Raw genomic sequence first — 108,145 nt, forward strand, 5'->3', positions numbered from 1 at the left:
CTATCGGACCATAGTCTTGAGCGAACCGAAATGCCCAAACACAAAATTTCTAACCGAAACAAATAATGAAATATACAGGGTGACCTTCACTATCATGACAAGAAATTTCGAATTTTTTAATGAAATTTGGCGCGAAATAAAACCACTCGTTACAGTATGGAGTCACAGTAGGTACTTAAGTAAAACTCCATACTTACCTCTATGCTTGTCTTTACCAGAAGAATGTTTGGTTAAAATTTAAAACAAGTAAATTCTATCATTTCTAACATCTTTACCCTATAAACGGGTATGTTGGACTACCTACCCGAACGCTGTCTTTACAAGTTCCAAGAATATCCACTCCCTAAAAACCATCAAAGGTAATCGGACATGCTTGCTAGAAACATAAAATTCTTTGACCTTTATTATTTTTGTCGCATAACCACCGACTTCTGAGTATTTAGTCACGGCCTACAATTATTCTTAGGAATTGCGCTAAACAAACATCGTCCGTTCAAACGTTCCCTGTTTTCATTAACATCATTACATTACCATGAAACGGGGACGCGTTTTACTCATATTGGGAATTTAAAATCAGAATGAACGCTAGTTGCAGTAGGCGGATTTAGATTGAGATAGATGTACCTAGTAGATGCGAATGATTCAAGGAAGATTTTATTGATCAGTACTATCATAGAATTCTATGGAAAAGTATGATTCCATCAATTGCCATTTGCCAACCCCGAGACTTTACCTTCCTAAAGCAGAAAGCTTTATCATGATTTAAACTTAATACTATAAAACTGCGCGTGCTTTGAATGTGTAAAATGATTTTACAATTGACTCAAAATTACGCGTTTTGAACTTCTTAACTGCTGCGCGTGACATCCTCTTCGCATGGATGGTACGGGAATTGTGGTAACCACCTGTTATTTTGTGGGCATTAGCTATTTGTAATATTTGTAAATTCGAATCCCAAGTTAACTTCAGTGCAATTTGTACGTCCACGTAGCTTAATGATCTGATTAGTAAGCACAATCAAGATCACTGTAATCAAAAGGGAATAATGAGAGAATGAATGTCTAAACCATACCTATATCATGATCATCGAATATGTATGTTAGATGAGTAATTTGGAACCTTGACCTCGCAGACGCAATAATAACTAACTTTCAGAAGGTTATTAAGAAGACCGTGGGACTGTCACACGAACACAAATGGTTTTCGCAGAACTATCTTGGCCTCAAACTGATTTCATAATGAATGTAGTGTATGCTTACTTATTAGTTGAACGTTTGCATTCGCTTTACATAGCGCGATCCTGACGTTATGCATACATACTGTGTATAAAGTGTGTAATCTTGAACCTGCCATACTGTATTTTTTAGCGCATTTTTGCAAAAATTTTTTTTTGTAAAAAGTAGCTTTTAATCTCACTTTGGCTGGCTGGCTGGCTGCTGGCTGGCTGGCTGGCTGGCTGGCTGGCTGGCAGCAAATGTGGGCGCGTAGAAGAACTCTTGTAGAAAGGCAACGGGTGTACGTGTATCTACAGGGCCGTGAAATTTGTCAACCTTAGGGACATGGCTACATGATGTGGGGTTGGCGACATCTGGGCGTCATCCTCGAGCGTAGTATACTAACGTGAAGGTTTTTCAGTTTTTTCCTATCTTCTACTACAGTTTTGGTCCGATTCTTTTGAAATTGGTGTCGTCGGAAAGATGTTGTAAACGCGCACAACTCCTGCGTGGCCGAATTTTGTTTTTTGTCATAGGGGCGAAATTAACGACCTTTTGCGAGGCGGCGCGCGCGTCTTCGAGAAGTAGTCAGGCGCCTTTTACCTTCCGTTGCGAACTCACGCGGTTTAACGTTTCGTGAATCTCGAATCGCTGTCTCTCTTTCTCGTGTCGCCAATAGAAGTGAATTGCGAGTGAACGGGACGTCGGAAGTGGGTACCGTAAAAGAGAATGTGGTAGCCCGCGACACGATCTCAGTGATGGTGGAGTCAAATCTTCAAACGCGAATTGCGGGTGAACGGGACGTCGGAAGGGGGTACCGTCAACGGGAATGTGGTAGCCCCCGACACGATCTTCCTGATGGTGGAGTCAAATCTTCAAACGCGAATTGCGGGTGAACGGGACGTCGGAAGTGGGTACCGTAAAAGGGAATGTGGTAGCCCGCGACACGATCTCACTGATGGTGAAGTCAAATCTTCAAACGCGAATTGCGGGTGAACGGGACGTCGGAAGGGGGTACCGTCAAAGGAAATGTGGTAGCCCCCGACACGATTTTCCTGATTGTGGAGTCAAATCTTCAAACGCGAATTGCTGGTGAACGGGACGTCGGAAGGAGGTACCGTCAAAGGGAATGTGGTAGCCCCCGACACGATCTTCCTGATGGTGGAGTCAAATCTTCAAACGCGAATTGCGGGGGAACGGGACGTCGGAAGGGGGTACCGTCAAAGGAAATGTGGTAGCCCCCGACACGATCTTCCTGATGGTGGAGTCAAATCTTCAAACGCGAATTGCTGGGGAACGGGACGTCGGAAGGAGGTACCGTCAAAGGGAATGTGGTAGCCCCCGACACGATCTTCCTGATGGTGGAGTCAAATCTTCAAACGCGAATTGCGGGTGAACCGAACGTCGGAAGTGGGTACCGTCAAAGGGAATGTGGTAGCCCCCGACACGATCTTCTTGATGGTGGAGTCAAATCTTTAAAAGCGAATTGCGGGTGCACGAGGAAAGTGGGAAGCGGTTAGTGAATGTAGTAGCCTTCGACAAGATCTGTTATTGATGGTTGAATCGAAAGTGGCTAATAGAATACTGATCTGCCACACAAAAATGCGCTGAAGTCCCTTCGATCTCAAACGAGGACTTTGATAATTTTTTTCGATTATTCCAGTTAAAGTATTGAAAGGAAATGGTAATTTAAGTAGACAAAATCTAGATACACATCGCCCTTAAAATAATTAGCAGCAAATCATCTGGTGGAGTGTCAGAATAAACTGGTACTCTTGTTCTTGTTCTTGTGAAGTGGAACAAAAGTGATGTTTACCTAACGCGGTCACTAATGTTCATAATACACCTACTCTTTGAGTCAAAACAAGGTCTTATAAGAATGCCGTCTTATTTGTCTCTTATAGTGGAAGTTATAGAGCATTTCATCAATATTTGGTGGCAGATTTGCAACAACAATTAAATCTCTGACCATGCGTCGTGCCCTTTCAGTAATTCGCAGCCTTATCTCGAAAATCGTTACATGAGCACAGTCAGAAACGATATAGCGGCAATTTGGATGAGTTTACCTCATGGTAATTATCTCATAATGTTTCCTGTATGCGAGGTGAAATTTGCATATTTCTTATTAGTTACATGCGTTCCACGCGATTGTTCCCAAACTTTAATAAGCTTTGTTCGCTAGCGGTTTATAAAGAAGGGCTACCAATAATTTTCTTATAGCTTCATTTAGTCGACCCGGGAAGTTTGCGCGATATTAAAGAAAATTGGGGTGACACGTCGACAGGAATCTCGCACAGAGATCACATTCCCTGTGTAATATAGGTGTTTTAATACGAAAAGGAGCTTCCCGGGTGGCAAACTGTCAACACCCCCACGGTGAAATTTGATAAAGTTGTTATTATCTGCACATATTGTACTTCTCCCACTCCGTAATATCTTAATAAATGGTAAGTTATGGCTTGTCGAATATCATAGACACAATGGACGTATAAAAGGACGCCTATAAAAATTTATTACACTAATAAGTTTTATACAATTGCATTGTGATGTTGGCGTCTATTCTTCTGCGTTTTATTGTCGTCCCCATTCTTTATTTCTCCTACACAACACGTCTAGATGGTAATTATACATTTCATAAGTTGAGTACTCTTAACACTTCATACTAATTTTAGAAAGTTTTAGCAAATTTATTTTATTCTTTACTCAATCAAGAAAGAAAGAAATGGGGTTGATATCTTAAGAAGTGATATTGTTGGATGCCCAGAAAATGATACAGAAAAGTAGGAGGGGTCGACGTGCGATAATAATTAAATTTAAAAAATGCAGTTCGCAGAGTATGACCGAATAGTAGCGGCGTTGCTGAGAAAAAATTAGCGAAGAAAAGAATGCACTTTTGGGGGCGATCAATCTTGAGCCTTATCTGCAAGAAAAGGCTTTGGTTAACAAAATCATCAAAAACCAAATTAGTTAGTGTTACGCAGAACTTTAGGGTTAATGGTTCAAAAGGTCACTATCTAAACGTTTCCTCAAACCCGCCACGTAAACGGTCAACTAGCTCAGGGTTAAACAAGAAAATACAAGCTTGAAATCTGTCACAGCGGTAGTTTCCTCAGGGCATTTGATCTTCGTCATATGTGGCAGTTACCAATGGTTGAGCACTGCTCAATTTTTAACTTAACTCTCCCCGTACGAAATTGAGAAGATACGAGGGTAGTAAAACAGTACAAATTCATTTAGGTACCAAAAGAAATACTGGTTTATTCAAATAAATGCCAAAAATTTCACAATTATTGGATATCGTACCGCACAAAATACAAAAGACTCCCCCAAATTACGAATTACGTTACTTTCAAACTCTGATTAGATTTTCCAATTGAAATTTCCTAATTTAACAAACCCCCAATCAAGAATGATCTATTAAATTGATTAGTGATTCTTAAAACAAGTTTCCACAAATAAATTGATATTCCCGACAACAATTCGCACATATAGGGCCAATTACAAGTAAAATATATATAAGGCAACAAGTGAGTTCAATTTACGCATCCAAGCCGCAGGGCTCGGTATATGATTAATTGAATAAATGGCTGAAGGGCCACGCTCTACACGTAATCTGCTTCTATAACAGGTACGGTATTTAATTGTGTTAAATTCGATCATAACTTAACCGAATTCGCAATGGTAATAAATAGGTAGGCACTGAATGTCACAATTTAATTGAGTGTGATAGCATACAACCCTGAGGGGCAAAAATATGAATACGCCGAAAGTTACGGAAATTTTCTGTTTGTTGAGGATCGAATCCCGATGTCAAATCTCGTTCCTGACCCGTTGACGCATTTCACAGCAAATGGTCACTCGTTATCAGCAGGTGTAAGATATGTCAAAGATGTTGGCACTCGCAGGTAATGGTGAATTTAACCCAAGGTTACATGCTCGTACGTTGCCAGAATTGTAGGTAAAGCGTCTCCAAACCTTAACCTGATCCTTACAGTTGAATTTGAACTAACGTTGAAACTAAAACTTATACTGGTCTTTAACCTGGTGCCATAAATTAAAACCCTAAAAGAAATCAAAGTTAACCCTCTCTGTTGATGTTATATGGTCTTAAATAAATGAAATGCAAATTGCAATACTTACGATAAGCCAGCAAAAACGCATTTATATCCTCCTACCGAGTTAAAGGCGAATCCTAATTATTGCATAATCCAAAATTTAATTAATCCATTTGCCAGAGATTCATAAAATATGGATGATGGCAATTAAAATTCCAAGCGTTCTCACTTCAGCTGTTTAATCAAAATGAAGTGCATTTTGTCACGGCTCATAAAAGAAAGAGGAAAATGAATGTGGACCATAAATCACGGCGCCGCAAAATGCGCGATAAAATGGCGTGGGTAAAATTCCAACAGTAGATAGAGCTATTTATTCAAAAGTTGCGAGGATCTTTCAACAAGTAAATATACCGTGAACACTAATAATGCTTGTAATGAAGAAAATGAACCGTTACGCCCAGATTTACACGCATTGATGCATTTATTTTCACAAAGAATTTTTATACTCGCCTTGTCCGAATTGCACAAGACTTTAAATTTATTGGGTTTGCAAACACACGTTACAAAATTTAAAAACGGTTAGAAGCACCTTAAATTTAAAATGAAACTCTATCCTTCCCCATTACTATCTACATCTAACTCTCTTTGTTGAATTCATACTTTATCTTCTAACGAGCGTATTAGGTTTGAAGGTGTAAAAAATGTCAAGGTTCTGAAGTGTCTTCCCGAATGAATTTTCGTCATGATGATGTAAAAGAATTTTATCTGGATAATTGAAGGCAACAAAATATGTGTCATTTCTAACTAGTCATTTTCAATGAGCTGTTTTTCTTTAAGTACTTGAGACGTCTACATAGCGGTGATAGGGTGCAAATTCAATATTTTTTAATGGAGATATAGTATTACATTTCTCATCATGCGATCTTTAACAACCGTTTGGTATTGGAAATAAAAAGAAGTCATAACTTTACAAAGTAACTAAGGGGGATCAAACCAATTTGAGAAAGGAAGCTACCAGAAGGAAGCTGTATTTTTGGGGATAGTATTTTTGCGGTCGGGGTCATTGATAACTGAGTTGGTTAGACGCAATTCTTTTAGAAGATTTTTTTGGACTTTTTAACCATAAAAGTGGCGCACGATTCTTTAAACCAAACGTTTCATACTTTCGGTAATTGCGGAAAAATTTATTAGAAGTTCAACAAAGTAAAACACAAACAAGGTTTATTGCATCGCTTTAAAAATCCCAAAGAGAATTATGCGGGCGCGATTTGTCCTTAGACCGAATTATCCTGGGAACGAGTTGTCCTTTGGCATCAAATATGAAAGCTTATTTCAATCTTGTTAATTGCTGGGTCTGATGATGAGCTCCATATTGCACTTAATTAAAAAAAGGAACGATGTAGGACCACCTTCAATTTTATAAATTTGACTGACGCAAGAATGCCGTCTTTTTTAACAATGCACATTTTTGTCGTACTTTAATAAACACCTGTCTTATCACGTAAACAAAATCTAAACCTAAACCCGCATTTACTTTAAACACAGCTGTCCATTTTACATGAAAATAAAACCTATACCATAATTTCTAAAGATAAGGAAATTCTAAACGGTGTCTTTTAGAGCTCAAAAAGTGGTAATGAGAAAGTGTCTTTTATTTTGTTGTAAGTGTTCAAATAACATCAGAAGAAAATAGAAACAAAATCGGCAAATTTAGCTTTTTCTGGCATATCTTGGGAAGTAATCGGAATTTTCTGGTTCTCTTTACAACATGATAATTACTCTTTCATTGCACAACTTTTCCCTAATGTGACCATGACCATCTTCGTATATCTTCTGTGCTTTCCGTTCATTGTGGATATATTTACAGCAGTTAGACGATTAAAAAGAAGTGTGTCAATCAAAACTGTGCACCTCTCTTGTGTATACGGGGTGTTATTAGATCTACAGCTACCGGTGTAAAGCTTATAGAGACAATTAATTCGCGCTTTTGATGGCTGTCAAAGCCTTAAGTTATAAGGATAATTTTAAACATTCCCATACTGGGAAACATTGATAATTATTCCAGTAAATAAACAAAATTTCAACTAATCAATTGCAAGAAACGTGAAGCACTGTTTGTTGCGAATTCAAATTCGTTAACAATCTTTCAAGGTTTACTTTACCTGGTGATACAAAAGGTCCGATTGTATTGTACAAGGCGTGCCACCATCTAATTTTCAAAATTGCTGCTACCTTTCCAAAGGCGAAAATCAACTGTTAACTCGAGAAAATTTTGACGATCGATAAATGTAGGTTATTTTAGATTTTTTGAATTGTGTAACCATGATAGGAGTCGATTTTTTGGGGGTTTTGTATAAAAGAGTTATGTTTAAAGTCATTCGCCGAATATAGAAAAAAATCTAGGTAATTAATTGGGTTGGAATTTTGGGAAAGTGATCACAATAAACAGTACACATTCAAGGCTCTATCCTATCAGGACTAAACAAAATGACGAGTTTGCACGATCAAGAGTTACTAAACTGTTGTGTTGGAATATAAGACAAGACGAAATGTGTTCACTAGGTCAATTCTTCTTGTATCAATTAAACTTACCAAACAATTAATTTCGATGGAAACTGAGATAAGGAAGACTGCCCTTTACTAAGATACTGTGCTGCATTCGTTTTCCCTGAACATTGAATGGAATGAATGGAAATGAGTTAGGTATATCTTCCTTGATCCATAAAGCCTATTTCAATTCATGGTAAGGTAGAGTAGGAGAGTAGGTGTACAATTTATCAATTTTTCCGCTCATCAATCATCTGTATGTCAATACGACGTACAGTAAAGACCTATAACAAGTTAAAAAGTAATCGTAAACGATTTACATAAAGCGCATTTCCACTTGCATTCATTTCCCATTTGTAAGATGCAACGTCTGTTAAAATCGTAAAAATCCGGCCACAAATATGAAAGATAGCGTTGCACATGGGCAATCCATTGTTGACGTGCTACTTCAATTTCAGTTTATGAGAAGAATTTCATTTCAATGCTTTTCTAAATAAGAAAGTTGGAACTGCGCATGCGCAAACCAAATTTTGAAATTGGCGTTTGATTTTCCTTTATCCCAAGTGCCTATGTATCAAATTTCGTTTAAATTCTTCCATAAATCAAAAAGTTGGCACTGCGCATGCGCAAAACCAAATTTTGAAATTGGCGTTTGATTTTCCTTTATTCCAAGTGCCTATGTANCACTGCGCATGCGCAAAACCAAATTTTGACACTTGCGTTTGATTTTCCTTTATCCCAAGTGCCTATGTATCAAATTTCATTTAAATTCTTCCATAAATAAAATAGTGGGCACTGCGCATGCGCCAAACCAAATTTTGAAATTGGCGTTTGATTTTCCTTTATCCCAAGTGCCTATGTATCAAATTTCGTTTAAATTCTTCCATAAATAAAAAAGGTGGCACTGCGCATGCGCAAAACCAAATTTTGAAATTGGCGTTTGATTTTCCTTTATCCCAAGTGCCTATGTATCAAATTTCGTTTAAATTCTTCCATAAATAAAAAAGTTGGTACTGCGCATGCGCAAAACTAAATTTTGAAATTGGCGTTTGATTTTCCTTTATTCGAAGTGCTTATGTATCAAATTTCGTTTAAATTCTTCCATAAATAAAAAAGTTGGCACTGCGCATGCGCAAAACCAAATTTTCAACTTGGCGTTTGATTTTCCTTTATTCGAAGTGCATATGTATCAAATTTCGTTTAAATTCTTCCATAAATAAAAAAGTTGCCACTGCGCATGCGCAAAACCAAATTTTGAAATTGGCGTTTGATTTTCCTTTATTCCAAGTGCCTATGTATCAAATTTCATTCAAATACTTTTATAAGTAAAAAAGTTTGCAATTCGGTTTATAAATGGTCGAGATGCGAAAAGGGCACTGTGAATTTTGAATCGATTCGATCAACTTTTGGCATTGCGTATTATATGGTTAAAGCTATGCCCATATTGAATTTCATGCAATTCAGTTCATAACTAACGGAGATGTAAAAGCGATCGAACATTTCTAAACAAAGTTATCGTTCACACGGACAGATAGATGGACAGACAGACAAAGGAACAGACGGAGAGACCAACCGGCAGGCGACAGATAGCAATGCAAAATTATAAACGATCTCTAGGATCGTTAATAAACGGCAAAAGTGTAAAATTATGGAACATGTAAAAAACGGTTTTTTTGTTTTTTTTACAATAACTTTTTTTGTAAGCGGTACAGAAAAAATTCCTTCCTTGGTACAAGACTCGACACCATAACGAACCAAATAGCGAAAAAAGTAGAACAATAGCTCTTAAGATAAAAAACTAGTAGCGTCGCAAAGTTAGCGGACGGACGGACGGACAAAGTGGCCACAATAGCGCATTTTTTTTTATTTTTGTGGAAATGCGCTAAAAAGAATTGCATGCAATGTTTTCATTGCCCCAATGCCTGAAAGAAAACTCTTAAGCCCTTTAAACCGAAGTACTTTGTTTATCTACTACTACATCCTAATGTTATGTTTTAAAAGGATTTTAAAAGCTACCCGATTTTTATATCAGCAAGCTTTATTTAATTTGCATACTCGTAAATTTACACTTTGTCGTACTCATTAGCAACATTCCGAACTGTGTGAACTAATAACCTTACCTTTCTATTGTTTTTCTTTCAATTAGGCGTGTTAACAATGGGCTCGTAAAGGTCATCTCCGCATCCTACGCAATTTTTTCCATAAATTTGATCGTAGGAAGGTAAAATGAATTTCAGATTCAAACAAATATTATCCACGCCACTTTTTAATAGGTATACGTATCAAAATAATAACCATCCCTCGCTGAGGAAACGTATAAATTTCATTGCATGCGAAAATAAAATAAATTCCTTTCCCCCTACGCATCGTAGACTATTACTTTGGGAATAAAAAATCGTTTCGCTTCGGTACATCAATCTTCATGAGGCGTTTAAAAAATACCTATCTAACGTCTGTTTAATTTCAAAAAATAAAACTTCCGCGTAGTTACACAAATGAAATACGTGCAGACACGAATTAGATTTTGGAGCGTCTTCCTGGCGTAATTCGATTAATGGGTGCGTCGTGTGATGATATGCATGCACGTAATTCGAACTCGTTTTAATTATGCTCCGTGTTTCTGTTGAAAGAGAATATCTGCATGAGCATTGGCGAGGGTTGTTTGCTCTAATTTACATGTTACTAAAGTTGTGCCTTTTGCGCTTCAGTATCAACACGAAATCTGGTAAATAAATAAAAAGGTTAATCAAGGTATCGTCGATAGTTCTAACTGTCGACTTAACATTTCCAAAACTCGAGTATTCCATAATTCTGTAGTAGGTATACGTATAGTATAGTCAATAATGCTTCATGCAATTAAATATCTACAAAGTTATAGTATCGTTTCGAATAATTTCAGATCATTGGGAGGTCAAACGTTCTGCTGTAACTGAGCTGTAGTAGCTCGTTATGAACAATTGAGTTAGTTATTGACTGACATACGAAATGTAATTATTGGTGCTATAGTTTTCTTCTCAATATATAATATGTTCTTTAGTTAGTAGAAAACTCCTTAAAGTTCATTGTCCAGTTTATGATTGATCAACCCAGTCAGAGCAGAGGAGAAATGTATTCTCCACTCATTCCTTCTTCGTAGCGTGTTTGGCGAGATTTCCTATGCTAATATTGACGAGAAGATTTGCGTATTAAGTACACTATTTAAAATTTTAATCAGCCTCTTTCTTTTCATATCCGCGTATTCTCCCTCCTTTTTCAGATTGTCTACCATCTTCATTCGTCTTTTTCTTCTGTCCCTTATACCCTCCACGGCTTCTTCGAAGCTATTCCCTCTTACCATATGTGAAAGCCACACTCTTATCTTTCTCAAAATTGTGATATTCGAAAATCTTCCTTTTCGTATTCTTTCTAGTACCTGTTCGTTCCCAATCCTGTCAGACCACTTTATTCCAACCATTCTTCCTCACAAGCTTGCTAAGGGCACAGAACAGGAGAGGGACAATAAATACATACATCATCTTTCCAACACTTTGAAACCATATGCTCATAGCGTAAATATTAAATAATGTCGGTAATATAGGACACTCCTACCTCACACCCTTACAAGTTCAAACTAATCAGTTCTGTTTGCTGGTAAGCATTCTTCAAATCTAGACCTTTTTTTTTAATGTCCATCAAGTTTTCTCACAGAACACAATCAAATGCCTCTTTAATTCTGTTGTAAATAATAACGTGCCTTCGTATCTTATCAAACTTTTCTATTTCATTGCATTGGTTTTCCCACCACTTTTTCCCAGATTCATGAGTTTCTTTTCTCAACTCCGTATTTAGTCTCCAATATTGTCTTCTTCGTCCTTCGGTATTGATGTTTTTGTAATTTGTTCTCATTTTCATCTCTGCTATCATTTCCTGATTTATCCAAGGCTTCTTTGATCTTATTCCTTTCTTATATCCAAGTTTCTTATTCCCCCCTTGATTCTGTTTCACTTACACACTACATCTCCCTCGACTTGTGGGGATTCATTATGTCTTCATCCATCAATTTCCCCACTTCATCCTTGTCATGTGGCCATAAATTTTAATTTGTCTAAGTTCCCTTTTCTTCCTTTCCGTGGTCTCTTCATGATTTTAAATCTAATTTTGATGTTTGCCATAAGTAGAATATAGTCACTATAAATATCGGCGCCTGGTAACCCGCATGGCCGCTTTACTCCATTTTTGTATCTTTCCTCTGCAAGGATGACATCCATTTTTGCTTTCGATAATGATCCCCAGGAGATTTCCAAGTGTAAAGTCTTCTCTTATGGTTACTAAACCATGTGTTGGTAACTATCACACCTGGAAAGTTCCCTGCTGACTCCTACTCCGTTTTCCCTCCTTCTACCACCACTGTTTTGCATCATTAAAATTTTCCTGCCCCCTCCCCCCCTCTTGTTTCACTTACTCAGTCTGTCTTTAATCATTTTCTCGCGGTAAATTTTCAAACTTTTCGTCCTTTAGTGGACGTTCCAAGTTCTCATCCCCAATTTGCCTTTTTTCTTCTTGTTTTTCTAGAATGTACTCTTCGTATACTGTCCACCCGTAGATCCGAGTTGGGAACTATTTTAACTCCGGAAAATTTAATATTCAGTGGATCCATATTTCTTTTCATTTTTTTCTGGCACTTCTCATCAAGGGATACCGTGAGCTCTTTACTGGAGTAGTTAGCCCTGGCCCCCTCCATCGTGTCAGCGTTGATCCCGAAGAATTCTTCCACCTTTGGAGTGATTTCTCCCTGGACAATAAGGGCTCCGAACCTGTACCCGTTGATTCGCCCTCCTAGATGCCGCTCGCACTGCTTACAGGGTTGGCTTCTTATTCACGTTAGAAACAACTACTTTCGTCTCTAAAAAGGGTGAAGAAATAGTTATTTTTCTCTCTAGTGAGGAAAGTAAAAAAAACTCATGTGCAGTACTTGGTGTCAAACCTAACAATATACGGCACAATTTTTTATACACAAATTACGCTATCATAATGCACCCATGAGCTTTTCATGCTTGAATATTGAACAAAGAAATTGATTTTCTCTTTAAATACAATTTTAACGGGTTCATAAATGTTAATAAAACATGCAATATAAACGGCTTCAAATTTGCTCCCTTTTTTTTGGTTTAACTAGCAGTGTAGTCACCATGCACCAATGCTTTTTTATGGCAAAAAAATATACTGGCGCGCTTAATTGGTTTGCCCTTTGTTGAAATACGGTCGTTTAAATTATGTTACTTGGACATGCGTATCACGAGAGTTTTTATGTCGTCTGATTACACAATAATCAATTACAATTAATTCGCCTCTGTGTATTAATTTACTCAACTGGTAAAAATCCAGAGCTCGAATCTCTGGACGGTTAACAAGCCCCTTATCCAAAGTCAAATGCTTTTTTAACTTTTTCTTTGTAACTGAAAAATTGATGCTCCGTCGATCACAGGACCGGATAATTACTGATTAGTTCACACGTTTTCCAAGATTACTTCTAGTAATTAACTAAAGCATTTTGTTACGTTTGCTTTACGCAAATGTAAGAAAATTACCTTGAGATAAGCACACGGTAAGCTCAGGCAAAGCAGAGGTGGGTCGGAGAGAATATCAGGGTACTGGTACACACAAAAACGAAGCAAAAGGGAAATATAGTAATAGGAAACCGGATAGGCGCCACTTAATCTATAGTAAATTTCAAAAGAGGAAAGAGAATACTTACCTAAAGGGGCAACAAGGCAAACTAAGAGATCTTTCTGGTCTTGATAAGCTAAATAAGTAAAATAACTGGCAGGGGTAGAACATAAACAATAATTGATATCACAATCGAGGGTAATTTAATAATTAATCTCAACACATTACAAATATGTTACAGTTATTAACATCAAAACAGGCTTCCGTACAAAACAACGTAGCTGTAATTGTTATCGAAAACCAGTATGCAATCGACGAAAATTAAAAAAATTACCTTCGAACTCTGGTATAGCGACTTTTTGAGCTTAGAATCTGTAACAGAGAACAACCAAACAAACAAATAAGAGGGATAGTGAACAGCGCGGCAGAAAATATTGCGATATTGCCATTTTTAATATCTGACACTAGGTAAATCGGATACTAAAACAGTAATTAATACTCAATAAAAATTAATAATTGAGTTTACGTTAACTATCCAAAAGCAAAATTTTTACTCCGCCACGGATCATCCGTACAATTCTGTGATATATATAAAAACATAAACGTGACGTTAACTTATTAACGATGCAAAAATAACTAAATTTCTATACAACAGCAATGTAATCTAATTAATTTAAAATGTAAAGTATTATTTACAACACATAAGATAGTATAAGGAAATTCTTCGGAGACAAAAGTAACGTAACTAAAAATCGTAGAGACGTAGATATTGTTTCGGACTAAGCGTCGGTAACTTCAAAAACTAATTTACGAAACAACGGTAATGTGTAGGATACAGTATAATCAAACTAACAGAAATGAATCTTAGGAGTAAGAAAAGTAATCGTAAGTAATGTAGATCACATCGGGTCTCGATATCGGTAAGTTGTATTCTTTGGTAACGACAGAAAGTGATGTACGTAAAATCAGATATATCATTCGGAAATGGTACAAGTGAAACTGTTTCCGAGATATCGTCGATCTTGGAACTGTCGTTCTTGTAAATTCACCTTTCCGCAAACTAGTACAATAACGGGAGGTCCAGAACTGACGTTTCCAGGAAAAAATTCCCGTAGTTTTTTTCTCAACGATTTTATATGTATTTTGAACCGCTGAATCCGAATTTTCACTTTGCTAACACGCCAGAGGTGAGCTAACGGCGGCAGCCGCAAATAACCGCAAATCATTTACCGCATTTTTACATTTTCGCCTATAACTCAAAAACGGTACGTTTTAAAAGAAAAACTATTCTATACAAAATTGTAGTCCACAAAATTTTATACATTTAAAATGTAACAACCAAATCTGTAGGACCAACCAAACCACCGCCAGCGGCCGCGCCAAAACGACTACTTTTCGTGCAACTTTTAGAAAATGCAAAAATAGTGCTCCGACATATCTATTTAATATAATTTATTTTCAATCGGATATTCTGATTGTACGTTGAATTTTAGTGAAATTCAACTACTCACTTGTTTGTTGTTTTTTTTCACTTTGATGATTTTGCCTCATTTGCGGCTTTTGCGGTTAGCACATGTGACTTTTCAAAGTCAAAAAGTCCATGTAAATGAAAAACCAATACCACCACTTGATAAGAAATGAAAAATTATATTAAATAGATATGTCGGAGCACTATTTTTGCATTTTCCAAAAGTTGCACGAAAAGTAGCCATTTTGGCGCGGCCGCTGGCGGCGGTCTGGTTAGTCCTAGATTTGGTTGTTACATGTTAAATATATAAAATTTTGTGGACTACAATTTTGTATAGAATAGGTTTTCTTCTAAAACGTACCGTTTTTTAGTTATAGGCGAAAATGTCAAAATGCCGCAAATAATTTGCGGTTATTTGCGGCTGCCGCAGTTAGCTCACCTCTGGCGTGTTAGCAAAGTGAAAATTCGGATTCAGCGGTTCAAAATACATATAAAACCGTTGAGAAAAAAACTTCGGAAATTTTTTCTTGAGAAAATCCTCATATGACTGAGCTAAACCTGTTTCATTCCTTACTCACGTAGGTAGGTACTCGTTTTCACACACACAGTTACCCTAGCTACAGATTGCTAAAGGTTTATTTGAAAGTAACGACTAGGAGAGCTCATGCGAGAGTAATACACGTGTGAGATATTGCACGAATTTTAGTGCATGTCAGAAGATACTGCAGGAAACAGTCTATCAAAGCTCCACCCCCAATGCCATCATCTCAAGAGACAAAGTTTAATTAAAAATTACGAGGTAAAGTCAATTGCCAACGTGAACGCTGGCAAACAACAAAAACTGACTTGACTAATTAATTACAGCCATGAATATTCCTCTCGTGAAATGTTACAAACTACATATTACATAAATCGTATGTAAAAGTCGACTAGATTATTTTCTCGACTCGAGTGTTGTATAATTACTCGTACGTACCTATTCACGGCTTTATGCAATTAAAAACGCGCACAACACCCCTTTCAGTATTTATTATTTTCTAAATATATTCGTACTTCAAAACTCGCGTAAAAGCTCTGCATGTAGCATGTACTTACCTATACAGGTACATTTTTCATCCGTAAAAAGTTTCGCAAGTACTTCATGTCTGAAACCTTGAATTTTACAGCTTTATACTTTGTGCTCTTTTCGCCCAAATAATTCAATTCAGATTTTGCTTCTGATGGTTCCAATTTATTTATTTATAAATAGTGCTGCGAATTAGTAAAGAGCCCTCAATCATTTCACGTTATTTGCTGTACAGGTAGCACAAACAATAGAAGAAATTGGTGTGCAAGGAATAAAAGACAGGAATATAACGAAAACGTACGTGGGGAGGGGGTTGACGGTTAAAATTTTGGGGTAGTGAGACTTCCGTGGTACACTCATTTGCTGTTTTTGTTGCGTTTTTAGAGTGAACCAAAATGTACTCTTGATGCAGAAGAAGGTTGAGAAGTAAAATAATTAATCCACAATGCTACAAGCCCATTATTAATAAAAAATACACATGGGACGTTTATATAAATATCAAAAATCTAAACTAAATAAACAAAGAGAAACAAGTTAATATATAATTGTTTATTTTACACTTTCAACTGAATTAAGGGTTCCATTTCTTCTATCTCTCTACGAGTTCTTTTTCGCGAATTATGCCTAACCCGCACATTCTACGCTCTGAAGCCGACACCCCCTATGACGCGAATTTTTTCTGCTAAGGCTGCTGCTACAGTTGACTGCGATCAACAAGCGTGTGCATTATTATGGTCGGTGTTTCTTGTGAGAACTCAGGTATAGCCTGGTTAACTAATCGCACGGATTAAAATCAAGTAACGATTAGTGTCTGTGTCTGGTGAAGTTATGTAGGGTCCTAAAAAAAATAAAAGAAATAAATAAATAAAATAAAAATTCACACCCTCACACTGGAAATCTAGAGATAGTATGTATTTCATACTTACCAACATAGCTATTGATGAGCACAATAGCCAACGCTATCAGGAAAGAGGAAAACAAAACAAACAAAAAAAATCATTATAATAATTCCTGTAATTTTATTAAATGGAGTTTATTGTGTAAGTGTTTCTTTGGCTTTGCGTTTGGGTTGAATACGAGGGGGTTGTGATAACGTGGTGTGTTTCTGTGAAGAAGGAGTTTTGTGTTTTTTAATTGTATTTATGGTGTTTCTTTGTTCCTGAGGTCGTATTTGTGAGGTTGCTTGGGTTTTTGGTGGAGATATTGCAGTATTTTGTGAGCCTGTGGTTATTATTATTATTATTATTTGGACAGCTTCGGCGTCTACCATTAAAACTTTAGGTTTGTGTCTTTTCCAATCAAGTTTTATTATACGCACGTTATAAGTTTTAGATTATTTCCGGAACATATTTGTCATAATTTTGTTGAAAACTAAAATAAACTGGGTGAAAGACACGCAAACTAAAATTTAACTTTACGAACAAGCGGTTAAACCTACGTTGCAATTATCGCTGTAATTGGTTATCTAATGTCTACAATTTTCTCTGTTTTTGTTTAATCTACAAAATTGTGTAATAACACTTCCTATATGAGGGAGGTAATCACTTTTTAGGACCTCCTGAAGCTAAAACAACCCCCTACAAGTCTGTACACGTTTATGTATGATAAACGTTGTTTTGAGATACATGCAGTCTCAGTAAAATAAATTCATCAAAATGTGTGTGCTATTTTACACTCTCCCTTAGACATCAAGGTCCCTTGCAAAAAGATGGAAGTATCGATTTTGTAATCCATTATTCATTTATTTACCTTACTTACTATATAGCGGTTTTCTCAAAGTTTCAAACTTATATTAACGTCCAAGGAAAGTGAAAATGTATTCTTTTCACTGAATGCTGACTGTAATTCATTTTTGTCAACAGGTAAACGAATGTGATGAGGCTTAATATGACAGAAACGCTCATAAGCGCGGAAAATGTTTCACCGGTCACTTTAAGTGGAGATTGGTCGAGAGTTGCTCGTTTACTTACCCTGGCATCTTTATCAGCTGTCGGCAGTATTGGAAACGTATTCATGATAAGTGCCGTTATGATTGATGATTACCTTAGAAAACGAGGTGAGTGCCTATTGATTTATTAGTTTGATATTCTAGACATTTCGGCACAAGGGAAGTATCTCCCTTTTCGTGCATAAACTTGCGCTTGTATTCTGAGAACAAATAATGTCGGAAGAGTAACTGTAATGTGAACCATCAAACTTGTCCAAATGCGAATTGACATTTTTGCTTTTAGCCCTTTATTTATTCACGCTAAACGTAAACTAAATTTACGCCTTCTAGACCAAACAGTTGAAAATGTTCGCAAACGTAGCTCCCACAGGATTAAGGGAAGAATCTATAAGAGAACAGAGAACACGATAGCTTGTAAAAAACAATTTTAAATATTTAAAACATCATCATCCCGTCGTTGACCTCGGGAAAATTTCCCCCCGTTAACCCAATTAATTTCTTCTCTCGTCTTAATGTAAGTTTATCAGGCAAGACCGTCATCAAATTGGTATTTAGTGAAAATGCGGAAACCAAAATTAGCTTCTTGCGTCAATATTTATTAATTCGTTTCGCGAGGGGATGTTTTAATTAAACGGTTAATAATAACACAGGTTGATATCAAACTTAAATTAGAGCGAAATTGGCGCCTTTTCCGCTTCGTTTCATAACTGCGTTTTCGGATATAGGCCCGTTTATTAAATTTCATTCGTTGATTGGTGGTATAAATTCCCATTTACCGGCTTTATTATCTTGGATAGAAACTGATGTAGGTACAACATTTATTTTGACTTTTGTCGCCCACTTTGAGATGGTTAGTGGTCAGTCATGAAATTTGGATTTTGATAAAGAAACATATCTATCTAAGTATAGCGTCATATTTTGAACCCTGAGATCTATATGCTAATGTAACATAAGAACGCCGTGGTGTGGGGTGGAACCGGAAGCGAATGTTCGAGAGATGATGCGTGACTGTTCGAAAAATAAAATAACCAGCCCTTAATTATTTCGAATCTTAAAGGGTGATAGTAAATGCATAACAGATATTGAAAACTGTCATGTTAAATTACATTTTTTTTATCATTAATTATTACAACTGTATACCATTCAATTCTTGCAAGACTTGTTTATTTATTTAACCACAGATCTCATCAAATTGAGAGCCCAGTACTGCGCGAATTAATTTTTGTTGGAATTCGTTGTGAACGATCGTAACGGAAGTGTGTCGTGTGCTTAGTTTTAGTAGGAGAACGTAGTTATTATCGTCTGGGTTATTTCCTTCCCAACCCCTTCAGGTTCCCCTTGCCATTATCGTAGGCTTTCTCCACGTACATGCTTACATCGCGTTTTTTTCACACGTTCTGCAGGCTTCTTTCGCATCTCATTAATTATTTGTTCGCTTCCCTTCAAGTTTTTCTCGCGCCACCTTTGTATCTCCTTCTTAACGCTTTTCTTTCTGATTTTTTATACCACTTTTATACCTCTTTAGCAACCACCCTCTTGCTTTTGGACGCAACGCCTTAGAATTGCGGCGAATTTCCGAACAAGGTCTTAACTAGAGGTTAAATAAACTAGGACTAAGTGGGCATCCATGTCTTAGTCCTTTACCTGCCCATAACACTTCAGTCTCCTTCCCTATTCTTAACCTCCTTCTCGGCTCTCCGTATAGTTCCTTGTTTCTGTCTTTCTTGTCAATTTTCCCATTTTCCATCTTCTTCCATACTTTTCCCACTTCCACTCAAACGGTGCCTTTGAGTCCATGAAAAACGCGAACAACTTTCCGCCTTTTTTTGCAATTCATTTTCCACCAATTTGTGTAATTGTCGATCGTCCCCCCCCCCCTCCTTTCCTCCAAAGTGCTCTTCTCTTCCATTTCTCTTTCTACTTTCGTTCAGTATTAGTGCATAGATTCTATACGCCGTAGTCATTATAGTAATTCCCCTATAATTTCCCACACAATCATCCTCCTCTTTTTCCTGCTTTTCTTGTAAATAGTAACTTGACAAAATGTTGTTTCCATTCCTCTAAAGTCTGTCTAAAATTGACGCGAAGTAATAAATTATAAGTTGGTGAAATAGAAATAGTATTTTTGTATGGAAGTGCTTCTCTATCTCTGTCTAACAAGTAGATTTATTACTTTGCGTCAATTTTAGACAGACTATAATTGTATTCCCCACCCACTTGTTCTATTTTTCTTTTTCCCTTTGTTTATCGCCTTCTAAATTTTCTTTCCTGTTTTTATTTCCATGATTTCCTCTTCGTCTTTTTTCTGTTTCTCTATACTTTTTTCTTTACATTTTTTTGGTCCTTTTTTCTGTTATCCCACCTCTTTTTCCTCTATTGCCTTCTTCTGTCTTACTCCAACATTTCTCTATATCTATTTCTCTCTTCTGTACCCTTTTTGTTCCACCACTCTCCTCTTTTTTCTATCCCCTATCTTTCAGTTATTGCTTTTTTAATACTCTGCTTTATATTATTCCACTCCTCTGTATTTTTTCCTATTTTTTCTCTTTGTTCCTCTAGTCTCTCTCTGTACAGCTCCACTATGCCTCTTGTGATGTCCATAATTCGAGCTCCCTTCGTATTTGCGTCTTTTCATTTCTTGATCGTCTTATCTTCCCTTTTAGACTTAATTCTACCGGTTGGTGATCCGATTCTAGCCTTGTTTCTACCTTAACTTCATTTCTTTTCTGATAATCCCAGTAACACTTCTCCCTTTTTGTTGCACTCTTTATCTCTTGATTTTCTATCTTCCCGTCTACCATATTTTATATTTTATTTTTTAAATCGTTTCTTTTTCTCTGTTGTATATTGTTATCAGTTAACACTCTTATTTACTTCCTCTTCACTTCTACTTATCTGATTTGTATTCCTTCATTATCCTTGTTTCTACCCCTGATAATATCCTCCTTTTGCTCTTTCTTTTAAATTATCCGTCTTCGTATACTGGTTCTTCCATACGTATTCATTTGGAATCCCATTTTTTTTTCTCCCAATTCTATTCTCCTATCCATGATTCTACCATCCCCACGACTTCACATCCTCTTACAACGCCCTAGAAGTGAGCGTCTTTGCCAGCGACCCCCGCTACATTCCAGAATATCATCCCTTGTCCATTTTAATTCGTTTTTCTCTTTTTTTGTCGTTCCTTCCTCTATAGTTTATCTTCTCTTTTGCTGTTAGTTTCTCCCTTCGAAATATATATCTAATTGTCTTTTTTTTATGGGCGAGGTTAATATGTTTCTTAAAATGCGACAGAAGCAAATGCCAAACCGTACTACAAACATAATTCCCTACCTTCCAGATAGTCGTAAAGAAGTTTCTTATATACAAGGTGACTGCTTCATTTTTGCTTTAATTTTCAAATTAATAATGGCGGATTTCTAAGAAAACACAAAAATTAGAATATCTCAACAACTTTTCACAATCGTAAAGGCATGTTTGGCTAAAGCAAGTCTAAATGACCTCTATTAACATGTCTTCCAATATACAGTGTGTTCATTTGAAAACTTCCCACCACGTATTTATTGAAAACCACTGATTAAATGAAAAACCACCGAGACACCTCAAAATATTTGTCAAGGGGGACAATTTTTTAACCAAAAACTACTTAACCTCCTTTCACCCTCTGCCCCCCCCCCAGGGTCGTTCCCATAAAAGTCCTAAAGTTAAAAAGTGGTATCGAGTAATAGCTTGTTTGAAAGGTCTTTTGAAGTCCTTTATTTTGACGTTTGATTTTTGAAAATCGGTAGATTCCTTTTCGAGAAAATTAGAAAAATCTTAATTTATTTAATCTGCCTATCTTAATTTGTTTGAGATATAAAACAAAAACAAACGAAAATATCACTTGTTCGTTGCTATGGGAAAGAAAGAATTGCTGTCAGTTCCTTTTGGGACAATCTTGGGATAGTGAACATTAATTTATTGATTCAGATTTTTCTTCCAAAATGTTTCTAATTTTCTCGAAAACGAATCGACCGATTTTAAAAAATCAAACGTCAAAATAAAGGACTTCTAAAGACCTTTCAAACAAGCTATTACTCGATACCACTTGTCATTTAAAATTTTTATGATTATGGGAATGACCCTGGGGTGAAAGGGAGTGAAGTCGTTTTTAGTTAAAAAGTGGTCCCCCTTGACAAATCTTTTGACATGTCTCGGGCGTTTTGTTCTTTAATCAGTAGTTTTCGATAAATCCGTGGTGGGAAGTTTTCAAATGAACACCCTGTATATTGGAAGACATGTTAATAGAGGTATCATTTACAGTTGGTTTAGCCAAACATGCCTTTACGATCGTGAAGAGTTGTTGAGATATTCTGATTTTTGTGTTTTGTTAGAAATCCGCCATTATTAATTTAAAAATTAAAGCAAAAATACAACCTTTTTCTGCAATACTTCAGTTTCCCTCATTATTAGATTACACATTGGCAGACATTCTCTATCAAAAATTATGTTAAATACCCCGATCTAATAAAAATACAAAACCTAAAATTTACACTTGTAAAGGAAACTTAGAACAACCTGTACATTCACACGTAGTTAATGACGTGATATCCTGTATATCAGAACAATTTCGTTGTACCTCCATGTCTTTAGATTATATCTTTTGTGTAAATTATTTATTTAGATTTGTTGTATTTAATTGTGAAACGTGAAATTGCGTGTTAAAATGTAAGGACATCTGGCTGTTTGTGATAAGACGTTTTGTTATCGGACCTACATTAACTAACGCTAGTGTTCTGCTGCTGACAACAAGGGATGCAGGTGGTCAACGGTGTCAAATTGACACGCGTTACCATTGACACTGTCAATGGGAACGCGTCCCTTCGCAGATGTCGTTATCTAATCTAATTGTAATTAGCGCATTGTTTGTAAATACCGGAGGAAGGGGATTATTCTATGATGGAAGTGGTGTTCCTTTAAATACGCGAGACAATGTAAAAAGCGAGCTTCCGTTGTTAGTTCGCGACGGTGAAAAAAGCGTGTAAATTGTAAAGTGTATATAAGAAGTTAAGCAGTTGGGGCTATTGCAATCATGGACAATTTGTAATTGATAAACTGGTCAGTTATAACCACTAAGGTTTAACCGAAAATCGATCTCATTTAATCAGTCACTTATTAACTTTAGTTTCGCATTCGGCAACATTTCTAATTGCTCATCTTTCAGGTAACGCATTCCTGGTGAACGTCGCACTCGCCGATCTTCTAGTATCCGGTTTGGTCGTACCAGCCTCGGCCATAGTCATACTCGCCGGTCTCCAGGACAATCTGGTCGTCTGTCGCTTCCAGTGGTTCTTGGCGGCCCTATGCTTTCTAGTCACCGTTTTATCTTTGGCGGCAACCTCAGCGGAAAACCAGGCTCGATTGTGCAGTTCGACGGCATTCTACGACGCGCTTACACCAGGTAGAATTACCACCGTACTTCTGCTATTCTGGGCGTTATGCTCCATTATTTCCGGATTACAATTTGCGAAGGATCTATCGTTTGATTACTGCACACGAAAGTATCCAGGCTTAATTCCATATCAGATCACGATAGCTGTAGTTTTTGTTTTCGTTCCATTGACTTTGTCGTTTGTTTGTTATATAAGGACGCACTACAACGTACGTATCGCCAAAGCTCGGCCAAACTTTAAGCCCCCCGTTCAGTTCAGCTGGGATTACGGGTTAATGCAGGCGAATATGTACAGTTTGTTACTTTTCATTGTATTTTGGCTTCCTTTTGGTGTCGTATTAGCGGTCGGTACCGTACGCACAATTCCCGATAGCATTTTTTACAATTTCGCGTGGCTGGCCATAAGCAAATCGTGCGTTAACAGCATGCTGTACTGTGTTGCGAACCGCCATTTTCGTAGCGCTTACATTAACCTGTTCCATTATTGCTGTTGCAAAACGACCGTCTCGTTCTCGCGCAGGCAACGTCCCGAAGGGGTGAGACCATCGGGCGATGTTCGCGTGCACATCATTCCCGGCTATAATATGTACTGTAGTCCCCAACGGTGCCGTGAGGGCCAGTCGAAACGATCCTCGACGCGCCCAAACGGAAGGGACATATATGAATTATGATGAGACGATTCCTGCTCGGAGGGATGCAGCCGTGGCGTTTGGATTTAGCCAGAGAACCTTTATTTTACTCACGCAGTGATGAGATTTTTTAAATGCCCGACCTCTAACATTCCTAACGTGCTTTCGTTCGTACAAAACTAGGAAACGATCAGTATTTCCATTTTAGATTATTAGTTTAAGCGCTTAAGAAATTATTTATAAACATATAATAGTTATCATCGGGTGAGCCATTTGCGTTTAATTTCCAATTTTATGTTAAGTTAGACTTCATAGCGCTCTTTTTGGAACAAAGGATCATACATAATGAAAATCGTGCTGATGATGTATTCAGTTTGATGCGCAAGGGATAGTGCTTCAATGAGAGTAAGCTTATTTTTTCAATGGTCACAGCCACATTAAAAATAAAGGCAAACAAAAAATGCTTTAGACCAATGTCGCTCTTTTAAAATAAAACCAATAAGAAATTCAAACTTGGAATCGCGGATGTCGTTGTCGATTGCCGATGTCTCTTTACTTTAGAGAAATGATACCTCCACGTCGAAAAATAAGCGTAAAAGGAAAGATAGTGTAAATTTCAAACGATGTGGTATTGCATTGTGATCGAACATTACTTGGTAATAATACACACTGCTTTCCAAGCTCAATCCATTGTATAAACGCTTCGTCTTTTGGCGATTTATCTCATGTTTACCTACTGTGAATGATATTTGTGTTTAATCGGAAGAATAATGAAAATTTGTCTTTATGTCACGTTAACGGAAGTAGAATAATAAAGTATCACTGCTCATTTTAAATTAAAACGATTGTAGAAATCATTTAAAATACAATAAATCAGGAAATGTGTGTGCTTTAACTATGTATGTGGGAAGAAGGAATAATTCTGGTATTTTGGATTATCATTTTTATCCACTTCCCGGTATACATATGTATAGAACATGTAAATACAATAATACATTTCGTAGACCAATTCTATAACTGCAATCGTGTCATTGCTTCGGTTGTGTACTGCCTTTGGCTAATAAATTTTATGATTTGAGTTTCCGTAGGATTGTGCTTTAGTTGAAGACAGTCCTGCACATGTATATGTCAATTGACTTACTCAAGTCGCAGGGGTTTGTAGTTATGGTTGAATTATCTGCAAATTTCCCTGTATATTAACCGCATTTGGTAGGCCATTAACGTAGGTATACCTACCCAGAACAAAAGTGAACCAATGACTGATCCTTGAGGTACGCCAAACATGATTGGTTCTATGTTCGTCATTTTGGCAAGTGATTACTGAGGTAACAACTAAAAAGTTTTAAAGGCGTTTCTCGGATATTCTAATATCCTAGTTTGACTTCAAGTGTTGTTCAATGACATTTGTTTTGTGTATATCTAAGTACTTCCGGTTAAAGGTACTTTGGCAAGGACCTACAAACTGTATTATTACCTAATAAATGACGTCAGACGACAGCTCTTTTTAGAAACTCTTCCTGAATTGAATTACACCATAATTCGTAATGGTCGTCACTTGGAAGATCGAACAAGATCTTCAAGATTCCACAAGTTTGGATGATTTCTATCAATCCCCTAAAGGATATGGCAAATCAATTATGACTATTCTTTTCAAACCCATTTCCTGCTTCCTTTGTGAAGATCGTGATCGTGGTATCTTACAAAGGGTTGAAGATTCTCTCAGGTTCGTGGTGTAAATTCTTCTTCAAATTTCATCATGTTGTTATATTGAAGTACTTTTGGAACTTACCTTTTTGTACTTTTACTTCCAGCCAGCTCAAGTAAAAATAGTTTGAGCATAGGAACGATTTAGTTCGTTTCTATTTCATTAATATTTCATTAATTGTTCATAATTTGTAACAAAAACTGGGAAAAATACTAATTTAAAATGTATACTCTAAACGTTTTAGAGAGTTTATGTAATTTCATGCCTCTCTTTGACACAAAAACTCTTTTTACTTTCCCTTTCGTAAAATAGCAATAATTCCAAAAAAGTAAAGACATATTAACACAGTCCGGTAAAAAAACGCAAGCTGGTTAATAATCCAGCGCTGGAGTGAGAAAACAAAGCGCTGGATTATTAAAATGTCCATTTACCAATGGAAAATTTTATAATTTCGACATAAGCCTTTCTATTTTAGCACTAAACTTCTTCTCTTTCACTCACTTTTATAATTCATTTAACCCGCTTTCAAAATGACCAATTTATGGCGCTAATTGTTGGATACAAATCGTAATATTTTCAAGCTTTTGCTTTAGAGTTTACGTGAAAGCTGTCAGAGCGAATTCCTTTCTTTACCGCAATTCATTTGCTTATCATGCTAATTTTACGTACGTTAATAGATGCATTGTTAACTAAATGTACCATTTAAGTTAGGTACATCGTAAAATCCAAATTTTCATCTACTGTAAAAAGAAATTGATTGTTGAGTACGAATATGGGTCGCGTCAAATCCGAAAATCACGTCGAGTTTAGGACCACTGCCTAAACTTTTATTTTCTTTCCTGTGTGATTCTGAACATATTCTTTAAATTCCTTATAAAATTCCTACTGCTGGTCCTTGGATTTCAAAAAATCTCAGTCTGATGTAGTCATTCTTGAAAAGTAACAAGTCTGTAGAACCATCATAGTCCATAGGACCACAGATATCGACATAAATGAGTCCAGTACATGATTCTGGTCTATTATTACCCTTCTTAAAGGCTTAATGCGCCTGTTTTTCTTTGGAACACACTTTGAAATAGCTCAGATTTCGCAATTTTAAACCCGAAACCGCACCTTCATGCATGATTTTAAGATCTCTATAATTAATGTGTCCGAATCACCTATGCAAAATGTCACCATTAGCTACCGAGCTGTCTACAAAGATGGTCCGTGGACTTTTCTTACTTGTAAGTATAAGTCTACAGGGTGTATCTTTTCGAGCGTGATTCCGCATTATTTTCTGAGTAAAAAAGTCTAATAAAAATTTTCCTCTAGATTTCACTTTACTTGCTAAATTTCGAAGCATTATCGTGTTTATTAGGGCACTTGTTCTTGTAACGCCCATGTTAAGCGCATCGGAAACACTTTACATTTGTAAATTTGCCTTTAAGGGTCAGCTATCTCACATTTAGAACCGGTGCTGCCATTCCGGTTGTGGGCCCTCAATTTGAATTTAGTCGTCTTTTCCTCTTTTTCCGCGACTGCTGCCTTCATCTTGTATATCTAGCAACTTTGTCTTTATCGAATCTGTAGTTATATCCATTCCGCTATGCTCTATCTCAATGATTGTAGCGAATCACTCAGACGATCCCGCTAGTAATAACGAGCCTACCCAATTATCCTCCATTTTGAAGCCGGTGTTCTTCAATTCTGTAGCCATAGGAAGATAAGGGTTCTTAACAAGTTTTCTAGTAAAACCAGTACCTACCAATACATACTTTTTAAGTGTGTCTCCTGTGCAATTTTGGCGTCTTTTATGTATACGTAAAACGAAGCATCCAAAGTGAGCATCAATTTTGCTTTGGCACGAATGCCCCCGTTTCAATATCCGATAAAAACCTAAAAGAATGAAAGTTCAAGGGGAATTATAAAGAAGCAAAAGTAATTAATTGCAAAAGGTGTATTAGCCGAAATCGGACAGTGTCCGAAATTTATACCCACAACGCGTTGTGAGCACCACAGTTTACCCAGAATGCAATAAGAGTAAACGTTTCCGATTAACGGTTAAAAAAAAGTTGTGGGTATTTTTCTTCACCTTGATCTTGTTTTGCGTTGTAGGGGTATCTCGCTTTTCTCACTTCGCATTGCTTGTAATACAAGAAGTACAGGGAAATGTTCAAAAAAGTGCAAAAATTTTGCGCTTTTTTGGCTCTCAAATCTGACGCACAACCTAGAAACCGTCACAAACTCATATACCCGTTATTCAGGGCCCCTTAAAGGGGTTAAAACGATTTCCAGCTCTCGAGCAATTTTTAGGGGCTAGACCCTTTTTTAGCACTTATATGCCTGGGTCATAACGCTTTTAAATGAAATCAGTAAACGGAAAATCCAACTTTGTTCACGAAACAACATTCCGCTATTATATAAATAAAAATTTACTCTGAATAACATTTATTACGCAACGAGACATGGGCCAAACGAAAATATCCACAACCACGAAACAGGAGCACTTGGGATTGGGCTTCGGATTGTGGGTCAATAAATATGCCCAGAACGCGTTTTGGTTAATTTCTTTTAACTATTCGTCGGAAAATTAAACTCTTATCGCATTCTGAGTAAACCACAGGCGCAGTGTCCACAAGGCACTATGGTTATACATTTCGGCTATTGAGAATAACATATACATCTGATTGACTTCAAACAAGACAATTTAAACCATGGCCTAAATTAGGCCATGATTTAAACAATGTTTTAAATATCCTTTTAAATGTGTTCCTTTTCAAATTGTAACATTAGCTCATTAAGTATTATTTTTGAAGAAAATGTAGGGGCTGTTTCCGTATCTTTTTAAGTTTAAATATAAGGAACGATATTTTCTGGTGAAATTTGATGGAAGTCGAAGCCCTTTCGCAAATTTTAGGATGAGAATGATACTTGATTCAATCAAGCCGTGAAATGAAGAAAATTCATGGAGTTTCTTCTGTAGATTGTTAACAAGAGAGTGTAAGATGCTTGAAACCAGAAACTTGGATTATTAACAGCTTAGCTATAAATTCAGAACTACTTATGTGACGCGAAATTATTAAATATTCCTTACAACGAAAGTGCAATTTAACATATGGTATACAAATTAAAAATTAACATAAATACGACCTGCAACAATAACAGGGAGGATACAACGCCGTACGCAAGATAGCCTATTATTTCTTCTCAATCCAAAAAATCTCTTTTGTACTAGTTGTTGATTTTTAAATTTTAGCAGCCATTAGTGGCCAAAGACTCCAGTGCTTTTTAGTATTTACTGGCAGACCTAAATCGACTAAAATTCGATACAAAAGGAAGTGTACAAAGGTTTCTTACCGATATCCTATAAATTGGAGACTTATTTTTTGTTACTATAGTTTAAGGTTGTAGGTATATAGCGGGGTATTACAGCTACTTCTTTGAAAGCGAGGAGCTTATAAGAATGTGCACGCGAATTACATTAAAAGGTCACTAACTCAGAGGGGTTGGGAGTATTTTTGGAGAGTTGAGATTCGCGCATATTTGTCAAGCGTGCTGCAGACCTTCAATAACGTCATCTTCGGTGCCAAATTTGAATTTTGTTCCTCTGAAATATTAACTTGTAAAAGAGCGATAATACAATGAAATTAGTCTCTTTTTGGAGCGAAATCACTTGCAATAAGCTGCACGTTCCACAATTAGGCGTATTTGCCCAAAACATTATAATGGATCAATAAAACCTGTCCTGGCTTTACTCGAAGTTTTCCCATTTTGTCAACGTATTTAAATAAATCCATATCCATTAACCGGTCTAGCTCTAGCTACACTTAAGGGGAGACTTTCCCATAATTAGCTTAAATTGTATGTGCTGCCCAACTTATTAATTTTGGTGATGGAGTTATTTATAGTGGTTACCCCCTTTGTTAATTTGCAGTCGGCTGTCTTGTGTTTGAAGGAGCTTGAAAGTGAAATCCCTATCCTTTGCACTCGTTCTGAGTTGATCTCATTTGTTGGTTCGATAAAAAACCATTTGGTGCATTTCTATAAAGGCTCACCCGGTGTAATAAATAATGCATCCTGGATCCTCTTTATTAATGTAAGGCATATTTCTCGCACGCCTTTCCCAAGCTTTAATATTAATGTGAATATTATTATAAAAAGAAAAAGAAAAATTTCTGTAAAAGACTGATATGCGTGTATTGAATAGGTGTACCTTACCTAAAGCTGCGTCCACAAATTGATTGAATTTTTTTATAATAAATATAAAGAGGTCATATCAAAGCAAAACAAAAGCACAAATTAACGTAAATTTTTAATTTGCTCCGTCCACCTAGTTACATTACTTACTGTCCCTTTTCACACATTATACGAGTTTAGGATTAATTTACGCAATGATGAAAACGTGGGATCCAGGTAGCTGAGGCAAAACTTGAATGGAAAAATGTGTCAGTACCATAGAGACATTTCGGCTTTTCACACAGTATTCCGAAATCCGTACAGGAATGCGAAAGTGTGTGGACCTAAAAACCCGAGTGCCTATTGAATGCTTTATTATTTTTAAATGTAGACAATACTGGTAATCTATCAAAGAAAGATATGTATTTTGTGACTAAATTCCACTTTAAATCGACACGAAATTTACGACACAGTTCCATGATGCGAAAGTGTTTACTTATAGTTAGAAAAATGTAACAAAATTTTTGAAAACAACATTTTTTAAAATGTTGCCTTCTTCCCAACTGTGATCTCTCTAACGAAGCTAGAACATAATGTTATTATTATAATAAATAATGTGATAGGGGACCACTGATGTGTGAAATGGCTTGTCGGTGAAATGTGATTGCTTCTGCATTTTACTGTATTTCGATTGTTGTTTGTTGCGACTTTTGATGAGAGATAAAAACACATACAATTTCAATCGAAAAAGTTCGATTGGGCAAACAATGTTATACGTAGCGTACAGTAAATAACCTAATTTTCCAAAGTACAAAGTTATGGCTTCGTCGCATTAACGGAATCAAAATTCGGTTGCCACTTTACGCTTTATGCATAATTAATAGTGGGTAACTAGGCGAAGACGTAAAAGGGCCGTAAATGATGCAATCGGAAGCGTCAAACTTATAAAATCGATAAAGTCGGAATATCGTACGTTTATTAGGAATGTGAGAAGTATCCAATCATCTACTATAAAATTTGAATATTCAATTGTATACTTCTACATATATTCTAGAATGTAAAGATGACACGTTTAAAAACTACTGTGTTACATGATTCATATGCAGTTTGGAAAGTATATCCATTTCCGAGACGAGAGCTAGGATACACAACACATTCATGTAGACGCACCTTAAAAGCTCTAGCCCAGCTTTCTTCAAATTGACACATAATTCAATGACAATGTGAGATTACAAAAATTTATTCTTTTACAAGTACAAAATCCTGTAATAAAAATTCTAAGGTGACATAAATCCTTTTTGTACACTACCCGTCCACAGAACAGACATAACAACGAAAAAAAAAAGAATTCAAGAGATCTCAAGAAATAAAAAATGAGTCCAAACAATATCCAAATTAAGTTGATCTACCAAAGGAGACGCAATTACTGATAATACCTTTTCACAAAAACTGAAAGCTTTTACAAATTCACATTTTTTTGACCCATTACATCTTAAAAAAAATTGCATTAAATTTGGCTGACCGGGTAATTACAAAAATTTAAAACAACTTTCATAAACTAGGCAACGACATTATTTCGTTTCTTAAAAATCCTTCCAACGGCATACTTAACTTAACCCTCCCAACTAACTACGTTTTTCTAATCGACTTGAAACAAGGGTACAAAATTTCACGTAAAAATGACTTACGAACGCGTTTAATATAACCCTACTTATGTTACTACACTTATTCAAGCATTCACAACCTCCACTCTTTTAATCCGCATCGTCGAAACCCGAAAAGCCAACCCTGTCAACCCTCACATGCGTACGCGTATCGTGCAGGTTTATTTGATCACGCCCGGTCATTTAGTTTGCCCGATAACGGCTTTACACGCACATTTATCCAGATAGAACTACTTTCTTACGTCGATTTCAAAATTCAAATTAAATGTTTCCTTATTTTTGCGTTCCCTGAATTTCTGACACTCATCAAATACAATTACAACCCTTAGATGATTTACACAAATCCTAAATGTACAATACAAAGAACTAACATTACAATGACCATTAAATAGAAGCCTCAAATTCCGTATCCACTTGACAGAGTTTCCCTCAGGTCCTAAACAAATAAATTTCAACATTGTACAGAACGTCTTGCCTGGAACTTCTAATGCTAAACCTAAAGTACGTTTACACCACGTAAATTTTCAACTGTGGGGTGGCTCGCTCTCAAGGTCTGCAGTTTTGCAACCTATAGAAACGAGACCCTTCTGCAGTTTACACAATACTTTCCACCTTCCCTACAAATTGTTTTGTTTATAACTATTTCCAAATTTGATTATTTATCTTGGGTTTCATTTTTCATCAGGATTACTTTCGGAATGAAAGTATACTTACTTGGTTTTGACATCTTAATATATTGTAAATTTGTGACTCAAATTACACGCTAATTCTTTAAAATTCCGTAGGATATTTGATTCGTGTGAAATAATTACGCTAATGAAGTCTTCTATTATACGCACTTTGAGCTGTTTACAATAATTTTTTCCAGCAGCGCGAAAACGCCCCATTTATTCCTTATCATTGGGAGGCGAAGAAAAACGAGAACGTTTTTCCATATATTTCATTCATTTATCGCGTATTTTAAAAGTTAATCGATTGCAGTACTATCCATCACTTGATGAGTTGCAACCGCAGCACAATTCCATAAATTTAATGAGTCTGAGACGGTCCTGAATATGGCAGCATTTTTGCCATGTTTTCTCTCGTGTAGCAACTTACCCAATCTTTGGACGGGATATGTCTAGCCCCTTCAAGCCAAAACATGTGCGCCAACTTCCAACTAAATTTGTGCACTGAAAATGTTATGCCCGCTTTTTACTTTAATGATCTCCCTTGAACGACTCTATCTATTCATTTTTCCTCCGAATGATCTTCACTTCTGGCCGAGGTGTTTTTTACGCACACAAATGAGCTTTAAATTAAATATGGCGATACCCAATTTTTATTGGTCAATGACTTTTCTTCAACCAATCCCGAACTAGTATTAGTGCTGACCCAAGGTTTGCACAATGCACAGTCTGATTTTTCGTTATGCTGATCTCATTTATCTAGGTTAAACCCTCATTAAAACGGCTGTGATATAATCCCTAAGCCTGTCTGGAAGGCACCAAAGGTAATTAAAAGAACAGAAACCCATTGATAATGAACGTATCGAAATTATACGCATTGCACATGTCACATTGTCTCCAATGAATGACACGTGCAATATTTGTCTGAGGGGCTGTTCTAGAACCTTGACATTTTTATACAGATAACCACTTTTATTTCCACGTATTTATGCGGGAAAAAATTGAATCACATAATCTAAATCCAAATCGTTTGAAATTTAAAAATAATATATTTGAAGAAAGTTAATAAACAATTTTCTTTTTGCAAAAAAAGATTTTGTGTTAAAGTAGAAGAGCTCTTATCAAAAAACAAATAATCAATCCTAATATGGTTTATGCCGACGTCGCGACGTCGTGTTCAAAGCTCAAATCAATTGTGAGAAAACGGAGTGATAGAGAATAGTCTTTTAATAGGGGTACAAAGTGATAATGTAGAATAAACAACAAAAATAGATATGAACAACGAGACATTAAAAGGAAAACAGAATTGAAATGAATAAACCAATACACAAAGTTTCAATATTTTTGAGTTGTCATGCACACGGACCTACAAGACGGAAATTCGAATTTTCTCGTAGATACTGCATGCGAACCTTTCCTTCTTTGGGCTGGAACCAGCTCGCTCATTTGCATGTTACAAGACTTTCTCGATATAAGTTCCTGATACGCACTCGCATTTAACGAAATTCGAAGAGACATACTTTGGCAAATTAGCGAATCTCTCGTACCCCAGTTTACAAATCTCCGTTGCAAAACGTCACAACAAACAACCCCCGAAATACAGTGCATATATCTTATGATGTTTTTTTATAAATGTACTCGTATTAACTGTCCAAGTTCACCAGAAATATACATGTAAATATAAAAATATATACATGCTGTTCTACATTTATGTATAACTATATGAAGACAGTACTATAGCTGTTTATGTGTTCATTGTGCAAGTCTTATTTTCTTATTGTGATTTAAGGTAAAGGTGTATATAATAATTAAGTGTGTAAATATACTATACTACTGTACCAATCATAAAGCAGATCTTAAAAGAGTCATTCCTAAGTTTATTTCGTTACCTTTCCTATAATCGCACATCATCTGCTTTATGAATAGTTTTACGTTTGTTTATTTTTTCCTCCCAATCGAGAGGATATAAGCGGTATTCTAAATGGAAATATGTATTATTCTTGTACTATATAATATAAATGTTGTAATAAAAAATTGAGAAAGAAAAAAAACGGAAAAAAGATGAATTTTAAACGAACCTGTTGTACACTTTTGAATAATATACTCTTTCAGTTACCGAGATGCGTGAGCTTACTGTCGCAATAACTTTATGTGCAATGTCATTGTGGATGTACATTTTGTAATAAATTTTATAAGTTATCGCGGTTGTTTGCTTTCATTTTGACATTTCCGTTATCGATTCTAAGTGGAAATGGCGGTAAGTTTAGTTTCTAGATTGGCAATGATGCTAATGCATTGGTTTTCTAGGAGAAATATCCCACATCTGTATTTTGTATTATTGCTACGGAGTTCTGTGAGAGATTTTCCTTCTGTGGATTGCGCAGTAAGTAGTAAAGGTCATAAATCGCATACACTGTATCTTACTTCCTTTATTACCTACCTCACGCAATAACCGACTGCCATTTTATGTAACAATACACTTTCGAAACTAGTAACACCACCCTTAGATATAAAAAGGGCGTAAATGTAATCAGTTTTTATTGATACTAAACTTTGTTTTCCAGCAATTTTATCCCTTTATCTCCGGAACCAGCTTTTATTATCGGAGAATACGGCGACGATCATTTATCATGTATTTATCATGATTTGCTACGTGGTGCCCATAGCCGGAGCCGTTTGCGCCGATAGCTTTCTTGGACGTTACAGGTGAGTTAAAGCTTTCCACTTCACATCAAAACGATAATAATCGCCTCGTGTTTAACGTTGCAGTTTCATGATCTCATAAAAATGTATATCGTGATGTAAATTTCCTTCGATAAAAGATTACATCACGTTTCCAATTAGATTTTTAACGATTTTGGGAGGATCTTGTACCTTTTGTCTCTTTTTCAGGACTATTCTGTACTTTTCCTTGATCTATCTTGCTGGAAATGTTCTGATGTGTCTAGCGTCGGTGCCTTCTTCGAATACATCTCGTATGTAAGTAAAACTTTAATTAACCACAATACTTTTTGGGACGAATTTGACAGACCACGGTTTCCTACTTTCAATACATAGCACGACAGTAGAGTGCTATACTGTACCATAGAGTTTCCAAAGCAGAGGATTTAGGTACACAATTTTTCCTACCCAAAACAAAATTTGTTTTTTTGCTTGCCGATAAGTGGTATCTTAATTCTACTCATAAATAGGACTTTAGTTCCCAGTCTTTTGCTGGGGTGTATAGTCGATATCCAAAAGTGTAAGGACGAAGCTTAAATCGGTCGATCAGTACCGCGAACATTCTACATGACAAAATCAAATTTGTAATAACATAAAACACTAGGTAATAGTTATCGGAAAAGAAAAGTTATTTATTTTCCGATGCTGTGGTAGATTTTCCAAATTTGGTGTCTATCATATAAAATTCTAGCATCCAAACGCAGTGTTACTGTACCTCCGAACGGGAAAATAATTTTTAATCATGTTAATTTCCGTCATGCGTTCAATCTCTCAATCTACATTAAATCTATGAAAATAGAATGGGAATTCCGCACGACAAAGGCTATAACATGGGTATTTTTAATTCACACGCAAATTCTTGGACAAGTCTCGCTTTCGTTGAAAAAACTTTTCAATCCGGGTACCTGCATGTAATGTACTTATTTTACCTGTTTGTTCCAGTGTAGGCTGACTAAAAATGTTTAGTGATTAATACCTCTTTTGGTCGGTTAGATTGCAGCTGGCTTTCCTGTATATAAGGGGGTTGAACCTCTCTTCTTGAAATATAATTGTGATTTTCTTTCGAAAATGTTTTAGCAAAATAATTAACTGACCAACGCCAACGGCTAGCTCATAACACAAATTTTACTATGATTGGATTTACGGAAGATTTCTACTTTCCTGAAAATTGACTTTAAACTTTGACTTTCTTACTCGCTTGCTCGCAAAATCAAACATAAGATTACCCCTAAGTTTTATATTTATTGATGAAAAAATGAAATAGTGGAAGAATTCCAAGTTACATTTCCCTTCACAGATTTTACTATTTATGAAATAGAAATGAATTACGGTTCGTCTCGACCCAGTTATAGTCCAGGATAAATAGCTCTAAAAGAATTTATTTTAAACAAAAATTAGTTACCGGGCGAAACCTGGTTTTTCAGGCTGGTGAAATGATTAGAAATTGGGAAAAAGTAATTAAAACAGCTGAATTTTTCCGTGGGTGAAATCCCGAGGGTTGAAAGAGGTGGAAAGTGGTGTTTTGCAAATTGTAGGTAGCAAAACTATTAATTTTAGACGAACATGTTCAATGTAAAAGTTACAGAGATTAAAAAAATGAGCAACTTTTGGATCTACACCATTTTCACATAGGCCTACAATTTTCCTAGAAAATCCGGAAAAACTGTTTTTTTCGTTTTTTATTCTTATTTTTGCGAAAAAAAGTCCTAGGGGTTTGAAATTTGGTGGTGGTGGTGGTGTTTTATGATAAAAAAGGAGATAATTTTTTGGGCCGGTAAAGTTAAACCGTGTCCAAGATCTCACGATTTCTGAAAAAACCACTTCTTTTTCAAGGGGATGAAAAATCTATTTCTTTTCATCGTACAGAGGTGTGCGGGGTAGCAAAATTTTCGTAAGGACTTACATTTTAATAATGAAAAATAAAAAATATGTTTCCAATAGAAAAATTTTAAGAAAAGCGGCCAAAACTGGGGAACAGTTTTCAGATATACACTGTTTTTGACATAGTAGGTAAATAGTTTTTTTTGCAACTAAATTAACATATTGGATCCGCGTTAATAAAAAGTTTTTGAAATTGAAATTAAAACATCTTTATTACACAGCTGCAGATAGGTTACGCGTATACCACTCAAATTTTGTATCAGTACTTAAATATGGTATAATCATTTGGGGAGGCTCCGCGCAAATGCAACGACTATTTAAGATACACAAAAGACGACCATTAGAGTAACCTTTGACTTAACGATATACGGATTATACATAATATGAATGTATAAGCTTTTTATTTAAAAATTCGCCATACTTTAGGACTAATTCTCTCAACCATCATTACCTATCACGAGAAATAAAATAAATTATAGAATACCTGAATAGCACTTGTCATTTTTTAAGAGGAGCACCTACTACAATTCAGTAAAATTCTATAACCATCTTCCAGAAAGTATTAAACTGATTAGGGATATTCACGAATTTAAAAGAAGGTTAAAACAATTTTTAATAAACATGGAACCCTATTCCATATTTTCTCGAATTTTTGCTATAGGAATAATATTTTTTTATTTTTGTTTATTAAAATATAAGTCTTCCCGAAAATTTTGCTACCCCTCGCACCTCTGTACGATGAATGAAAATAGATTTTTCATCCCCTTGAAAAAGAGGTGTTTTTTTCAGAAATCGTGAGATCTCGGAAACGGTTCAACTTTACGGGCCCAAAAAAATTGTCTTCTTTTTTATCTTAAAACAAGCCATGTTTACCCAAAATCGTCCTGAAACCTTTATTTTCATGCCTACTTTCTGTCAGGAAATTTTAGTTTCTATGACAGAGGCAGAGCAGACGACATTTCCTGTCACTTGTCACTTTACTGGCCGCATCTGTCACTCTACCGGCCGCACCGTCACTTTACCGGCCGCATCTGTGACATTGCTAAATGTCTATAATAACTCCTGTCATTACTGACAGATTGAGATGAATCAAAAGTTCTATATAAAAATTGAAATTTTATAAAACCTCTCGCCAGGAAAGATTGCCGGTCACAGAAAACCTGATCCCGGTTTACAATCTATGTTTTTCTAAAGTTGTGAGCGACTTCCGGGATAGGATCGTGCCAATGTTGAACGAAAAGTCTTTTCGTTCAACATTGGCACGATCCTATTCCGGAAGTCGCTTGCATCTTTAACAAAACATAGATTGTAAATTGACACAAGGTGTGCTGTGACATTACCACCTAAATAACAAGGCCTCAGTGCTCTGACGTCAATAGCTTCTGACGTCAGCTAAAGAAGGCTATGCTATTGCGCAGCCACTTGGCGCAATTCAGTCTTGCCTGCGGCGGTTGTCTGTGTAGTAACGGTACAGCATGTAGGTACATTCATTTACCCCTAATATTGACGTAGATCTAGAAACGATAGAAAAAGAAAGATAATTACAGTTTCATACAAAATTTAAGCCGTGGACACTTGTTGTATCCACTTGATTCGGTAGTCAATTTGGTTTTCTATAATTATTTTATTTTCATTAAATTGCTACAAGATTTTGAAGAACAGTTTTTAAATGTGTATGACAAACGGAACTTCGTGACACAGTTAGTTTTAAAATATCTTACAGAAGAGGGTTATCTGCTTTATTTTTGTGGATGTCAGGATCAAAGTGAGGAAAGAATAGCGAATATTATAATTAACTCAACAACGAATACCTTGCTTAAAAATTATTGTGGTAAACGAAATAATCGATTAAAGAAAGGTAATAAAAGCAGAAAATTAAGCACGTTAGCAAATAAATAATATTAAAATTTATTATTGTGTTAAATATGTACATTAAAAACAGTTTTATAGTCATCAGTAAGATTATTAAGATTAATTTTTTATATTCCACATTATGGTTTTTGCTTTGAAATTTCGGTTTCCATTATAAAAAGTCGAATGGGGTGCGACAAAGGGCTCAGTTCATGACTGGCAAACCCGTTTTTACAGGAAGCCCATTTTTTTTAATTATATAAGTACATAAATGAATGCAATTCAACGTCAATGCACTACTACGGCTGGCCTGCTTATGGTGACGTCACGTCGGAGCGCGGAGGCCTTGTTATTTAGGTGGTAATGGCTGTGACCGGCAGTCTTTTCTGGCGGGAGTTATAATAAAATACGATTTCGGGTAAAATTTAATACAAAACTTGTCGGTAAAATGACATTACTTGACTGGGAAGGCCCGAAGGGGCCTTGCACTTCAATATTTTCTCGCCACAGTTATATTGAACATTTTCGCCTAAAATTAATATTTTCAAAATACCAGTTTCCACCCCTTTCAACCCCCGTGATTTCACCCTCGTAAAAATTCAGTTGTTTTAATTATTTTTCCCAAATTTCTAAATATTTGAATCGGTGATATCCATGGTGTGGTCGGCTCGTGTCGTACCTTATTTTTAACAAGTGTTAGGGAAATCGAAACGTTTTTATATATTAACCCAGACACTATGTAACAATTTTACTTGTTTTAAGACTACGAAGATAGAGTTTCATAACCTTTCACGGGCAGCAAACACTGTATTCTTCCACATTGCTATGTATGCTAACGAGCATATCTTGGTGCGCTTAATTAGTTCGTCCTTGATCACGTCTACGGATCTGGATCTCCTATATGCGATGGAAAGGAGCTGTTCAAGACAGAATAAATACGAAAAATCTCCCTGTAAGGATGCCTTCTATTCTTCTTCATTAACCATCACCCACAAAATGGCTTCTTATCCATGAAACATGAAACACGGCTATCTTTACTTGCTGATTCGTTTTCTTAACTTTCCACTTGCACTTAAATAAAAGTTAAGGTACTACAACAATTCCCACGTACTTCTCAAATACGGTGATTCCGCATTTCTCACACTCTCGAATGACCTCACGCTTATGCAGTGATTTGTAGTAGATAAAGCCAACACTTTAGCTCTAGTTACTGCGACATTTCGTCTCCAGACATCCGTAACCTACTATGCTAAAAATGCTCCACAGAATTTTGAGTCGAGTAGGAAAATCTTTAATTCCACCTACAGATCTATACTTACAGTTTCACCAGTTAAATAATTTATTGAAAATTCTGCCTTCTACATTTCGACAACCTGTAATTTTTGTATGACATGTGATGCCTAAACTTGCATGCCTTTGAATCTTCAAAAAATCCAAATTTAGAGCCACCGTTACAAGATTTAATAACCAATTGGACAATGAACCAATAGAAATTTCGACAATTCAAACAAATATTTTTCACAACCAAAAAAGCCACGATTAACGTCCGGTTCGCTTATTTAAAAGCTTCTGTTTTCGAGTAAATTAAACACCTGTGTTTTCTTATCTTGGAACTAATTACGCAGCCCTAACAAATTTTTTATCGCAACAACCGAACTACTTTCGCAAATACTACACAAATATTTCTAGATGATTAAACATAATTTTTTAAACGGGTAATATAAATGTACATATACAAAATAAACAAAACAATTATTTAAATAAAATTAACAAAACAATTATTTAAATAAAATTAAACATCAAATACCTCTGAAACAAAATCACATAGATATCTATAAATTATATGATTAACATTGTGTTTAACCTCAATGTCAATTTATTATTGAAATTCGACACATTTCGGGATTTTCTATATATACACATGTACAGTAACCGAAATAATAAATTTATTCCATTTGACTTTTCCACGCTGTATGTATCTCAACTATAATTTAAATTCCGCAGAAAATTTTTCATTGAAAACTGCACTAAATTCACCCACCCTTGAAAAATTCGCGCCCAGAAGTACACCAACGATGAACAAACTTTAACTACGAGTACATTACACTTATCTCAGTAGGTGAGTGTTCTTAGGTTCAAGCTCGAGCTTTTCTAAGTTTATATTATCGCTCGGAGCAAGTTTATAGCGCGTGGGTATCTAAATGGGGGCGAATTCTCCTTGATCGCTAATTCTTTCGGAGTGCATATTCGGGGCGAATGTTCCGGGGTTGAGTATTGTAGGAGAGAACTCGCCTCGAGGTGAGTTTTCTTAGGGGGAAATTTTTGTAGCCGAATTTACTGCGGTCAATATTGTCACAAGAATAGAACCATTCCGTTGAGGCAATAAACAACGATTTCAAAGAGAGACCCGTCAAGAAATGCAAGACAATTTAGGTTTTTCTGATTCCCTCTGTGAATGCATATTACTGGCCGCTCTGTAATTACCGATTTAATATAATATTCGAAGAAATATTCGTAATTCGTGTTTGTCCTGTTAATTTATTTCGGAATAGGCACATAATATTAATTCATTTGCTTACGCGCATTCACTAGCTTTAATTGATGGCGTGTACTTGATCCTTGCTGAAGTGTCTTGCTTTAATTACGTCGTGTATGACTATAATTAATACTAATGAGATCATGATCCTTCCTTACATTAATCCGCCCTTAAGTCGAAAGTTCGTGACTTTCTGCTGTCCTTTATTCTTATATAGCTCCGGATATTTTTCTGCACGCTCTCAATTTTCCTGTCTCTATTTTTGCTATAAGTTGAGCCGTTAAAATTGTGTATTTAGTACATCGTGGTGTTTCGTTAGTAACTGCCTTAATTGTAAAAAATTATCAAACCAACCAAAATTTCTTATTTATGAAAAGCATGAAATTTACATTCAGGAATAACCTTCCCTGTGACAATTTTTTGTGGTGGAATTTTCGGTCAAATTTGCATTGAAATTGCAAAAAAAACGACTTGACCTTAAAATAGTTAGCCAAGTCTCTGCGTCTGATGGAGTTCAAACAGAAAAACTTCTTCATACCTTAATTAAGGTAGTTCGCAATGTTGCTTATTACCCCAAAGTTCCCTCATTATTAGTACCTACTTGGATAATTGTTAGTTGCACAATGTGTTTTTCAATCGTTAGCCATTTTTGAACATCCGGCTCGAAGGGCCATGTTTAATCTCGGTATAATATCGAGAAGATTTGGGGTCGAATGTAAGGCGGCAAACCGTGACTTGTACCAAATTGAAGACTGAAAATCTGACACTCCAAATGAGTAAAATACTTCACTAAATATAATCACTCTTTGGTTTGGAATTAGAATTACTTTTTTTTTTGGGGTAGTGTGGCACTTTTTTTTTAAAACTCTTCATGCTTAATCCGCGTTTGAAAACATTTGATTCATTTAATCACAAGTGGGTGCCAATTGTATTTTGATTTGTTGATGCATCGTTTCGGGCGGTGGGTATTTTTGACCTCCCCATCTAACATTCAATTTTAGTGCCTAGGGTTACACGATATTTGTTATTTTAATTGTCCCTTGTAGTATACCTATTATATTATAGATATTTCGACAACACAACAAATCAAATTAAATGTACAAAATGTAAAAAAGTTGAGTAGTAATTTGTTTTTGGGGTATACATACACACGCATTTACTGCAAAAGCACATTAAAAAATTACAATCAAGCGGTTGAAGCGTTTTTTATAACACATCTCCAATTAATTATTATTGAATGTATACATTGTTTTTTGGGACGCAGTGTATGGTTGTGTAAACTACGTTATGAGTACTTTTTCTTTGGCACTAGCACCTTTAATAACGATGGGTCACCCTGTACTATGTGAATTTCAATTTTTTCTCTAGTTTAAGATGGTCTTAGTACATGACTGTAATTGAGATAGCTGGGTAGGTGGATGGTTTGGTGACCGTTTGTCATTGCGCACAGGAGTACGTATACAGAGTGGCCCAACGAGAAGTATACAGAGGGTTTTTAGGGTATTAAATTTAGAAATTTCGAAAAATCCTCAAACACGTCAATTTTGTATTCTTTTGGAATACAAATCACGAACCCAAGTCTTCACCCCTCTACGTAGGGAGCTTAACCCCTAAAATTTTAAATGGATTCCTATGGCAAATGGCACATTATTTGAAAGCCAATTTAATCGTGATTACTAATCTGCTTTGCGTTTTAAATTCTATTGATTCGTTTCGGAGATATTCGCATTTGAAATGGTTTTTTCTAAAAAAAACCCAAAACAAATGCGATCTAAGTCACCATGTATTAAAAAAGGTTTAAATTGTGCAAAAAATAACAAATAACTTTAAACAGACAACATTTATTTCAATAAATGCTCGAATTGCCTTCCGCCTGCTTCCATGCAAAATAAAGATTTGCTTCAAAACGCTGCCGTAGATGTTGCAAGATTTCAGTGGTAATCGCTCGATATTGTTGATTTATACCATAATGTATTCTATTCTTACATTAGGGTTATACGTGCTCGCAACCCTTGTAATGTTCCGGGCGGAGTAGCATCAACTTTATTCTTTAAATATCCCCACAAGAAGTAATCTAAAGGACTTAAATCAGGGGAAAAAAACCATTTCAAATGCGAATATCTCCGAAACGAATCAATAGAATTTAAAACGCAAAGCATATTAGTAATCACGATTAAATTGGCTTACAAATAATGTGCCATTTGCCATAGGATTCCATTTAAAATTTTAGGGGTTAAGCTCCCTACGTAGGGGTAGGGGTGAAGACTTGGGTTCGTGATTTGTATTCCAAAAGTTATCCCCCTCGAATACAAAATTTACGTGTTCGAGGATTTTTCGAAATTTATAAATTTAATACCCTAAAAGCCCTCTGTATACTTCTCGTTGGGCCACTCTGTATATGCTTTATAGGGGCCGAGCGCACAAATTAGAATTACTTGTAAGTGACTCGTAAATCGCTCGTATTTCATGCTTAAAAATTAATTTAAGGTAAGTAGAGGAAAAGCTACTTTGAAATTGCAAACTTTTATATCTATATTTGCCCCTTTGAGGGTGGAGTTAATTAGAATTACTTATAATAATGAAAACTTTTCAATAGCTCGTAATTCGTGCATAAAAGTTAATTTGAAATAAGTAAAGGAAAACATAGACGGGACTAGGTCCCAATATAAACCTGGGTTCCTCCGATTACTTCTATTTGACCTTTTACAAGTGAAGCTCAAACATTAAAAATGATTGTAAGTGAAACCTCTAGGATAGTTCGTAATTCATGGATAAAAATTTCTTTGAAATAAGTACAGGAAAAGAGAGGAGCGACTATGTCCAAAGGATTATATTTATTTGCTCCTGAAGACCTTTCATTTACAAGTAATTGCAATTTTTGAGCGCCAGATGTAATACTCGTAGTAAGGCGGCCAAGTCCACTTGAACGTAGTCCCTGCTCTGTTTTCCTTTACTTATATCAAATTAATTTTTATACATGAGTTACGAGCAATTTAAGAGCTTTAATTTGCAAGCAATTTCAGTACAAAATTTAATTTGAAAAAGTAATTCCAATCAGTGGGGGGGGGGGGGACTGAATCCAAGTAGATTCGGTCACCCCATAATAAATTTTAGATTCCTGGTGATTTAAACGAGCGTCGAGCGCTATACTGTTTGCTCCTAAATAACTCATAAATTAGATACAATTCCTAAATTAATTCATAATAGTGAGGAGGGAGGGCTAGATCCAGCGGGGTAATGCCCGGAATTTGTAACACACTGTATATCCAAATCAAAATTGGTTTTCCGCTCCCGTTTTCAAGTGGATGTTTCGCCTCCTAGGGTTACCGTAGGAAATTAAACCAATTCCGGACATTTTCCCTTGACCTTAAATACTTCAATTTTTCTTTTCTATGCCCATCGTAGTACAAAGCAAGAAATTGGGGAAGACACCTCCCTCCCCAAGGATTCTATTTCATTTTTTGCACATTTACGCGAAGGTATCACAAGAACAAATTGGGGAAACAAGGAAAAATTTTAGGAGAACCGCCTTAGTCGAAAGATTGTTAATAGGTACATTTGGTAAATCAGGTGGCTTTAGCAAGCACACCGCCCTAAACTGCTTTTAATATTTCCTTTTGTACTGTCGGCTTTTGCGTACTTATCAATTTAAACTAGACAATTCTCTTATACAGTGTTATTCATTTAGAAGTACACATTGAGATTTCTTATGTCTACTTGTAAATGACAAAAATCCTTCTGAAAGACGCATAATTTTATGCAACCGAAATAACGCCCACACATTTTCAATTTTTATTCTAGATTTTAATAAAAACGACAGTATGCTTTTAGGTTATGATGAAGGGATATTAAAATCGGCCGCTATTTCCCTTACGTTTCTTATTGGCTTCGCTTCTGCAAAAATTAAAACATTCAGTTTCATATCTTCCGTTCAAATTGAGGGTTGTTTACGGTATCTTATGTGGATTGCATTCAAATAACCGCTAATTTTAAAGTGATCAACACAGAAAATGTCTTTTACGCTCCTTAAACTATTACCGGCACTATACCAATTGACAATTCTAATTAATTAATATGACAGCAAAATCTTTGTTTTAAAAAGTTATTTTGGTTGTATAAAATTAGGCGTCCTTCAGAAGGTTTTTGTCATTTAGAACTAGGCATAGGAAATCCCTATGTCTACTTCTAAATGAATATCACTGTGTATCAAAGTTTTGTCTCTTCGATCGCTTATACAGTAGACATGATCGAAACGACACCTTTGAACTTGACCTGTCCAAAAATAACTTTCAGATAGGTACATTATGAAACGAGAACTTATTGCATTTTTAGGTCAAAATTTGCATCGTCAATTCTTTCCTTGATGAAATACGTTTTCCTGTCGATTCGAATTACTGCTTAGCACGTCATCATGATGACATTATAGCATTTCAGTTTCAAATCAGTAACTAAATCAATGAAAGTTAAAAAAATACGTTTCAGGCTACTAACATCGTTTGGATTGGGACTAATTGCGATAGGAACCGGGGGAATTAAACCGTGTGTCGCCGCATTTGGGGGTGACCAGTTTCACTTACCCCAGCAACAAGAGTTATTACAGCACTTTTTCTCGATATTTTACTTCAGCATAAATCTGGGAGGGTTCGTCGGAATGATTCTGACGCCTATATTGAGAAAGAGCGTGACTTGCTTCGGCGAAGACACTTGCTACCCCCTTGGCTTCGGATTTCCCGCCCTTTTAATGTTACTGGCGTTACGTAAGTTTATCGTCGTGTTAATCCGGCGTGTGATTATTCAGTTTTAGTCATGTTCATGCTGGGAAAGCCGTTTTATCGATTGAAAACGCCCAAAGAAAACGTGATGCTAAAGTTCATTCAGTGCACTTTGGTAAGTTATCGAACAGTGCACAACGGACGATTAATCAAAGCTTCCCTTAGTACGCCGTGAGTCAGAAGGTTAAGAATAAAACTGTGAAATACGAGCACTGGTTGGACTATGCCAAAGATAAATTTCCGGATAATAAGTTAATATCGGATATGAAGACTGTATTTGCGGTTCTCCTTTTGTTCGCCCCTCTACCAATCTTTTGGTCTCTCTTCGATCAGCAGGGTTCCAGATGGACATTTCAAGTATGAATATTACGCTCGAGATACACGATAAAGTATTTTCGCAGGCGTCGAGAATGGACGGATCAGCCTTGGGCTCGCAAATACTACCCGATCAAATGCAAGTCATAAACCCGGCCATTGTACTCGTTCTCATCCCCATATTCGACCGCTTACTTTACCCTTTATTAAACAGAATTCACGTACTCGAATGTCCTTTGCATCGCATGGCTGTCGGTGGAATTATTGCCGGAGCTGCCTTTTTATCGGCGGGAATTCTCGAACTTGTATTGGAAACAACTTATCCAGACATTCCCGCTAAAAATAGGGCGTCTTTTAACTTTATAAATACTCTCCCCTGCGATATATTGATAAACAGCCCTGTTAATGGGATGCAGGCCCTTTGTGCTTCCATGCTATATCATCTCAAAAACCTACCCGCTCGTAATAACACCACGTACAATATAATGGTTGAGGCTCCTACGAGCTGCGGAAATTTAGAGCTGGAGAATGAGAAATTTAATTTTGAACTTGTCGCTGCCGCTTTACAGGTATTTTTCATTAAAAACCGAACTTTATTATTAACTTTCTTGAAACTTTTTAGATTGACACAATTCTTGTTACCGTTAATAGTCACAACGAGGTCGTAGCTTATGTAACGGAACCGATTGATTTCAAAAGGTCTTTGAACGGAAAACCGAAAATCAGGTAGGTGAGCGTAATTTCCATTTCGATAAATATGTGCCTGGTTGACGTTGAATGCAACAATTGCGATTTTCCCAACCGGTTTTCCATAACTTACTCTGTGCTGACTACTAATTCGGTTATATTGAAAAGTTTGGTCCGCATTTTAAAATTTCATTTTCATCTTCTGCCTTTATGTCGGTAAAAATTTAGTTTGTAACTTTATTGGAGCTGTTTGAGAATTGGTATTTTCCAATTTTTTTATAGAAGGGGTTCGTTAGCTACAAGAATTATCGATTCGAATAGCTATTTTCATGGACATGGAAACTATTTTTCTTTTATCATAGTCCATGACTACTTAAGATTAATTATAAAATTTATCATATACATATTGTTGCAAGTGTATAGCTAGTTTTACTATATATTGTTTTAACTCATACAAAAAAAACTGTATGTAACGGCAACCATCTCATATGCATGCTTTTGTAATACGGGAGTAGTTGAATTAACATCTCCGCTTTGTATTAATAAGTAACTTAGATTATTGCAACTAATATACTCACCGAGATACACACCCTGCCAAAAATCGACGGCACCAAAATTTCTCGGGAAAACACTTTTTCTTATTAATTTTGGTGCGTAGAATCCAAACCAATTCGTACTTTTTCGATCAGACTTCTCAATCAAAAGTTATAGACTAGAAACCAATTTCGAAAGAAAATTCAAAGGGCTGCAACTTTTGAACTAGTAGCCCAATCTTAGAACTGTTTGAAATTATGGATTCTACAGGCCACATTCTATAAGAAAAATTTTTTTCCGGGTCGATCTGAGACAATTTTTTTTTTCGGGGCTCAAAGTAAGGCAGTGTATAACCTTCCTTTTTTACCAAAAATCGACTGCACCAAAATTTCTCGGGAAAACACTTTTTCTTATTAATTTTGGTGCGTAGATTCCAAAACAATTCGTACTTTTTCGATCAGACTTCTCAATCAAAAGTTATAGACTAGAAACCAATTTCGAAAGAAAATTCAAAGGGCTGTAACTTTTTAACTAGTAGCCCAATCTTGGAACTGTTTGAAATTATGGATTCTACAGGCCACATTCTATAAGAAAATCTTTTTTCCCGGTCGATCTGAGACAATTTTTTTTTCGAGGCTCAAAAGAAGGCAGTGTATAACCTTCCTTTTTTTACCAAAAATCGACTGCACCAAAATTTCTCGGGAAAACACTTTTTCTTATTAATTTTGGTGCGTAGAATCCAAAACAACTCGTACTTTTTCGATCAGACTTCTCAATCAAAGGTTATAGACTAGAAACCAATTTCGAAAAAAAATTCAAAGGGCTGTAACTTTTGAACTAGTAGCCCCATCTTGGAACTGTTTGAAATTATGGATTCTACAGGCCACATTCTATAAGAACATTGTTTTTCCGGATCGATCAGAGACAATTTCTTTTTCGGGGCTCAAAAAAAGGCAGTGTATAACCTTCTTTTTTTACCAAAAATCGACTGCATCAAAATTTCTCGGGAAAACACTTTTTCTTATTAATTTTGGTGCGTAGAATCCAAAACAATTCGTACTTTTTCGACCAGACTTCTCAATCAAAAGTTATAGACTAGAAACCAATTTCGAAAGAAAATTCAAAGGGCTGTAACTTTTGAATTAGTAGCCCAATCTTGGAACTGTTTGAAATTATGGATTCTACAGGCCACATTCTATAAGAAAATTTTTTTTCCGGGTCGATCTGAGACAATTTTTTTCCGGGCTCAAAAAAAGGCAGTGTAAAACCTTCCTTTTTTAAGAAAAATCAGGATACACACATATTGGTTTCGAATATATAAAATTATAAGTTCAAAAACCATGATATATTTGCAACAATAAGGTATAATAATCAATATAATACAGTTTTATTGTACTTATACTGCCATATTGTATTGGCCCAACCCTCAAAATCTATGGAACATCACTCATGATTATAAGTGGTATAGAATTCATCTATAAACTTCACCAAAATTGCGAGCCACATACACATACGCACTGAACTGACTGTCGACTGAACAAAAACCGCATACAATATACAATACAGAGCTTTTAATAATTTAATGCAACCTTTGCAACGGTTGTTCTCAAAATAAGCTTATGCTTATATTGCAGATTCAGCATCATTACAATTACATCATATGTTATAAATTATTATATGGGTTGTTAAACTAACAATCTTTCAACGGCAAGGTTTTCATTTAAGAATGCGTTATATACTAAACTGTATTATACCTACACAAATAATAAACCCATTTCGTTAATAAACTATATTTTAATGTTTATTATCTATTTGCTCTTGGATATATTTAAATATCTAAGATCATATTTAATACAATATCATTATTATAGTGAGAATAATTTTGATTAGACATATCAAAGATCATACTACACTAGATAGCCAGCGTATATGCAAGAGTTGTTTCGCGTTTAAATAGTTCCATAAAAATATTTATAGGGGGCTTTCAATTCAAAGTTAAGAACGTAACTGATTCATCGGAAGCCGTCTTCGTACGAGTTCGAATCATATATAAATACAAAGTGATTATTGTCTAAACACGAGACACATAAACATGACCTACTGAACACTCCTCACTATCATTGGGATAAAATTACATTTGTAAGTGGGCGTCATTCAAGACGAGGTAGATTCTATTACAGACAGGACGTTACAATGAAAGAAATAATTTGAAAGTTGTACACAATATTCCCTTTGCTTTTTTTAACCAGCGCTAACCAATACATTTTCCAGATTTTCGGATTAAATTAATAATTGCAAAACCGTCTTTTTTCTTAGCATAATTTCTGAAAACTTTTAGTTTCACGTATCTACGATACTTTAGCAAATCTTCAAATATAATATGCACCTACTTATCCAGGCATATTTACATTGTAACCACACATTTAATTTAGATTTGTTGTAATTAAGCATTTTATGATTGGGATAAACGAGATATCCCGCTTAGCCTCCTACATAATAAAATTGTGTCCAGCTAAAGTCGGAACTAGAAGCGTCCAAAGATCATGTATAATGATCTTTGAAGCGTCTGTGGTTAAAATTTCAAAGAAATATCTCCATAAATATGAAAGTTGGCATTGCGCAGTCTACGCAAAATATGGAAAATACGAAACTGATCGAAATGGGCAAATATAGACCATAACGGCTATCAATTAGCGAAAACCCGAAGTCTCTAGGTGGCCCAGGGGCCGAGATCTCGATGGAACGGATGGACGGACGGACGGACAGACGGAAACACGAGCACATAAGCTTTACCTCAACTTCGTTGTGTTACCATAAAAAATTTAATTTAAAACAAGATGTGAATATTCGGAATTTTAATTTACAGTAAGGTAACCAGATAAAAACATCTATAACACCCACACAAGGTTGCGTTTAGGAATGACACCGATATCCCATACAATAGCCCTTTATTCTAAAAATAACTGTGCTTTGCCATTTCGCGCGTCTTCTTACCCCGCCAGGTAGTTTGTACTATTCTCATAAAAACATAGCCGCTGGAGGACGCAGTCGACGTATTTGGCGGGACGAATTATGAGAGTCTAAAATTTATACAGCGCTGTCTATCTAATTCATATTGTACAGCGTGTGTCAAGGTTTGTTTGATTTAATAATAGCTTCTCGTACTGATTACAATATAATTTTTACTATATGATTTTAACATTCCATTTTTCTCCGTGTACCTACATAACAACATAACTGGGTATAAGGTCTTCTGGAATGCGAGCATAAGGATTGCATTTACTTTTGAAGCGAGTGGTTTAATTTTACCACTTAAAGTAAACTAAAGCATATTTTACCCCAAACGGTAGGGTATTATAACAAAACAAACCCCTGTGGAGATTAGGTACTAATAATTGACTGATGTTCAGCTTCAAGTTGCAAATAATATGTATTATTCAATTATACTTGAATCACTGCGTCATTGATTGGTGAATCAACGTCAGACATACGCAGACACGCTAAAACACTGTAACATCTATCAAGTGTGCGAAATCAATCAAAAACTTATCTAAAATTGATTCACAAATCAATGACGCGCGGCACTCAGCATGTGAAACTGTATTTACCTCTACAGGTTCGTTGTAGATGAGACTTGATGGAGCACGAGGTGTGGCCAGATATCATTTAATTCAATACTAAAATATTGCATTTCAATTAACATTCGGATAAAAAGAAATTAGAAAAATCTGACACAGAAAAATAAAACTCTTCCTGGATCTCGAACTGGGATTCAAATTGATGCATAATTGATTAGAATTTATTCTAAGACACATTATGATAAAAACCAATACAAAAAACTGTAGGAAAAAGTTAAGACTAACAACGCCTTTTTGAAAACATACACCCCGTTTGCAAAACGGTCAAATTGGAAAAAATAGTTAGGTACACTCAGTTCAGTTAATTAATATCCAAATAATCTGGTCAGGAGATCTGACAGCTTTTATTTAAACGTTGGTACTGGATTGATAAGGTTAACTAATTATTTTTTTTCACTACTAGCGTCTGATGACATGAATATTAACCTTTTATCCACTTGTAAAGTAGGCTTTCTCGGCATTTGTTCAAAGTGGTTAATAATGTAGACATTATTAACTAGTAGTCAATAATGAGAACTGTCACGCTGTCACTTTTAGAAAACAACCCGAAATTTCGCTCAATAAACGTTTGGACAAGTTCTCTAAAATGAATAATTGCCACCATCCGCCATTTCCAGAGAAATTACATACCTAAAATTATCACATTTTGAAAAAAATCGAACGAAATTACTCTTTGAAAATATCTCAATGACAGAACAAAATACGGGCTGTTTGACTTGTACTTCCACGCACTTGATTAACATGTTAAATTAATAAACAAAAAATTCTGTCCAACCGTTCACTTTCATATCAATATAATATGTTAATTTAGAGGACTTCAAGTGCTAGTAGTGAAAAAAATAGTATATAGACCACGGTAGAGAAGTCTATTATTGCCTTCGCACCTTACACCCCTCGGCGCAAGCGTCTCGGGATGTAATCTTTGTGCTCAGGCAATAATACTGGACTTCTCTACCTTGGTATATAATGTACTATTAATCTCTGATCGGATGATAAAATTTTATTACACGACACCTTGATAAACTTGACAAAAACTTCTACTTCTCAACTTCCTGCATTTCTAAGGACATTAATTAACGAACATTGTATAAAAGTCGTTTTGGTGATGTCTTGCCATACACTGTGCTTTAAAATTTCAATTTTTTTCCTACGGAGACGTTTCAATTGGGGAAGTATATTTCACAATTGGGTTCTTTTGAAAAAAAAGTTAAAATGACTTCGCATGGAATGATTATATCCAAGCGATATGGGATCACCAACAATTTTTATACATTTAAGTCCGTTCATCTTTATCCAAGTGACATAAATGAATATTATTTTTCAGAATTGTCTACATTGGAAACGCAGAAGTGTTTCATAACATAACCATTTCACTTGCAAACGCCGAGGGTCTAAACGACGTGTACTTTGTGGACTACAAACCTCAAAAACACATGGCGGTATCCGCCTACCTGGAGTTACCACCGGGGGAGTGGTAACAAGACGGTATTTTTTGAGTAAGGAAAATAACTTTCCGTTTTCAGATATACGTACTTGGTGAAATGTCGGGAAAACGAAAATCTATACGGCAACGTAACCAGACTAGAGCTGGGCGGCATTTACACACTGGTCATAAGGCAGCACCTGGATAAAATCGACGTAATTAATTTGACCATAACGTAAAAAAATTAATTAACAAACTCTTATAGTTTGCAAAGGTATACACGATGTCCCCGCCAAACAGCATACCCATGACGTGGTTGATACCCCAATACTTTCTTATATCCATCGCAGAAATTATGTTTGGCATAGCCGGATTGGAATTCTCGTTTACTCAAGTATGAAGTCTGATGCAACATATAATTTCATTGCAAGAAAATTACTTCACTTACAGGCACCCAAGTGTTTAAAAACAGTTACGATTGCCGGTTGGTACCTTTCAGTAGCCGTCGGTAACTTTTTTGTCATCGTAATTACACAGGCGAACTTCTTTCGGAGTCAGGTAAGAGACTTAATGAGGGGGTAAAGAGTAATTTCAGAGAAATTAACGCAGGCGTACGAATTTTTTCTGTTTGCGATATTAATCGTCGTCGATATGATTGTATTTACGGAAATGGCAGTTACGTACAAAATTACAGTCCCCGAGCCGGACAGTTCGGAATTTATACTATTGAACGAAGAAGCGATTCCGCTTTTGGAGCCGGCAAGCATGTTAGCTAATACCTGCTCTCTTTATTCCTAATTGGTTGTTAATAAATGTTGTTAAAGAAGGGTAGTTGCATTTTACGCTTACGGAAATATTGCGCAATTATAGATAGGCTTTCCTTTTTTGTTTGACAATTAATGTCTAAATTTCATTATTCTTTCCTTATTACAATTTCACCGTATCCTGTTAGCTTGTAAAAGTTAGTGGCGTAGCTAGGGTTCTCTGGGCCCAGTGCGGATCCAAATTTCTGGGCCCCCAAAGAAATACGAAATATGTGTGATAACCTAATGGGAAACATTTAAACAAAAATAAGCTATATTTGGTTTAGGAAATTTATTTACAGCGTTTTGTGTAAAAAAAATACATTTTTCTACAACTGTCAAAAAAACCTGTCATTTTCTGACGGATTTCGAAACGCGAAGTACTAGATTTTTAATCGGTTAATTAATAAGTACCTAAGGTTGCTCTTGACAACGTGCGCGAAATCGTCAACAGTGAAAAAAAGTATTTCGCGCACGGGACAAAGTTGAACATAAACAGCAATTTAATTAACAATCGGTTCAGTTGTAGAAAAAATATTGTATATAACGCTAGCGCGAAGTTATTTCGCGCATTTGACTGATATTTTAACTCGGCTTCGCCTCGTCAAAATACCTTCAGTCTCAATGCGCGAAATTGAACTTCGCGCTCTTGTTATATAAATAACTATTAAGTTCTATAAACTTATTTTACGTGCTTTCGTATTAGCAAAATCAGCAATAACAGAATTGAAATCAATCGAATCAGTAACTTCACGCTCAATAGATAAAATTGCAAGGTTTGACAATCTCAAGTTGCTGGCGGGCGTCCGTAACCGAACTCCAAAAACGAGTCACAACGAAGCGTGCGTAATATTATAGTTTTGTCGTCGAGTCACATTGCACTCAGTGCAGCGGTTTTGTCAACTGCATAAAAGTAATGAATAGCATAGAACATAACAGAATGAATTACGAAGGCCGGCTTGTTTTAGCTCATTTTTGATTAGCTTAAAAATGGTCAGAACTTACAAATTTACTTACCTTTATTTTATTCGTATTGTAACGTGATTTACAAATTCGGGTTCGATTTATATCAATATTTATTAAACAAAACTAAAACACTATAAAAACTGTACAATTTATATCCACTATTTATATTACACACTTCGCAATTTATATCAGATTTTCGCGCTCAATGTTTCGTCCGTACTCGATCTCGTTCGGTAGTAAAACTGACTGCGATGTTCGGTCCGCAACCATTTATACACGCAAGCAATGTAAGTCGACAACACTCGCGTCATTACCAGATAAGTCTCGAATATTCCTATACAAATCCCGCTATCGCGCGCGTAGAAAATTCGAGAGCGCCAAAGGCGACGTCACGTCTGGAGCGTTTCCGTTACAGTATTTCTGCAAACTATCGATCAACCACAGATTTTCAAAAATGTTGCATAATTTTTGTTACCCCGGCCGCGCGGTTACACGGATGAATTATAGGGCCCCTTCATTTCAGGGGCCCGGTGCGGACCGCACCTACCGCACCCCCCTAGCTACGCCACTGGTAAAAGTACTGGTGAATTGAGTATATAACCATTGAATTTATAAATTCAATTGTATACGTGTCTCCAAATACCTCTGGAGGTTTGTTATTTTAAATTATAGAATAGTTCAGGGAAAAGTTGGTAAGTATAAGCAAAGAAGTTACTCTTTGGTATAAGTATATTTTTCCTTTTAAACGTGCCTCGCTATAGCTGTTAATCATCCAAGATCTCTTTGTGTGTATATCTGTCATTAACTGAAATTGAGATTCCTATCCCTGTAATACCTGTAAGTAATAAAATTATAGGATCTTTCCACCATAATGTAGTGGTATTTAATTGTTGTGGATAACAACCTCTAGATACTGTCTGTATGTTGGTGGGATTATTTTAGTAGTATATTTATAACTAAACTTGTGGATTTCTAAAACCCGGCTTGCAGTTTTCCATTCATTGCTGGTTCTACCACGATAGCACGATAGTTGAGACTGTCAACAAAGTTATGAAGCTAAAATATAGGTTTATTTTTTTGCTTTCTTTGTTTTAAAGTTTGGGCACATTAATTTTAAACTTAGTCAAGTAAAAACTCATAATGGAATCAGACGTTACCTTCAACATAATAGATTAGTGGCATTTATTAAATCAACTTCAGGTAATTGCCTTTCAACGTTGAGTGAAGAAACTTATTATTCAATGCTTTCAGTTTTTTTAGATTAAAATATAGGATCATTAGATACCCATTTACATAAATTGGAAGCTGCAGATTTTCAAATTATTGGACATTTGTGATTTTTATACTGGAATTTTTTACGCTTCCCATACGTATCACAACAATCGTAATAAATACCACCTCAGACCCGCTATGAGCTTTAGTAAACTTTGAAGGTGGCCAACGGGGAGAAGTTCACTGACGTAGCTAACTTACCTGCAAATATATGGCTTAAGGTGCTCCAAGTATATTCCAAACCCCTGAAAACTTAACGAGAAAGCTCAAAACTTCAAAAATAGTACCTTCAAATGCATGCGCGTCATCTACGAAAGCCCTACTGACGGAAACATAGCCAAGTAAAGAAAGAAAAAGTGATCCTAAACGACTTAAGCTTTAATCAGCATTAAATCCAGGCCGACTGGGGACGAATGCTATAAAGCTAGGTTGTTACCATCCAAAACACCTGTGGAACTGTATCCCTGCGACCTTTCCGTTCCAAAAATCATTAAAAATCTGATAACAAAAATGCCCCAATCAAAAATTTATCAAAAAATCTTCTCGAACTTTGTTCTAGTGGGAGTTTTGACTGATAATGCTAGTTCCCATAGTGCGAACTAAACTCGTTGCAAACCCAAAACATGTCGCCACAGAACAATCACCGAATTATATCTCAACAACTTTCGGTGAAGTACCTGATCCATGTGCGATGCCTATAAAATGTGCAAAGGTTCTTAAATTCCCTGTACTTATTCTATCAATAGAAGATATTTATCCTCAGTGCGAAAGGTTAAGAAGATAAGGTGATAATTCATCATGCAGATAAGATTTTTAGCACATTTAACATATTTAAAGGCCATCTTCGAAAATTAACTATGAAAGTGAAATCAGTAATCATATTGAATACACTATTAAAAGTAGATCGTATCATACCACCGAGAACAATAAACAAACAAAATACTGCTCATCATCATTGTTTTATTTGGAAGGTGACAGTTCTGTAAATACAATTTAAATTAAATTCTTAAACCTTTCATTTATGTCGAAATTTTCTTTTCTACAAAATGAATTTCAAGATATGTTCGATAGGTTAGATCTGCAAACACGACATAATTTACGCTGGTTTCAACACGACGGTGCTCCGCCGCACAACCAAATGCAAGAGCACCTAAACCAACGATTTCCAAATTCTTCTATTAGGAGCGCGCTGGTCCCTCGGTTACGAAGATCGCCAGATCTGTAAATTTTAGATTTTTTAGCGTAAGGTAACGCTTCTGTTCTCGATTTTCAGTCGTATGTCTGTCCGTTCGTCTGTTCCATCGAGATCTCGGGCCCTGGGCCGCCTAGAAACTTTGGGTTTTCGCTAATTGATAGCCCGTTACTCATCACTTACAGTTGTACTACGCGACAACACCCACGAGTAGGTTTTGAAACATTTTTTTTCTTTTCGGTGTTCTAAAGGACTTAATTTATCAGCAAGCATATGCAACCAAAGGAGAACTATATGATGCTGTGGTAAATGCCTTCCACAATTTAGATGGTAAAATCGGAGAGCTACCAATTCTATCGCGAAAAGATGCCACTTGTGTGTAAATAATGTTGGTGAACATTTTGAACATTTGCCGAGAGGTAGGTAATTACTTCAGAGTAGAAATTTAAATGTACTAATTCGTAATTTTTTGTCGTTGTTGTTCTATACGTGGCTCTAAAGTTTTAAGTGAAACTAACGGCCAGTATTATAAAGCATAGTTAACTATGTTGTCAGGCTAACAATGTTGATAACTGATAAGGCATGTGATTGGATGTTTTTTCAAAAAATGATGTTATTCTTTGAAAAAAAAACATCCCATTACATCCCTTAACAATATTGTTAGCCTGACAACATAGTTAACTATGCTTTATAATACCGGCCGCAAGGACATTAAAATTAGGACAAGATATGTTTTTACTACTCTCAATACAAACAGTTCTACTTATATCATGTTTATTTGTAGAAGCACAGATCTACACATACAACAGATTGCTAACCTTATGCATTTTATGGGAAACACATTTAGGTATACTTAAAAGCGCCCTCTATTGAGCAGCAGATAATGCACACTTAGTGAAGTGACAGACGAAAATCGTAAAACGTCAAGTAGCGGAAAAACCGTTTTTAGTTTGAAGACATTATTTTTGCATAATCGCTCGATGGGGCGGAAGATAGATTTGGATAGCACCTGACCATTAAGTCGCACGCATATGCCATTATTACACATATCGGCGGTGTGGTTCTCTTGGATCAATGAGAATGAGTAGATAAGGTGATTGCATGCAAGCAAAAATGTTACTACATGTACTTACCTACCTCAAAGATTAATTACAGTAGCTAAGTAAGACACAAAAATCGGCAATATAGTAGATACTTCATAGGAAACTTGAAAACGAAAGGCTCGCAAGCAACAAATTAACTAGTCCGAAACAAATCCCAAAATAAATTCACTGTTAACGGAGGAATTACTACTGATTACAAATAGAAAATGTCTTCAAACTATAAACGGTTTTCCGCTACTTGACGTTTGGCGTTTTCCGTCTGTCACTTCACTAAGCGTGCATTATCTGCTGCTCAATAGAGGGCGCTTCTAAGTATACCTAAATGTGTTTCCCATAAAATGCATAAGGTTAGCAATCTGTTGTATGTGTAGATCTGTGGTAGAAGTAAGTACCACGAACCTTATATCACTGTAAACAGAAAAACTTTTTAAAAATGTCAAAGCCAACTATGGTTGATACTAAAAAAAATGTAACTTTGCGTTCTAACTCGAAAATTATAAAAGAGCAATGGAAATTAATAAATGTACCTTATTAATCGGAAAAATTTTTGTTCTTTGCATATTTCTGTATTTCTTATAATAACGATTCTACAACATTTAAAACCAAAATCACTAAATCTATTTTTCGCACATATCTAGTAAACTGTGAATTAAAAAAAAAAACAAAAGCATATCTTGAATAAGACAACAACTCTTTCCTCATTTAACCGAATATCTTTTGGTTTCCGAGATCCCAAGGCTTAAAATGAAAACAAAACTCACCCTGTATATCAAAAACAGCTTTGATTATATAGTCTATATTCAAAGAAAAACAGGATTGATCCGAAAAACAGGATTGATCCGAAAAACAGTTCCCTGGGGAATTCTCATTTTAACATGTACCTTATCACTATAATAACCAGGCTAATAATAACCATGTTAAGTATATAATATAATAACCAAGTTATGGGACAGAGTTATCAATGCATAAATTGCATCGTTACTGTGTACTTTTGTTCTGCTGCTGAAACCAAATTGAAATGCAAATTTAAGTGGAGCTTAGCTTAAGCGTAGCTTAAAATTCATGGCAACGATTATTGAGACAATGATTGCCATGGATTTTAAGGCTTAAATTTATCGGTGCAAACGGCCATGTGTTTTTAGTATATGCCAAATGCAAATACATACCTACCAGTCTTAGTACCTATCACGAATGTAATGTAAGTCACATAATCAACGTAATTACAATAGGGTACTTAATTTTAATCAATTTCTGAAAGAAGTAAAAAATTGATTCTATTCAACAATAAATCAAGTGCCCATGACCACTTTTTTGCACATATTTTTCTAATGTTCATGACTGGCTATTTATTTAAGTGTTTTATTAAATTATGAATTTTACTTTTTAATTAACTAATTTGATAGCAATATGAAAATATGCCAGGTAATAAGAGTCCTTGAACCTTATCTCCGTAAAATCGTTAATGAAGTACCAACCACCGCCTTAAAAACTGGATTTAATGAGAACGTCAAGTTTCAATGACGATGCGAGAAAACAATAATGATAAATATTGAAACTTGGTCGCATGACATACGAGTACAAATTTAAAATTCTGTACTGTATACCACTCGTGTGCCACTGTGAATTTTTCAAAACGTGTCTTGCTTTGAATGCAATACATTATCAAAACTTTCTACTTCATTATCAAATTTTCAAGATTTGTTGGTGATAGTTTCGGATCAGGTTTTCCTGAAAACCTCAGTGTTGCTGACTTACTTTAAGCCTGCTCTGGATATTCTTCTCATAATTCATTATAATTATGTTTTATGGCCATGTGCAATCACTCAGTCAACCGACATTTTTGAGATCCGTTATATCCCCCTACTTACAGTTGAAGGTACGTTTAAATGAATAGAAATACGAACCTGCAGAAAAGAAAAATCTTATCTGCATCTGCTAGTGAATTATCACCTTATCTACCCTTACGGTTAAACCACTTAACCTTTTGCACCGAGGAAGGCACTTAAATACTTTCTATTGACAGAATAAGTAACTACAGGGCGTTATGGCATCGGAATGCAAGAACCTTTGAACGTTTGATAGGCATCGCGCATGGAGGTACTTCCCTGAAAGGTTTTCAATTGCTGAAATCCAATCCTTGGTAGTTTTCCGTCACTCGAAATGTCAACAGGCATAATCAGTTTTTGCCGATTTAGCGTGGTCATTGTTTAAACTTTATCTCGCAATGTCATCTGGGTGTTGATGTCGTTATCTCATCCTCCTTATGAGAGTTTTGTTCGTTAAGGTCACATATACCCACCTGATTCAGTCGTTGGGAGTTTGCTCCATAAACAATTAACCAAAACATCTGCATGCCGAGCTCAAAGTAGTAGATAGGTTATGTGGAGCCATATTCTGGGATTGCAACGAAACTTTAGTTCGCATTATGGGAACTAGCATAAATATCGGTCAAAACTCCCACTAGAACAAAGTTCGAGAAGATTGTTTGATTGGGGCCCATTTTTGTTATCAAATTTTTGGAACGGAAAGGTCGCTGTTGTGTCCTGCAAATACGGTAGTTCCAGGCATACCTACAGTGATGATAACCTTGATTTATAGCATTTCGTCTCGTTTAACCAAGGGTATTGATCCAAATGATCGACAAATGGATACTAAAATAATAGGATATCAATACAAAAGAATAGGCATTCCACTGATTACACATATTTGTAATTGAATATAAATGGCAGAATTATTAATATACCAATTAATTTCCCTAAGGTTGTCATCATTATCTTTAGGATTTGAAACCGTTACCCATTAATCAGTCGCTATTAACTTTAATGAACGTTTCGTTAGTAGGTAGTTACTTCGAGTATTTATTAAAAGTTTGTACCATTGTTTGATGGTGTCGTCCTTGTGACCCAAATATCTCGAAATTAATGTTGTATAATATTGCCATAATTAAGATTGTACTTGAAATTAAGTCATAGGTAGGCATTCTGCAGAAGGGTTCATTGATGCCACCTTCCCTCTTCAAATTTTATTAAGGTCTGAGGTGTTCACTACGAGGGTTGCTGTACTTATGAAAAGTGCAAGATCCTTTCAGATACCGTATAAAAACATTTTTACTTGTTTAAATTATACTTTTATTTTATAGCAGATGTTAAAAGTTGACATTTTAATAAGTTTGAATAAGTGCTTCTTTAAGAGTTAGGGTAGATCAAGTGTACACTTTAACGACCAGGGTAGATAAAGTGAAACAGATCATGGTGCATTCCAATGACATCTGTAATTTATCTTAAAACTGGGACGTGGAGCACGAAATTAAATGAAGTTCCGAACAGAGACCCCATGTACTTGAGTTTTATAGCTTAGTGAACTATGAGAGTTGTCCAGAAAGTAACACACGTTTTGAAATAAAGAATTTTAAACTTGTAAAGAAAATCTATTATTTGGGGGCTACACTCTTGGGCTATTTATCAACACAAGCGCCATTCAAATTGAGGCACTTATCGTAGCGTGGCACAAGTGTTTTGATTCCAACATTTATAAATCCGCCGCCTTTTGATGTTGATTGTGTCATTTTTTGACATATTATGTTTAATGAGTTTGTCTAGATAAGCCTTGGTGCACAAGAAATCTCCCATAAATTATTAGGAAAACCGTGCAGAATCGCCGTAAAGTAAATAAATAAGAATATGGTGTGCCTTTTTGCTAATATAATCGCTGAGACAGTACCTACCTACAACAAATGGCAAACTTTCTGCTCTGGGAATTTTTAGTAGATAAGCTGCCTAATCGGCTCTAAACCCACCCCTGAAGTAAAAAAAACTCGTGCGTGCAACTGAAAAATTGCACCTTTTTACTATGTCACTAAAACGTCCACTTATAGACTTGCTACTAACCGCGGCAAGGACTGTATTTGAATTTACGCGATTAAACAAACGTGAGAGATTTTTGCAATCCACCTTGTTTCACGAGAACTTTTTTTTCGTATTGGTAATAAAGTGCTGTGCTTATCCACACAATCTCGTCGTGTTATCACCAGACAGTAAATCGATCATTAAACTAATCATGCTTCTCATACACATTTTTGAAAGTTAATACGTAGAAAGTGATTACCAACATGATAACAAAAAGCGTAGGCACTATCTGGAAAAGTGCCTCAATTCGGTGGCACTCGAAAAGTTAATTAACTTCCATAGGTGTATGTGTATATGAAAAATATTTGCATATTCGTAGTTACAAATATCGGTGAACTTTGATAAATATATACTATTACGCAGTAGGTACCTCGAGTGTTTTCCAGTTTTCAGGGTTTTTTTGATTTTGAAAGTTGTGTTATTGGCCACGTTTTTTGTAGTGATTGAAGAAAGTCGCTAATGATATTCATCAACTGACAATTAAATGTTTTCAATTAACACAAAAAGGCTAAAATTTAGATTCGTGCGTATATAATTGCACTCAAAATTAATGGGTGCTAAATATTGAAATATCCTATCCAAACAGTAGGACAAATCTTATCTATTTTTATGATTAATCACATCTCTTTATCTCTCCATAACCTTATTGTCAAAGATTGTATATCTCTATATGTAATATCTACTCTCAACGTTTACCTCGTTCATTGATGTTTTAGATTTAGTAAAGTGCACACGTTTATGAGACAATTTAATTGAATTATGGCCCCAGACACCACAAATCAAGACCCTAGGCATCGAAAGGACGGTGAGTAAACTTTTCTTTAACCAACATTTGTTATCAATTGTGCAATTACGGTTCCTGAGAGGAAACGCTTACGCAACATAGGTAATTATATTGATTCGATTCGATAATTGACAATGTTATTTAATATCAACCCACTTGTAGCGGTCGTACACAACAAATGCCAGGCATTCGGAAAAACAGGATTTGGTCGAAAGAGACAATACGAGTTGACTCTAGCCATGGTACAAATTGTACCATGACTCTATCAAAAAAAATTTTTTTTAGTTTTCCTTTTATAAATCGCTTATTGCATTGCATTTAATGATATGGTGACTTATTTAAAGACGTGAGAGAAAATAAGAATAGACCAACTTAATTAAAAAAACACAATTGTCTGACATTATCTAATCGCTCCGATTATACGATAAATGTTACAAGTACTGGGTCTACCTTTATTTGTGGTTTACAAAATCCTTCTTTTAATCGATTAATCTCGACAAAGGCGATAGCGCAAATCACATCGACAAGATCTTTCCTGGTGAAATGTACGGTTCCACATCTGAGATTATGTAAGTGGTTTGGCGAGGGTCAAAATCACTGCGGCTAAAAATTTTATGGACGACTAGTGAATTTCAAATAGCGATCAGATATGTCTATTTTCGTTTTTTTTGGGAGGTATATATGATTAATTGCTCAAATTCAACTCTTAAAACGATAGTGAAGTGAGTATCATGCAACACTTTTCAATGGGTGATGGTAGCAGACGTTATATACTTTAAAACGCAAAATCGTAATGAAATTTAGAATCTGAAGTGTTGAATCTTGGTATAAATTTAAAGACTTATTGTAAATTACATGAGAAAGATTAATTCAGAATGAAAAGTTAAAATCTCATTTAGAGCTGTCATATTCTTAATCAATTCTTGAAACTTCAAAACAAGAGGGGATTTTTAGGTGGCAATTTTAGATCCTTTACACATATTCCACACTGCCAAATAATGTTTATGTTACATCTCAAAAATGAAACTATGAATTTTGGTGCAGCCGATTTTTGGCAAAAAAGGAAGGTAATAAACCTTCCTTTTTTGCCAAAAATCGACTGCACCAAAATTTCTCGGGAAAACACTTTTTCTTATTAATTCTGGTGCGTAGAATCCAAAACAATTCGTACTTTTTCGATCAGACTTCTCAATCAAAAGTTATAGACTAGAAACCAATTTCGAAGAAAAATTCAAAGGGCTGTAACTTTTGAACTAGTAGCCCAATCTTGGAACTGTTTTAAAAATTAACTTACAACAAAATAAAACTAAAATCTTTTCTTCTTTTATAATATCTTTTTGTACTTCTTCCAGTTCCTCCATTTCGTACATTGAGCACCCCTCTCACCATTGCTTCGAACACGTACATTCTTGAACCCTCTCTCTCCAATTTCACGCACCTGTCTCGTCGCACCTACCCCCTTTTTTCTTAATTCGAATATCGAATATCGATTCCCCTCTTCCGTACACTTCTATAATGTTTTCTGCCCTCCCATTCAATTATTTGTTTCCAATTTATTACTTTTTTAATACTCTCCGCCCTTCTGCATTCCCTCCCATTTCTTCTCCTTCTTCCTCTAGTCTCTTTCTAGCGATACAGGTCTTCCGCGTCTCTTGACCATAACTGTCTTTCCGTCTTTTTACTTTTTGATGTTCTTATCTTTCCTTTTAGACTTAATTCCATCGAATGGTGATCCTTGTTCCTACCTTAGATTAATCTATTTCTTCCAGTATTTTTTTCATTTACCATTGTGTAATCAATTACCGATCTCCCTCTCCCTCCCATGTATGTGAATTGCCCGTCCGTATTTCACTCCATATTTCCGTTTAAAATTCTCCAACTTCCAACAGGAACAGTATCAACCCAAAATTTCATTTTATTAAATCAGATCAAATTTAATTGCATATTATTATAAACAGAATGCCATTATTGCCATTTATTTAAATTACTAATTACTTATATATTGCAGTTGTCTTGTTAAACAGAAAACTTCAAGTCTAAGGATCGTGCTCTATGTGTACTTCGTCCTTGCTCGTATTTATTATCTTAACTACATGGTCAATACGATAATAGGTAAATAGGATTGGCATCAACACTCTTTATTGCTTTAATCTATCCTGTTACTTTCTAATCCCTTGATTCGAAACGCACGTTTTCTGGTTGGTCTTCTAAATATATTTTCCACCTTGCCATGACCATACCGCCTTCTGTAATTCATTGACCCTTTTGGTTATTAAAGGTGTTTGATTTCTCAGTACCTCTGTTTTCAATTCTATATTATCTAATAGGTACAATGTAATATAGTCACTGTACATTTCTGCTTCTTTTTTGACTCACTCTTTTTTGTGTGTTCTTTCTATAGGCGTACAATCTTAGAAGTGCTATGTACTTCTATTAGTCACTTGGGCTACCACAATTTAAAGCGAAAATAAAAGTTTCCTTGTGTTCGACATTGCAAAAAAGTTGACCGCTTTTCTCCTTAGATAGGCGAAAAATACCTTATCTTATTTACATCGGGATTATACGTTAACGTAATATTTGACTGATATCACCGTAGTAAGTTATAATTGCTCTCGGCAGTGTGATGGCACGTTTCAGTAGAAGAATTCACCAAAATGAGGCGTATGTCAGACACTCCCGGTGAGTAAACACAATAATATCTTCTAAAATGTATGAAAAATTGGTTAGCAGCAATGGACCAAAATTACCATTGTTGTTTTGTTAATTAAACTGCGTGAAACTATGCGTTCGGATGCAATTATTTGTAATTGGAAATGGAATTAAGTTATTAGTTACGCAAGTTGCGAGTAAATTTTATTAATTTAGCTGAAAGTATTAATTAGTTCCTCCTCCTGAAGTGTTCCTAAGAAAGTTACACTGGTTTTAGGTGGGTTTTAAATTGGTTACTAGTTACGGCTGACAGTAAGGTCAGTTGGTGCTTTAAATGTTGCTGCTTTAAATGTTGCTGCTGTCAGAAGTGGATCTAATTCTGTGAGTGGGGCCAATAGAGCCTCCAGTTGGCCTCTGTAAACCATTGTCCATGTCAATCCCTAATACCAGTCCGCGTTCTCATAGTTAATAGGTCCTGAGTGCTGTCATTTATGCGTTCGATCATTATACCGAAATAAAAAGAGACCCAGTCGATGAAAAGTATGTGAGCATGTGCTCTCCTCCCGGCTCCACAGTGTCGGGAAACATAACATGGCATACAAACCAAAATGGCACACAAATCGCAAGCCAAAAAGTTAAACTGAATTTCAAAACTATCAAGTATAGCCTAGGATGTAGCAGATACTTAGCAGATGAATAAATGGCGGAAGTAGTCACCTACTCTCGCTTTCCATGGAAAATTCGCGATTCCAATGAACCAAACATCAAGTTCCATGTTGTCTTTGTCCATTTCAACAATCCACGTTTACTGGAAATTAATGCACATGTCCCAACGACACAAAGGAAACTAATTTTGCAAACAATAGCTTCATAAGTACCTAATTGATTTACCTGCAAACAATTCGAGAATGGAATTTTTGTTAAACTAAATTACTGCAATACAGGAAAAACCAAAGAGTGGACGTAATTTGGTTTTATCTAGAACTAAAATGAAACGTAATTATTTAACGACTAACAACGTATAATTTGATAGCTTCTATCTTTCCAATTTCACAACGTCGCTCAAAAAATCACCTACTTAACCCGTTAAAAGTGCGCATTTTATAAACGCTAAACGTCTCCAATTTTGCAAACTGGATCATGGCCGTAGAAATAATAAACATGTTGCCAATAACATTCCAGAACAATAACCCCTAAGAAGTACCACGTAAAATTTCTCCAACTAACCATTTACTGCTACATAGTTCAGGTGGATTAAATTTTAGGCTGGCCCTCCGCTAATTATGTCAAGTGTAAATCAATGCATATTGAATAGCCTTGGCTGATCATCTGCATATTAATATTATTAATGTGCGTCATACGATCAAAGTTTGGCAAAAATGCAGATCGGTTCGCAAACAATCTAATTGTCCTACTTTTCGAGAGAAAAAAAGGAAATGCCAACTTGTTTATTGAATCGAACGATGTAATAAAACGGGTAATTTATGTTTGTCTCTTAAATACCACAATTTGCAATTTACTTTTCATTCCGATTTCTTTCAAATTCAATGTTGCCATACCGTCTATGTAAAGTGGAGCAAGTGCACCATTAGAGCCTACGATTATCAAAATTTAGACCGCGCGGGATTATTGCCTCAAAAAAATGTAATTATAACCCTATTTGGTAACGAGCACATTTGTAATTAAAAGCATATAATTAAAAATCAGACTTATTTTTATCGTTTTTTTTCTAGACGGCGACAGCAGCTCGGAATCAAGCTTTTCATCAAACCATTCCGTAACACCACTGAAGGTACGTACCAAAATACTAAGTATTATTATTTATGATACAGTATCTCCTCCTAATTAAGATGATTTATTATGTATTTGTTTATAAATATTTCATTGACATTGACATCAATGGTTCGAGCGCATAAGGTCCACCCACGCGATTACATAATATGAGAAACCTTGTCTTTCTCGTTTCAGGTGCACCATGGCAAGTGTGAACGGGTAATTACGTCAATCACGTGATAACAGGTGGTTATGCACTAGCACTTAAACAAAATTTAAATTTTAAATCTCGTACTTTTTATTATCCAATTCTGAACTTATGCCTTTTGTCGAAAATCTTAGGAGAGTTCAAATAATACCCTTAATCTCATCATAAGTTTTTCGCATATTCTTCGCATTGATATGGAGATGCGAGCTTGATTATTTTCCAGTACAAACGCACTCAATTCACCCACTTCGGTCACAGTATACATAACAGATAAAATTTTTGGGTTTTTTGATTTAATTTTTTGAATTTATGATTATATTATCTTGATAATGAGGTCACCATAAAGTATTTTCTGAATTTGTGATTTTAAAGAAAACCTGAAGTAGAACCCGTGTGAACCACCTGGGGCCTACAACACAAACTATACAATTGTAACAAGTCTACAAGTTACAAGTAATCTGCCTGTAACTATAGCTACAAGTCCTAATAAATTCAGTATATGCAAATGAGTTGTGTTATGAAAAAGCTACAAGTGTAAAATATATTCTAATAATTGTAGGACTTGTACGGCTTGTGTTATAGGCCCCTGGTCGCCCAGTATGACCCACACAAAGATACAAAATACTGAAGTAAATCCACTATTCGTCATTGAGAATTAATTCAAAAGATCTGGTTTTACAAACCAAATTGAATTGCATTTATTTTCACAAACAGTTTTTAAATCGCACACTCGGCTTGTCCAAATTAAGAGACTTTAAACCTAGCTTTAAACTTACTGGGTTCGTGAACACTCATGATAAAAACAAAATGTAAAAGCAATTAGTAACACCCTCATCTAAAATCTTGTTCCAATACAATAATATAATGTACCTACAAAAAAGGGTACTTTTGCAACAGAGTCCCATTACATTAGGGCATTAAATTCTTCATTAAATGAGACCAAACGCAGATTTTTATACCATCTATTCCCATACTAGTGCTAATGGAAGCTGAACAAATTATACATATCTGTGAAAAACTAGCTTTTTCCCCCGGATCTTTGTACGCGCATAAACATTACCCTCTGTTCTAATTCAGTTTTTCCTCGTTCCTGAGTGCTTTCGAGTATCTAAATCTATCTTCCGCAGACTGCAAAACGCAAAATCACGTTTTTTCCCGTTCCCGTAGGAATTTCAAGAAATCCTTTCTTAGCGCTCCGCTATAATCCCCAAAGAACTTAAGGCTAAATTCCAGTTTTCTCTTTCGGAAGATTTTTATAGAATTTTATATTAAACATTGTTTATTTATTTGTCGATTTTCAATTTAACTTTTGATTTTTGGCGCTCTACAAGATCCAAGTGCGTAACAAATAATTATTAATTGTTGTGAAACCTTCATTTTCTGTCGGGAAATTTTAGTTTCTATGACAGAGACAAAGCAGACTGCGTTTCCTGCTGCTTGTCACTTTACTGGTCGCATCTGTCACTTTACCAGCCGCACCGTCACTTTATACCGGTCGCACCTATGACGTTGCTGATGTCTATAATGACTCCTGTCATCAGTGACAGATTGACATTAATCAAAAGTTCTATATCAAAATTGAAATTTTATATTAAAATACGATGTCGGATAAAATTTAATACAAAACTCGTCAGTAAAATGACATTACTTGACTCGGGAAATTATTCCTCACCAATAATGTGTCATTTTCCTGATCCTAAATCACTATTATCCGAAATCGTATTTTAATCTAAAATTTCATACAGAACTTTTGATTAATGTCAATTTGTCAGAAATGGCAGGAGTCAATATAGACATTTATCAATGTGACACACGTGCGGCCGGAAACGTGGCAGGTATGGCCGGTAAAGTGACAGTTGCGGCCGGTAAAATGACAGGCGGCAGTAAAAGTTGTCTGGTCAGCCTCTGTCATGGTATCTAAAATTTCCTGGCATAAAGTAGGCATGAATATAAAGTTTCATGACGATTTTGGGTAAAATTTAATACAAAACTCGCCAGTAATTTTGACTTGCGACACCGCGAAATTGTAGAATTTAATTTAATTTTTGAAATAAACGGATTATACCTTGAAATTTAATAATAGTTATATATAATCGTATAAAAAGACGACTAGTTTCGACGTTTCAGTAATCTTCAGGTGAAAAACTAACAAAAAAATATACATTATAATTTATAAACAATGTGTACTAAGGTCTAAGGACCATACTTACTAAAAAGATCGGTTGGTTAAAAATATACAATAAATAACACGTTGGTGCGAGATAAAAAGCGGTTAAATAAAGTGTGGCCAATTTTCACAATCTGTGTAAATTTATAAGGTATTTTATAAGGTATATTCCGAGGTATATTCCGTTTAAGTGAACGTTTGTAGGGTGAGTAGGCTCAAAAGTCAGAATTTATTTATATTAGATACCTAGGAAATGGCGCTACTTACACATAATCTTTAGGTAGATGTACATTATTTTTTATAGTACATAAGGTCAATTGAGATCTAACACGTTTTTGGAGTGCTGAATCTGAATACTTAAATGGCATTTAGGAATTTGCAAAAATTTTGTTTTTTTTATTCATGTGGTCCCGAAACTATGAACTTTTAGGAAATGGACTCTATATTCCAAATAAAACCCATGCCAGGTTCTAGAAGTTTGCTCCTACTAACGGTTCAACTTAGTTTATTTTGCGCCTCTCAGTAACAAAAGACCACTTTTTATACCCCAACGGTCTATAATTAGATTATTAATTCGGTAATTAATTCTATTCTACTAGTTTTTCATTAGCGTCGAGACTTGTTCATCTGGAAAAAACAACTTAATTGTAATCAGATCTTGTGAGGATTACGAAATACATTGCAAGATTAGAATATTGTTGAATGTTGAATTCCTTCAGCATCCCAACTCCAACTCCTTTTCTTCCATTCTCATCCTTACATTTCCGTTATCTGGGTAAAGAGGTCCTGGAAAATCTATAGCGGCCAGCCTGCAATAGTCCTTGACTATTGTGGAAATACGTTTTAATTTTTAATATTGATATATTGAACTTTTAAGGGTTATTCGCCACGGGCCACTCATTTACTGGCGTTTCCGTAGGATGCCCTTCAAAACTAAGCGTGATTTGCTAAGCTAAATTAACCGTATAGGTATTAAAAGTTAAAGTATCTGACATCGATTGCAAAATTCTTTCATAAGATTTATATCTTCTTTTAAACTTTGACGAGTGTGAAGATTTACAATCGTCAATATCAATATATTTGGTACAACTTTACCTTTCAAAAAACAAGGGTTTGTGTAGCTTTCGATTTGTAGATAATTTAAAAATTAATTGCATTGCATAACAGACAATTTAAGAGAAAAAGTTTCCAGTAAAAGTCGCATATTTGTTTTCAGATTAAACCAATTCCATTTGGCTTGTTGACATTAATGCTTCTTTTCACAGTCAATTTAATTGCTTAAAGAGATAATTTGCCATTTCCGCATTGGATTGCGTAAGTTTTGGGGGAAAGTCGATAATCAAATTGATCCGGATGAAATCGAAGGGGTTTACCAGGCGTGGCTCAAATAAACAAATTCTTCCAGTACTCCAGTACTTTACCGTGAATCAACAAAGGGGTCAAGTGTGATGGACTGACAATAGGTGTCACACAATGGCAATGATAAAAGGTCGAGTAGCTAATTTAGTATTCACTTTACGAACGCATAATAACGTAAGTGTACGTTTGTAATCACGCAAGGTCGAAATGTATGCACCAAGTTCATTCCATTTTCAAAAAATCAACAAACTTATATAGCTTATTTGTTTATAATGGAATAGTTATATTTAGATCTTTAATGAGATGAGCATATGCTATCGATATCGATTATACTCATTATTTTTCCACAACATTAATCTGTATAGTTTGCTTTGTTTCTTTCCATTACTGGCTTCGTAGAGAAAAATGCCCCTAGTGCCTATGATCTAATCACCAAAGAAATTGATGCCCAAAAATATCTTCCAGTTGAAATGTGGGTGTTGTCATTCATTTTGTGAGATGTACCACCTTTGGTGATAACCCTTTAACAACATTGGAACTTGGAGCGTACGTTTCAGTTCATTGTGATTTATAAATAAATAATTGCAAATCACCATCAGAGTTCACAAAATCTATAAATATCTTAAAGATTATTACGCCAGTAAAATAATACGAACAATCCCTCAGTTATTTTCTGTTGAAACCGAATGGTGCCAAATTTCAACCCTACATTTCCTTGGGTTTTTGTACTATAATATTGGTAATTTGAGCTACGTAGCACGGAATTGTCATTTCAATTTCGACCCAGGTTGCTAAATTTAACATGTTGTAAGGCCGAGTGTAAACTTCAAATATAAGCAACTTTTGTAACATCGATAACCAGTACATAAATTTATGCAACGTGAATAACACGTGTTAGTAAAGTTTAAATTAGCATACGATTAAATAGATCTTATTTTAGAAATAATTGGACGAGTAATTTCTTAACATTTTCCACTCCTCGTATAAATACATTATAATAAACAAATGGTGGCGCTGGAAATTGTTGTTATCATCAAGTTCCAATTTCATAGCGTGCTTTACTAGAATCGCTACAATTTACACGATTCTTCCTTATATCGTGCTCTATATTCAACGTTCCTTAAATCCAGCTGACACAAACAGCAAATGTTGTTTTAAAGTGACTATAAGAGTACCTGCTCTCATTTTCTTTGGTTTTCCGACTGCAGTAGCAAATTTTCATGTTTTCCTATACAAAAGCGCGGAAAAAAAAATTATAAATCATGTTTTGATCACAATTTGAACGTACAGAAAATGCCTACAAATTGCATCAAGCGAATTATGTATCTATCCAATTTTTGGGGAGAAAGTTATACAAATTCCCCCTAATCGAGCCAGAGGAGTGCACTGTATCTACAGCGTTCTGAAAAGCTTTCAACGAGATTCACTCCATCTCTCTGTTTACAGCCCCTACGTTGGAATTTTGGAATTAAAACAGAATTATAATTTTTAAATGCAACTGCTCGCCGATCGGACTAGTCCCACACGAACCCTGGTCCCAAAGAACGCGATATTTTTATTTTCTATCAAACAGTTTACAGATGTAATCATTTTTTGCGGGTAATATCGATTTTCTTGATAATATCGCCAAACCAGAAGCTAGCGAATCCGTGAAGGTACCAATAATAGAGAAATCGCTAATACCACTGTGTCCAAGATAAGGATCACTATCATGGGAAATGGAAAATTTGTGGGATAGGTATTCTCGCACGATTAGGGCATTGTGCGCGGGTGTACCATCCTGTTGAAACCGACAGTTCCCAATTTTTGTTTTTTTTAATGAGCCGTAGGTATATCGTTATAAAAAATGGTACTCAATACAACGTGTATTTTTTACGGGCCATATAAGAAAATAAAGTTGATAATGATTTCTTCGAAACGGAACGGAAAATCTCTCAAAAAGTGGCAATGAGAAAGTGTTTTTTTAATTTCTTGTATCTGTTTAAATAACATCAGAAAAAATAAAAACGAAATTTCGGTTCTTTTGGCATCTCTTTCTGGTTTTCTTTAAAGCATGATAATGACTCTTTAATTGCACATGTTTTCTCTAATTTGACCACCGTCCTGTCTTTTATTGTTTCGGAGATCTTTATGACAGACATCCTTATTTTAGACACAGTGTATACAATACATTTTTACTTATGGGCTATTAGTTTAGGGCTAGTGGCAACGCAAACAGAAAATTTTGGGATTAATTCAAATGAATCCACATTTCTATTATTTCTTCTGCAAAATGCTTTCTTATATTTAAAGAATTGGAAATTTTAACTCTTTATATCCGTTTATGCACTTTCCGTGGAAATAAATCCCCACAAAATAATTTATATTTCCTTAGACTACATAAACAATTCCGACCAACATCAATTAAGAAAAACAGCTTACAGTGATTATTTGGATACAACGTAGTAAATAAAAATTAAATTATTTTACAGAAAACAATGCCATAAGTCAATTTTGCAATTGCTTTAGCAATACCCGATGTCCTTCAGGCTTCACTTATGTAATATTGTGTAATTGATTGCATCTGGTAAGGTAATTGGCACGAATCTATCACAATATGCCATAAAAATTAGTTAGTAATTAAACCACAGATTTGAATTTGTGAGGAGAGAGGTGGTCGCAATAAAACTTGTTTCAAGTATAACTGTTAAAATAGGAAAAAATTTCCGCAATCGTAGTAATAATAAAGGTCCCCAAGAAAAAACACCATCTTCCATGCAAATGGTTAAATTTAATGAAATTAAATTTCAGTCTAACGAGCGAACTTATAATAAATGACAGTACTAGAAATCTTTTTCTCATAATTTTGTACTCGCTCATTTTGTACTGATTTGGACCACCAGCACCAAATTTGGTTCCATTACTGTTCAGCCATTAGAAGCAGGCTCCAATTAAACCCACAACCCTATTACACATAGAGGTTCATTTTGTGCCATAATTCTGTACCTACTCATTTATTAAAAATGTGTACCCTTATAAGCAAAGTTTGTCCCTTTAGCATGGCTCTTTATACAATCAAAAATTTGTGGCGGTCGAGTCGCTTTTAGAAGTTTAAGTCAAGTACCATTTCCCATGCAAACAAAAATCACAAAGGTTACTCTGATTTTTGATCGCATAGTAGGTACTTTGCTCTCGCTCTTGATATCTATTTTCCGTTCGGTGCGTATCTTGAGGAAACTCTTATTCTTCACTATAATCTCTTCGATATTGTAAATGTAATCTAATAAGAAATGAATGTTCAATCTTCCTCCACGGGTTCATCTTCGCTTGAACCATACTTTTGTGTTTTAGAGTAGGTAGTTTATGGTGTCTCACAATGCAAAAACAAATGATTTCCCTGGTACCTATATAGCGTTATATACGAACCCTGAACTACGATCATGTAATAGTTATTTATATAAAAGTTAGGGAAATGACACAGTGCTTAAATTTCCCAGTCAACTAGTGTCATTTTACTGACGAGTTTTGTATTAAATTTTATCCATAATCGTCTTGAAACCTTTATTTTCATTCCTACTTTCTGTCAGGAAATTTTAGTTTCCATGACAGAGGCAGAGCAGACTACGTTTCCTGCCGCATGCCACTTTACTGGCCGCACCTGTCACTTTACCGGTCGCACCTGTGACATTGCTGATGTCTATAATGACTCCTGTCATCATTGACACCTGACAGATTGACATTAATCAAAAGTTCTATATAAAAATTGAAATTTTATATTAGAATACGATTTCGGGTAAAATGTAATACAAAACAGGTCAGTAAAATGACATTACCTGACTCGGGAAATTATTCCTCGCCAATAATGTGTCATTTTCCTGATTTTTATGTGCCTAAATCGCTATTATCCGAAATCGTATTTTAATCTAAAATTTCGTACAGAACTTTTGATTAATGTCAATTTGTCAGAAATGGCAGGAGTCATTATAGACATTTATCAATCTGACACACGTGCGGCCGGAAAAGTGGCAGGTGTGGCCGTTAAAGTGACAGTTGCGGCCGGTAAAATGACAGGCGGCAGTAAAAGTAGTCTGGTCAGCCTCTGTCATGGTAACTAAAATTTCCTGGCGTAAAGTAGGCATGAAAATAAAGTTTCATGACGATTTTGGGTAAAATTTAATATAAAACTCGCCAGTAATTTTGACTTGCGACACCGTGAAATTGTAGAATTTAATTTAATTTTTGAAATAAACGGATTATACCTTGAAATTTAATAATAGTTATATATAATCGTATAAAAAGACGACTAGTTTCGACGTTTCAGTCATCTTCAGGGGAAAAACTAACAAAAAAATATAAATTATAAACAATGTGTACTAAGGTCTAAGGACTACTTACTAAAAGGATCGGTTGGTTAAAAATATACAATAAATAACATGTTGGTACGAGATAAAAAGCGGTTAAATAAAGTCTAGCCAATTTTCTCAATCTGTGTAAATGTATAGGGTATATTCTGAGGTATATTCCGTTTAAGTGAAGGTTTGTAGGGTGAGTAGGCTCAAAAGTCATACTTCGTAAACAAACCTTTTAATCTATATTCCGTTTATTTCAATAATTTGGACGGATTTTGATGAAATTTTTTTATGTGTCTTTGTGTATCCCCGGATGGGTTAGATTCACAATTGAACCCGCTCGGATTATAACATTTTCTAAAAAATTCTTTTTTCGTTGATGTCGCACTATGCTATTTTGTGTAATTACCGATCGATGTTTAGATTAGGCGCGGGGGAAAATCTAGTATAAAATATAAACATAATTTTGTATCACTTTAATTATATGTATTATTGGAACGCAATCCTTTGAAGATAAGTATTAGTTTTTTTTAATTTGAGAGGATGAACACAAAAGCGAAATAGATCTACTTCGAGCTCTTAGAGAACATTTGATTCAGTTGAAATTCTTGCTTTTAAATTTGTGCCCAAAATTGGCTCTAGGTACTTAATGAAGATGCGGATATTATATGGAAATACAGTTAAGTAATTTTAGATGTTGTGTTCCAAGAAGAACCGTTTTATGGCTTTTCCGAGTTAGTTTAGTGTTCGTTTTCGACTTACGAAACTGAAAGAGTGTATTTTTTGCACTTTGTGCTACTTGTATAATCTGGCTATACCGATTACCTACTTGGGTTTTTCGCGTTGGCGGTGAAAAACCGACGCGATAGTACCTCGATTAAAAAAATACTGATATAACAAGAATTAAAAAAATAACCACTATCAATTTTGGTTTAGTTCCAGTTCAGCGTTTATTTTTCAATTTTCCGTTATAAATCATTACAGGGTGAAAAGATGTCGTGGGTGTCCAGGTGTAGGTACTTTAAGCGTGTTAAAGTCAATGGTACTAGCAATGTTTTTGTTCTACACCAAACAAGGAAATATAATAAAATATGTATATGATATACACTGCTTTCTAACTGTGGTAATAAGCCAAAGGGCGTGTGGAACCCCTTCAAAACAATTTTAACCAAAATAAACTTTTTGGATTCCTATGAACGTTGGAAATTTGGAATGTAGGTATGCGCACGTTAGAATCTTTTAAAAATGCAGTAAACAACTTGAAAATGCGCATTCTTTGACGGAGTCGTTTCTAATTAACATTTCGATGCAGTTTATTTAACAATAATTATCATACACTGGTTCCTCGAGAGTATAAAACCGAAGAATGTCAATAGTCGATCGACCCAAAGATGGAAACTCCAGCAAAAAGCGTCTGGTGTACACCGAAATATGCACAGCAGTAGCAACTTAAAAACAATGTTTCATCATTCACCTGTCACGATACCCGATCAAAAACTGATCTGTCCCACTGAAACGTTTTAGAAAGCGTAAGATACGTAGAGCTCACAATGGAATTGTATATAGTCGACTTCAGTAACGTTATCGCCTTACTGTTGTTAACGTACTCGGTCCAGAAATTATAACTTTAAGCGCGAGAATTATTTAAACATTTTTTTAACTTTTTTACGACTATGTGTACTTAATGCAAGTTAATATAATGAACCAAATCGTGTTGTGATATTAGCTTTATTTAATTTAATTTGTGTATTTTTTACGGATTTCAACCCCCCAGGACAAACATGAAGCTGCCCTTGCCAAAGATGCAGGTAATTAGTTTAGTAGTAGCTTCAAGGATAGATCATTTGCATTTGTTAAAAATATCTCTACTTTATATTATACAATATTTATTAATTCATGTTGATGACCTCCAATTCTAAACAACTTTGACATACTAAATCACTTTCACATTTTAAATTTATAAATATTTTTATTCGATGCATTTCCTTTATCTAACTTATTTTTCAATACCAGAATTTTTTTTGCATTTTAATTCGTTTAATTCGGAAAGTGCCCCCCTTCGGTGGATTCCCTTTAATTGCGTTTCATTAGAAGAAATCGCGACGATAAAAAACTCGAAAGTGGCAACACCTGGAAGATTATAGTTTATCAATTATTTCAAGATTGCACTTTTTCCAAGGGCGTTTTTGAGTGATAAAGGTAACGGCGTAGATTGCCCTTATCGTGGTATCAAGGTTTGCGCCTGCAAACTCTGAAACTTTTGTTGAAACGTTAATTTTGCGCTAAAAAATTATCACGTCCAGTTAAAACCGGACGAGCCACAAGTTTTTATTGCTTTACAATTTGGAGTTTCCGGTCCCAACGCGCAAAAAGAGGAATGCGAGATACGGGACTTTGGCGCGTGTTTTTTGGATTAACTATCGTTCAATGTATATGGTATTCTGCTCCTATTAAACAAACAATAGATTTGAGAACAATGCTGTGTGAAAACTGTTCGTGCACTAGTGACAAGGTCTCTCGACCTTTGCAGAACGAATCAAATTAGATGCCCTTATGTAACTTCTGGATGATGCGTTTGGCCCCAGTGCGTTTTAGGTGCTTGAGTAGTTAGACTGATGAATCTCAAGTTCATGAACCATTGTATTATTGTATATTCTTCGTTATCGGCTGATACTGGAGGCGCCAATCGAGTACGATAATTAGCATACACAATTTAATGCAATGGGTTGTAAAGATCTCTATTTCAAGATTAATAACGATCGTTGACGTTAAAGAGTGATCGTTCATTACAGAATGTCACCTCCACTGCATAGGAATTCTGTGGTGAAAAGACCTTAATAACTCAAAAAACTAATTTGCATAAATTTATCTTGCGAACAATTCAAGTTTGTCATTGCAAGAATTTATTGTAGGCGAAAAAATCCGTCCTCCTTTATTCACTTGCCAATTTTAACATCAATCTTTTTTTTTCAGAAACTGCCATACCCAAAGTCGGTATTCTTCATTGTCAGCAATGAGTTCTGCGAGCGTTTCAGTTTTTACGGGATGCGGAGTAAGTGTCCTAGTTCCTTCTAATTCAAAATAAATCTAATTTGCCTCTCATTCCAGCTATTCTCAGTCTGTATCTCGTCGACATCTTGTTATATTCGGAAAGTGACGCGACCGTCATCTTTCACGTTTTTACGATGATGGTCTACTTCTTCCCAGTGTTTGGAGCGATCATATCTGACAGTTGGCTGGGAAAGTTTAGGACTATTTTGTATGTGTCGTGCATTTACGCGTTGGGTAACATCGTGCTGGCGTTAGCCGCAACGCCTCCGCTTAATTTCCCCATGCGACCGATATCGCTGGTCGGATTGCTTCTGATAGCTATAGGGACTGGTGGAATCAAGCCGTGTGTATCCGCTTTTGGTGGCGATCAATTCACGTTACCGCAACAAGCAGCACAGCTGGCCACGTTCTTCTCACTCTTCTACTTCTCGATCAACGCGGGGAGTCTGCTATCAACGTTCATTACGCCAATTCTTCGCGAGGATGTCAAGTGCTTTGGAAAGGATAGCTGTTATTCGCTTGCGTTTGGAATTCCCGGAGTACTGATGGTGATCTCCATAAGTAAGTTGATTAAAACCATAAAATTGTGTTTGCTTACGTTTTAATTGCAGTTATTTTCGGAGTCGGTAGGCCCCTGTACAAAGTTAAAAAACCAGAAGGGAACATGATGGTTCAAGTCAGCAAATGCATTGGGGTACGTTGATAGTTGTGAACTGAAGCCTAACTAAAAATGTGACTTTCAGAATGCAATCAGCACAAAACTGAAAACGAAGGGTGTGAGCAAAGCCAGCTGGCTGGACTACGCCGAGGAAGCTTATGGGTCGAAATTAGTAACAGACGTAAAACGTTTAATGAAAGTACTGGTTTTATTTATACCTCTTCCTGTCTTTTGGGCGTTATTTGATCAGCAAGGATCAGGTTGGACCTTCATGGCTCGTCGTATGAACGGTGACATAGCCGGATTCACAATTCTCCCTGACCAAATGCAAGTCATTAACCCTCTACTCATCCTAGCCTTCATTCCTCTGTTCCAATACGTTATCTATCCCATCTTAAACAAATGCAAGATATTGACAACCCCCTTACAACGTCTTGTCGCCGGGGGCTGCTTGGCGGGTATCTCCTTCATAATTTCCGCCGTCATCTGTCTGTTCCTCGAAAGTACCTTCCCCATACTCCCGCACGCTACAAACGGGCAACTACGCATTTACAACGCTCTTCCTTGTGATATTACAATCGCGGCCAAAGAACTTGCAGAAGGCAACATCGTCATCCCCCCTGGAAATAACTACACCAACATCGATATCGAAGTCCTCCAAAGGCGTACGTTTGCCTACACCGCGTCCGGCTGTGGCAGCACAGAGGGGAAGTTCATCGTAACCGAAAAGCGATCAACGGCTTACCTATTCAACCAAACCGAACACCCCGCTTACGAACTGGAAGACAACGTAGACAAAAACAAAAATGGCAACCCCAAACTTCGTCTCCTCCTAGGCGCACCGAATCCCGTGGAAATAAAAATCGTAAACTCCGACGGAGTTGAGCAAATGCGCATCGATTCCTCCAACTCGAGCATGTTCGGCTTGCGACCGGACAACTACACATTTAAATTTGGGGACAAATACACGTATACCGCTGATCTCAAACTGGGCGGCGTTTACGCCATGGTTGGCCACCAAAGTGATAATGAATTTGTAAGTGTCCATCAGACTATGACCAGTTGTAACGAAAGTTTTGCAGAAAATATCACTGCACACCGTGACGTCGCCAAATTCGCTCAGCATTTTCCTACTCCTGCCACAGTACATTGTAATGACAATGGGCGAAATCATGTTTTCAATCACAGGTCTTGAATTTGCCTACTCACAGTCACCTACCAGTATGAAATCAGTGTTGCAAGCCTGCTGGCTGTTGACCACCGCTTTTGGTAATCTCATCGTCGTCATCATCGAGTCCGCGGAACCCTTCCACGATCAAGTAAGTTTGCAGTTGACCCGGATGTTATATAACAATCTCCACTTTTTAGTCTAAGACCTTCTTTTTATACGCCGGTCTCATGTTCGCCGACATGATCGTCTTTTCGTTAATGGCAATGAGATATGAGTACGTGAAGAAGGAAGACGTCGACGATACGCAATCGGCTAACGACAACAATAATGGAAGGAGAGATTCAGAAAAATTGAAGGGTATTAGCAATGTTGCTTTCACAACAACAGACGAAAAAGGACTGAATACGTAGAGAGATCGATTTGGCATGCAGTATTAGCGCAGCTCCGTTGTACATAATTGTATAATGTGTAAATAATTATCCGGTATTATTACGATTATTATATTAATATTAATAAATAGAAAATAAATTATTTCCACTGAGTGAACACGCAGTTTCTTCATGAGCAGTAAAACTCCCATTTACGTTTTATGTATAGTACATCCCAGATCCAATTGTATGAAAATTCTGAAAACAATTTTTACTCTTTCATCAGCAACTCCTAATCTTCTTCTGTATAAAAATCTCGTGTGGCGGTTGGTGGTCGCACTCCTCCGAAACGGCTCGACCGGTTTTTATGAATTTTTTTTTGCAAGTATATTTGGCGAGTATGAGAATCACAGGCGTATGAGTGTAAAGCAGGTATGATACCTCTAGGTGATTATATAGCTCGCCGGCGTATTTTTACTCTGTATCTAAAGGTATTTTTATCTAAGCTTGTTTATATTTTTGTTGCTGCATCCTCGTATAACTACTTCTTGAAGTTAGTAGCCTTAAACCGCCCATTCTTTGGCAATATAGTACCTACTTGTCTATTACTCCCATTTTCACAGCAAAGTGTGTACAATAAAATAACTAGGGAAGTCATCATACAAATTTGAAAATTTGGATAGAAATAATTGGTATAGGATCCAATTTGCCAAAGTATCACTTATATATGTCAGCTAAGGATGACGGAAATCAAAATTGAACCCCTAAATATGCAGGACAGCTTTGAAAGACATGAATGTGAAAATTATCAAAGTCCTCGTGTGAGATTGAAGGGACTTCAGCCTACTTTTGTGTGATGAAACCGTCCACAAAATAGTACTCAATTTTTGGGGCACCTCTCATAGCTCGAGCTTCTATTACCGACACGAGAAAGAAAAACCGCTCATAAGAAACATTTGGAAGATCACCGTTGTCCTTACGGGACACTGGATGGTCACCTGCATAACATTGGGTTCGCGGAGGAGTCAACGAGCAGGTTCTGTGGCGAGGCAGATGAAACTACCGAGCATGTGGTCTGTCACTGTGACGCTTTGATCAGGGACAGATATCAACTCCTTGGAGACAGATACCTGGAACCGAGGAGGGCCATGCAACTTAGGCTAAACAGGGTCCTATCCTTCATTGAGAGGAACGGGCTCTGAACTCAGTTGCGAAGAAAGGGGGTAGGCACAATGGGCCTCTGGTGTGCCTAAGTGCTGCCCGGTTGGGCTCCCCTGCGAATAGAATAGAATAGAACATTTGGGCGCCCCGACGCGCGCGTCTTGCAAAAGGCGGTTAATTCCGGTTCTAGGGAAAAAACAAAATTCCGTCACACAAGAGTTGTGCGCGTTTACAAGATCTTTTCGACGACACCAATTTGAAAACAATGGGACCAAAACTATAGAAAAATATTTGAAAAAACTGAAAAATAACCACGTTGGTATAATACCCTCGGAGACAGCGCGTCATATGTAGCCCGCCCTTAAACGTTGTTAATTACACGGCCCCGGTAGGTAAATGTACACTCCTCGTCTTTCTTCTACGGGCCCCCATTTGCTGACGGTCAGCCAGCCAGTCGGCTAGTGTGAGCAAAAGTGTGCAAAAATGCCCTAAAAACTATGATCAGTGAGTCATTATTTGACGATAGTATTAAATAATAGGAAAATATTATTATGTTGACATTTTTGGTCTGCTTACCCGTGTAGGGGCGGGAAAGAATACCCCTACCGCAGATAGCACTGCGTGTCGTAAGAGGCGACTAAACAACTACAGGTCAGTAAGGTATAGAATGCGATTGGTTAAGGAAGAGAGATTTTGAGAGCTTTAAGAAGATTAAAGAGTCTTTAAGACAACTTAGGAGCTTTGACTGAATAGGTTTTAAAAGTCTTTGATAGTCGTCAATAATAATAATAATAATATGTAATAATAGTGTATATTGTCCGACAGCATAACACCATTTACAGATCAAATAGATTACAAAATAACGAAAATAGATTACTTAATAATGAAATATGAAATTTAAAAAAAATTATGGAATATTATATGGCCTTAAATGATTATATTTGAGTATGAATAGCGTCTAAGATTTCGGAAATGATGGAGTTAAAGAGATCACAACTATTAGATATTTTGTTGAAGTTGCTACACATAACATTCACTGGTAATTTTAAGATAAGATTTGTTTGAACTCTTTTGCATTGTTGTCTGGAAGATTGCCTCGGTACTAATGGCTGTTTGCACCGACAAATTTAAGCGGGGCTCCATGACAACCATTGTCTCAATAATCGTTGCGATGGATTTTAAGCTACACTTAAGTTAAGCTCCGCTTAAATTTGTCGGTGCAAACGGGCATAAAAGAAATTAAATCGGGGCAGTCCACTTTTCCTACGAATAACATCTAAAAACACCACTGCCGCCTGATTGCGACGGCTCTCAAGAGAAGTGCTCCCAAATCTTTGCAACAAAGCTGGATAGTCGCATCTCCTTAGTGGGTACTCACCATCGGATCTGGAAGGACAGATATTTTAAAAACTTCTTTTGTACTCTTTCAATAATGGAAATGTAATAGAAGTATATAGGGCTCCATACCAAGGAAGTGTATTCTAGTCTTCTAAAATATCCATCGGCGTAATTTTCTTCTCAAAATGGGGTGGGATGAATTAAGTTGACACGAAACCTTCCCCAAGAAACTTTATTTATTAGTAGGAGAGCTGGCAGACATTTTTGGGTAAGTATTTGAGGCACGCTGAAAACTTGTCCACCACTTCTCCGCAATTATACCCATCAAACACAGAAATGCAGACCTGGCTGAGGAGAAGCGGGGCTAAGACCTTGCCAGGCCAGGTCTGCATTTCTGTGTTTGGGGATTTATTGGAGAAGTGTTGGACAAGTTTTCAGCGTGCCTCAAATACCTACCCAAAAATGTCTCCCAGCTCTCGGACTATTATTACGACTAGTTACATCTGTAATCAGTTCTGTAGATTGCGTTGGGAAAAAGCAACATGATATTTTCAGTATCTGTTATTTATTAACTATTACTCTCATAACAACACATAACATTCGAAATCATTAAGGGCTGGTTATTTGACTTTTCCATCCACAAATTCCTTACTGCAGCTTTTATATGTTCCATCCATTAAAATTCTGGCATTTGATAATGCCTCTTTACCTGTGGCCTTTAGCATCATCGGTGAAAATAAAGGTTAATGCATCTCCCATTTGCAATATGTCTTCGGGAAACTGAACATTAGTCATAAGGACAAATAACATCATTAATATTGTTGATATTTTTCTTAGGCGCAAGTGTGCCGAAAATCTCGGTAGTCGCAAGTTGGCCAACACGGTAATTTATTGTAGCGATTATTCTAGAAAGCCCGATAGACATCGAGGGGCCAAAAAGGATTATTCATCGGTGATAAGAAACGAAAGCGGATGTACCGCAGTCTTTCCGGAAAATAAGACGTGTTTGTTCGAGAACATTCTAGAATACTCGGGAGCGTTCGTACGAGAAAGAGGGGCGTTTGTTATATAAACAAATCGTATTGTGTTTCAGTCAGTACTATAACATCGTTGCGAAGTGTTGTAAATAAGTAAATCAGGTAATTAAATTTATGTTACATGATTTTCTTTTTAAATAGAAGACATTAGAATAATCAGAACGTGGCGAAATTTTAGTATTCTTATGTATTTCTACGTGAGAACCTCGCTACAATTTCACAGAGATCTTCCTGTAAATCTTGCAAATATCCTATACTCACTGAAACATTCTTCGAGCCTTAGATATACAAATCTTTTAGAATTTTTTTAATAATATTTTTAGAAACTTCTATAGGAATATTCCCGAGAAAGAATGTATATCGCTATACAATATAAGTAATATTTTTCTATTCAGGTCATACCATTGATATTGTTTTAGGAAAAGTCATTTTACGGTATCATTCATCCATCATATATAAAATAACCCACAAAGCGCTTGCTTATCATTTATTTATGCTGTTTTATACCTCAAAAGATGCTCTACAATATTGCTAATATGCAAAATTTTGATTTAATTTGCTATTAAATACTTAATTGTACTTATACGGTTATTCATTACCGATTTTCAGTTCCATAACCGTGTACTACCATTTACTGAACATTTTTTTAATTAATTGATTTGACCTAGCTTTTTGCTCGTAAATGTCGGATTTATTAAACATATATTGCTACGATACAAAATTACGGAAAGTGTTCAAAGGTTACCGCAACATTTGGGGCTACAGATTAGACGTGAGCTCATTTTGTTTCATATCATGTGGTCTACATATTGCCAGGTCTTTTGTGACCACCCTGTACATTTAGAAGTAGCGCCATCTATGTATAATAAGTGGGTATTTTCAATATGAGAGTACGTGTTACTCCTATAGATGGCTCTACTTAACGCTAATTCGATCGTCATTAATTTTATGTTCCACATATGACGTTTGTTATTGTTACATTTACTCTGCTACAATAGTGTTTAGCGGAATTCTATCTGATAAATTCCAGTGCAAACCTCAATTATGTATTAACGATTAATTGTAATTGATTTGAGCATGCGAATATGCCCAAATAATAATCTTAAAAACGAGTTTTTCTAACTACGCAATTATAGGTAAGTCACATTGCGCATGTGCGTAGTATCATCTGTATTGTGTTTTGGGTGCGTTGTTATTGTTTATTATTGTTTTTATTTTACGCCAGTGAACGTGCGAAATTGAAAAATAAACGTTCCGTAACGCAAAGGCGAATAGAGCAATTCATCGGAATGGGGTGCGTTAAGAAAGACCTGGAGATTATATACAATCTCCAGTGGAAGAATAATCCAGGTCATGTTAATGACAAAGCAAACATTGTGGCGATGTGCGACATTCCCGCGACGACCTTAAATTGGGAAACTTTCAAATCTTACTTGGTAATTCTGTTGATTTTGTCAGTTGCCATTGTAATTCGTTTTTTGCAGTTGAAGAACTCGGGAGCGGGCGGTGACGACGTTAAAGTATCCTATGTCAGCATTGACGATAAGGAATTTCCAATCGAATCCCAATTGGATTTCCAAATCGCGCTATACTCGTTCCGCGAGCGAGCTCGCCAAGGGGGTATCATAACCTTAAAACTTGATTGTGTTTCCCACCCTCCACAAAATGGAGCTAAACGGTTGCGTCGGAACGAAAACAAAACAGTATTGATGCCCGATTTTAACGTCAGCGTTGAGAGTGAGCCACCTGAATGGTTCAAAAAGTATATGAAGGAGGTAATGAACTGTTTATTTAAGAACAACATATCAAAAACATCCCTTTCTGCTTTTTACTAGGATTTTTTTAAATTTTAAGTTGCAATAAATCTGAAAACAATTTCGGTTGGGACATCGAGCATTGTACCATATGACCTATTTTGGTTGAGGCTGCAGTATATCTCAGCTGTTTTTCAAGATAGAGACTTGCGGGTTTCACGACCCTATGCCACTTGTTTGTGAAACTTAATGCCACAAACAAAATCCAATCTAGCTACGTTTGTGTTTGAGGTACAGGGTGCAAACGAAAAGTTTGACTCTTTGGGATGTTATCATATCTTACTACCCATGTAAGATAGAAAACAGGTAAAAACTAACTGTTTAAGACATTTTTACATACAATCCCGTGGCGTAGTAAAAAAAATGTTGATCATTTTTCTGAGATTTGACCATAAGTTGGTATTTTTTAAATGCAACACTTTTTATATCTTAACGTGAATTGTTTGCATTCTTTTTTCTGATTACATTGGTTATCACAACCTATATTTTTTTAAATTTTACTCATGGACCAAATATAAAAACCCTTTTTTTTACGGTTTTTAAATAGTATGCCATGGATTTTCAAGGATGTTTTGTTTTGTTTATTTCATCCATGGTAACTAAAGCAGCTGATGTCATTTTATAAACATTCTTGACAATCTGTTCAAAAATTTCAAAAGTATTATGTAATATGTAATTAGGTACTTATACAAAAAATATGTGTTGTGAAATTGTGATAGGTACATAAATTTAATCAGGGAAAAGAATGAAAAACATGCCTAAATTTGAAATCGCAAAGTGGCACGTGACAGGGCCCCCTTATGTTTGTGGTAAACAACACTATGGCCTGAAGTACAGTAGGGAAGGAACGTATATTATGAAGATTGTGAAAGCCCGGAAATTTAGTTGTTGTGCGTTAATGTAAGCAAAGCTAAAAGGTGTCGTATTCTCATAAAAGCAACTATGATAAAAAGAGCACGACTGAGAAAAACCTTGACATTTGATTGAATGCGACGAACTTTGGGGCTCGCGCACAATCAGTGAGCTTTAGAAAATTAAAGAACATTAACGGAAGAATAATTTAATTGAAATAAATATAAATAAATAAACAAGTGGAAGTAATACAACTCGATAACGGTAGTCGACGGCAGGAACGGACGGACTCGGGCGCCATCAAGCGAAAATCACACGCTTGGTCGAGGTCAGCGGTAACAATGACCTGGGGGTTGGTCTCGGTAGCCTCTGGTGTAAAGTCAACCGGTGAAACGGTAGCTCCAGGGTTCAGTAGGTACCAGCAGATGACGGCGGTCACTTCAACAAAATTTTTAATTCATTACTCGGGCTGCAGTTATCGGACCCTTTTTGATAACGTTCATTTCAACTTATTAAAACGTCAGTCATTAACAATGCTTACCCAATTAAGCGCATTCAAGCTTCAATGATAGATGATAGACTTTTAACCAAAAAAAAAATAGTACACAATTACGAACAATTCTAAATGGAAAAACAAATACTGAAATACAAATTCAAATGACATGAAATGTTTATTTGTAAATAATCCCCCAGATTTACACTTAATAAAATGAAATATTCTTACATACAGGGTGTCCCGTCGCATATTCGTAAATAGAAGACGCGTTATTCCTTCGCAGCATTTTGCCTTTTCAAAAAGATTTGAGAAGACAATCTTACACCTGCAAATAACCTAATGTCCAACTCTGGACCACTGGGATAGGCATTTTTGTGAAAAAAAATAAAAATGGAGAAGTGTCTATTTTCGCATGCATGCGGACGCGTCGGCCGCTTACAAATTAAGTTTTAAAAATGAGGTGTTGTGCCTCATTTCTTGAACCTTGATAACTTCCAAAGCTTTACAAAAATTCATCTAGAACTGTGCAAATAGAACTATTAAGAAATCTCAATAATTTTTCAAAAATAGTGTGCTAATTTGACAAATGTAATTTTCATTACAGTAAAGGACAATGTTTGACACTGGTTTCTAATACTAAGAAATACTATATTATTCTGTAATTCTGGAATGTTAAAACAATGCCAAATAATTCTAAGTGATTCCAAATGAGTTGCACGTGTATTCCCATGGGTAGATTCCTCTTTCTTTGAAAAAGTTGTTAGTATTGAAGATCTTGGCATATAATCTATTTCCTTAAGATTTCAATCATCTGGTCCAGATATACAGGTTTCTAAAAGGATTTCAGCATCAGCTTCTGTATTACATAGCAAGGAGAGAGCTTTTATGTCTGTAAGTCAACATTTTGAAACTAAGGGTTACCAAATTAATATAAGAACTTCTAGCAAATAGAAGTTCATTTTCATTAGTGTCCTTTACATTTCCCTGTGTCTTCATGTTTAGTGATTTCAAGTCGGAAGTATTTTTTCAGTGTCACAATTGTTGCAAATTGAGTTACATGTTGGACAGATGCTTTAATGAATGGTGCTCATTTAAAAAATATCAATACTTAGCTTTGTTTACTGTTTCATTGTGTGAAAAATTGAGTAGTGTGTTTAATGGTTAAAACATTTAGGGGTGGTTTTTTTTCTCTAATTAAAACTTATCTGGTAGATAACATCCTAATGTTGACGTTGAGGATGTTCCCTGAACAGAGACACTGATTCTGGAGACGTTAACAGTTTAACTGTTCTACACTGCCCTAATAATAATAATTTTATTCTCTAGTTAACTCAACATGTACGATTGTCAATGGTTGACTTTGATTTTCAGTTCAAAAAGGAAATTATGGATGAAGTCACAGAGTCGGTCGTGAACGCAGTTTCGGCCCTCAAACTAAACAGTTGCACCACTCGGAAGGCTAAGTTCGAGTCGTCCCGACGTGCACGTCGCAATTCGTTCTGTGACATGAACGAGTAAGTCTTGATTTAACTCTCATTTCGATGACCTGTGGAGGTTATTGTAGCAAGGAGTTGGTCAGATCCATAAAGTTGGAGAAGAAAATCGACTCCAAATTGGACAAGTTGGAGCAGAAAACTATGAAAATAAAGGAAAAGAAAATGGCCCTGCTGCAGAACTGCAATCAGGTCGCGTGGCAAGTGGTGCCTAGTTTTGCGGATCCTGACGATATCGATCGGCTTGTTAACGTCACGATCGTTGGAAAACACGAAATTTCGGTGCAGCACATGTGGGGCGGCGAGGTGTACCAGCAGGAGTGGGAGATCATTAATAGCGGCGAAGTGGAGTGGGACTCAGATGTAATTGCGAATGGTTGATTGATTGTAATTACTGTTACGTTTTTTTTTAGACCGAGTTGCGCTATGCTTGGGGTTCTGAGCAGTTAAAGCCTGTTGCTAAGATTGTTCCATGTCCAAAACTCAAACCACAGGAAAAGGGAACGATTTCTGTATATTTGGAGATGCCGAGTGAGTATGAGTAGTGGTATGTTGGTGCACTAACATTGTGTCGTCTAACCCTATTGAACGTAGTGGTGTTATTAGCTTCATGTGAGGGGTCAACCACTAGTAAATTATGGATAGGTATGTATTGAAAAGAATTGGTTGATCCCCACAATATAATGTGCAATGGCATATAGTAGGGGGTAGTAAAAAAATGGTAGTTTCTTCATTACTTTTGAATCTTGAAATGATTGAACATGCACACGAATTTCTCGGATAGCGTTTTTTATAAAGTGGCTACTCGCATTACTTGTGCTACTTAATAAAGGTTTTACACAATGGTATCTCATATATTTTGTTTATGCAAATTAATTGATCGTAATAAACTTTTTTAGCGCATTTTTGGGAAAAAAATACGCTATTATATCGTTATGGCTGTCTGGCTGGATCTCAGGAATTACAATAGCTAGAGACTTCAGATTTTCACTAAAAGCTTTCCAAAAATGCGCTTTCATCATGCATATGCTGATTTACAACTTGTTTAAACTTGTATAGAAATGACTCCCTTTATATTTTTTCCATTGGTGTAAGCCAATTTGCCTTTCATATTGACACAGTTGGCGTCCTGAATAACATAACCGAAAGTTTTATGGCTGGGGTCGAGATAGAACGTTCTTAAAGTTCCTTGTATTATGTGGTGTGAAAGCAATAAGAAAATTGAAATTCAGGTAGGTATTTCTCACATTCAGATTTAGTCAAACCACAGCAAACTAGCAGAACTGATGACATATAAACCAACTCCTCGGTCTCATAATAAGCATCATTCTATATTGGGGTGATTTTCTTCTCTATCACATGAAGTGGATCCAGACTACTACCTACAGATAATCTAGCAGTTCACAAAGAAGCAATAATCTTGATCCAAAACTGCATTCATTATTAGATGATAGTAGGTGGCGCTGTTTTTGAAGATAAGCAGCACACGCAGGAAAAATGTAAAACGCACCAAATTTGATTGATGAGGGTGAAAAATATATGAAAAAAAGACACTTTCATTCGACATTGTGTTGTACGAGAAATTTTGTTGCATAGTCATCCTTAATAATCTATAATTGAATATCAATGGGTGTGTTCACCAGACGAAGCGCTTCATGAGCGCTACCTAAAGGCGGGAATACTCTAGCAAGGTTTTTCGCGCGAGTTGCTTTTTGATAGCGCTGTCGAGTTGTACATACTAAAAAGTCACTAGATATAGAAAGTACCGCAATCATCCGCCATTTTTGGACAAATTTGCTGCCAATTTAAAAAAATTGACAAATAAAATCTGAATAGCTGTCATTTTTTATAACCTAACTTCATAGTACTGTCACAGCCGTCTATAATTACAAGCCATGCTGAAAAGTTTGGCAACGTGGTTCGAAAGTCAATTGGTGGGCCGATTCAAGTTTTAATGACGTCTTGTTTCTCTTGAAAAATGGTATTTTTCCTCTCTCCTGTGTTTCGCCTTGGTGGTTTTAATACAGAAGAAAGATATTTAGGCAGCTTACAATTGTACATATATTTTATTTATTTACAAAAATGGATAATAACATTTTTATTTGACTTTCAAATTTGGAATGCTGTAAATTGGTAACTGCATTATAATGTGTTTTCCATCGAGATCTTCGAAATTGGTAAACTTCTGTCGAAAGTGGTTGAGGTGAAGCACACGCTTGAGCTCTTAATTTCGGCAAAAGGACAGTAAATCGCTCTGCAACAGCGATGGTTTATCAACGACCAGGTGTGATTCGGAACGGCACACTTTAAGCCAGTTGCTACTCCAGTGGATCTAGGTACGAAGCTTTTAAAGAGGGGAGCACCGTAGACTTCAAATTTCCATACCGTGAACTCCTGGGCATAAGTCGGAAGGTTCCTTCAGAAAATCGACTTGACATGTCCCTGCTAGAATACATGAAATACAAACTAATTGTGTTTTTTCACGATAAACACTTACCGTACTTACGTATCACGTAGTGTGCAGGTCATATTTAAGCTTGTACAGGTAGTTTGAACAAATACAAGTGCTTGTAAAGGATCCAGTAACGAGTAGTCTGCTTTAGAGGTTATGACAACAAATCGATATATTTCGTTTAGCAACTTACCTGAATAATAATTTCTGTTCATTCCATACGGAGTAACACAAATTGTCCAAACAGGTGCAACAATCCCTAACATTAAAGTTACTAGAATCTGGTAACTTCCGCCATTTTTGGGCAAAAATCGTGCGTTCTCCCTCTAACACACCAGCCCAATGGATTGCGGTACTTTCTATATTTAGTGACTTTAGTACATACCACCGCAAGTCGATGCAGGTGGTATTTACACCTCAACAGTGTTATCAGAAAGCAACTCGCGCGAGAAATCTTCCTAAAGCATTCCCGCCTTTAGGTAGAGCTTATGAAGCGCTTCGTCTGGTGAACGCACCCATTGACATTCGCGATTTACTGTCACTCAAAAATTAATGGTATTGTTCATAGAAAGTCATAGGCATAGTAAAAATCGTGAAAAAAGTAACACTTTTCCAAGGGTGCTATATAATATAGGATTGCACGATCACAGAATATTTGTAGTGACGTCACCTACGGACCCAGACCTCAACGCATGCGCTGATTAGCGTTCCGTCGATTTGTGAACCAATTTAAATTGCATTTCAAATTATGTTAATTCTAATACGTCAAATAAATGGATGAAGATAGGTAGGTAGGTATTTAAATTAGAAACACTTCTACAAGTTTACAAATTCTCCTTCGGTTTTTCACTTATTCAAAATTCAATACTCCTTTAACTCTTCCAGACTCAACAAACGAACCGGCAAACCTTGGGCTCTAACGCTTTATCCGACGAAACAAAATTTTCTAAATGACAAAATAGCGGTTCAGCCTCGAGACTGACAAAAAGCGTTTTTTTTCTTGGCGTCACTGGTATTTAAACATGAGTCCCTTTTACTCTTTGAAAAATTAACAGAGTCAATAAGGACTGCATAACAACGATAATAGCGAATAAATGACCCTTAGCAGCAACTTTATTTTTTTATAGCACATAAAAAAGTACACACTGTATATTTATTAAGAAGAATTTTTTATTACGAATTCAACGATATACGGCACACAAAAAACAAAAGTTGGAAACTGTTGGATTCAACAAAATGGTGTACTCGCGTGGGGGATTGCTTTAATATTGTTACTGGCCAGGAACTTTTATCAATTTGTGGAACTTTTTAACTAGCGCAAAATTTATTGAATATTGTCTAATGGTGGGTTTACAAAATTAAAGAAATTATACCTAATACGCGCAGTGTAATTAATAGAAAATGATAAACTCTGATAAGAACTGATAAAACGTTCAAAAAAGTAGTATCCAGCACTTCAAACAGAAATAAACCAATCGATTTCACGGTTTGATGTTTGACATTGACAGCTAATGACAGTTCAGCAATCAACATTTTAGTTGGCCAAGTTGCTAAAATTCGTCCCTCGTTTTTGTTCAGCGGCGTAATACTGACTCCTGTTTTAACGAATCACAGTGAAGGTCAAAGCTTCCCTACGCTTTCTATCGTTGCCTTGTTAAAATGAATATTGTTTAATTTTCTCAAAAATACATCAATCTATTAGAATATCTTGAGAAAATGACCGCAATAGAGATTGTATAGCAATAAATGATGCTAATGTCTTGGACTCTGAGAAGAAACTGGCAAGTGAAGCATGTTGGCTTAGTTGTCTCCTTGTTGATGAACCGGTCGATGGGAATAGAAGCTTATAGGCTACAGCAACTTCCATATGACGACAGATTTCCTATCTTAATTTATATGGTTAGATCCTTGTCTCTTTAAATTTGTATTGCAACACACTGTTCAGAATTTGCTTTTTTTTTCTTTTAAGTTTTTTTTTGTATTTTATTATATTCGTTATGACTGGCTGGCTGGCTATCTGGCTGACATCTCACCAATTACAATTGCTATAGAGTAAATTTTTAATAAAAACTCTGCTGTAGTGTTTAGTGTAGATGCATAGTCTATTTGGAGTTAGGGTACACATTAGATCGATAATTTAAGAAAAAAATTTCAATAAGGGGAAGTAAACAAATACTGTGGCAAGAAAATTTACTGTCACGGGAAAACTTGCTTTTAGACCGGGCGCTAGATAGACTTGAGTGTGCAAAATATGAGGACCGCATTCTGTAAATAGTTTTGAACTCTGAAAAGCTTGCAGAATATAATTCTGGATAGTGCCAGCAGCTTTGTTGGTCCAATTATTTTTTATACCCCACCTCTTTAGATATCAAGTAAATAGACTGAACAAATTATGCTTTGGAACTATTTTAATAATAATAATAATAATATTTTTATTCCATGGACCGTGGTAGGTATAGGACATAATGACAATCTCCAATTGCTTCTAATGTTTAAAGATCATAGTTAGTCAATTGTTACAACAATATAAAATAATTGAAATAAAAACAAGAACTGTTGACAAAAAAAATTATTTAATACGAAAAAGCAAATGTTAACATAAGTTATCAAAAAAGTAAAAGAGCTTTCTGTACAAAATTCAACGATGCAGCTTGTAAACTATTTCGAACCCAATCTGCTACTGTTGAATCACAGAGTGTAATGATGGCAAAATACGACAAATGTTTTCGCCAAGGGATTGAGCAGCCAAATGACATCCTGAAATGTATTTCCTCTTATATTAGTCAAAATCATTCAAACCATACACCTAAACAACCTATAACTCTCGCCAGGAAAGATTGCCGGTCACAGCACACCTTGTGTCAATTTACAATCTATGCTTTTTTTAAGATGCGAGCGACTTTCGGAATAGAATCGTGGCAATATTGAACGAAAAGACTTTGCGTTCAACATTGGCACGATCCTATCCCGGAAGTCGGTCACATCTTTAGAAAAACACAGCTTGTAGACCGGGATCAGGTCTTCTGTGACCGGCAATCTTTCCTGGCGAGAGGTTTAGACGAGCTAGCTTCTTCCAGAAATAGATTCCTAGGATGAAACCATCTGTATCGGGCTAAGGGTTATGATGTGAGCAGATTGGGTTTTTACTGCGTGAAATATGTTATAAAATAATAAAACATCCCTGAATTGGCTTCTAAATGGTTCGAATTTATGTCAGGTACTTCAAATTATGAAGAGCCTTGAAACATTTCGTTGGATCATCAAATCCTCCACAGATATATAGATCGCGATCTTCTTGTACTTGTGTATATCTAAGTACAGAGCATTCGAACGAGCTGTATCTAATTTATTTTCAGGGTTTGAAAAGAAATTATTACAATTTTTGGCATTTTTGTGCGATCATTTGAAATTACAAAATGTTTAATCTTTTGATCTTTACTACGTAAAGTTGACCCTAAAGTTTTTATCGAAATATCATCAATTCGTCTTATTATATTTAGCTGCAAGAAAAGGTTACAGATTTTTTTTAAGAATGCCTCAGAAAATCGCCAAAGGTGTTGAACTTTTTTTAATTGAATTCAATGAACAAGTGCCATTCCATTAACAATATTAATTTTTGTAGTATTCAAATTTAAAATGCCCTCATGTTCTCTGTCGCGTGTTTGTGGTTATTTTCAATTTCGAGAGTGAGTTCCCGTTTTGAAAATTTCTTGAAACATCCTTCTGCGTCCAAATTTTATATTTTAAAGTTATATTATCATATTTGTTGGTGCTATATATTCGTCTTCCTTCTAATTACTTGTGAGTGTGTTATGTTTATATATTATTTTTATTGACGTGTAAATAACTGTTATTGCAATTTCTTTTGAAAATATATGATGTGCTTGATATGATATCTAACCAGGACAATGTCGACCTTCTTTTCACATTTTCTCATATCGATAAATTTGCATTTTTTAGAAGATTATTGATTTTTCTCGTGTACCTATTTAATTTATGAATTCTTTATTCATAATTTCTGTTTTAATTCATTTGCCAACCTTTAATTATGGTTAATCATTAAAAAAAAAACAATAATTGTCACAAAATTATCATCAGGATAGAAATATAACGTGCACTCAGGCAACTTACTGTCGGCGCAAGAGGAGGAGGTATAACACAAAATTGGACCAAGAGGTGTTCCGGCAACATCCGAATTATTAATCTACAAGCTTTTCTAAACTGGGATCAATTGGCAGAATGCGGTCCTCGGTTTTTGCACACTTAAATCCATCTAGCGCCTGCACTATTTGCTAATAAAATACTGATCTGTAATACCTATCAAAAATGTGCTTTAATCATTCACATTTCTGATTTACTTTTGGTTTTATAGAAGCATAGTTTTTAACCTACTCGCCTAAGATGTAACCCTTCCCTTCTCTTTACTCACCCTTCGCCCATCTACATGTTATTCAGGACACCTACCTCCTCATTCTGTCAAAATTGTCACCATACATCCTTCATTTGTTTCCTGAACACTTAATTGCTGCATCATATTGTTAGTAATAGATAATAATACAGATTTAATGTATATTGTTTTAATCCTTTACAGAGAAGCCTGGACAGTATGAATGCTATTGGTACTTCCATCACGAGGGTCGTCGTTTAGGTCGTTGGGTCGGTTGTCATTTTACAGTTGACCAAACACCAATGAATGTACTCACTGAACCGAAAGAGTCAACAAGTTTAGACGATTATTTATTGCCCATGAAGTTTTATCCGGCAGCATCTTTGCCCAACGGAAAAATTGATAATGATATTCTGCTAAATGTACACGAGAATGTAGAGAATTTGAAAACGGAAAGTCAGGGCGACAGTCTTGTAGGATGCCCGTCAGAAACCCAAAATCAAGGCGATAGTCTTATTGGTTGCCCATCTGAGACTCAAAGCATTATTTCTATTGCGGGGAGTACTTCTTCGGTAAATTCTGCCCCGAGCGACGAATTTGTTGTTGTTCGCTTCCCAGAAGCTGAGGCCATTGAAGATATGAACTCTCAAAATCTCTGCATAGCTCTTAGTGACATTAAAGTGGAAAAAATCGTAGACGCAGAGAATGTGACCGTAAAAACCGAGGATGATAATAATAATAACAGCATGGAGGGTACTACAGATTTAAATGAACACAAATCCAAGTACGCGTACATCCATTATAATGGACAAAAGATTCCTGTACCAAAATCTTTATTACGTACCGATTACTTAGAAAATGCTGAGGACGCCCCAGAACCGACGACAAATGGCATACCAATACCTCCACCATTATTAAGTGACGATGCTGCTTCTCACGACAACCCAATTCCACCAGTGTTTGCACAGTCCTTTCTACCAAACTGTACATCAACAACAGATAACGCCACATTCTGCTCTACGATGACAAACTCGATTTCTGAGGCCATGTCGCAGTCGGCTCTCGAAAACAAGTCGCGCCTGTTTGTGTTTCCCCTAAACAGGCCTGGCTTCGAAGTCGTCTACCCCCCCACTCACCCGCATTCCCTGCCGGAAAGCGTAAATTTGCAACGCAATGAGAGCTACACAAGCAATCAGGTCCCATTTTCGCCCAATCAAAGTTTCTATCTACCGGATAATGTTGTCGTGTCCCCATGCATTGGGAGCCATGTATCCCAATGCTCCCCACACAGCTACTCCCAGCCGGCCTTCTTTTTGACTCACCCCACTCCCGATTTCAACCACTCCAAATGCGGCGGCCAGTACTGCCAACAGTATGCAAACACTCCCAAGTCGGATAGTGGCGAAGCCCATCGCCAGTACCGAACCGAGTCCCCTCATTGTAACGTTGCGTCAGCTCCTCCCCCACCTGAGCCTAACGGTCTTCACATGCTGCCCGACACCTTAGTCTCTGGCGCCGTTAACGTCGCATCGTCCGCAATAAACACTGCCCGATCCGTTTTAAATATGTTCACGAGACCGGAACAGGTACGCCGCCAGCTACCATTTAAAAAAGCAGTAATAAGATTTCATTTTGCAGGGAAAATGGCTGAACGGCCATTGGATTGGAACCGATTCAAACTCTCCTCGTGAAAAAGCACTGAGGACTTTGTACGATATGGGTTTCTGGGATCGTGACTTGAACGCCACCTTATTGGCGCGTTATAATGACGATATTCCGCGTGTTATTTCTGAACTCTTACAATAATCGTTTAGAAACAAAAAAATGATTTAAGTCTGTTGGTATATTTTGACAATAGAACTATTACTTTGTTAAAGGTTATATATTTACTTTTACTATAATGCACTTACGTCGCAGTGTATGAAGCATTTCAATCTTAAGTAAAGTGACATTAGAAATTGCTTTAGTGCAGAAATAATGCTTAATGCACTTGCGTTCCACTGTCTTATTAACATCTGTTTAGTATCGTAATCTTGTGCGTGTGTGAGATATATATATGGGCTTGTGATAATGATAATTAATTATAATCCTTTCTTTGTATGGGTCTTACTTTATGTGATGTATTTCTAGTTTGCTGTAGTACGTAATGGAGTTAAAAGTTTATAGAGTAACAATTGTTTTTTTTAATATGTGCGTAGCTATTTCTGTGGGGATTTAATTGTCTTAATGTCAGATGCCTTGTGGAAGTTTTAACTAAACAAAAGGACAAGTATCAATCCAAATTTTGTGTAACAATTATCTTTTTACTTCATGGAGACTTACCATGTAGTGACAAATTGAAGGAGAGTTTTCCATCTGTGTTGATAGGGTAAGAAGAAAAGGTGGCACAAAACTTACCTTCATTTGTAATCATTAAACATAATTCTGTTATTAAAATTATGATCTTTAAATGAGGAATTTACTAACCAGGTTTCACCATACCAAGAAGTGCAGTTAGGACTGAGGAGCTACGTTCACGTGTGTTGGCATGTAATACCTTAACTGTTCATGGTGCATCCCAAATTCATCAATAGTATCTCAATATTTGAGACGGATCCATTCTTGCCCTTGGAATTCATAGGTAAGGTCTAACGTGTCAACAAACGCTAAACTAACTTATTTAAGTACTTAGTGATTGTTGTGTGAATTTGTGCAATATAGTGTCCCCTACGCACATGCGCGATTTCTCCTTCAGTAAACTATACAGTGAATGTCTTATTTCAACAACGCTACATACCTTCGTAATTAGCCACATTCTAGCACTACTGCACAAGGTTGCATTGCCATACAGCAGAAAGACTGGGGTCTACAAATTTTCCAAAACAAATCAATTTTTCATTGCCCCTTTTTTGGTGGTGGGGACCCTTTATGAATCTATTATAGATCACTTTTCTACCAGTATTGTGTGTAGCCTGTTGATTTTGATGTTGTGTTCTATTCAAAATTTGTAAGGCACATCCTGAATATTTTGTTATACAAATTGAGTTGATCCATTTTTAATAGGAAATTGGTCATCTTGATATACAAGGTTTGATCAATGCAAAAGGTGAATTTTTATTTTTCTTAAAAAATATTTATTTCATCATGAATATCTATTTCGTCCCCTACAAAGTAATCCACCTCTGATAATATACACTTGTGGAAGCGCTTTTTCCAATCCTCGAAGCACTTGTGATACGCAATTTTCAGTATGGCGTTTAGCTACTCCAGCGATGCGGTCTTTCGTCAATCGTGACAAAACGACATCCTCTCATCGGTCTCTTTAGTTTTGGAAACAGGAAAAAATCGCAGTGGGCCAAATCTGATGAATGCGGCGGCGGCTAAGGCATGGTTATGGATACTGTGTTGTTTTTGACAAAAAACCAGGAATAAGCAATGAAACGTGTGATGGGATCCGGACGTATTGACTCACTGAAACGGCGCATAACTTCAAGGTGATATTCCTTATTGACCATACGGCAAGAACTCTATGCAACAGACCATCGTAATTGAAGAAAACAGTGAGTAAAACCTTCACATATTTCACTGAACTTGAGCTGCTATTTTGGGTCTTGGCTCAACTCGCGTCTTTCTTTGGGATGACAGATTTCCGGTTTCGATGTCATATCCATACACCCATGTTTCTTCACCAGTTATGACTCATTGATATATTGACGTCATTCATCAGCTCCTGAGGGATATTTATGCGACGTTGTTTTTGCTCAAAATTTAACAATTTCTGAACAATCTTCGCTACCACACCGTTGCATACCCAAAACATTCGTAAATATTTCCTGTGGCTAGCACAGATACCACTTGCACTCTCATTTCCGGCTAAACAGCTGAACCGTTTGGAGCCAAATTTGGTACACATATTCTTAGATGTAAAAGGGCAGAATCGCTAACCACAGCAAATTTTTTAATACACATTCTTTGATCCTTTTAAACTCAAAAAAAAACAGATGTTAGACACAGAAATCATAAATCGAATATGTACGTAATCCGAGAAAATTCAAAATTCACTTTTTCCATTGATCAAACCCCGTATGTATAACAAATCCAGATTCGTAACTAGGGTATGGCACGTGCTATGGGCGCCAATCAAGGAGGGCGCGAAAAAGGCGCTTTTATAGATACACATATATATTAAAAGACATTGAGAGTGGGACATTATTATTTATGAGTAACACTTTTGTTAAATAAAAAAAAAAGTTGCGACCCCCTGTCGATGGACGGTCGGAGAGGGGCGCAAGATAGGCGTTTGCCATAGGCGCCATTTACCCACGATACGCCCCTGACAAAATCCAAACTGATTTCATCTTGTCACATGCAAATTCCGAGTTCTTTGGATCTTTTGTTCACTACCTACGTTTGATGTTTTGTTTCTAATTGTTTTAAAAATTTTGTTATTCACTTTTTCCTTCTCGAAGCTGTGTTACCTATTTCCAAAGTATTTAAAAAAATGCAAAAGGCTAAACCTATTGACAGGAAATATGCACCTTTGGGTCTTGATCCTTTCCATGAAATGCACCTTCACAAATTATTAATTTTTTAAGTTCTTTGGGGTTATTTGTGGCCTAGACAGGGCCATTGAGAGGAATTCGCATTTTACTGTCAATATCTTTCTTGAAATGTGGAACCAAATTCCATAATGGTATAAGTATATGCCAAATCCAATTTTTTCGTTTTCACGCCTAAAAAGCTGTGAAAGAGGCGTCTAAAAGACCTTCAGGGGAAGTTTTGAGAATGTTTTTAAAAACCCCTTCAAAGCTTTATAGCTAGAGTTTTTTTTATATACTTTCCTTTGCATTGAAGTGGGTCTAGAGGGCGCTGGAAGGGGCCTAGACAATTTTAGGATGGTGAAAGGCTGCCGAGAAAATGTCATTCATGCGTAGAAAAGTTTGATTTTGACATTAACTAACACAAATTCAAAATTAATTGTTTTAATAAGTGTATGCACTTGTGATAAGCGAACAGTTTTGAAAATATAGGGATTTAAAGACGAATGTTGTAAACTGAGTCATATGCAAATGCAAAAATTTTAGGTCATTGCTATAGCCTAGCTAATGTATAACTTATTGATAATCTGCCATTGAAGGATTATTAAGTAGTAGTAACTCAGTAGTTTAAATAAAATAATTAAAAATGCCAAATTTAACATAAAATATATTAAAATATCAATATATACAATATGAAGTGTACTATTCACTTAAATTTGGAGGAAACGATTTAACAATTGAGCGATAGAATAAATTTATGCTGCAGAAGGCAGCACAATGACTAAAATGAGAATTATTTGAACTATTTGTTGTCTGTAGTATAACATTAGTTAATGTAATTAATTTTAATCTGCTTTCTTCATTTTGGATACTTCTTTGGCCGGTTTATAGTAATAGGCAGCTATCATTATCGAACTGCTTAAGGAAACATTAACAATAAAGTTCAACAACAGTGTAACATCCGCCGAATCCACAAATATTGTAAAAACTCGAGCTAAAACATTATAATATATAAAGACATATGACAAAAGGTGGTTGCACATACTTAAGTTGGTAAATGCCGAAATAAACCACGTAAGAACACTGATGCACTCTGAATTTTTCGACTTTAATATTGTCAACAATTGAACAACTTTTGAGGAAGCTCCGACCGGAGTGCAGAATGGCTGAAATTGAGAGATGGTTACTCTCTTACCGTACTCGTACAAATACCTACCACTAAAAATGTGAGTAATTCCCTAGGGATAATTCCGGATAAAAACCCAAACAAGGCTGAGAAATACAGGCCTGCCCCGAATACACTTGCCAACCCCAATTGTTTGTTGTAGTATAAGACGCATAAAATTAAAATCAGCTCCTGAACTAAAATTATGGGGTATTCTAAGTATGTTAGTATGGCGTAGCCGTTCCGGTAGTTGTAAGACATCATAATCGTATAACTGAAATGTGAACATCGACTATTTAAAAAAAATAGGCATTAGTTTACCTACCTAGAGAGCTCCATAAGAAGTCCAACAGTGTTCATTCCGGTGGCATTTTTCACTTTTAATATATTGATTATCTGCGGTATTTTCAAAACGAAACATAGGGAGATCGTGATAATACTTAAAAAATCGGAGAAGAGCTGTACATAACTAAATTCCTCCTTTAAAATCATGTTAAAAGCTAAACCTGTTGATTGACATTATAATCATCTGGAAAACATTCCAAGTTTATCCCAGATAGGTATTTATTTGGCTGGCTCTAGTGGTTTGGCCTTGAATCATAACCTCTTAATTATCTGCGCCAATAATTTCGTTTGGCGCTTCTTTTGATGTTTAAATATAGGGTGTCCATCAATTAGGATGGTACTCTGAGGCACTTTATGCTTTCGACGGAGTTATTACGTGATGTAATAACAAGATATACAATTTCACTAAAAATTATGCAATTTGGGAGAATGGTGGGTTTATACAATCATTATCAGTTCACTATCATTAGAACATTAAGAAATAGCCAATAGAAACCAGTTTTATTACGCGTCGCTAATAACGAAACCGGACCTTTATTTCTATTGGCTATTTTTTAATGTTCTAATGATAGTGAACTATGATTATGAGTGTATAAACCCACCATTTTAATTACTTTTTTAAAATGTAATTGAAAGTCTCTTTAAACGCTAAATTTTTTGCCAAGGACAATTATCGAGGCTCCTAATGCCGTAACGAGCTTTTTCTACGCTCAGTGGAGCAGAACAATCTTGAGCCCCATAGTTTTCCAAAGTGACATTTGGGGCATATGCTTGATCTGTAAACGTGGCACATTATGTAGGTATAGGTACTTACCTACCTTACTTTCGGATGGTTTAAATAGGATACATGAGACATACGTACAATTCCTTTTAAATGTGCCACATCAAACTATTAGATCAGACAATATAATATGCAAAATACAGCTTAAACAGCACCTATTAACAAATTTAGAATTTGATCTTTATTTCTAAACTAAACATGAGGGCAAATTTAAATAAAAGGACCGAACGTGTTTAATTAAAAACCAGCAAATTTACACTCAAAAATTGATTTTCCACATACAGGGTGACCCATGTATTGTTATAGGTACGGGTACCGACTACAGAGCCCGAACAAAACGCCTGCATGACGTTGTTTACACAGCAATACCACTTACTATCATTTTTGGGTGCATAGTGGAAACAAAGATCAACTTGTTAATATTGCATTACTCATCACGTTCCTATGGCATTCATTTTAAAATTGGAACATTCTCTAAAAGTCTAAAACAAATGGATCTTGGCCTAATAGACCTAAACCGGGCGCAAGTGTGCTTTATAGCTTCCAATAATTGAAAAGACTAAAATTTTAGGTACCTAGACTTCATTTGGAATCATTTTTTAGAACTAACATCCTTGACGATTTCATTCCTTTCTTTGTTTAATTCTTCGATCTCTCCAATAAAGTACCTTTACTGTCTGCTTCTGTAACATTCCCTCCCACCTGTAAAACCCAGTCACCTTCTTTATCTTCTACTTACATATTATGTCTTAAAATTTTGTTATCTTCATTGGGTAGATTAAGGTCATGAATCGTCGGATTCTGTGGATCACGATTCTTCGCGTTCTTCCCGTCGTTTCCTTTAGTGAAAGCAACTCCCCATTTATTTGTGGATTTCAATCTATCGGCACTCGCTTTCTCCGACTTTTCTTCTAAAAGTAATACCTGGCTCGTAGTCAGTAGGAGGCCAGGTGGGGCTCAGACCCACCTATGGTCTTATCCCCTATGGAAATTAGTAAATTGTTCTAATTGTTTCTTTACAAAATATGAAATATAAGCCTATAGCCAACTCGACATTTACACATTACAATAGGTAAACAATATCAAAGGGAAACAAGAATATTTGAAGTACCTAGGTACTACAAACATTGCTGCTCTCACATGGATTATGTTACCTACACATAGATGAGTTTTCTAAGAAAAATTATAATTTTTGAAGCGAGTACAGGACATACATTTATGCGCACTTAAAGGGTGGTTTGTGGACTTTGGTAAACAAAGTCAAACATAAGCAAACAAAGGTATTGGATGTAGTACCTACGATCTACTCCAAACATTGTAACACTCACGGTAACTACAATTGTAGGAAATAAAATAGGAACTTTGGGTTCGTGGTTCTATTGGTGAAATTCTTCGTGTTGTGTTGTAGTACGTTTGGGGACCTACCTTGTTGTGTCTACTTTTACTTGTTAGCTAGCTCAATTAAAAATGGGTCATAAATAGGACATTCATATGATTCATGATTAGAAATTATTTGTAACCAAAATTTAGAAAAAAAAACTAACTCAAAATTTTATAGGTACTCCAATGTGTTTTGGAAAGTTTGTGCAACTTCCACACAACAGCGACGTTAATTTAAAAAAGTTTGTGGTGGAACATATATGGTAGCTGCCACACATTACACCACAATATTATCAGTAGAATCAATAGAGCAGGATGTCAGCAAAATCAATACACCGATTTCAGCTACCATATGTTCCACCACAAGCTTATTAAAACGGAATTACATTAATTACGATTAAACAGTGAGATAAAAGAACAAATCCTTACAATCTCTCCAAAAAGAACAACAAAAACTACTTTTAACTGAGAATATTAAATATTGCTACGAATCATTCACGTAGTAGCAAAGCTGGGTAGTGCTTTGAAAAAAAGTGCTTGCTAAAGGACTAGAATTACTTTTAGTGCTTAGAGCTCTGTGCTTCAATTACTTTTCTAATTCAGGAAAAAGTGCTTCAATTACCTTTAAAAAGTGCTTGGAGCTTCAAGCCCTATTGAACTGCTTGAAGCACTTTCATACAACTTCTAAAGAGCTTCAAGCACTCATCTAGCCTTCCTTTTTTACCAAAAATCGACTACACCAAAATTTCTCGGGAAAACACTTTTTCTTATTAATTTGGGTGCGTAGAATCCAAATCAATTCGTACTTTTTCGATCAGACTTCTCAATCAAAAGTTATAGACTAGAAACCAATTTCGAAAAAAAATTCAAAGGGCTGTAACTTTTGAACTAGTAGCCCAATCTTGGAACTGTTTGAAATTATGGATTCTACAGGCCACATTCTATAAGAAAATTTTTTTTCCGGGTCGATCTGAGACAATTTTTTTCTCGGGCCTCAAAAAAAGGCAGTGTATAACCTTCCTTTTTTACCAAAAATCGACTGCACCAAAATTTCTCGGGAAAACACTTTTTCTTATTAATTTTGGTGCGTAGAATCCAAAACAATTCGTACTTTTTCGATCAGACTTCTCAATCAAAAGTTATAGACTAGAAACCAATTTCGAAAGAAAATTCAAAGGGCTGTAACTTTTGAACTAGTAGCCCAATCTTGGAACTGTTTGAAATTATGGATTCTACAGGCCACATTCTATAAGAAAATTTTTTTTCCGGGTCGATCTGAGACAATTTTTTTTTCGGGGCTCAAAAAAAGGCAGTGTATAACCTTCCATTTTTACCAAAAATCGACTACACCAAAATTTCTCGGGAAAACTCTTTTTCTTATTAATTTGGGTGCGTAGAATCCAAATCAATTCGTACTTTTTCGATCAGAATTCTCAATCTAAAGTTATAGACTAGAAACCAATTTGGAAAAAAAATTCAAAGGGCTGTAACTTTTGAACTAGTAGCGCAATCTTGGAACTGTTTGAAGTTATCGATTCTACAGGCCACATTCTATAAGAAAATATTTTTTCCGGGTCGATCTGAGACAATTTTTTTTTCGGGGCTGAAAAAAAGGCAGTGTATAGCCTTCCTTTTTTTACCAAAAATCGACTACACCAAAATTTCTCGGGAAAAGACTTTCTTATTAATTTGGGTGCGTAGAATCCAAATCAATTCGTACTTTTTCGATCAGACGTCTCAATCAAAAGTTATAGACTAGAAACCCTGGTTTCCAGTAATATGAAAGGTGCTTTATATTGTTTATATTTATATTGTCAATTACTGTGATTCAAGCACTTTTAATGGCTTCAAGCACTTTCTTCAAGCACTTTCCAAGGGCTTGGTGCTTTGTATTTTCAATTACTTTCCTCTCTTTCATCACATAAAAGTGCTTATAGGGCTTGCAAGCACTTTTATCAAAACAAAGTGCTCGGTGCTTAGTGCTTCAAGCTCTTTTCAAGAGGGCTTTACCCAGCTCTGCTTAGTAGGTTTGGAAATTGGGATTCTGATGTAATTCAGTCCAAAAATAGTTTTGATCTTTGTATCGACTACACCATATCTTCTATTAAAATACAAGATGCTGGCTGATGAAAAAATACACTGACTAATATAAGACAAACGCAAGCTTCGGAAATTTTCCTTCTTTATGATGATCAATTTTATAATTTGTAGGTAATGGAGGGTGTCCTTCGTATCTGCTACCAACAATTAAATACAAGTTCATCTTTTGACCTACGATGAAAGGTGCCCTCGATACCTATAGGTAATACATCCAGCTACCACAAGAGGTAACTTAAATTTGCATTTACCTGGAGACATCTTCAAACCTACTCGACTAACACATGAGACCGATCCCACCTCCTCTACAAGTCCCAACAACTTTCCAATCTTCACTCGCTAATGTATTACAAGATGTAGGTACCTATATACAATGGTATTATTGATTTTTTTGTAGGAAAATGTATAATTCATTAGGAGACTTTGATATACATGAACGAAGTACTTTTCTGTGCTTTTTCTTGGTTTCAATCACCTCCTCGTCATCTTACAGAAAATTTTCTTGCGAGCTTCGAAAACTACACATCTAGGATACGTGCCAACAGTTTTTACGCTGTTTATGATCTATTTGTACAGCGAGTATTTAGATAATCACAATTCACATCCTGTCACGGTTACCAAAACATGTCAAACCCTTGAAAAACTACCCGTTTTACAGGGAAAATCTCTATACAGTTATCAAATACAACTGACTTTATTTTAAGTATCTGTCCTAAATAACAACTTTTTCCCAAAAGCAAACTAACACATAACAAAATGTCTAGGTACTTATTTTGGATAATATTCTAGTGGCCTCTTTCTTTTTCTTCAGTCCCACCTAGAAAAAGATTGGCAACCCCTGCTTTTTTTTCTTCTTATACAAACCTGAATTCTTACTCAATGTTGGATGCTTGCTTTGACTGACGTTTTGACGATCATCTTCCCACATGGAATCTATTAAAATGTCCCCGTGTGGCGCAGGTTCCGTGGTTCGAATCCGGGTTCGGGCTTGGATATTTGGATTAGCGGAAACCACGATATTTGTGCTTTGCAACAATATCTTTACTTTTGTAAACATTACACTAAACACAAAACATTATCGAATTTGTTTAGATACCTATTTTGCTAAAAGTCATAACTTTACAAAGGTAAGAGAATAAAGGTATATTTGTCGGAACAAAGTTGATCCTCGGAGTTCACGGAAAATCTTTGGAGTTCTCTTGAGTTCCTCGCAATACTCAAGAATTCCTCCCGATTCCTCACAGAGTTCATAGGAATTCCTTACTTTCCTCTGAAGCCGAACAGCTTCAACAGCAGGTGACATTGTTGGAAGGCATTTTCTTTGTACAATTTTTGAAATTAATAGTTTAATTCCTGCATATCTGTATACTAGGTAGTAAAAAGGCATTTGGGCCATAATTTTGTCCCAAAAACAATTTACCAACATATGGGGTAATAAACTATTGAACTATAGTATTTTTCCTTCATTTTGAAACATATGGGTTTCTAGGTTTCTACAATGATCGTACAAACATGTTACCTATAAGTAGGGTGACCATAATTTTTCAACAAAAAAAAGGACATTTAGGGAATACACTGCTAATACTCTAGGAAATTTTTCTGGTCACAATTTTACGAATCTTTAATGAAACAGTATATCTGTATATGTATATATAAATTTTAAAAGTTAATTTTCCTCAGACGTTCCTGCCTGAACATTTTGATCATCATTTTGGCACAAGTCGTACTTTTTGGAACCAAGAATTTCGTTCAGAAGTTGTGGTTTAATGAGTTTAATCTTTAAGAACTGGCACATTTCATCGATTACAATGGATCAAAATCCAAATAAACAAAACGCCAAATCATTAATGACCAAAGACATACAAGAAGTCATAATTATATTTAGTTTGGACAAAAAGTATGACTTAATTTTGTGCAATTAAGAAAAAGAGTACATTTAGGTGTACTTGATAAATCGTAAAGGACAATAGACTGCGTTTGAAAAGAAAGTACTGTCTTACTAAAAAAAGTACATATGGTCACCCTACCTATAAGGATATAAATAAAAGTGTCTTTGCGGCTTCAATTTTAAATGTCTTGAAAAATATAAAGAAAATCCTTATGTAGAGCTAAATTTCGGGAAATGCTACTCGGGCAAGCATCGCACTAAGGAATGAAAAATTTAACGAGGGAATTTTAACGTAAACGATGGTCCTCTCGAGCTCAAATTTAACAGTTTGCTTTTGTTACGCCTGCAGCTTGTAATATATGCAAATTGATTTAATTGTAATTGGACAATCCATGTGTCTATGTGAATTTGAAGATGCTGAGTTGGAAATCCGTGTATAGACGTTAAAAGTGCTGCGCTGGGTCAGTAGAATTAAATATTTAGTTTACGATCACACTTAAATTTGTTATGGCAGCATTAAAAAGAAAGAAGAGCTCCTTCCAGGAAATGCATATGAAAAGGCGGATTCGCTCGCAAACGGCTTGCACGCTTTAATTTTCTCGGGAGGGGGTTAACTATGATACAGATC

At 36.0% G+C, this 108,145-nt stretch overlaps 5 protein-coding genes across 7 annotated transcripts; 4 read left to right on the forward strand and 1 right to left on the reverse strand.

Annotated features, from left to right (window-relative positions):
* The first annotated feature begins 17,865 nt into the window (after positions 1-17,865).
* On the forward strand, positions 17,866-34,335 carry LOC116182284 (alpha-1B adrenergic receptor-like). The gene is made up of 2 exons (XM_031502806.1): positions 17,866-18,052; positions 23,148-34,335. The coding sequence occupies exons 1-2, from the start codon at positions 17,872-17,874 to the stop codon at positions 24,044-24,046; spliced, it is 1,080 nt and encodes a 359-aa protein (XP_031358666.1). The 5' UTR covers positions 17,866-17,871; the 3' UTR covers positions 24,047-34,335.
* Positions 34,336-34,446: 111 nt separating this feature from the next.
* LOC116182283 (solute carrier family 15 member 1-like) lies at positions 34,447-53,427 on the forward strand. The gene is made up of 14 exons (XM_031502805.1): positions 34,447-34,456; positions 34,507-34,582; positions 34,764-34,905; positions 35,092-35,178; positions 45,671-45,945; positions 45,993-46,075; positions 46,126-46,317; positions 46,362-46,844; positions 46,898-47,001; positions 52,459-52,605; positions 52,658-52,772; positions 52,823-52,951; positions 53,008-53,115; positions 53,167-53,427. The coding sequence occupies exons 1-14, from the start codon at positions 34,451-34,453 to the stop codon at positions 53,353-53,355; spliced, it is 2,136 nt and encodes a 711-aa protein (XP_031358665.1). The 5' UTR covers positions 34,447-34,450; the 3' UTR covers positions 53,356-53,427.
* Positions 53,428-65,221: 11,794 nt separating this feature from the next.
* LOC116182281 (peptide transporter family 1) lies at positions 65,222-80,492 on the forward strand. 2 transcript variants are annotated; one of them, XM_031502803.1, is made up of 8 exons: positions 65,222-65,261; positions 66,965-67,023; positions 78,040-78,118; positions 78,175-78,678; positions 78,729-78,811; positions 78,861-79,811; positions 79,858-80,094; positions 80,144-80,492. In XM_031502803.1, the coding sequence occupies exons 1-8, from the start codon at positions 65,237-65,239 to the stop codon at positions 80,354-80,356; spliced, it is 2,151 nt and encodes a 716-aa protein (XP_031358663.1). In that variant the 5' UTR covers positions 65,222-65,236; the 3' UTR covers positions 80,357-80,492. The 2 variants fall into 2 exon arrangements, with proteins under 2 accessions (XP_031358663.1, XP_031358664.1); XM_031502804.1 differs by lacking the exons at positions 65,222-65,261; positions 66,965-67,023 and adding an exon at positions 76,628-76,874.
* Positions 80,493-84,775: 4,283 nt separating this feature from the next.
* Positions 84,776-97,515, forward strand: LOC116182277. Of its 2 annotated transcripts, none has more exons than XM_031502798.1 (8): positions 84,776-84,986; positions 85,076-85,286; positions 85,335-85,625; positions 88,384-88,526; positions 88,577-88,868; positions 88,919-89,036; positions 95,549-96,930; positions 96,983-97,515. In XM_031502798.1, the coding sequence occupies exons 2-8, from the start codon at positions 85,140-85,142 to the stop codon at positions 97,148-97,150; spliced, it is 2,541 nt and encodes an 846-aa protein (XP_031358658.1). In that variant the 5' UTR covers positions 84,776-84,986; positions 85,076-85,139; the 3' UTR covers positions 97,151-97,515. The 2 variants fall into 2 exon arrangements, with proteins under 2 accessions (XP_031358658.1, XP_031358657.1); XM_031502797.1 differs by having other exon boundaries at positions 84,776-84,981; positions 85,074-85,286.
* Positions 97,516-100,511: 2,996 nt separating this feature from the next.
* On the reverse strand, positions 100,512-101,802 carry LOC116182279 (solute carrier family 66 member 3). The gene is made up of 4 exons (XM_031502800.1): positions 101,352-101,802; positions 101,078-101,300; positions 100,907-101,027; positions 100,512-100,855 (listed from the first exon to the last, which is right to left on the reverse strand). Exons 1-4 carry the CDS (start codon positions 101,516-101,518, stop codon positions 100,707-100,709), a joined length of 660 nt encoding a protein of 219 aa, XP_031358660.1. The 5' UTR covers positions 101,519-101,802; the 3' UTR covers positions 100,512-100,706.
* Between the last annotated feature and the right edge of the window lie 6,343 nt (positions 101,803-108,145).

Source organism: Photinus pyralis, unplaced genomic scaffold (assembly GCF_008802855.1).
Source record: "Photinus pyralis isolate 1611_PpyrPB1 unplaced genomic scaffold, Ppyr1.3 Ppyr1.4_unclustered_Scaffold450, whole genome shotgun sequence".
NCBI lineage: Eukaryota > Metazoa > Arthropoda > Insecta > Coleoptera > Lampyridae > Photinus > Photinus pyralis.

Bases quoted from the DNA above. Each gene is read 5' to 3' on its own strand.
- LOC116182284 (XM_031502806.1), top strand. From the start codon at position 17,872: ATGAGGCTTAATATGACAGAAACGCTCATAAGCGCGGAAAATGTTTCA. The intron at 18,053-23,147 runs GTGAGTGCCTAT...CTCATCTTTCAG, and splicing joins TGATTACCTTAGAAAACGAG to GTAACGCATTCCTGGTGAAC.
- LOC116182283 (XM_031502805.1), top strand. The intron at 45,946-45,992 runs GTAAGTTTATCG...ATTCAGTTTTAG, and splicing joins TTTAATGTTACTGGCGTTAC to TCATGTTCATGCTGGGAAAG. The intron at 52,773-52,822 runs GTAATTAATTTG...AAACTCTTATAG, and splicing joins AGCACCTGGATAAAATCGAC to TTTGCAAAGGTATACACGAT.
- LOC116182281 (XM_031502803.1), top strand. From the start codon at position 65,237: ATGAGGCGTATGTCAGACACTCCCG. The intron at 65,262-66,964 runs GTGAGTAAACAC...TTTTTTTTCTAG, and splicing joins GCGTATGTCAGACACTCCCG to ACGGCGACAGCAGCTCGGAA. The intron at 78,812-78,860 runs GTACGTTGATAG...TGTGACTTTCAG, and splicing joins AAGTCAGCAAATGCATTGGG to AATGCAATCAGCACAAAACT.
- LOC116182277 (XM_031502798.1), top strand. From the start codon at position 85,140: ATGGGGTGCGTTAAGAAAGACCTGGAGATTATATACAATCTCCAGTGG. The intron at 88,869-88,918 runs GTAATTGCGAAT...GTTTTTTTTTAG, and splicing joins AAGTGGAGTGGGACTCAGAT to ACCGAGTTGCGCTATGCTTG. The intron at 89,037-95,548 runs GTGAGTATGAGT...AATCCTTTACAG, and splicing joins TGTATATTTGGAGATGCCGA to AGAAGCCTGGACAGTATGAA.
- LOC116182279 (XM_031502800.1), bottom strand. From the start codon at position 101,518: ATGATTTTAAAGGAGGAATTTAGTTATGTACAGCTCTTCTCCGATTTT. The intron at 101,028-101,077 runs GTAGGTATTTGT...TCTCAATTTCAG, and splicing joins AATTACTCACATTTTTAGTG to CCATTCTGCACTCCGGTCGG. The intron at 100,856-100,906 runs GTATGTGCAACC...ATAATGTTTTAG, and splicing joins TTCGGCATTTACCAACTTAA to CTCGAGTTTTTACAATATTT.